The sequence below is a fragment of the Arvicanthis niloticus genome, chromosome 5 (genome assembly GCF_011762505.2).
Source record: "Arvicanthis niloticus isolate mArvNil1 chromosome 5, mArvNil1.pat.X, whole genome shotgun sequence".
NCBI classification, from domain to species: Eukaryota; Metazoa; Chordata; class Mammalia; order Rodentia; family Muridae; genus Arvicanthis; species Arvicanthis niloticus.
Window position 1 is genome coordinate 33,141,722 of NC_047662.1, and position 144,179 is coordinate 33,285,900.

At 49.4% G+C, this 144,179-nt stretch overlaps 1 protein-coding gene across 1 annotated transcript; it reads right to left on the bottom strand.

The window, feature by feature from the left end:
* Positions 1 to 16,292: 16,292 nt before the first annotated feature.
* On the bottom strand, positions 16,293 to 117,550 carry Hivep3 (HIVEP zinc finger 3). Its single transcript, XM_034503869.2, has 8 exons — positions 117,423 to 117,550; positions 85,488 to 85,684; positions 49,130 to 54,609; positions 44,954 to 45,096; positions 29,766 to 29,941; positions 24,380 to 24,466; positions 20,071 to 20,978; positions 16,293 to 19,056 (listed from the first exon to the last, which is right to left on the bottom strand). The coding sequence occupies exons 3-8, from the start codon at positions 54,089 to 54,091 to the stop codon at positions 18,286 to 18,288; spliced, it is 7,047 nt and encodes a 2,348-aa protein (XP_034359760.1). The 5' UTR covers positions 54,092 to 54,609; positions 85,488 to 85,684; positions 117,423 to 117,550; the 3' UTR covers positions 16,293 to 18,285.
* Between the last annotated feature and the right edge of the window lie 26,629 nt (positions 117,551 to 144,179).

The following is a 144,179-nucleotide window of genomic DNA, read 5'->3' on the forward strand; positions in this document are numbered from 1 at the left end:
GGCCTAGTGGCCCAACCTAACAGGACAAGCACACTCTCTTCCTGGTTGCCATAACTAGGGGTTGGTTGTCCATGAGACCAGAGAGTCTCCTTTCAGGTCTTTCACTAAAGTCTTGTGTTCCCGGAATTCTCAAATCCTGCCTGACTTGGGAGGCACTGGTATAGGACCTGGTGATATATAGTGATAAAATATCAAGATACCCTTATGGGACATGGGACTATGAGAGTTTTTTTTCTTCTTTCCTCTGTGTGTGTGTGTGTGTGTGTGTGTGTGTGCGTGTGTGTGTGTATGTGTGTGTGTGGTATATGCGTGAGAATATGTGAATATGTCCTCTCTCTCTCTCTCTCTCTCTCTCTCTCTCTCTCTCTCTCTCTCCAACTCTGTTTATCAGCACATCTGTATGGATGTATGTAGAGACCAGAAGTCAACCTGTGGGTGTTGTTTGTTTGTCTATTTATTTATTTATTTATTTATTTATTTATTTGAGACAGAGTATTTTACTGACCTCTGATGCTTGCTGATTAGGCTAAGCTACTTAGCCAATGAGTCCCAGGGCTCTCCCCTGTCTCTGTCTCCCTAGTGTTAGAATTCTGAAAGTGTATCCCCAAAGCTTGGCTTTCTTCCTGCCTTCCTCCCGTCTTTCCTTCCTTTTTTTTTTTTTTTTTTTTAACATGGGTGCTGGGGATTTGAACTCAGATTCTTGTGCTTGCTCAGCAAGCATTTTACCAATTGATCCATCTCCCTACCCCTAAGTTCTCTGAGTTTTGGACAACCTCAGTCCAATGGATTCACCCAAGGACCTGAAAACCCAATGACTCTAATGCAAGCCCTGGTACTTAATCAGAGTGGAGAATTGAATGGGCGAGAGGGACCACCAGCCTGTTAAGAGCCACCACAGAATAGAGGGCTGGAGCATAGTAGCCTTGACCACCCTGGCTACAGCAGCCCAGATTCCAGGTTCCCAGGTGGGATGACTTATCCAGTTCTTAAAAAGATCTACCTCGCAGTGAAATAGATAACGGATACAGAGAGACATTCATTCCTTCAAGGACTGATGCAGCAGGTATGCCCATCACTCTACCTGAAAATTATGCCTGGCATCCTCCAGAGGCCTCTGCCTTCCCAGTCCAGTTTTCCCCAGGTCTGGGTCAGACAGTGTTGTCAAGGCCAGGCAGACGGCTGAAAAGAGCCTTCTCTAAGGGGAAATGGCCTTTATCTCCCCAGATAAGAGACACTGAAGAGACCATGGGGGTGGAGAGGACTGGGGAGGGCTTGTTGGTCTCATGCTAACCATAAAGCAACCACTTTTTCTGGGATATCCTCAGCCTGAGTCAACCAGGGGCTGAGACTGCTTCTGAGTTCATCACCGGCTGGCTGCCCAGCCTTGAAACCCAGGCCTCGGGCACAAGGGAGGTCCAGAATAATGACTTGGTGATAATGACAGCTGTGTGTGGATCTGTGCCCACGTGCCAAGAGCTCTCCTTGTCTTCATTCATTTGATCTTCCACATAGCCCCAGGAAGTGGACAGGGTGTGGCCTGGGAATGAGGTTCACAGAGGCTGTCAGCTGCTAGGGTCAACATAGCCAGAGTCAGCAGTGAAGGCTCTCTGGCCCTGAGGCTGTGTTCCTGTCTGCAGTACAGTGAACAGAGCCCACTCTGTGCTTGACCTGTGGTCTCTGGGATTTGGGGAAAGAGACCCCAGGACATCAGTACTTGCCTGCAACAAGGAGCTGGGTGATATGTCTGTGTTGGCCAACAGAAAGTGCATCAGGAGCCAGAGGCTCAGAGGGCTGGGCAGTACCTCCATCTGGGAATTCTTAGACCTTTCTTTTATTTAGAAGAGACAGTTGAACAGGGCCACAGAGTCTGAGCAGAGAGCACGTGGGGTGTCCTGGGAGAGGGGATAGCTCATGGCATTTGTGGAGAGAGAGAGCAGGTTACCAGAATCTTGAACATCAAGCCAAGAACTTATTTTTCCTGCAATCAAGTTGGAGAAGAAGGCCATAGGTGGGAGGGCAGGGACTTGTGTCTGTGGCTAGGGGGATGCACAGGCCAGGGGATCCCAATCCAGTCCAGCTCTGAGGAGGTGAAACATTTCCTTCTGGGTGGATGACCACGGAGTCTGAGAAGAATAGCCCAGGCTACTTCTTAGGATGGTCTCAGGCTCAGGGCAGGGGAATCTCTATCTGTCTGTCATCTATCTATATCTATCTATCAATCTATCTATCATCTATCTATCTATCTATCTATCTATCTATCTATCTATCTATCATCTATCGTCTATCTATGAATTTGGGCACAGGTGAGCTACAGCTGCTCCTGTTTTGTGTATTCAGACCAGTTGACCCTCAAGCTTCCTGTCAATTTCCTGTTTTTTTTTTTTTTTTCTCTCACCAATCTTGATGCAACAGTGACTGGATTATAGTCGCATGCCACCACATCTGCCTTTTTATGTGGGTTCTGGGGTCAAACTTGTGTTCTGCGACTTATATGGTTAGATCTTTTACTTGCAGAACCAAATGCCTGGTCCCCTCTCTATCTTTTGAAAGATAGCCCAGGCTAGCTCCAAACTCAAAATCCTAAGGCCTCATCTTCCAGCTCTTACTGTCCCAACTGCCCATCCTCCTGGCCCCTGCCTAGAAAGAGAAGCGAGCTTAACTCAGTTTCTCTCTGTGGCTCAGTGTAGGACCGTGTATCTCAGAGGACCAAGGTTTGTTTCTTACTCTAGTGCTGCATTTTCGCTTGCAACTTTCCCATAGCCTCTGGAGGGCGCCCTGAGGCTGGCAGCCATGAGCCAGGGACCAGAACAGGTGGAAATCCTTGTCTTCCTCCAACCTGCTTCAACCTCTGTAAGAGAGAGGGAGCTCCCTTCATGCTCCAGGGGACATTATGCTAAGCTTCAAACCTTACAACCGGGGCTCCTATCCCAGCCTCAGTGTCCCCTGACGGTATTATCTTAGGGAGAAAAGCCAGATCCTTGCAACCTTGTCCAGGGGCTTATCTCCATTGGTCACACGGAGAAACCGAGGCTTCATGAGAAGCAGGGCCTCCCGCAGAGGCTCACCTGCTGCCACCCTCGCATCCCGGGCCACAGGGCCCACGCTGGCGTTTCCCTCCGATGTGCGCGTTGGGAAACCTCGTGCCGGGGGCGCGAAGCGGTCCAGCCAGCATGGCTTTGCGAGTAGGTGGCTGCTGTGGTGCTCGGCCCGCCCTCGCCTTGCCACCAATTTTGGGCAAAGCCGCGCGGCGGCGCGCTACGTGAGGGCGGTGAGTCAGCGCGCAGGAATGCGGAGGACGCTTTGTTTCCCGGCTTGCCAGCGGACGAACGTGCCGGGGCCCGGGCGCGGTGGGCCTGACATCACCGCGCGGCTGCACCGCAGCCATGTGCGCCCGGATCAGGGCCGCCGCCTGGAGCTGGAGCCTCTGAGGGCCCCTCAGGCCCAGCCCCCGGGAGGCCTTGTGGTACCTAGTCCCTAAGTGGTGCAGACAACGCAAGTCTCTGTATGAATCACCTAGAAGCGGCTGCCCCCTGACCTCCATCCCTGCCTCATGGGACAGTCAGATGGACTGAGCCCTCCAGTGGCCCAGTGGAGGTGATCTGGGACCTATGGAACACACATGGAGGCTGGTGTAGAAGGAAGCAGGGATGACACCTTCCCTAACCCTGCCTGCAGCTTGGCTGGTGTTTTCCTTCCCTGGGCCTGGGCTTGTCTTGCAGGCACAGTGTGATCTGGCTATTTTGCCCCGCCCCCTGTTCCTGAATTAGGTAAGGGGTTCAGGGCCTTGAGAAGTTTGAGAACTACTGATGGCCACACAGAAGGTCTTTGGTGCACTAGGTCATGACTGGGTCTTTCTAAACGCAGTGTCATCTGATAACAGATCAATTTGGAGTGGCAGACACTGTGGTCTGTGGCTATCGAGACTCAGAGACAGGAAGCCTAGACCACACGGGTGGGTTCTGGTACAGCAGTTAGCAACCCAGGGCAATCTGGGCTCCAACTTTCAGTTGGATATGGACCCTTCTTTGGCCTGCAATGACCCAGGGACCCTCCAAGCGGATGCAAACTGCTTACATTTCATCTCTGGCAGCTGGAGTGGGAGTTCTGAGGCTCCAGTGGAGGGGGCATTGGGGGGAGTTCTGAGGCTCCAGTGGACGGGGTAGTAGGGGAGTGTTCCCAGATGGAGCAGTGATGCATGGGTCAGGGTCCCTGCAGCCCTGAGTCCGTCATCACTTGCTTTAGATTTTACATAGAGAATTTTTGCCTTGCCCATCTCTGCGTTGTTGAGGGCAGACACCAGATAGTCTAGTGTGTGGGTTGCAAGCATTGCAGGGGACAGGCGGGGTGGCACTGGGCTTCAGGGAAGGCTTTCTGGATGGGACGTTTCTCCTGTGCACACCTGCCCTACTTGCTCCTCTCACCCAGTCCATGCCCACTGGCACCACAACATACTTCCCTAAAGCTGGCTTTTGCAGGAGGTCATCTTTGTAGGTGCTACATCAGGGACTCTGTAAGTTGAGCGGGTCTTCACAGGGACCTCACCAGCTAGGAACCCCAAAGCTCTAACTTAGTGCTGTTCCAACATCCTGGGATGAATTCTGAAATTCTTTGCTTTCTGTTCCTCTCAGACTAAATTCTGTAGGAGGAAACAGAGGTAACTTTGTTCACCTTAGTGCCTAGCCTATTGTGGGGTGTGTGATGTGTGGTGTGTGTGTGTGTGTGTGTGTGTGTTTAGTATCCAGTATCTCATTAGCCCAGGCTGGACTCAGATTTACAAACTTAGGCTGTTTTTTTTTTTTTTTTTTTTTTTTTTTTTTTTTTTTTTTATGCATCAAGTTAATTAATTAATTTATAGACATGGTTGCATAGCTCAAGCTGGTCTCAAGCTATATAGCCAAAGATAACCTGTGAGCCTCCTGTTTCCACCTCCCGGCTGCTGGGATTACAGACATGTATCACCCACCACTCCTGATTAATGTGGTGCTAGGAACTGAACCCAGGGCTTTGCTCATGGCAGACAAGCACTCTACCAACCGAGCTGCATGCTAACCTTGTTCATTATCTTCTCTCCCACCTCACATCCTTTCTCCTGGTACTGCAGTTTGATCCTCATCTATCCTCAAATGAACTTCCAGTGATGAGTACTAGCCAAAGAAGCCAAAGCCCTGGTTCTCAGTTCGGCTTCTCCTCATGGGTGGTCTTACACATAGGTCCATCCTAGGAAGGGTGGTGCCATACGAGTTGGAGGAGGCCCCTGTTCTTCTTGTAGCCTGAGGTCCCTGCATTTAGGACAGTGTCTTCCTCCTGTCATCCATACTGAGGCCTCACTTGCAAACCTCTCAGGGTGTGAGCTGTGTCCACACAGGCACAGCCTGCCAATGCAATGGCTTAATGTGGGGCACACAAGGGAAGCCTGTTCTGGGGTCTCTGCAGCTTTACTGGCCCATGCATCTCTGCCCTCAAATTATGTGTCCATTTATAGGGAGTAGGGAGCTCCCTTTTGTGAGCACTGTGGGAATTTGCAGGCACAAAACCCCTGATACCAAGTAGCTACTGGCTCAGTACTAGCCTCTGGCCTTAGCCTACACCAGAGTTCTAGTGACCCCATACCATCATCACTCTCAACATGCAATGTTGTGTTAATGACAATCCTCCTGCAGACCCCTGTGCTCACAGCTCATTCAGTTCCCTGGTAAGGACATGGCATATCCTGTTTCTGCTCAGACCTAGCTACTGCAACCCAGAGATGGAGCTAGGGCCTTGCCACATGGCACACTCAGTCAAAGAGATTCTGTAATCTGCTTCCAGTGGGGGCTTATGATCTCTGAGCCCCTATGAACTCCAAGACCTAGAAACTCTAAGGACACGGGGTGACAGGTAAGACTAGAGCAAGTGTCTGCACGTGCCCCACCCCCTGCACAATTCCTAGCACTTGAGAGCCCCGCCTTACCCTGGCACTCCTGCCTGGATTCCTGCCCGTGTGGTTTCCCCTCGGCCTCTCCCTCACGTCCGCTGGCAGAGCATCCCCAGATGTCTGCATTCCTCTGACATGAAGAAGGCCACCTTGGGGCTGGGCCTAGGTAGGACACCCATGAGTGCTGGCTAAGATGTGTGGGGACACACCTGCAGGCACCTGTGTCTCTGTGCCCATGTATGGCTGTGCTCCTGTATGTCCATGTGTGTTCAGGGTGGGAAATCACACAGGGACATGGACACTGTGTGGATAGCCATGCGTTCACTTGGAGGTAGTTGGAGGGTCTCCTATGCAGCATCTTCCCGGGCTGTGGATGAGGGTCTTTGCTTGTGCACCAGGGTGCATGCATGCCTCCTGCACCAAAGGGCCCTTGCACGTGGGGGATTATGTGCCCAGCAATGGCCTCTCTGAGGTTCAGCTCATAGCCCCTGGGGGAGCTAGAGAGAAGCAGGTCAGGATAAGGTCAAACATGGAAAAATCATTTGCCTAGTTGGGCTAGACCCTGACTACCTGTTCCCTTCCGGGCTTTAACCCTCACATCAGTCCCAGAACATAGAAAAGTGGAGAAAGTTCCTTCTCTTTAAGGCCTAGAGAGGCCAAGTTATGTGCCCATGCTCACCTGGCCTGTAAGTGGTAGAGTCTGGGGTCAAAGCTCTATCTGCACGATTCTAGAGGTTGTCAGGATGGAGAGGAGGGACTGCAAGGGCCTAGACAGTAGGACCTATGTACTGTGCAACCAAACTCATGCAGTGACCAGAGAAGGAGAGGGTGGCAGAGCCCCACTTGTCCTGACTGAGAAATAGATCAGCACGTAATGGTTTGCATGTAACAGTTTGCCGGGCCTTGCAGTAAGATGTTCTTTACATGTAGTAACATTGAACCTCTAATAGCCCATGTGATTATTAAGTTATTATTCAACTATGTAATATTTATTATATTATGTAATAATATGTAATTATTATTACTAGCCTCTTCTCATTTTAGATGTGAGGAAACTGAGGCACAGAGAGGTCAAAGAGGTTTCCCAAAGTCCCACAGCTGAGAAGTGGCACAGGTGGGATCGTACTTTCTGTGTCTTGGCTCTGTGATCTAAGGACACAGTCCCGATGCACATTGCTATGACTGGCACCTTCTCATTCAGGATACCCCAGCCTCATCCCTAACAATGAGTGGTCTCCCATTCCATCCTATATGCAAGCCGAGGAAAGCTGAGGGTTGGTTGTACTGGTCACCTACCCCACAGAAGGGGAAACTGAGTCTGTTTTAGAATGGATCCTGGGCCTGTGGCTTAACCTCACATGGGGCTTTGCTGCTCCCAGCTAGAAAGACTCAACTCTCTCCAGACTATAATTTCTGCTCCATACCCAGAGAGAGCAGATAGGAAGGGCTGTCCCCAAAGTTGCCAGGTAGGGAGTCCTAAAAGGAGGCGGGGCAGGTTTGGCAGTTGGCACAAAGTAGGCAGGCAGCTGAGGGTGAGGCTGGGACAGGGCCGAAGTCAAGGCTCAGGAGCCGGTTTTCCCAGGCTATGTCTGAGTAATCCTGTGACTATATTTATCTCCTCTTTTCTTGGGTGAGCAAACAGAGCCCGATGCCAGGCAGGCCTGCCACCCCCACCCCGTGCCAGCATGTTTTTCTCACCTGTCAGTGGTCCTTCACAGTACCACAGTTTTGGCTCTGAGCATAGCTTAGCCGTGCAGGACTTATAAGGACGCTTATGTTCCTCTGTGATAAATCTCATTGTCTGCCTTGGTCAGGGGTGCCCTAAAATGGATGGTCATGGTGTGGCCATGTCAATGGCCTAGGTAATGTTGGAGCAGGGGTCCTTCTCCACTCGGGAACTAGGTGACAGCTTTCAATCCTGCCTTCACACTGGTCTACACGTGACCAGACTGCTTCCCTCTAGGACCTGAATTCAGAGGAGATTTGAGGGTACAGAGGTCTAGGGTACATGCTACAAGGTTGAATGCCACACTCTGGTCTTGGGTAAAGAGCCACTCTGCTCTGTGACTTACTTTCCCTGATTGTCAATGTTGTGCTTTCCTGCTTCCACAAATATCTTCTCTGTGTGTGTGTGTGTTCACATGTGTGTGAGCACTTTTGTGGTTTATGCATGGTTTATATGTATATATGTCTCTATATATGCACATATGTGTATGTACATGTATGCATGGTTTAGGTATGTATATGTCTCTATGTGTGCACATACGTGTATGCACGTGTGCACACACATGCACATGGAGGCCAGAGGCTGACATCACATGTCTTCCTATATCCCTGTTCCCTTTATTTTTTGAGATAAGGTCTTAGAGTCCATTATTTCAGCTAGAGAGCCCCAGGGATCCTCTGTCTTCCCAGTGCTGGAATTACAAGCATTCTCTTCCATGCCTGGCTTCTTACATGGATGCTGGGGATCCAAACTCAGGTGCTCATGCTTATGTGGCAGGAGATTTGCCAGCTGGGCCATCACAAGCCCTCTTCCCACACAGCTTGTAAGCACCAACTCAAAGGTGTTAGGAATGGATTGTTGGGTGGAGATCTGCTGAGAGGGGACTGTCAGTTTTACCTGCTTACACCTTGCTAGCCTCAGGTTCACAGCAGTGACAATGGATGCACACAGGTCCCCAAGGGGAAGGATATGTATGTATTGTGGATGCATGTCTCACATGTAAGCATTTATGGGCATCCCTGATTCTTAGAGGAACATGTAGTCTTAGGATGAAAGAACTGCTGGGAACACATTACAAAGTATGAAGGCCACAGACTTTGCAGCAGTCCATTCCAAAAGCAGAGGGGACCAGGCAGTAGTGAGGTCGGAGGGGTGATAGTAGACACTCTCAGAGAGGATGCAGCCCAAACCAGGTCTTGGCCCACATCACCCTGACCTCATTAGGAACTGAGGGGTGTCTCCATGACCAATTAAGCTTTTTCCCTGACTCTGGTCTCTGCTCTGACTGTGCCACATCCTTGACCTCGGAGAGACCTAGACCGGGTGCACGTGCACTGAAGGTCTGCCTGCTCCCAGGCTGGATTAGGTAGAATCGGAGGACGTGCCGGGCTGGCAGGCTCAGGGGTGGGGTGGGTGCTGGCACACTGGGGCTGCCCTGTGCCTGATCAGGACTGGGTTGCAACCAGGCCTTGTATGGCTCTGCCAAAGTAGCTCAGCGGCAGCACCCATTGGCTGAGCTGGCACTCCCAGCCAGGGCTGCCCGGGCCCCAAACCACGAGTAACCAGAGCTGCCGGGAGCTGGCGGATTAGCATGCCTGCCTGCCCGCCCGCCTGCCTGCCACCAGGGCTGCTCTTTTCCTTTCCTAAAAAGGCAGAGCTGGGCGGAAGAGCTGGGTAGTAGCACTTGGGACTGGGGTAGGGTGGGGTGGTACATGTGGACCTGTGGAGAATATGGGACTCTTAGTCCTGGCTTCAGGCCAAGCTCTTCCCGGCTCTGGACCTCCATTTGTCATCAAGAAGAGGACAATCGGCACTTGTATCTTCCTGAAGTGGATGAGACCGTTCGTGATAGGAGTACAGGATATTTGAGTACCCCAGCCCCAAGAGAGACCCCAGGGTTACAGAGGCCCAGACTCTCTATGGGCAGCTAATCAAATATGGAGATCATGTGTCAGAGCCCAGGCTCCTTATCATGTAAAAGATAACAGTGTCATAAATGTCCTTCTCCCAGGGCTTCAGGCATCACCGATGCTGAGCTGTACATGATGAAGGCCCCGGCTGCAGCATCTTTAAGCACTTGCCCCTGTGGACTCCTGTCTTCCAGAAGCTATCCTGCCTGCAATGGCCTGTTCCCCAAACACTTTAGGCCTGATCCCAGAACGGGTCTAATCTTAAGAATGACAGTAAGATCTTCCAGTCCTGTGGACTTCATCCCCTCTGGATGGGTACCCAGCGGAGCTTGGCCTTTGCTCTCTCTGGGGATGCTGGAACAGATGTGACAGGATTGTGGCCCTACCACTTGCGAGAGTGTGATTTTAGGCGCTGTCTTCACCTGTAATAAATATACAATCTGCCCCACTCTCTTCTCAAAGGGGTCCAGCTCTTGGCCTGTACAAAGACCTGGAAGCCAGAAGCATGGCAGTGTCTGGCCGGCTTGGCACTGAGCCAGTGACAGGCAGGAGATGGCAGCAGCTGATGTGAAATTCACAGAGCATCCTGGAGAGAGCTGTGCAGCGCGACACCCAGCGCTCACCCAGTGCCAGAGAGGGGCTGGAGGATAAGGGGAGGGACTTGGGTTCCTTGAAAGGCTGCATCAGAGTCAGCCATAGCAAGAGACTCCCCCTGTAGCCCAGGCTGGCTTCTGACTTGAGATCTCCTGCCTAGGCCTCACAAGAGTCGGGATTACACGCACGCACATGTCACCCTCCTTGCGTGAGCGTTGGTCTTACCATTGCCACTTTTGGTTGTTGTCTAAGAATGGCACCTGAACTCACCATGCTGGGCAGTTGTCAGCACTACAGGCTGAGTTTGCAAGACTGTGGACACAGAGCCTGTTGCATCCTCTTCTGGGCAGGGCTCCTCTTCCCTGCTGTCTCTATTTGCCCTCCCCCACCCCTCCCTTAGGGTATCTTCTTGGGCTCCATTAGCATCCTTTATCCTTGCACACTATGATTTCAGCATGGGATGACCTCCCTGCTTCCCACGCTTTCCTTGAGGTCACCCCTACCCTAGCTTCCTGTAAAAGTGCATCCCCTCTGAGAGTGACCCCACTGTCCCTGTCCCCTCCCCATCCCATCCCCGACCTCTGCTCCTTTGGCTCTGGGAAGTCCTAACCTTGTACGACTCAGAGGCTGTTCCCTAGCTCCCTAAGACCTGGCGACATGGCTGGTTCTTACAGGTAGTAGGGACGTGTTTAAGTTACTTCAGTGTTCAGATGATGGAATATCTGTCATCAGTCAAGGGACGAAAGGTTTATTTTGGCTCCCGATGTTGATGGGCTAAGTCCACTGTGGCAGGAAAGGCATAGTTGGACGGTCACATCATGGACCAGAAGGCAGTATAAAAGGGGGATGCCGATCTTCGTCCAGCTTCATCTTCCCTGCCTTTATGCTGTCTAGGCTATGGAATGGTGCTCATATGTAGAATGGATCCCTGCTCTGTGACTGTTCTTTGGAAACATCTCATAGACTCACCCCATGTATATATACCACACCAATCTCCCAGGTGATTCTAAATTCAGGCCAGTTGATAACAAAGACTGTTTATGATGGGATATTTGTTGACAAGACCAGCGCTATCTTTTTCTCAGCTTCTGAGGATCATGGGAACACAGGAAGGGAGCAGCCATCAGTCTGAGTCTTCCAAGTCACTGGGCTGAGCAGAACTCCTCTGCTCATGTCCACTGAATGTACAGTGAGGGAAGGAAGAGGCATTTGCTGCCTTCGGCCACAGATACCAGGCATGCTTGTTCTGGCAGCACTGCCGAGCCTGTCCTGACTGGTATACCCTGGCTCCCAGACCTGATCTCCACCCCAGCCCTGCCATCACTAGAGAAGATCCTCACTTGCTGCCTGCACAACCACCACCTGATGCTCACGTCCTTGCTTCTGCCTCTTCAGCATCCTCGGTCCACAGGCTCCATTCACTGAGGTCTCATCCTGAAATATCAGCTAAAGGCAGACTACAGCCCATCTTTTCTGCATTCAAACAACTACTGTGTGACCATGGTTTTTGTCTGGTTAGTTTTTTGTTTTTTTTTTGTTTTTCCTTTCAGCTCAACACAAGCTAGTCACATGGGGAGAGGGACTCTCAATTAAGAAAAAGCTTACATTGGCTTGCCCTGCAGGCAAGTCTGTGAGGTACTGATGTGGGAGGGCTTAGCCACTGCTGTGGTGTGAGCCTTGGGCAGGAGATATAAGCCAGCAGGCTGAGCCAGCTGTGGGGAAACATGGCAGTAAGCAGCACTCTTCCATGGTCTTTGCTTCAGTTCTTGCCTCAGAGTTCCTGCCCTGACTTCTCTTCCTGGTGGACTATAAACAATACGAGGAAATAAACCCTTTCCTCTCCAGGTTGCCTCTGGCCATGGTGCTGTTTGTCACAACACTAGAGAGCTAACTAATACATCTTCCCACCACCCACCAGGCTAACTCCATCCCCACCTGATGGCCCACAGCTTCACCTCCTCTCTTCCTCACTCACTGTGACTCTGCTGTGGGCTGGCAGAAGCCTTGCTTGGGAGAGCATGGTCTGGCTGTTGACCGCCATTACAGGAATCAACAGCAGAGCAGACAGTGACCACAGCCCTCTGGCTTTGTAAGTACCTTCCTTCTTTCCTGGGGACTGTCTCTCACTGCCCTCAATGGTCCCTCAGGTCTTCTCAGGTCTTGTTGTCTTCATCGGCAGCTTCCTCAGACAATTCTACTCAGTTGCCTGAGAAAACCCCTCACAGAACACCATCTGTGGCTGTCACTAAGACATGCTGACTTCTTTTTCTGGACTCCCAAGTCTCCTTCCCCCACCCCAGGCCTCTCTTATTTCACCAGCCACAATGTTCAACATTTGCTTCCCCAAATCGATAGACCATTCCCACAGCTTTTCTGCTACTGCCCAGCTGCCTGTGTCCAGGTCTAGGACAAAGCATCCTTTTCCATCTTTGCCTCCAAGGTTCTTCAGTACCTACCCACCCCACCCTCTGCCAGCTAGCTCTCATTATGTCTGCAAAGGGCCCACCACATGCCAGAGATGGTGCTGGTACATCTTTTCTGTAAGTTGGCATTAATCCTCTTTGCCCAAATAAACCCACCCCTTTAGGTCCTTAGAGCTGAATTTCTGGTTAGTGCCTGTCCCAAGGGCACTTGGCTCACTGACCTGTCCCAAGGGCCATCACTTGGATAACTGGGCTGTCTCAAGGGCTGTCCAGTTGGTCACTAGCCTGTCCCAAGGGCCATCCACTTGGCTCACTGACCTGTCCCAAGGGCCATCACTTGGATAACTGAGCTGTCTCAAGGGCTGTCCAGTTGGTCACTAGCCTGTCTCAAGGGCCGTCATTTGGCTCACTGGCCTGCTTTCGTTTCCTTGCTGTTGCTGGGTCTTTTCTAGGAGAGCTTTCATGATACTCCGATGCCTTGCAGACTAGAGCCTTTGCTCTCTGCCACTGCTGAAGGTGAGCCTGTGGCAAAGTGACTGCCCACAGCCAGCTCAGACAGAAGCTCTCTGAAGGTGGGCCCTCTCTCTTGCTCACCACTGCACCCAATGGCAGCCTTCTCGGGCACTGTGTTGATATAGAAGATGGGAAACCTTTTTTTTTTTTTTTTTTTTTTTTTTTTTTTTTTTTTTTTTTTTTTTGCCATCCTGGCTACCCCAGTATCAGAATAAGCTGTAGAGGACCTATCGTGTTCAAGGTATCTGTGGCCTCCCTGCATGCATCATCTTTTTAAATCTTCATAATGACTCTCAGAGTTGGAGCATCACCTCTTATTTTGCAGATGAGCCAACAGGCACAGAGAGGTTAGATGACTTTCCCAAGATCACACAGCCATCAGTGGCTGTGTCAAATTTAGATTCAGGTTCCGTCCTATAGCTGATTCAACCGTGGCTCTCAATGGTGGTCATATGTCATAATGCCTGAATTTCTGAGTTCCCTTATTTAGAAAAAGGGTCTTAGCAGTTGTAATTAAGAGTCTTGAGATGAGAACAGCCTGGATTAAGGTAGGCCCTTAGGTTCAGTGATGGGCATGTTGAGAAGGGGGCATAGGAGTGTAGAGGAGTCAGAATTTTGTCTAAAAGCCAGGAACACCTCAACTTGTCTGTACCCACCAGAAGTCGAGGACATCTTCTCAGACTAGAAGGACAAACTCAGCAACATCCAGACCTCAGATATCTCCCAAACCCCGTTCTACTCAGCTTCAAAGACCAATGAGAATGAGCATGTTTGAGATGGCAGAGCCACAGATGAAGATTTCAGACTCCCGAGTTCCAGAACTGTTGAGGAGTCCATTCCTGTTGTCTAAAGCCAGGTAAAACATTGCCATGGTAACCCTAGGGATGATGTCAGACTTCTCTCCCATGGTGGTGTACTGAGGCTTTTATTGACAGGCCTGGATGTGAGGGAAAAGAAGTCCCAGGCTATGTGACTGTGACCTAAGCATTCCCCCTTCATGTACTGATCACTATGCAATGAAATGAATGCTTAGGAGTCCAGTGTTCTTCTAATCCTAATATTCTATAGTCCTTGTCAAGAAAAGCCATGGCGAGGCTGGCTCAGTGGTTAAGAGCATTTGCTGCTCTTCAGAGGACCTGGGTTCAATTCCCAGCACCCACAGTGGGCAGCTCACAAACACCTTTAACTTTAGCTTCAGGAGATCTGGTATCCTCTTTGGGCTTCTGTGGGCACCCTGTACTTTCAACAGACACTCACACAGACACATACATAAAACTAAATTTAAAATTGAGGAGGAAAAGCCGTGAGCCAGGCCAACAGGGCTCTGTTGGGAATTTTCAAATTTATTCCAACGTGCTATTTTTTTTTTTTTAAAAATATCTTCAGGCTGAACACCCAGCCCAAGCTGTAATAAAGGCAATTATTATACTTGTAAAAACGTCTCATTCACAGTACAGATGGGATTTACAACAAGGGTCACACACACCAATACTGAGCGATTCTTTCCTTTTGTATAACAGACTGTGCTTTAGACCTGTGTAGATTTCTTTTTTTTTTTCTTTTTTTCTTTTGTTTTTGTTTGAGTTTTTTTTTTTTTCCTTTTGCACTGATGAATACCATACTGACAACTGCAAGATACAAGTGTAGAAACTGGACTTTAAATAAAACCACAGGCAAAACTACCCCCTTCCAGTGCGGTTGCTGTACATATCTACAGTACGAGTTTTGGAATGTATTGCCATTAAAGAACGTGGAAACTCTCTACAGACGATTTCAGGTACAGAATGCGTACACCTTTTCAGAAAAAAAAAAAAAAAAAACCAGTGGCAGAGGTTTCTCTTACAGAGTGTAAGTATCTTACATTTGCCTGCATGGTTCCCTTTCTTCTTGATCACCACATTCAGTGATCAGTAGTGCCCAAGCGGTTTTCGAATGGCAAGCAGACAAGAACCACAACACGGAAGCGAATTTGGCGGCACTGACTTCGGGAACTTTCTCAGAAGACATTGCAGAGCAGATCTGTCTCCCAGGACTTCACCTGGAAGAGTCAGCTGGAGCAAGGACTAGGAGATTTCAGCTCGGACATGTTCCTTCTTCCTGGGCCAGGTAGGGGCAGACAACACCCAAAGGGAACTGGGAGTTATTTCTCTTAAGAGGTTTCCCCGCTGGGGCAGGCAGAGACTTTGTGTCTGGAAAAATAGGTAGCTACCCCTGTCAGAACCCCCAGAGGGTCTTGTTGGCTGGGACCAGAGTATCAGCTATGATGGGGGTGGGAAGAAATGGGCCTGCCCTTGGTGTGGAAGGGGTTAAGTTAGTACTCAGAATGATGTGAGGTTGCCCAGGGAAGGGCATCTAGGGGTCAGGCCTCAGGGATGAGTGGCTTGGAACTACCACCCACAGAGGACTGATTTGACTTGAGACCTCCCCAACTGTCACAGGTAAGGAGGAGCAGAGACAGTCTGTGGCAAGGCCATCTTATTCCAGTGTGTGTCAGCAGGCCCCACACAGATGTCTGAACTAGACTGTCATCGACAGTAGTGTCACAGGCAGACTGCAAAGTCAGAAGTGGCCAGTTGTGGACGAGGAGCCCAGAGCACATTCCTGGAGTGAGAGGTTTCTCCAGGTGGAGAAGGTACATGTAGGCTGGGCCGTGTTCTTGGGGTGGGGGTGGGGGTAGGGAGAGAGCTTGGAAGAGGAGCTCAGAGTTGTGCCTGGTGGTGGCATCCACTGCAACCCTCTGGGCATGTGTAGGGCACCAGCCGTGGCTAGACTCACTCTGTGTATTCTGTCCCTGTCACCTAAAGGCAAGTCCCCAATTCCTAGCCTTTGCTACATCCCATTTCCCTGAGTCAGGGGTGCCCAGTAACTGTGGGGGCTATTCTGTAGTCACATTTGTCTGTCACTAGGTTGCTGAAGGAGACATGGTAAGGAGGGAGGGAAGAGAGAGAAAGAGAGAGAGAGAGAGAGAGAGAGAGAGAGAGAGAGAGAGAGAGAGAGACAGGAAGAAGAAGAGGAAGAAGAAGAGGAAGAAGAAGAGGAAGAAGAAGAAGAAGAAGGAGGAGGAGGAGGAGGAGGAGGAGGAGGAGGAGGAGGAGGAGGAGGAAGAGGAAGAGAAGGCAGAGAAGGAGGAAGAGAAGGAGGAAGAGAAGGAGGAAGGGAAAAAGAGAGAGAGGGGAGGGGAGGGGAGGGGAGGGGAGGGGAGGGGAGGGGAGGGGAGGGGAGGGGAGGGGAGATATTGATTTGGGTATAGCGTGAAGTGGAGAGGTGGGTATCTCAAGGTCAGGGACTAGCCTTCTGTCTGTGGCCAGAAGCTCTTGCCTAGAAAGCCATCAAGCCCAGTTTGAGGCACTGTCTCTTGTCCAACTCAGACCTTAGCATCAGTGGGGCTTGTGGGTTAGGGCTGAGAGGCAGAAGGGAGAGGAGCTGGGGCCTCCAGCTTGGGCTGACCAGCACCCAAGTTTCTACCGTCTTTCTTCCAGTGCCCCAGCCTGGTCTTGACAGCTTCTCCCAGGTGGGCAGGAGACTTGGAGCGAGTCAAGCATCTGCAGGCTCCCAGCCTGATACCCATGCCACCTTGCAGCACAGTACACAGCACAGGAGGCTCCTGTCCTACTGACGCTTACGTCTGAAGCACTGAGTCAGGCAAACGGAAACCAGGTGACTGGGGTTGGCATTGGGCCTGTGGCTGATTTGCCCATCTAGCAAGGACCAGGTATGGCATGAGTTGGAGGGACAGGGATGGCCCTAATACAGGCAGCCCAAAGCCTTGCAGCACAGCCTTCCCGTGAGCCTTCAGCTACACACCCAGACTGATGCCCAGGGACAGGCCCTTGGTTTGTATAGTGTGACAACAATATCTAGCATGGCTAGAACAGGCTTTGTCATTTGGGGACAAGGCTGTAAGAGTGACCTCCTCATGATGGTCCCTCTCTCTCTTTTCCTTGACAAGGTAGAATTAATTTCTGGAAGGTCTTAGAAATGGTAGCCATAGAGCCTATGTTGCAGAAGACTTTCTTTCTTTCTTTCTTTCTTTTTTTTTTTTTAAAGCATGCAACAGGTCAAGTTCCATATTTCAACTTGTTTTTGTTGTTGTTGTTTGTTTTGTTTTTGTTTTGCCTTGGGAACTCGAGAAAAATTCAGAGGACTTGGGACAATTTATAAATTTATAAATCCTCCATAAGTTAACAGCTGAGTATCTGAGGAGGCTGGAGAAAGTACCAAACACCATCTTTGGCTTCTCTCATCCAGCCATGAAGGAAGTATGACATGTCCTCAGGAACAGAGGTGAAACAGAATCTAAACCCCAGGCTCAGAACAGGTCCACATTAGGACCACACCTAGTCTGGCCTTGGTTCCTTCATCCTGCAGGTATTTCTGGGGAAAAAAAAAAAAAAAAAAAAAAAGAGCTAGCCTATTGCCAGGCCCAGGAGGCAGAGACCTACAGCATAGGAGAAAGGAGCCGCAACCCGGGCTCCTTTATTAGCCCTGGGGGGAGGTGGGGTATGGGAGGGGAAGTGAATACCACACCACAGTGTTCTCTTCCCTGCTGCTATTCTGAGCTGAGATACTAGCAAAGGTAGCCTTTTTTGTTGTTCCTATTCTTGCAAAAAGTAAGGTAAGAGATAGTGTTCTTGGCTGGGTACAGTGGGGGAGAGGTGGGTTGGTTCCTGCCTGTGTTCGTGTCATTCTGGTCCCTCTGACAACAGAGGGGCAGCTACGAGCTGTGTGTATTCCACGTGGGGATCTTGGGCATTTGTCTGTAGGAGTGCTTGCCTTCAAATTGAGTTATATTTTCCCTCTCCTTTTCCTCTTCTCTCTCAGTGCAACAGACCCTCTCCTGGACCTTGAGGTGGGGATGGCTGCCAGTGTGGCATGTGGTGGTGGAGGTAGAGTCCCCTCCTCCAGCCCTGTCCCCAGAGCACACTCCCAGCCTTGAGCTCCTCATGGATGTGTTCTGTTTTGTTTATGGATGTGTGTGATTTGTTTTGTTTCTTTTTTTTTCAAGCAACAAAAGGTCTAGAAAAGGCACAGGTAACTGCATATGTGGAAAAATAGTACAGATGGGGCTGAGCAGAAGCTGCACGGACAGATGGACAGATGGACAGATGGGAGAGGATGGCCATGGGAGGAAGATGACTCCAGGCGGTTGACTGGGAATGTCTGTTGTGGAACGCTGGAGGCCAGGCGCAGAAGTAGCAGGAGAGGCTAGACGCTTGGGGAGCCACTATCCTTGGGCAGGAATAGAGGTGTCCTGAGCTCCCCCCTACCTAAGAGCTCAGGGGAGCCTTGACGGGTCCTAGGTTCTCCAGAGAGGTTCCTGCTCCGGGGTGGAGAGTAAGTGGAGGTCTCTGCCAGGCAGTCCATGGAGCTGCTGCGGTCCAGTGGTGGGAAGCTTGAGGCCTTTAGGTTGGCCAGTGTGTGTGGTGATTCCAAGAGGCCCCTCCAGGATGGTGCCACCTGGTGGCTTTGGGGCAGCTGTGGGGAGCAGGGGCTGTGTGTACCCATGGGTTCTGCAGGGGCTTCAGCCCTGTGAGGTTCCCAGTCAGGAGGTCTTCCTGGGCCTCTGCCAGTCCTTTCCTCTTCCAGTTCTGAAGAGAGTGTAAACTTGGAGACCTTGGCCACAGGGGACACTGATGCTGAAGGGCTCTCCGTGGGACTCCAGCGGCTGCGTTCCTGGGCCTCTCGGGACCCAGTTAGGTCACTGCCACCCCCTGAGAAGCCACTGACCCAGGCCGCACAGGGTCCTGGCAGCAGGGTGGGGTGGGCTCCTGGCCGGGCCTGTACCATCTGGATCCCACCAATGGGAATGAGGGAGCAGGAGGCGCGGTTCAGGTGCTGCGAATGCAGAGGCAGGTGGCTGAAGAGGTTCTCATCACTTCGGCTAGGGAGGTGACCATGGACATCATGAGGGGCAGAGAACGGTCGGGAGAAGAGAGGAGCAGGGCCAGCGGATGGACTTCGGGACTCAGTCTTCTGCTGGAGTTGGAAAACAAAATGGGAGAAGGCAGGGATTACATGCTGGGAGCCTGTAGGCCTGAGGGCTAGAGGTACAGGGGGCAAGGAGGTCTGAGATCACAGTGTAAGGCTGGTGAGTGCGGCTGGGATCAGGAGTCCCACTGCTGTGCTTAGGGAACTTCCTACTGGGCAACTTAGAGGTATATGTTGGCCGGCATCTGTAGGAGGCAGCTCCTGGGTATGGATGGGGGCTCTGTGGTCACCCTGGACTACCCTGGCTCTTCTGCCTCTCCCCTTCTTAAATGGTCTTGGCCTAACTTTACCCTTGCATATGAATTCCCATCCAAGGATCTCAACCTTCCACTACAGGAAGTTCAATGAGGCAAGAAAGATTCTTCAGTCAGTGTTTCCCCAGGAGAGATGCTGTGGGGTCATGACAGCACAGAGCAAGAAATGTCTACAGGGACAGTATCAGCTGTGGGCAGTGGCAGCCGTGGGCAGTGGCAGCCATGTGGGGGGCAGTGTGGTAGTGGTACAGACACTGTAAGGCAGCAGAATGGGGCAGTGTAGATGATGGGATGGCATCAAGGAGGGTGATGGGCAGTGGCGGTGGTGTGGTAGGGCACGGTGGTGACAGAGGCAAGGCTGCTCTCAGCCACGATGTTCACGGTCCCACAGGGATGCTTGTGGACTGTGGTGTTCATGAAGGAGATGGGGCTGATATTTTAGGAAAGCTGTCACCTGCTCCAAGGACACACATGGACAGGGAAGGATGGCTGAGGGATTACATGAGTGGTTATATCCACATCCAAGGCTACAATGCCCACTAGGGCTAGAACCCAGAGCCCGTGAGCATCAGAGCCGTGTTTGGGGCTTCTGAGGGTGCCTTTAAGTGCAATAAACTGGCTGGCACAGCCAGGACCCAAGAAATGCTTGCTACATGTCCAGGAATTCCGGCCTGGCTCTGGTCTTGAGGCACAGAGGGTATGAATGGGCAGCTTCTGACCCCCTAGGAGGGCCACAGCAGGGACTTACCCAGGCAGAGGTGCATGTTTCAGGGCTTCTGTTGAGAAGTGTGTGAGGTAGAGGCACGGGCTGGAGGAGAGCCCGTGGAACTGGCCCCAAGCCCAGGCCACTCTTGTCCACTGAGGGGCTGCAGGGCCCAGCCAGGGCCCACTTCCCTGGTAGCACTGTCTGTGACGGTGACTCGGCCTGACCCAGAGACCATCTCCTGGTGGGTGAATATCTGGGGGTGCCTGTGTCTGTGGCACTCTCGAGTCCGGTGGGCACTTCTCTTCCTATGGGGTAGGGAGTGAGATGATGGGACAGCTCTGGTTTTGGAGACCCACAGAGGTGAGAACCCAGGTCCCTTCCTGGGCCCATCTGGGGACCAGGTGTGCTCCTGACTGAGGCCTGAGCTTCTCGGGCCGGTGAACATCGCTGGGGAGACGAGTCATTTTTGGTGAGTGAATGTTTGCGAGTGAGTGAGGGGCGGCTGCCTGCTTCTTTGCTTGGGGACCATGGCCTCCTAGGGGGCGTGGCCTTGGGACTCGGGGCTGAGCTCATGCCTTTCTCCAGTGGGGTCAGTCCCAGCCAGGGAAGGCCTTGGGTACCCCGGCTAGGTGTGGGACAACTGCTGGCTGTCAAATGCGTGGCTTCTGAGATGGAGCTGCCTTGTGGGACCTCGTCAGAAGTGGTATCTGGAGGCTGAGGGCCCTGAATGGGAGAGGAGTCCTCCTGTAGTGTGGCTGGCAGGCAGAGTGGAGCTGCCTCTGAGGATGGCCTGGACAGCTCATCCTGGCTTTCTTCTTCTTCATCCTCTTCCTCATCTTCATCCAGGTCTGAGTCTGAGTCAGAGTCCTCCAGGTCTGAAAATTGGTGCTCCTCCACAGCCTCAGAGCCTTCTTGCCCCTCTGAGTCCTGGAGCAGGTCATCACTGGTTCCTGAGGGGGGAAACACAGGGGACTCAAGATTACAGCTGCTTCAGGTTAAGCCTGGTTTCACTGCCTGCCAACTAGGCATAGTGCCATATGGCAGACGACCAAGTGACATAGCAGGTAGAATACTCTGTAAATAATAGCGCACAATGACCTCACGCCTCAGTGTACAAGTTCAGCTCTGAGGGCTTTAGGTACGTGAATTCATGTAGCCCTCAAAGAATCCTGGCATCACTGGGAAACTGGTGGTTCTATTCTTACCTTCACGCTGCGGATAAGGAAACCAACGTAAGGGGGATTAAGTAACCTGCCCAAGTAAGGCAGAAGCAGGCCCGGGGTTTCACTGGGGCAAACGAGATCATGCGTTTTCTGGTTTCTCAGTGTGGATTCCACCATGAGCCAGTTATAATGCTGTGCCTCAGTCTCCCCTTTTGTTAAGTGGATGTCTCACTGCATGGCCTTCTCTGAGAGGAAAAAACAATAATACATGCCTGGTGCACAGCAAGGGCCCAAGGAATTACAACCACTGTGACCTCATTACTGATGGCATCTATCACTCTGGGATAGGGCATGCTGGCTGGCTTAGCAGACAGTCACAGTCAGTTAAAATGCAAACCAGATGCCAACATGACCAGGCTGGCCTACTCAGCAGCTTTGGGCAGATGGCAGAGTTTAGCCTCTGTGAGTAGCTGGGTTAGGCTGGCCTCAGTCTGCAGGGAAGGCCTCACCTCTGCCCTTCCTGCCTTGGGCAGCACTCTGAATGTCAGCTTCCAGGTCTGGCTCCTTATGGGATTGAGGCTGTGCCACCACCAGCAGTATAGAACGAGGCATCTCTGAAATGGGCAGCCTTCTGCATTCTGGGAGATTACCTGGAGAGTTTGTGCTCTGTTGCCCATCACTAGACTGCTGTGACATGACCAATTTGAACTGGTTCCAGGCAGCCTAATGTGTTCCCTAGCCCTATCGCTCACCCAGGCACCAATATTCTAGTTTCTTCTGGTCAAGAAAGGTAGGCCCAGAGCCCTGGGGTACCGGCTTTGGCTTTCCACTATGCCCAGGAAGGCCAGAAACAGTGATGCTCATACCTCAGTGGTCAGGTACCAAAGTGGAGAATGTGAACATTCTGTAGGATACAGAAAATTGTGGGCAGAGAAGGAGCTGTCAGGCAGAGGGAGGGTCATGAGGGGAAAGGCAGGGTTTTGGGCAGATGGGAGCAAAAGACAAGGCCTTGAGAGGAATGGGTGCTGGGAATGGGAGGAGATAGAACAGGGGGTGGGGGAGGGGCAAAGCCTTGCATCAGCTCAAGGCACTTATTTTGCTGACCTAGGACTTTGGCAGAAGCCCTGACTGCAGGCCTTAGATTTTACTCAGCCCTAGTCCTCACTCACACACAGTGAACCCAAGCACAGGGAAGGCTGCAGCATGGCCCACAACCATCCAGTTATTTCCTGGCCGAGTCAGAGCTAAGGTTCACAGTCCTCATGTAATTATACTACAGTTCAAAATGACATTATGATTTGAGAAACAGATGTAGCCCCAAATCTCCTCTCAGCCATCTTCTTGCTGTGTGGTGATGGCTAATTCATGTCCTCTTGTGTTTGCTACCATCTTCTCCATCTGCTTCTCCCCTCCTGTAGGCAGGGGGCTGGGGTGGCACTGTTAGCATTTGCAGATGAAGGCTGAAGCAGGGTCCTGACTAAGGAGGGAGTCGGGCCAGCATCTCCCGACATCCATCAGGACTAGCCCCAAAGCCCTTCTTTACTGAGGAGACAGTGAAGGCCCTGGGTATGAGTTCCCAGTGCAGGGATGATAGAAGCCCTCTCCAGACCACACTACTTCAGGCTCTCCACATCTGGTTCCTGCAGGTATTTAAAGGATTCCCCTGCCTGCTCTGCACCTCCCCTTCCTGATATTCCATATGGGGCTTTTCTGCCATTATTGTCTCAAAGCCAGTGGAAGGCACTGGACAGACCTTCTGGGTGCAGTTTCCAAGACTGGCCACATGGTGGCGGTGGCTCACAACCTACTCCCCAGCAATGCTCCCCAGGAGCCGCTGACATCCTGGCTTGGTGCTTTTCATGGCAGTTCCTACTACCAACTGTATGTTTAGGATGCGCCAGTTTCTAATGTCTGTCCCTGGGTCTGCCTCAGCACATGAAGTAACAATTCCATCCTTCCAGTTTCTTAGGTTACAAAGCTTGGAGCCCTCCCTGGCCCTTTCCCCTCCTCTCCTCTGCCCTCTGTGATGTAGAAGGACCATCTATGGGCTCAGCTTCTGAATGCATCTGGAATCAGACCACTTCTCACCTGAACTGTGCTCATGTGTCTGGTCTGGATCACATCCCTACACCCCTGCTGGAGTTCTCTGCACACAGGCAGAGGACATATGCATCACCCCCATGACACTCAAGGATGGAGGACAGATGACAGCCAAGTTGGCCCTCTGCCTTTCATGGCCCTTCATGGCCCCATGTCCGGGCTTTACCTTTCTTTGACTTTAAAAGGGACCTTGACAGGACACCATCTATAGTGGCTTGACATGCATTTTGACAACATGGGGGCCTCACATTATAGTTTGTGAAGACAGTGCTTTGAGTGAATTGTAAACATTGGTTTATTCCATGTTAAGAGAAACTCGATCTAGTTCTTGTTAGATTGCATCACAAACAGAAAATGAAAGCTACAACTTCCCCCTTTCTTCTCTCTATCCTCTCTCCTCATCTTATCACACTAAGCCCTGATCCCGACTTCAGAGAATCTGCAGCTAAGGTCTGTCACCTCTGAAGGACCTGCCCATCCATCTGCCACAGCCCATCTGGCCTCCTGCCTGGCCTCCCTCCTTACCCCATCCCCTGCCCTCTCTGCTATCAGACTGCCTCTAGCTTGCCTCTGATGCTGGAGGACCATAGCCAGGTTGTAATGATGTGTCAGGGCTGGGAAAGGATGAACCTGTGGGATCTAGCTTCGCCTGTCTCAGTGACACTCACAGCCCCAGAGGCTATGTGGTAGGCGGCTAGAAGAGGCTTCCAGGTACTGCTAAGACAACTCAGGGCACGCGTTTAGAATGAGGCTGGCACACACTGGTGCTCTGTGTTGCCTGTAGTTACTCATGGGCTCGTGTGTCAGCAAGCACTGCCTGAGCTCTCACAGGTGCTGGCTTCCACTGGAACACTAGGTTATACTGGACCGGGACTGGCCGTGTGACACTGGAGCATCTTAGGAATTTGACATTTGCGCTTCCCAGTTGTTCAGCAAACTAAAGGGGAGGGTGTGGAAGTAAGGGAGGGTAGGAGAGGAAGGGGAACAGTTGTAGAAATGAGGATGGCTGGAAAGGGGGGAGGGCCGGGGTAAGGGGGAGAGATGGAAAGTGGAGAGGGAGTTAGGGAGAGAGGAGGTTGGCGCAGTACCTTCTTCGGCTTCCAGCTCCTCCAGCACCCCCGTCTCTTGGCACTTTTTGCTGTGGGCTTTCGACTTCATGTGCTTAGTCAGATTCCCTGGAAAGAAATGAGAACAGACTCATGGCCTGGTGGCAGGGAGCGGGCACAGAGGGCCAGGGCACATGGAGGCAACACACAGCTGCCAGCCCGTAGCTCCTTAACAAGTGCCAAGGGCTGGGGAGGGGCCAAGGCATCCTGTGCCCTAGTGTCTAGACACACTATGCAACCGTAACTGCTACAGAAGGTAAAACACAGGCTGGGGTGGGGAGGGCATGCGGCTGGGAGGGGACAGGGTGTATTAAGAACTGGAGACGCTGGTTAAAACACAGAGAAATTGAAAAACCACTCAGGTACAGTTTCTTTTTCTTTCTTTCTTTCTTTTTTCTTTTTTCCTGCTTCTGTGTTATGTTTGGGCCCGGGAGCTGGTGGCACACTCAGATAAGATAATTTGCAATCTTAAAAGCTGGAGTGACATGGGGTTCCCATGACTAACATAGTAGCTGGGGGCTGAGACATCCTTCTGACCGAGTATACTACTAGATCACCCATAAGGCCAAACCTTAGGGTCTAGGCAGAGAAAGCAGGGCATGGTTTCTTGCAGGAGCAGTGAGGTGTGCAGGGAAGGGACATGAGCCCCACAGGCTCTGGGATCCAGGCTGGGATTGTCTCAGGAAAGTCTCCTTTCTGTGGCCAGGGCACAGTGCAGAAAGAGTGCTTTGGGAATGGGTTGTCCAAGGCTCTATGAAGCCCTGAGATGCTGACCCAGTTGTAGGCCTGGTCCCACAGGCTGAGGAGCTGGAGCTGGAGCTCCTGGGGCCAGGGTAACAACAACAACAACAGCAACAGTGTCGGGTTCTCCATGGCACACACGTGGCAGGCTGCAGGGCTTTGTGGATGAGCTTTGTGGACAGCAGGTTCAGGGAGGAGAGGCCAAGCTCCCTGTCCTGTCCCCAGAGAACACAGACAGACACCACATGAAGTTCCTTTGGGTTGTGCTCTGAGGATTGTTGTGTTTCCAAGTGGCTGATACTATAACATGTCGGAAGCTCCCAGGTCAGGTACACTGTCTCATGAGCTTTAAATCGCCAAGTTTGAATGGATGGACGGAAGTGGGTAGAATAGAAAGATGAAGTCTCTGGAAATGAGCAAACAGGGGGACTAGGGGATGGATGGATGCATAACTATATGAAGGAACACGGAGAGAAAGATAGGAGTTAGATGATGGATGGATGGGACACTGGAGGAGAAACCAATGGCAGGCAGGCAGAGGAGGCAAGAACCATAGAGAAAAATGAACAGAGGAACGAGGGGAAGTTGGCGTGTGAGCAGATGGAAGAATGGGCGGCTACATGAATGGAAGACTGGATGTCCACACGCGGGAATGTAGAAAAGGAGAATGGGTGGGCAGACAGATGGGAGGGCAAGAAAACCTGTGTGTGTGGGGGAGAAGGGGACACTGTTGGATGACTGGACAGGAGATGGGGCTGATGGGAAGAGCGATGGACAGACAGATGAACATAGCCTAACCAAGAGTCATCGCCGCTCAGAAACATGTTTCGCTGAGGCTGCTGGGGGAGTGCAAGTGAGATTCCTGAGGTTGGGTGAATATGGTGACTGAGACTGGAGAGGAGCTAACTTCTTTTCTCTTCCCACTCATCACCCCACTCTACCCTGCCCAGCTTGGGCCTCCCTCCTGCATCCAGTCGCATGCCCTTCATGTTCATTGTCTGAGTGAGTAGGCAGGAGGTGAGACCAGAGAGCTGTGGAACAGAGATCCCAACTGTCCTAAGGTTCCAGTCCTTGGGTCCCTCAGTCACAGAGGACATGAGAGTTGCTCACACTGGTGTCATTTGCCATACACATTATACCCAGAGAGATGAGATTTCTATTCAACCATGCTAGACACAGAGGGCAGTATTTGTAGTCTCCCAAGAAATGCACCACAGAAGCAAAGTGTTGGGTGAGACTTCACAGACCACGTCATTCAACCCACTAGGCTCAGTTCCTCTCTTTCTGACCTAACTCTGGGCTCAGGTGTTGATGACATCATTGGGTAAGATTCTTGACTGTCCTGGGTACTGGCAGGGCTCCTGTAAACCAGTAAATGAAGCAATTGGCCCAGAACCACAGCGTTGGCTAGTGTCAAGCTCTGACTAGACTCAGGTCTTGGGATCCTCTGATGCAGCTGGCCTTGTAGTGGTTTTGTAGCTAGATGGCCTGGTGGAGGGGGGCCTGGGGTAGGTCTGGGCTCTGTACTGCTAGCTATGTTCTCTTGAGCAAGCTTTTCAATGTTTCTTACTCTGTAGGGTCCCATTTTCTGTTTCTTTAGATACTTACCGTGTGGGACTACTAGGAAGATCTTAAGACAAAGCACTCAGGAGTGAACTATGGCTGGCCCAGAGCAACTCCACCCCCATGACAGTCTCTTTTATTTAATATTGTGCTTGGGATGCAACCCAGGGCCTTGTGAATGGTAGGTAACCACTCTACCAGCAAGTGGTCTCTCTGGCTCTGACTCTGCCAGGCACTGTACTGGATGGGGGGTTGGGGGGGGGTGATCACAGGATGCTCTCACCCTTGAGTAGGAACCTCAGCAGCTCTCTGAAGAGGCAGGAGGGAGCCCAACCCCCAAAGGCCTGTCCTGCCCCTGCAAACATCCTGTAGAAGCTACAGGGAGGAGGCTTGCCCAGCCAATGTTTTCTTAGTCAACCCAGCCCCCATGGACAACCCAGCCTGGCATCTGAAGTGGAGGATGGATGGGTGGCTGGAAGAGCAAGTTGTCTGGAAGAGAAGCTGATTCTAGCAAGAGCACTGGACAATCACCTCGTCTCCTGGGCTGAACAAAGGCATGCCCACAGCTACCATTTCTGTCTCCTAGGCGATCAGTGAAAGGGCTTGTCCATGGCTCAGCCACCCTGTGGCCTCTAGGAAGAATCTAAAAAGAGGAAAGAGACCCTCCTAGGGATAGCCTGCTACCTCCTCCTGCCTAGGGATAGCCTGCTACCTCCTCCTGCCCTGCACTGAGACCCTTCTCAAAGAGTTCCCAGAGGCCAAACTGCCACCTCAGTGTGTGACAGACACAGAGACAAGACACAAACAGGCAGACAGAGACAGACAAGAAGAATCTGCTGGCACAGGCATTGCCAGGTGGTGTAGACAAGGGATCGAAGGCTGCCAGGCCCAGCCTTACGTCCTGGCTGGAACCAGAACTCTAGGGCAAGACCTGGCTAGGAGGCAGGCAGACAGGTCCTGAGAGGAGAGGAGGTGCTCAGATCATCAGAACTGATGGGTGACAGGGCTTTAGAGATGTGGCTCCAAGGAAAGCCAGGTGCTCTGGCCTCCTGCCTCCCTTCATGCCTAAGAGGAATCTCTGTTCTCATGTATTATCACCTCTGCCTGTTCTGTGCTGGGCATGAGGTATGAGATTCCATGTTTCAGACTTACTTTTCCTGTCCCTGGCTCAGAGGCCCAGAGGAGGAAGAGCTTAGCTTGCTCCTGGCCAAGAACAAAACCCAGTCTCCTGAAGGTACTCCCTGTACCTCTGGAAATGTGAAGGCCATAGTTCCCAGGATGTACTCTCAGGACCCTCTGGATCTCTGGGTGGCTCAGAGGCTCAGAGAGAGAGAGAGAGAGAGAGAGAGAGAGAGAGAGAGAGAGAGAGAGAGAGAGAGAGACCCAGGGAAAGTTCCCAGAGGATAAACTGCCACCTCAAACAGACCTTCCAGAGTGAGGCCACGGTGCTACGGTGCTATGTAGGAGTTTCTCAGGGGATTGGGGCCAGATGCATGTGCACTGTGGGCAGCTCAGAGGGGAGGCTTCCTCAGGGCCCTTTATGCTGAGGGCAGAACAATGCAATCCCTCAGCATACCTGAAGAGCACTGTGGTCATCCAGAGGTCACCTCAGCCAGTGGAGGGAGGAAGATGAAGGCATTGTGTCCTTGGGACAGAGGGTGATGGGCTTTCAGGATCTCTTCTGGTCCAGTCAAGTTTTCCACTTTCAAAGTTAAGGGTTTCCTTGTTTACGTTGCCAGTGGGTGATTCCAATCTCTCTTCCACAAAAGTCCAGAAGAGGAGAGACTGGTGGTGGGGCATGGGACAGAGGACCCACACGTGCTAAGCTGGGCTGCTTTTGGTCAGACTTCCGTCTAACTGCCTTCCCAGCACCTTCTGAGATACTGTTTCTGAGATGCTAAGGAAGAGGACCAGGAAAAGGAGATGGTGTCTCCATCCATTCCCAGATCATGGTGGGAAACTATGTGCTCAGCTGGAAGATGATGGTGAGGAGACAGAGGAGAGCAGGGTCTGCTAGCAGAAAGAAATGAGTGGTGGAACATGCCAGAAAAGAGGCCATTGGGCCTGGAATATGACAAGCAACTCCTGACCCAGTGTGGCAAGAGCAGAAGGTAACAGGAGCCTAGAGGACTTAGCTCCCTCCTGTCCTCAGCTGTAGCCCTGCCCCTGTGATTCAGAAGAAAGAACAAGAGGAAAACCAAAGTCTGCCTTGAGTTCTGTCTCTGGAGCCCCCTGTGGCTCCTCCTCTAGTTAACTCAGAAGAGAAGACAGGATCCTCACGTCCAAACATAGGCATCTACAAAGTGTGAGAGGCAAAACCACCTGGGGTGCTCATCTCCAGCTTCCTTGCAAGGCCCACCATCTTTCTCTGCAAGCAAGCTACAGGATCCCCCAGCAAGGGAAGAGCCCCATTCAAAAACCTTGCTTGTCTGTCCCACCAGGGCCTCAAGACTATAGCAGGCCCAGGCCACTATCGCCCATCATTGCTCTCTGAGATGCACGCACTCAACAGCCAGTCCTTCCTTTCACAGATGACTGCCAGACCCTGCTCTGACTCTGATGTGGGGTAAGGCTGGAGGCTGAAGTGGTAGGCTCTCAAGATACAGGTGGGAGTAGGTTGCAGCTGGACCCTATGCTGAATGCTGCAGAGAAGAGGGGTGGATCAGAGAATGCTGGGTGTGGTGAGGAGGAATAGAGAAAAGTGAACATGCAAGTGTGTCACGTGGTTCCAAATGGAATGGATTCCCTAGTGCAAGAGTGAGTGTGACAAGTGTGCATGCCAGAGGTCATCAGATTCATGGAAGACATGCAGAGGAAGGGGTGATGGCGTCTACTGAGTGTGAACTTAAGAGTCTGCAAAATATGGGCAGGAACTTGTGTGACTGTGGCAGCTGCAGGCATCACTGACCAGTCTGGAGCCACTGCTTTGCCATGGTACCAAGTGGATGGGAGTTCAGGATGTGGGGATACTTCAGCCCCTCAGGCAGAGGGCTCTGTGCTGGGGCTCCCCCAGGGGGGGATCCCTGCCATGGGCAGGGCAGTGCCCCAGCTGACTGTCTCTTACCTTTGGTTTTAAAAGCAAAGTGACAGTGCTTGCACACATAGGGCCGGACGTCAGTGTGGGTGCGGATGTGTTTCTTCAGCATGCTGGGCTTCTTGCAGCGAATTCCACATTCCTCACAAACATATTTCCCTCGGCCGCGGCCTCGCACATATATATACTCTTCGTTTGATTTGTACCTGTGAGCAACAGGTGTCATGTAAAGAAAAAAAAAAAAAAAAAAAAAAAAGGCGAGGAGGCAGGCAGAGTCCTACCTCAGAAGACTAGCTGCATCCAGCCAGGTGTGGATACTGCAGAGAACATGTGCTATAGAGGACTACAGAGCTGAAAGAGACTCAGTTGCCCTAAGGAGCCACCAAGGACTCCTGCAGTGTCAGATACATGGGATGGTGTCTTCCCTTTCCCCAGATCCACAGGAGCCAATTTTTTTTTTCAAGGCAGGAAAGGAAAGGACATGAAAGTGGCAAATTCCCCGCTGGCTGCTGGCTGCTGGCTGCTGGCTGCCTTCCCATAGCCAGCTGCTGCCATGGCTCTGCCACAGAGAATGGCCACTGGAGGCCACCAGAGCCACTGAGAGAGAGAAACTCATAAAGTAATAGCCGCTGCCATTCATCAAGCCCTTCACCTGAAGTAAGTCACCATTGCCTCGCAAGGAAGAGCTAAACAGGTTCAGAGAGGATGAGACACTCACCGAAGAGCACCAAGTCAGAAAAGACTGGACCAGAACCTGCACCTCCCCACACTAAGCTGTCATCTGTTGGGGTGCATTGTGTGGTTGTCTCGGTATATCTGATTATTGATTGCTGTGCTCTCAGAGGTGAGTACTGGCTGGATTTGGGCATTGCTATTCTTATGGATCATTACCTGCCTCAGAATTTTGCAAACTCTCTTCCTCACGTGTTGATTGGCTTAATAAAGATCAGGTGGCCAATAGCTAGGCAGAAAAGGGAAGGGCAGAACTTTCAGACTGAGAAAGAGTCTCTGGGAGATGAAATCAGGAGTGGGGGATTTGCCAGCAGGACACAGAGGTGACCAGGACTGAGGGAGGGGTAAAGCACTAGGGTGGGGTGGGCTAGGATTACAGGATTACATTACATGAACTAGCTGTGAGGTAGCCCAAGCTAAAGGCCTAAGCTATAATATAAATAAGTAAGCCTCCATGTCAGTTTTTAAACATCTGGTGGGTTCAGAAAGTCTTGATGTAGTTATCTCCCCCAAAGGAGAAGGTGGCCAATCAGGAAGCCACCCAGACAGGTGTGAGGGAGGAACAGGAGGCACCATTGCTTTCCTGGGTACAGACTGAACCAGGGTCTCTGAGCTCTCTTCCTTATCCCACATTGGAGGCATGAGGAACAGCAGGAGAAACAGTTCTGGGAGATCCAGGAGGTAGCGTTCTACCTTAGAAGCCAGGAACCACTACAAGACAGATGGGGACGTGTCTCCCCAATGCCCTCAGCAAGAGCTTGTCATCTGCTCTCACTGGCGGGGGCAGGTGGAAGGATGGCAGAGAGAAAACAGCACCTAGGACTCAGGACTGCTCAGACTGAGAGACATGACCAGGTGGGCTCAGAAGAGGAGCTCTCAGATAGGGAGCTATGGGCAGTAGCTGGAGGTTTATCTCATAAGTCATGCCTACACACCCACAACCACACACTCCTCACACACCCATGCCTATACACTCACACCTCACACAAGCAATCACACACTCCTCGTGCCCACAGTCATACACCCCCAAACACTCCTAGGCACCTTCACGCCATTACAGCCAGCACCACACATCTCTCACCAGCACTCACAATTCACACCACCAACCATACACCCCTCACATTCACTCACAGTCACACCCCGCCCATCCTGTCAGCCTCACACTCACACCCACAGCCACGCATTCTTCAAGTGCACACACCTCCACTATCACACTCCCACCCTACAGTTACACTCCACACATCTATCTATCTATCTATCTATCTATCCATCCATCCATCTACCTGCCATTCTTTTTATCCATATTCTCTCTCTCTCTCTCTCTCTCTCTCTCTCTCTCTCTCTCTCTCTCTCTCTCTCCCTCTCCCTCTCACTCTCCCTCTCCCTCTCCCTCTCCCTCTCCCTCTCCCCTAATCTATATCTTGTGTCAAAAAAAAAAAAAAAAGGACTGCAGACCTTGGGGGGCAGCAAAAGGGCACTCCCAGAGTAATCTATGTACAAACACAAACACAGGGGTGAGAATTTTGCCTTCATTCTCATGCCTTCCTTGTGCCCCTGGGATGCAGTCTTCAAGGGAAGTAAGTTGAGACAGGCACTCTTTCCCAGTGATGACGATGACTTTGTGCCGTAGGCTCTCTGTCACCTGCTACAAACCTCCAGTTGGCCATGGAGGTTTTCAGTGGGTCCATGAGATTCTTCCGTGTCACACTCCTGCTCCTCACACAGCCCCTCAGTCATTCTGGCCTTCACCCACATGGGCTTTACTATGCCCATGGCAACCAGGAAGTGGTTCTAAGTCAGCCCATCTCGACCACTCGCTGACCTCCCCAAGTCTCCCTCCACATCACATTAAGGACAGAGGGTTTCTGCAGAGAGGTTTTCATCCTAGACCACCTGGCCATGTACTATAGAAGCCGGGCGCCATCTACTGGCCAGCAGGTGGCTAGGCGTGGTAGGGAGGGTGGCAAGCAGAAGGGAGGGTTCTTAGCAAGGACAAAGAAGAGGTGTGTTAAAAGGTCTGGGAAGTTGGCAAGGAGAAGAAAGGAGACCACGCAGGTCATGTAGACCGCAAGATTGATCATGGGGCAGTTTAAAGACTCCAGATCTGATTGAAGATTCTGTTTGTTGCACTGCAGATAAACGAAATCTCAACAAGAGGCAACTATCCACTTAGACTGGGGAAGTACTACGGCAGGAAATTGGGGGTATTCTGGGGGTAAATTCTACAATCCTTGGCAGCTGTCTGCATAGAGGAGGGGTCAGGATGAGGGAGAAACAGACATCTTAAGTTTCCACTGGCCTTGTTCTTAAGACCATTCACAGGCTGGGGGTGAGGCAATGGGGCCCCTCATTTAAATAACTATGTGTAAGATATAGATAAGAAAGATACATAGAAACATCTAGCACATAGCTGGGACCTATGGATGCAGGGTTTTGTAGATCTGTGAAGAGCAGGGTGGCTGGGTGAGAGAATGGCAGGCCACTCAGGGATGCTGTGGCAGGCCCAGGGGAGAGGTGTGCAGAAAAAATGCCCGTTTGACCTGATCCCAGCATACTTGAACCAAAGGACAGGGCTGAGTTTTGGAAGCCCAGGAGAGAAGGCGTAGAAAGGGGCAGTGCAGCAGAGTTGTAGATCGTGGAGGGCCTGAGGATGGTTACTGAAGGCTCAGGGACTTTGAAGAGACAGCTCTGGTTGAACACACAGTTTGACCCAACGACTTGCTTCAACTCTTGGAAGGCTGAGACTGTAGCTTTGTGGAACATCTTTCTGTCAATGTGGGCTGGTCCTTCCTCTTCCTGAGCCCAGCATCCACCGTGTTTAAGTCAGGCCCCTCCTACCAGTCAGCCATGTTCAGTGGAGCATCCTCAGAGTCTAGTGTGTACCTGATGCCCAGCAAGAGCTCAGTAAATGCTCATTAGTTACAGGTCAGAACAGTAGCCAGGACAGTGGTTCACGTACGCTGGGATCAGGCTCTGCACTAATTTGCCCACCCCATGAGCCCTCAAGCACAAGTTTCATCTAATGCTGAAGGCTCCTCCAACATGCACAAGCATGAATGAACATGCCCTTCCTTCCTTCCTTCCTTCCTTCCTTCCTTCCTTCCTTCCTTCCTTCCTTCCTTCCTTCCTTCCTTCCTTCCTCCCTCCCTCCCTCCCTCCCTCCCTCCGTCCCTGCCTTCTTTCCTTCCAGTTTTTAAAAAAAGATTTATTTTATTATGTATACAGCATTCTACCAGCATGTATGCCTGCAGGCCAGAAGAGGGCACCAGATCCCATTACAGATGGTTGTGAGTCACCATGTGGTTGCTGGGAATTGAACTCAGGACCTCTGAAAGAGCAGACAGTGCTGTTAACCTTTGAGCCTTCTCTCCAGCCCAGAAGAGAGGTTTCTTCCAGTTTTTTACATTGAATTTTAACGTAGCATACAGAGTAATGGGCTTCAGCACGGCACACTTTTGTTTCATCAGACTTCGTTTCCCCTACCCCATATACCCTGTGCCCATCTACCTGCTCTGGCTGGTTCCTCTCAACAAACAGTCCCCCTTTCTGTTTTCTGCCTTATGTAGTCTTACTATATAGCCCAGGCAAGCCTCAAACTTTCAGTCTTAACTGTCTATGTTACAGGCATATAATATAACTTAATGAAAATGAATATAAGCACAGAGTAGAGGCCAGAAGGATTTGAGTCTGACCTCTGGATTTTACTAGAGCTTGCTAGTGACCTCTCTCCCTTAGGACCAGTCCATCTTCAATCCTTGAGAATGCAAAGCACTTTATAGACTAAACACTATCCACCTTCCTGCCCAGTCCCTAGTCCTTTGTCCTTGTACAAAAAAAGGAAGCCAAAGCCCAAAGAGTTTGACTGACAGGGTCAAGACTGCCCAGTGATGATCTTCTGAGTACCCAGCTGCCATACAGACTGCTGTCCACTCTTAGATGGTGCTGAGTGTAGTTTCCCAGTGACCTTTAGGGGTGGTCTGAATATGCTTGGTCCAGGGGGTGGTGTTATTAGGAGGTGTGGCCTTGTTGGAGGAAGTGTGTCACTGTGGGTGTGGACTTTAAGACCCTCATTCTAGCTGTCTGGAAGCCAGTCTTCTTCTGTTTGTCTTCCAAACAAGATGTAGAACTCTCAGCTCCCCCTGCACTATGCCTGTCTGAGTGCTGCCATGTTCCAGCCTTGATGATAATGGACTGAACCTCTGAACCTGTATGCCAGCCCCAGTTAAATGTTGTCCTTGTAAGACTTGCCTTGGTCATGGTGTCTGTTCACAGCAGTAAAAACCAAACCTGGGATCTGCCATGCTGCAGACAGGGAAGAATAACATTGTTGTTTACCCAGACTTTCCTGAAACTGTAGCCTGGGAAGAGACATCCAGGGTGTTGGCAGTTGCAGAGAGCCAGGGCTGAAAAGCAGAGAAGCAAGAGTAGCCTTGCTTGGAGCTGGTCACCTCCTCACTACTGGATGCTTTCTCTTGGAGGCCTGATACACAGGCTTCCCTTTATAAAGAGGGAGGAGTGGCTGACCCTCTCTGTCCACTCAAATGTGACTCCAAGACAGTCCTTGTTGTCTGGCTGTTGGCTGGCTTGGTGTAGGTGACCCATGATTCTGGGGACCCATGTAGCTTCTCAAAACCCTACTGTCCACCTGTTCATTGCAGTCCTGACTAGCCAGAGTGCCAGCTAGTCTGGTGTTTCTATTAAAGAAAAAGACAACTCCAGGAATTTGGAATATATTAGCTGCAGGGAATCCTAAGATCAGACACCCTGCCTGTGAGATTTAGAGCCAGAGAGTCGGGGTTCAGCAGAGCAGCCCCAACAGCCCCAGCTCTGGGGCTCCCAAGTCCTGTGGTATGGGAAGTAGCTCTTTGTCCTTTGATCTGGGTTTGGTGAATAATGGGTCTCTCTCTCTCTCTCTCTCTCTCTCTCTCTCTCTCTCTCTCTCTCTCTCTTTCTGTATGCATATGTGTGTGTGTGTGTGTGTGTGTGTGTGTGTGTGTGTGTGTACAGCTACCAAGTATGCCTTGGGCAGCTATTTTTGAGTTTCACTGTAGCTCTGAGCCTGAAGACACCAAAGCAAAGAAAGCCTCCCAGGCAGGCTGGTCCTAGTCAGGAGGACTTCACTCCTCTAGTCAAAGAGGGAAGAGAAAAAAAATGAGGCTGGCATCATGCTCAGAGCTACAAGGCAGCTGTGAGTGGAGACAGAAGCCACTGTAAAGCAGTGACTTCCTGTCACAAACCCATGTTCCCCATTGCACAAGCCAGGTAGACAGATCAGGAGGGACCCATGACTGAGAATCTAATGGGTTGCTGGTGGATCGGCTTATCCAAACCATCCGCGCTGTCAAATGGATGTGTATTTTCTTGCATAGCCTACAACCAAATGGAGATAGGCTGTGCTTAAGTGCTGAAGAGGTAGAGGGGGCGCCTATGGAGGATGTGTGTATGGAGGACTACAAGAAACGGAAGGCAGGGCACATGGCCTCTCTGAAGGGTCAGAGACTGCTGCCATCTGCCAAAGGTGGCATGGAATTGCTGTATTTTGCAGGTTTCCTGCAAAACCCACAAATCCAGAAGGGGGGAAAAACCAACTAAAAATATCAGCGAACTCATATAGCTTTTACTGGGTGCCAACTGCTATTTTGAAAAGCACTTGTTACCTCATTCAGATCACATGACAGTGGATGAGCTGTGAGCTCTGCCCACCCCACTCACACAGAGGAGACAGTTATAGAGCATCAAGTACCCTGCCCAAGTTCACACCGACAGTTAACGGAGCCAGAACTTGAACCCAGGTCACCTGCCTACACAGTCGGGATCTTAAAGGCTGTGTAAGTATGCCTGAAGAACAAACCAAACAAAACTGTGTAAGTCAACTAGAATTCAACGAGACAGAGACCCAGCCTAGAACCAAGTTAGCTCCAGGTCATTTCCCTGAGGCCATGCAGCTGAGTACTGGCAGGCACATCTAAGCTTTCAAGTTCATGACTTTTTCTCTCTACCAAGCTATGCCATTCTCTTGACTAAGGGGATGGCTGCCATAACCTCTAGGTTATCCTCTGAGGCAGAGATGCTACAAAGGCTACTTTGTACTTGTGCTGTTGTTGGTTCCACACACTATTCAGGTTTAACTGTGAAACTCCTGCTTCTTCTCCAATTTTGGATATATAAAGGCTTTTCAACTTCCTGATTGTATTATGATCTTTTGTCAACTCTGGTAATGTGGGTACAATCATGCCAAGCGAGAAGATGTGACTGGAAATGTTCACACAGGGTGTCCCGGGAACTAAGAGAAGCCTTTGTCTGTGAAGTTCAGGGCCAGTGCTCAGCAGTTGGTGTGCTTGGGGAGATCCAGCCACAGTGAACTGGTTAACCCCGGGGAAGCTCAAAAAAGGAAGGATGTCTGTAGGGGAGGAGCAGGTGCCAGGTGGCACTTCCTGCTGGGCCATGTGCCTGTTAAAAATACTCAGTTGCCAACACAGACCTTGATGAAGCTTTAAATGGTGGGGCCCGGGGGGGGGGCGTGGGGCGTGACTGAGCTGTGAGGCCAGCAGGGTGTTTGCATCAGCTCTGGACACATCTCAGCTTCCTCTCTGATCAGCGTTCTGAAGAATGACAGCATGTATGGATGTTTTGCCAGGTGGGGATTGTTTAATGTGCCATCCAGTCCCAGACCTGCTGGGCTGGGACTTCTACACAGGTATAGAGCCCACCAGCTAACAGAGGATTCTACTCTATACACCTAAGATAGCTTTTGGTGGCATGCCAACAGTCCTAGCCTGAGCCGGAGGCTGGTGAAAGGCCACAGGACTCTGATCCTGGCCTCAAGGTATCTACGAAGCCACAAAATAAAAAGATAAGATTTATCGCTGCAGACAGGGCCAAGGGGCCAGACCTGGCAGAGAGGCGGTTGGCCCTGGCTCTCAGGTACTTTCAATCAAGAATGACAGTCATGACAGTCTATACAGATAAGTAGGGATAACCAACAAGACTTTTGCTTGTGAGCCCTGGGTGGGCACGGCATGGAAGACATATCAGTAGGTAGATCCAGAGACTAGGGAGATGTGAGTTTTCTGAGGATTTGGGGCTCTGTGATCTTACTCAAGAGGCTTACTATCTCTTTTTCTCCCCAGTTATACGTTTTCAAGCAAACTAGACCCCCATTCTTGGAGCCCCTTTTACAAGATAACTCATTTCAGGGTGTGACACCTTCCAGAGGCTCTTTCTTGGGAAGGAACACCCTATTGAAGGCCTCACATGGAGAAGCCTCACATGTCCTATCCTGACTAACACATGGTGCATCCAGCCCCCCAGGCCATCATCACTGTACAGTGAGAAACACAGGCTCACAGAGAGCCCAGCATTGCAGAGGCCCACAGAGCTAGCAATGGCAGAGTACAAACTCACTGGTAGGTTCTGGTTCCCACACTCCAGGCCAAGCCTTGTCCCCCCCCCCCCCTTTCAATTACAATCTTGAAAAGTGACCCTTGCAGAAAGAATACCACCCTGTGAATCTCCAGCTCCAGGACCCACAGGCTGAGACTTCCTGCTCTTGTTCCCAAAGAGGCCCAAAGACGGGAAAGGTCAGGGAGGCACAACTAAGAAGATTCAGGTACCCATGCTCAACCCTCCATCTGTTCCCAGAGCCATGTGTCCTTGGTTGATTTGTTCCCGTTGTCTGTGGCTTACACAGTTACAGAACAAGCTGAATTTCCCCTCCCTTTGATAGGTTTGTCCACACAAGGCCATACACCTCTGGCTAAGCTAGCAGAAAGAGCCTGCGGGAATCAAGCTGGTGGAAGGAAGGAAGGCATGAGGAAGGGAAGAAAGTGCCACTTCTACTGAGCACTCCTGTGTGCCAGGGAGTGCTGAGGCTACCCCAAAGTCCATAAGCAGTGGTGCTCTCCCATGCACCCCTCCGAGCCTTGGAAGGTTAGCCTTGGCTGTCTTTCACTAAAGATGAGGGATGTATTAGTGATTTTTGTTGTCCCTATGACCAAGTACCTGACAAGAAGCAATGTAAAGAGGAAGGAGAAGGGAAACAGTCCATCATGGAGGAGTTGCTCATGTCTGTGCAGTCAGAGCAGAGAGAAATGAATGCTGATATCCCTCAACCCTGCCCCCGCCCCTTTTCAGTCGGAGCTCCTAGTGTATGAGTCGGTACTGCCCCATGTTTATATGGGTTGTCCCTCCTTTGTTAAACACCCCTGGGACACCCTCACCAGCACATCCAGAAGTGTGTTTCCTAGGTTACTCCAAGTTCAGTGAAGTGGCAATAAACATGAATGTCATGGTGGGGGAATAGCCTCCTGTCCCTTCCTCCCCCGTCTCCCACACCCCCTTATCAGCATACAAATCCTATGATTTTTTGCCTGCAGAATAAGAGAGAAAACTGGTAATACAATTCTTAGAGTTGTCAAGAAATGAGTGGACGAAGAAGACTTGGCCAACCCAAGAAAATGGCTCCCCAAGTCACAAGGAGGGACAGCGTAGAACCAACCTAACTTAAATCACAGGAAGAGAGGACAGAGAACCATCCTCCCCTCTGCGTGTCACCATCAGAGAAATGTCTTCTTCTCCTTTGTCCTTTCTTTAGCTGTTTCTTCACTCTCCTCCCTCCCCAACATCATCTATTCCTTCCTATCAACCATTTTAGCTGTGTGAACATGGACACACACACACACACACACACACACACACACACACACACACACAAAGGTCCTGCTCATTCCCCCCACAGCCCCTCCGGCTTCCATTCCTCCTCTGTCTTGGTTGCCTCCTCCTGTATTCATCCTTTTAGGGTGGGGCTTTATGTACCCTGCCTCCATTCCTCATTTCTGCCTGGACCACAGGGAATCCATTGCCTTGGAAACAGCTCCCGTCATAGCCACAAGCGCTCCCCACAGGGCTGTGCAGCAGACAGTTTTCTGTCCCCACCTCCCTGGGTCTTTAGGCAGGGTGCTGCTTAGCTGAGCCCTCAACTCTTGGCTTCTCAGACTGCACTTGGCTCTGGGTATCTTGCCTCTCATCATCCTTGACTTTCTCCAATGCAGATGCATCCAGCTCCCATTCTGAGTGTCCTTTTCCTTTCTCTCTTCTCCATCTCCCTAGGTAACCCCATCCAGTCTGAGCCGCAAACTGCAGCTGCACACTGACAAGTGTATTTCCAGCTCAGGCCTGTCCTTTGAGAGTCAGGCTCAAGTACCAACTGTCCATGCTTCCCTGAATATCCTCATGTGGAGGAAGGACTGGGCTCTCAAATTACACTCCCTACTGCCCCAGGTCAGTCATCCACTCTCCCAACTTGGTTCTTGTGTTTATCTCTGTTCTGCATGTGCACAACAGTGACTGGGGCCATGCTCAAGGCAGCCACATATTATTTCGGCCTTCCTGTTCTCTTGTCAGGAGTTCCTGGGATCCCATCCCACTGCCCTTGACACTGCCCTCCCAGCCAGCAAGCTTAACATTATCTCATAGTAGCAATGGTAGCAATGGCCTAACATAAAAGGTCCTTTGGATTCTCAGCATCCCATGGTCTTCATTGCCTTGGTAACCACTCGTTTCCTCTAAAATTCATGTCACATTCCCCAGTGGAGACAGAATGATCAGATTTGAAGATATCAAGAAAAATAGGACAAAGCTGGCATGTCCTCTGTGAGGGACCAGATATCTCACTCCCTAGACCACAGCAAGGAGAAGACAGGGGTCAGCTGTGCCCACTGCTGAAGGTGAGAAAAGACCGGAAGTGAGTGACCCTTGAACTCTGCAAAGTGCAGGTCACTGTTGACCTTGACAAAGCAGCTGCTAATGTAGGAGAGGCCTCAGGTCACCTGGAATGGAACTGGGTAGGAAGGGGAGGAGAGAGAACCTGAGCCAGAGGCAACCATTCTGGGAGTTAGTTTTTTTTTCCTTTACATTTATTTTACTTTTAGATTTTTATTTTGTGTGTATGAGTGTTTGCCTACATGTATGTCTGGTGCCCATATTGCCCAGAAGAGGGTATCAGATATCCTGGAACTGAGGTTTTTGATGGTAGAAGATTGTGAGCTACCATGTGGGTGCTAAGAATTGGACTCAGGTCTTCTGTAAGAGCAGTAAGTGCTCTGAACTGCCGAGTTATCTCTCCAGTCCCAATTTATTATTTTTATTTTGTGTATACATATAAGTCCATGTAAATATATGTATCATATGCATGCCCAATGCCTGAAGAGGTCAAAAGATAGGTATTGGATCCCCTGGAACTTACAGGCCATTGTGAGCTACCATGTGGATGCTGAGAACTGAACCTGGGTCTTCTGCAAGAGCAATGAGTGTTCTTAACCACTGAGCCATCTCCAGTTCCACTATGGGAGTGTGTATGTATGTATGTATGCATATATGTATGTATGTATGTATTTTAAAACAACTATTAAAACCTAGCTATCCAAGGAGTGATGTGAAGTGAAAACAAGCTTGGGTGTACTTTTTGAATGAAGTGAGGCTGAGAGGCATGGGGCCAGGGTTCTTCTGGGAACAAAAGGTTCTTTCCTCAGCATAGCATCTGGGTCCTTCTCACACAGGCCTATTGGCCAAGGGGTGAGTCTGTGAGCTTCTCTCCTCTATCCATAGGGGGTAGGGAGGGAGGCTGCTCACAGTGAGACTTCCACATCTTTTCCCTGTGTTCCAGTTCCAAGCTGAGGCTGGCTGTCCCTGCTCGTGGCCAGCTCTCAGAGGGCCTCCCCTAAATGGAGCTGGGCTCCCTGGACTTCACTAGCTTCGTTTATCACTTCCTCAGACCTCAGCATACACATCTAACTTGGTATGGTATTATAAAAACTCTCTCCGGTGTGCCAGGCAGGGACCTCAGAGATTCCCCAGACAGGGCTAGTGCTCACTTCTGAAGATCAGGTGGATTTGACAAAGGGTAGGTAGGATCCATAGGCAGCAGAAGGTGAAAGAACCTGGGCAGGTTAGACTACCAGGCTGAGTTAAAACTATGCAGATAAGAGCCACAGTGGGCTACACAGGAAGAGCCATGTGGAAAGATGCTCAGTGGTCCTGATGTTGGAGGGTGGAGGGTAGGATGCAGAAATAAAGGGAGAGAGAAGCCATTTTGAGCCCTTGACTACTTCACATAGACACCAGAATCTAGGGACTGCATGGAATCCAGAGAGGTGATGTTGAGGTTTGAGTGTGAAGGTTTCATCATCTGAAGTCCAAATGTTGGAGGAGATGCTGTGTGTGGTGGTTTGAATGAGAATGACCCCATATTTGAATGTTTGGTTCCTAGTCAGTGGACTGTTTAGGAAGAATTAGGAGGTGTGGCCTTTTTGAAGGTGGTAGGTCATTGGAGAGCTCACTGTAGACATAGTCTCTCTCTCTCTCTCTCTCTCTCTCTCTCTCTCTCTCTCTCTCTGCCTACAGCCTGTAGATAAGATGTGAGCTCTCAGCTATGGTTACAGCACCTCCATGCTCCCTGTCATGATACATGGACTCACCCTCTGAAACTTTAAACAAATCTCCAATGAAATGCTTTTTAAAAATACATTGCCTTAGTCTCTGTCTCTTCACAGCAGTAGAAAAGTAACTAAGACACTATGATTGGGAAACACAGGCCTTGCTTAGCTGTGCTGAGTCTTCGGAGCTGTAAGGGTCCTAGGCAAAGGTGCAATTGGCATCCAGAGAAAAGGTCTGGAGCTCAGAGTGAGGGCCCAGCTCTGATCCCAGATATTGCAGAAAGAGCAACGAGGAATCTGAAGCCAAAGAGTTGGATGTTGTCAGCAGGGCAAACGATCTTGGCAAGAATCAAAGAGTCTTGGTCACTGGAGAGCTCTGACCAGCCTACCTCACATACCAGCTGTCAAACCACCCTGCCCACCTCACCCAGCCTGTCCCTGCAGCTCCGAGAAGCACTCCGTGCCTGCTGTGGGCATCTCAGCCCTGATGGTCCCTACTTCAGCACAAGGCTTTGTATTGTTACCTTGCTTTGGTCCACAAGCAGCTTAAGAACTGGATGACGGTTTGATACGAGCTGAGTCACTAGCCCAAAGCACCTACAAAGCACAGATTAAGTCTATCCTCCATGATGGATTGACTAATTGCTCAATCGCTAGACTGAGGGTCAAGGAGTGCGGCTGGTGATTCAAAGACTTGAGGAAGTGAGACACACAAGCACCCATTTTTCTATGCTTGGCTCATTAGCTCATCATGTGAACAGGCCCTGTTTGCAGCTGCACAGATACTGTGGAGAAACTACCCACTAGCAGATGCATGGGAAGCAGACTAGAGTCCCATCAGTGCTATTACTGAATGTTTTAAGTTCTCTCAGGAATAGAGATGACTGGGATTGTCCCTCCCTACTCCCAAGGTCTTAGACTACACAACTCTGTAGCCAGTGGACGAGACTCCAGTGCTAAGGGGACTGTGTTAGTAGATGGCAAATTATAGAAGTTACGTACCAGTTCTGCCTCCCAGCCCCGTGCTCCCAGAAATAAGACTCAGACTCAAAATATATTTACAAATACCTTGACCATATAGCTAGGCTCTTCTCTGACAAGAATCATAACTTAAGATATCCTATTTATTTTAACCTACATTCTATCACGTGGCTGGTTACTGTGCTCATGTACCATGTGTCTGGCTCCTCACATCTTCCTGAGCCAATCTCCTGCACCTGGCTCTATCCCAGAATCCCTTCTGCCTCCTGAATGTCCCACCTTCTATTTCCTGCCTAGGTTACAGGCTTTTTAATTGACAGGTGATACATCCATACAATACAGAAGATATTCTCTCTACAGCAGACAGTGAGCTGTTCTGTCTTCCTCTCTAGGCTTTTGCGGGACTCTGAGCAGGCCTCGTTTCAGACCCCTTTTCAGTATGTACTGCTGTGAAACAAGATATTGTAAGTGTTAAAGAGAGAAAAAGAAGAAAGCATGAAGGTTAAGAAGAAACAGTTAGTGTGGACAGATGGACTGGCCTTAAGCATGTGTTCAGGATCCTGGAATAGCTACACCCTTGGTGACAGATGAGACAAGTACTTGGTGAGTCCTGGTCCCATTCATGAGATGCTGTGGAGGTTTCCTCAGACAGGTATCAGCACAAAATGCTCTCCCTTTTCATATTAGTAAATATTCCTAGTGGGTAGCACCTACCCCATGAAAGAAGAGGTTCACCAGAAGCAAGGTAGGAGGCACAGTAGAGCTTGGGTGGGAGTCGGATCAAGGGGTAGTCAAGCTGAGGATGGAAAGAACCTGATTGTTGATACCATGTGACCAGCTGGAAGTGTGAGGATGACATTCCCCATAACCAAGAGCAGAGTGAGGTGCTTTGGATAGAGACAAAGATCTGGGCACAGGCGAGGGGCCGGTTAGTGTCCATGTGATGAGTTCGTAGGAATCATATTCTTCCTTGGCCTTATGGAGCTTATGATATTGGTACAAGGCTATTACTATACCCTTCACAGAGGAGGAGGATGAAGGGGCAGGCATAACTACCAAGCCTGGAGCTTGGGACCAGGTAGCATGAGGGCACATAGCCACACGAGGGCGCTCTAACCAAATGTCAGCCACTGTCCCCAAGTAGAACAAGGGTCAGGCTCTGAAGCAGAACCTATGGTCCTGTTTTGTCAGAGGCCCTTTTAATTTTTTTTAAATTGTGGGTATGCTTTAGGGATGTTCACAATCTCCTGACCCCTGTACCTGTCAAAACCACTTCCTATCCCCAAGAGCCCTTCTAGCCACTACAAAATGCCAACTTTCCAGAGACCCCCACAGCTGTCACTGTGTGTCCCCACGAGGTAGTCACTTGCAGATGCTGGAGAGTAAGAGTCCCCAGTGATGGCCCATGTTGTTGGAGGCTCATGGTGATTGCTGTCATCAGAGCTGTAGAGAATCGGTACCACCCTGATATCAACAGGGACGCAGACACAGGACCCCAAGACAGACACCATGGTACCTGCTCACAAACACGTGGCCACACAGAACACAAAGTGCACAAAAAACTTCCACAAAGTACATCTGAAGCCAGGTGCCCTTCTAGAGCCTGGGGTACATGGAGGTGTGTTCCAGAGTGGCAAAAATAATGAGTCCTGGGCCTGCCAGTGGGCAAGGCAGAGACAGTGTAAAGGGCGTTCAGTGACTCTTTAGCACCATGGGAAATGGGATGTGAGCAGGGTGGCCTGGGCAGGACAGAGGCAATACACTCTAAAGGAAACAGTGCAGACTGACGTAGAGCTGGGAACTCTACATCACTTCAGTGCTGGACTGAGAACCTGGACAAGATCTGTGGACACGGGGCTGGAGAAAGACCTTGGCTCCTTCAGATCTTCACCAAGGATTCCTGGTGGCATTTGCAAAACAGATGGCCTTATAGTCACACAGTATAGGGAGGCCCTGAGAGGACTATAGGTACCTTTGGGCACCCCACAGCCAGGGGCCACTGGCCACCGCTGCGCGCAGGTGGTGGGAGGTCTCCACATCGGAAGCAGACTGCAAACAAAGCGTGAGCCTTACCCTCCTTCGAAGATCTTGACCCTCGCCGGCTCGCCTCTTTTGGAAGTGGGCGTACCTTCCTCTGCTTTCCCTTGCTTTTCTTCCTTCTCCACTCGAGCTGGGTCTTTCTGGCTCTCTGGGGAAACCAGCGACGGGAGGTGCACCTGAACTCCATGGGGAGGACAGAACCAAGATTGGTTAGCCTTGAGTACTGGGTCAGGGACAAAGACACATGTGTCCATATGACCTTCTGGTTTTCATTCAACTCCCCTTCACGGACTCAGGGACTGGCCAAAGAGACAAAGTCTCCTCCAAGCTGTGTTTTGACCCCCTCTCAAGATCATTTTTCTCCTGAGACACACAGGTGGGTCTTTGTGTTCTATGCTAGCCTTGGGATCTTTGGGGATATGTCTCATTCACCTTGGTAACTCCAGTACTTAAAGTAGGGATCAAAAAGACAAATAATGCTGAAGAAATAGGTGACTCCTTGGCTCTGCCTCGCGGGTTAACCTTGGTGTTCTCGCAGTCGGATCAGAAAGCCAAGGCAGCCTACTAGGTTAAGGGCATGGCTCTAGAAATGCACAGGTCTCCTGCTTCCTGTACTGGCACTCCTGAGCCAACACCAAAGACCAGAAACCGCAGGACCCCAGGACGCAGAACCAGCCTGAGGGTGGGGACCTGGGTATCCACTCTCTGTAAAGCAATGGGCCACAGTGAGACCTGGCTCTGTGGGGAGGGCTGATGTTGGTTGTGAACTTCCAGCATTTTCCAGGGTCCTGAGAATATATTCTCTAAATCTGAGCAGGGAGACGTACATCTTTACATAGGATGCTTATGCCCATGGAGCTGAGATAATGGGCACCTTGTGAAGAGAAGTGAGTTCCAATGCCAAAGAGATCACTGGAGGCTGGGATGCCCTTCAGCTGCTACACCTTCCGGGGTTTGAAGCTAAGAAGGCTTTGGGCCATTTTTAAAAAGATTTTATTTTTATTTAGTGTGTGTGTGTTTATTTATATATGTTTACATGTGCACAGAAAAGAATAGGGCATCAGATCTCCTGGAGCTGGAGTCACAGGCAATTGTGAGCGACTTCATGTGGGTGCTGGGAATCTAAACTCTTATCCTCTGTAAGAAGAGTAAGCACTCTTAACTTAGGAGCCATCTCTCCAGACCTGGCTTAGACTATCTTAAAGATCTATTCAGACATTAACTTCCGTGTCTCAGTGACCACCATAGAATCTTTTCTAATGGGTGGAGAAAATGGAAGCCAAGCTCAGGTCTAGATGTCTGTGCTGGTGGAAACCAGGGAGTTAGATTTCTGGGCATACTCCACATTTCCACCCTGGCCTGCAATCTACAGAGTAGCCAAGGGGTCCACCACAGACAGGTGCACAGTGTCTTCCTTGCTGCCTGATGCCACTCTGGGGGCGGGGGCAGAGGAGGTGGGATTGGGTGGCAGTGCAGTTCCAGGAAACAGTGCCTAAACTGAGCGGGGCGGGGGCCTAGAACCCATGTTAGCACTGAATAGTAATGTGGGTCATGTTATCTAGGACACGTGCATAGCTTCACTGGTCAACGGTTACCCACCCTCACAATCTTGAGCTAAGTTAGCACCACGCCTCATTTTCAGATGAAGAAACCAAAGCACAGGGAGGTTAGGTAAATAGCCCATGGTCACACAGCTGGGTGAGTGAAATAGTGGGCCTCGAACCTGGGCAGTTCAGTGCTTGCTCCCATTGCAGGGTTATGGCTGTTAGAGCGAGGCCCATGGAGGGGGAAAAGGGAAGAGAAGGCATAAGGAAAAGAAAAGAAAAGAAAAGAAAAGAAAAGAAAAGACAAGACAAGACAAGACAAGACAAGACTGAAGGATGGATGATGATGCAAGTGTGGGTCTCTCCAGGATCTAAATGCAGATGACCAAACTCAATGTGATGTAGACTATACCCGCAATATGACAGCAAAGCCAGGTTTCCTAGTGCTTAGATAAATGACATTTTCATAATGGCTAGGGGAAGACACCAGCTACAAGGTGGCAATTATCAGCAGAGTGTGCAGGAGAGCTTAAATTGTAGCCAAGTACAGGTTGGGTGGTGCTGGGGTTGCCAGGAGGTGAGCCTCCCATTACTGGAGGCATGCAAGCAAGGGAATGGGGGTTGTAGAACGGCCTCAGCTTACAGCAGTTATAGTAATGTGTGATATTTGTGCAATCTGGGCAGGAAAATTTAAATTCCAAGAAAATGTCTGTAGGTCTTAGCTCATTTTAGGAAAGCATTAGGATGAAAAAATGACTGTCAGATTTAGAGACGAGAAACCAACACCTCCTTTGTCTTATACCTCTGACAACTCTGATCAAGGCACAGGAGCAGTTCAGACCTGTTTCAAAGGGTTTTGGAGTGAGCTCTAGTTCTGAATTCTGTCTTTGCCATTTACTGTGTGGCCCTGTGTAAGTTACTTAGCTCCTCTGAACTTTGATCTATTTACCTATTGTACCCTAGTTTCCCAGGGTGTTATAAGAACAAAGCAAAGTTTAGCACACTATCTGGCATGTAGCAGGTGTGTTTCCAATATAGTTATGCCAACGCCTTGGCAATAGCCACAGTTTATGGTAGTTACATCAGAAGTGGAAATCCCATCAGAGATGTCTGTGGACTGATAAAGACACCAGAGAATAAATACGGAAAGCAGTTTGTGAAGAATATCCGGCTGAGCTCAGGGCACTTCTGATATGATTTTCACTCTCATGATGAAAGCAGATGGTATCAGTGTCTGGGAAGCTGCAGACACAGGTCTGCTCTCAGGTCTACAAATGGAGTCTGGCTTCCAGTATCTGTGTGGGATTTGGTCAAAGCACCTGGATGGAACAGTTACATGTTGATGTCATTAAATTTGCAATTATCTTTAAAAAATTTCATCCCTCAAGTAATGAGAGTGGGGGGGGGGGTGGAAATAATTCTGGAATTGCCAAATGTTTGCCCCAAGTCCTTGACCTTGTTCAGCCTTTGAGCCCTGGTTCCCTCACCTGTACAATGGTGGAGGTGATGCTGCCTTCCAGGGTAGGTGAGCAGTGACTGGGTTCCAGGGTCCAGCATAGGGCTTGGCACCAAACAAGACCACTGCTAACTCCACTAATTCCAGACATGGTTTGAATGTGAAAAGTCCCCATATGAACTGGTGCTGTTTGGGAAGGTTGTTCAACCATTAGGAGGTACACCCTCACTGGGGAAGAGGGTGTCTACCATGAGGACCTTAAAGGATTTATAGCTGGGTTCTGCTCCTTATTCATTCTCTGCTTCCTGAATGTGGAGGCAATGCAACCAGCCAACTTCCAAACGCCTTCTCTGCCTCTATCATGGCTTCCTGGCCACTATGTATTATATCCTTCCGAAACTATAAGTTAAAATAAATCCTTTCCCTAAAGCTACTTTTGTCAGGGTATTTTGTCACACTAGGCCAGCACTGGTCATGGCCTGAAGCTTCAGGCTGGCCTTGCCTGTGTAAAGGTGTTGTCTTTTTATGCATATTGGAATTTTTGAGTTTCAAATCTGTTAAATTATATGAGAACCTTTATTGCATAGCCCCTGAAGTAGCTCAGGTCAGAGGCAATGGAAGAGTAAATATGAGCTGCATTGAAAGCCTACTGCTGTTCTGTAGCATAGATGGCTCAAATTGTGAGTGACATTGACTCCTACAGGTGGAGAGGTTTATTGCAGAACAGTTCTATGCACTATCTTATAGAAAAGAACTGTTTCAGGAGTAGATTGTGTCAAATGTGGAAATGAGATGATTTTAGAGGATTAAAACAAAACAGCAGATACAGATAAAATTAAAAAAGCAGAAAGAAACTAATAAGACAATGGAGAACCACATGGGAAAGAACTGGAATAAAGTTCTAATTTTCCCAACTCTGTTCTTTAGAGAATCACTCTTTATCTTCCTGAAACTTTTTTTTTATAGTAGAAACTTCTAGAAAAGTAGCAGTATTTTGCTGATAACATTATTGCAACTATATTAGGGATACAAGGGCAGAGAAGCTCAGTGAACATGTTTTCTTATGAGGTCAAAACTCCCAGAGAGAAAAACCTGCCTCCCACCCCAAACTGGCTTTAAGTCTACAAACTTAGCATGAAGACAATGTGGCTTTAAAAGCTCAACATAAGCTTTTGCATTATTTGGTGGCTAGAACAAGGCAGAACTTACCTCTGTCATGCGGGGCTTTCGGGAGTTGGATGGAACCAGCCTTCCTGCCTCAGGATGCGGAGCTGTGGCCATGGTATATGTCTCTTTGCTCACCTTCTGCTTAGATCTCAGGAGGGACAAAGCAGCTTTAGTGGAAACCCCTGGAAGGTTGGGGTTGTACAAACTTATGCACCAACCAGCGTAAACAGAGGACCTCCTATCTGCATGCTGGATGTGATTTGGCTTAATGTAGTTTAAATAGCACCAACTGACATTAGTGGTTGTGTGGAGGCTGGGGAACTGCAGTACCTTCTTTGAGTCCGTACCTTCTTGCAATTTGGCTGGTTTAGGGGAAGTATCTGACAGAGGCAGAGAACTAGGGGGTGCCAGGGGAGGGAGATCAGTCTGTTCCTTTGGATCTTCTTTCTTTACACTCAGTGGAGGCAGACCTCTTCGGTGAGCTTTGCTAGATGGTTGAGCATATTCTTTCAAAGCTTCTGAGCCTGGGGCTGTCCCATGGGACAATGTGGAGTGAGAGAGGGGAGAAAGTTCTTTTGGGTCGGATGCATCTGAAGACAAGCTGGACAGTGTTTCTGCCTCCCTCCTGCTGTGTCCCTGGCTGCCCACATGGGCTTTCTCTGTCTTCTTCCTGTCCTCTGTACTTGTCAGCACGACACTACAGGTACTCACAAGCTCCAGTTTTTCATCTGCCTTGGAAGCTTCCTCCTCCTTTACCCTTTTCAGCTGCTGGGTTTCCATGGTAAGTTCAAGACTGCCAGCTGGAGAAAGGACACGCTTGCTTCCACTGGCTGTGGATGAGCACCCCTCCAGGCTCAGGATACCCTCAGAAGATAGTGAAGTGCCTTTCCTTTCAGGTACTCTCAGATATGGTGTCTGGTAACCTCTGTTCTGTTCCTTGCTTATGCTAGATGGCCCAGGCTCAGCCTCATATACATCAGCCCCACAAACAGTCATACTTTTAGAAGAAGGTTCCTCATACTTGGTAAGAGCGGTGCTTGCCGAGCTACCCGGAGACTGTGTGACCAAGATCTGAGACAAAGTGGTATACATGGCACTTCCATAGGATGGCATGTGGGTCTGGATGCGGACAGGAACAACCAGTGACACCACAGCATCTGGACAGGCAGGCAGGGCCAGTGGTGGGGCTGATGTGAGAGCTGGAGAGGTGGGTTGGGGAGTCATAGGAGGCAGCTGGATGTCACTGCTATATTCTGTGTTGCTGGAGGGGCCAGGAGGTCCTGTTGCCAGAGGGGGCAGGCTGGTTTTGATTGGGGGCAAGTGGCTTTCTATTTCACCAGGGAGCTGCAGGGCAAACTGGGATTGCAGAGGAAGGAAGTATCCGGAGAGGGTTGAGGGGGTAGGGCATGGCATGGGGAGGAAGGAAGGGGGCTGCTGGAAGGGGATATCTGCAGCGTGAGGCAGAAGCTGGGGGAGGTGAAGCTGGCTGGGGTGTAGCACGGTAGGCTGTAGAGGAAGTGGTGGGGCTGGGAACAAGGAAGGTGGGATTGGGGGCGTAGAGTATGGGGAGGGGAGGAGGCCGGCCATTGTGCGCGTGGAGAAGAACTCAGAGGACTGCCCCTGCTCCTGAGGCAAGAGCTGCTGCAAGGAGAAAAGGGAGACTGGAGGGGGCAGCTGGGTGCCCAGAGGCTGGAATACTTGTAGAGCTTCTGTGTAGGGTGGGCTGGACCCCAGTGGGGGCCTGTCCTGCAACTGGCTTTTGCCTCCTGAGGGCCCACCTTGTGTAGTGGCCACAGAGATCTGGGGCACAGAGCTTCTTGTGGAAGGCTTGCTGGCTGAGGGCTCCTCACTACTCTCTTGTTTTCCCTTGGGGGCGGCCTCCAGCTCTGCTTCTGGAGCTCTGTTCAGGGAGGCCTGTCTTACCAGAAAGCATTTTCTTCTTTCTGGCGGGGCGGCTGGGGGTGGAGGAGCTGCAGGCACTGCTACAGATGGTCCTGTTGGGGACAAGCTGCCATAGTCAAAGGATTTGCTTCGGGTCTCAGTCATGTGTGAGGAATAGGGCACATTGGGGCTCTGCTCTGAGGCCGACCTTCTCATCTCTCGGGCATGTGGGTGGTGGCTGGGGACAGTCAGCATGTGGGTGCCCAAGGTTTTGGAGCGTGTGTCTGATAGAGATCCAGGGGTCTCGGGTTTTCCGTGGTCTTCCCTGTCGAATGAAGCCGAGCGGCTAGAGCCACTCAGAGAAATGCTGCTCTCCTGGCTTGGGCTTCGGGACAGAGGCACAGAGGACTCAAAGCTGGACTCCCCTGAGGACTGTGCCATCTCAGCCAGGCGGAGTCTCTTTTTTTTGGGTGGCAGCTTCTCTGCTGGGAGCTGCGCCAGTGTCTGGCTGCGCTGGGGCCACTGGAACTCTTCTGTCTTCTCAGGCTCCTTTGGGGGTGGCTCAGCCTCTGTGTCAGGCCTGTCGGGTTCTTCTGTCACAAGGATCTCTGGAACCTGAATGTTGGGCTGTCGGACCAACCTCAGCTGCAGGGAGTGAGTCGAGCGTCCGTGTGGGGCGGGTGGTGGGGATGAGAACTGGGACAGGGTCTTGTCTTCTTCCAGGCCGCTGGGCTGCTCCAGCGGGTCAGACTTCTCAAAGGAGCTGGTGTGCTGGATGACGGAGATTTCTTTGGACATTGTTCTCCTCTCCTTCCCTGGTTCTGACCCAGTTCCTGGCTTGGGAGTCCTGGGCTGGAAGCTCGTGGGTCCCTCTAAAGAGGGCACTGATTTGCTTGCTTCTGCTGGTGACTTGGTGGACTCCAGGGGAAGGTTATGAGCTGTGTCTGATGGGCCGGGGCTGCCAAAGGCAGGTGGCTCTTCCTCATCCCCAAGGCTCTTCTCCTTCCGTCTTTTTCTCAGTGGAGTGAGTTCCAAGGTGGCCCCCAGTTTATAATGCATCATCTGGGACCAAGGCTCAGGCTCAGCCTGAGTCTTTCCCACTTCATGAGCACCTGCAGAGTGGGCTTTTGTGATCTGGAGCTCAGAGCAGTAGTACTTCTTATGAGTTTCATAATTATCTCTCTTTTTGTACCGAGCACCGCAGATGGTACATTCATAGTTCACACCTTTTGTTTTGAACCCCTTCTTGGTCTTTTTGGTAAGGTCGCTCTCCTTGGGTTCTGGTTCATCGGAGGGCTTGGAGGTGAGGTCTTTGCTGCTTGGTCCAGGCTCCTCGGAACTGTACTCACCTCCCAAAGGTAATTCGATGGCTGGCTGGCGCTTTAGCATTCGTGGGTGGGACGTAAACACGGGAGTGCTGCGGCTGGGGACCTCAGGGTCAGCGATGTGGTCATCAAAGGAGTAGCTACCACGGAAGGTGTGGTGGGGGGTGCTGATGGTGCAGGCGGCAGAAGGCATTGAGTGGCTTCTCAGGAGAGGCACGGGGTGCGTGGAGCCGGGTGGGTGCTGGAGGCTCAGCAATGATTGTTCCTGCTTTGTCTTCTCCCCATGGGACGATAGTGACTCCCGGTAGAGGCTGGATTTCGGGGACTCCACACTGCTGCGCCTGGTTAGAGAACTCCTCCTGGGCTTCACACTGTCGATCTCACTGGTGTCCACCACGGCCTCATTGATGGTGATGAGCTTGGTGATATGTTCAATCACTTGTGTCCTGGGCACAGACAAAGGTACCAAGCTGGGCTTGTCGTCAGCAGACAGAGGCAGTAGGGGCTGGGTGGAGGTGGATGCCAGCATGGAGGACCGCTGCCCAATCCGTCCACACTTGCCAAAGATGATCTCTGCGTAGGACTTGGCATTGGTGTTGGGCGGGCTGACCTGCTGCTCAGCGCTCTCAGAGCGTGAGAAATATCCAGACTCTGTGCTGCCTTTGCTTCCTGGGCTCAGGAATGTCTGCTCCTCAATCAGCTTCTTCCTCTCACTCAAGCGGAGTGCCAGCTTCTGCTTGATGGTGTGTGTGTCTTCCGGTTTATGGCTCAGGGGATGTTCGGATGAGGCTTCTGCAAATGGGGTGGGGTCCTCCAGTGATGGCGCAGCGCTTGACTGGGACAGGGAGCAGCGCTCTTGGCTGGAACTGTGGCTACCCGAGCTGTACAAACTACTTGAGAGCAGGGGGTGCTTAGATTTGGGGAGAACATCTGTGGAGGGACCTGATGTGGCTCCAGTTTCCTCCTCAGAGTCTGTGCTTTCTCCCTCGGTGGGCTCCTCAAACTCTTCCCCAGGGATCCTCTCCATCTCCAGCCCAGGGGGGTACATCTCACTGCTAGAGCCAGAGGCCAGGCCAGCTTTGATGCGGTGGGCATGGGACTTCCTGTGTTTGTAGAGGTTACTCTTGGTCTTGAAGGAGAAGCCACAGGGGCCACAGGGGTAGGGCCTCTCACCTGTGTGTGAGCGAATGTGTTTCTGGAGCACACTGGGCTTGGCACAGGGTCGGCTGCAGTATTGACATATATATTTGCCTGGCTTCTGCGGTTTCCTCTCTTTCTTGTGTGCCTCTTCTGTGGGCTTCAGGGAGACCTGTGAGGGACGAGGCACAAAGACCTTAGGGATGCCAGGCAGGTCCTCAGAAGGAAGGATTGAAGCATGGGATGGGAGGAGCTGGCTCTGCGGATGTAGCCCGGGGGCCACAAAGGAGCCCGAGGGTCCAGGTCTCATGGGGTCAACCAGTTGCCACGTGGACCCCTCGAGGAGATGCTCTGGCTTGCCAGGGGACATGAATGCTGGTGTCAGAGGGTGCTGTGGGAGCTGTGAGATATGGACCGAGGCCTCGATGGATGGCCTCCGAGGAGGCTTCTGCTGCTGGCCCGTTTTCTCCTGAGAGGGGCCTGAGAAAGGCTGCGGGGCTAGGAGCTCCTGGGTGGCACTCTCTGAGGGAGCAGTAGTGCCGCCACCTGGGTATGGAGTGCTGGAAGAAACACTAGTCTGAATGGCCTCTCCTTTGGTCAGCCGCTTCCGGGGACTTCCATCAGCCTTCTTGGTGCCCTTGATGCTTTGGTCAGGATCCATGACCTTCACAAGACTTCAGATGCTACTCAGGGAATTTGGGGTAGGTCGCATTTATGAATAATCCAAGTGTCCCGAGGTGTCTAGCTTTGGCCACATTGGTCAAGAGCTGTGGAAGCCAACCCCACGATGGCTTTGGGGCTGGGCTTTTTATCTTCCAAGTGTCAGTGGCTACAAGTAGACTCAGAGCAGGTCCCGGGGCCCACACTCTTCATATTGGTGTGGCATAGCCCTCTACTCTGTAGACAGAAAGCATACTGGCATTTTTCTGCCTGAACATCTGTCTTGAAAACAGCATGGAAGATGTCAGTATTGCCATTGAGTGGATTTGAGTGACAAGTGGACCCCACGAGTCCCCTGTGTGCTATATGAACAGCTGAAGGTTGGAGACATCTGTGTCCATGGGTCTGTCATCCCTAGTCTGGGCTCGAAAGATGCCACAATAGATGCTGGGGCGGTTCTCTTCTGCCCTTGAATTCTGTATTGGAGATTAGCAGCCTCGGAGGATAAATCACGGTCTTCTATGAGGGAAAAAATACACATAACAGAGGAAAAGGATTTACTGAGGCTGTCCATAGGCTGGACAAATGGAGTGCAGTTAAAGCTGGCTAAGACTTTTTAAAAATTAGCCAGAGACATTCAAACAGGATGCAGCACCCCCATATCCCCATGTTCATACTATACCAATGCCTTCACAGAGACAATGTTTCTGACACTGTCTTGTGGGGTTACTGGGGGCTAGAAGCCTGGGCCCCTAACCCTGCCCTGTGACCCAGTCCCAGTGAGCTTGGGCTTGCCAAGCCTCTGCTGTGAATCTGGAATAAGGGTAATAGCAGATCCTGCCAGGACTGCTCCTGTAGCCTGCAGCAGAACACCGTTAGGAAATGGATAAGGCTGCTGCTGGGGGGTTGGGGGGGGGAGAGTACAGATGGTGCTGGATGGGGGAGAGGCAGAGTAAGCGCCTAAGGATGCTGGGTGAATTTTCTGAGGGATAGAGTGTTGACAAAGACACTCTCTGGCCCCAGATTTGCATGGCCTTGAGAAATATCACTCATATTTACCCCCATGCAAACCCCTATCTTGTGTTTCTGGGCAAAGCAGTAAAGGCTGACATAGCTCATGGTAACTCACACTGAACATGGCTGTGACCACCAAATTGATCCAAGCACTCCCAAGGAAATGGGGGATTTTCTAGAGAGTTCCTCCAGCTTTGCAAGCTTTTTTTTTTTTTTTTTTTTTTTTTTTTTTTTTTTTTTTTTGACAGTGTTTCTCTATGTCCTGTAACTTGCTCTGTGGACCAGGCTGGCTTTGAACTTAGAGATCCACTTGCCTCTGCATCCCAAGAGCTGAAATTAAAGGCATATGGGACCAACCAGCCAGAGCCACACAGTCCCTCTGATTTTAGGGCTGGCACCCTTGGCATCCTGCTTTACCACAGTGTGGGAAGGGTGTTGTTGCCAGAGCCTTGGAAGGACAATGCAGACTAAAGATAAGGATGCTGGCCGTCAAAAACAAAAAACAAACAAAAAAAACCCAACCTCACGACTAAGGAATTTCTCAGCTTTCGATTGCATTAAATTCAGATGTGGTGTGAGCAAGGTATTGGCTACTTTTTAGCAGAACCTAGCTTACCCTGTGACCCAGAGATGTGAAAAGAAAATCTCTTTCCCACTTTGCTTAGCTCTGAGCATGATTGAAGTGACAGGAAAAACACCACTTTTTAGATGACTAGTGGGGGCACTGTAAAAATCACCAGAACAATGAACCAGAGTTTCAGGGCTCACCTTCAAGCTATGGAGGGCAAAAATGTGCTCTAGAAAATAGCCACAGAATAGCCACAAGGCTCATGGCATTCACCACGAAAATAGCCACAGAATAGCCACAAGGCTCATGGCATTCACCACAAAAATAGCCACAGAATAGCCACAAGGCTCACGGCATTCACCACTGAGGCCATGGTACCTCAGAAGCCAACTGACAACCATGAGGAGAATCTGGTTTTCAACAGGTAATTGGCTAACATATCAGGCTACTCAGCTCCTATTCTGGAAGCTTCTATAGGCTTGACTATTAAAACAATCTAATAAGGAAGCAATCGGGGCTCACTGGGACTAGAGCCACCAAGATCTCAGGGTTAATCATGTGACATCAACAGGTTCCAGGCCAGGTGGCTGGGATCCTGAAGGTAGTGGGAAATCTCCTTTGATATCTAGTGCTACAACCACGTGGTCAGGGTCTGGAGTGGACATTATGAAGCTGGGGGAGCCAGGAACTGGGCTCTGTCAGGCCAGATAGGCCACCCACATGGTCAGGACACCAGCTGGAATCTATTTCAGGCTCTAGGCTGAGGTGCCAAGGCCATTGCTCAAGTGAGATAAAACTGAAGTGACGGGAGACAAGAGCTTTATGCTCAGGGAGCTATGCCAACCTAACCTCAGAGGTGAAGTTGGAGGTTCCACCCAGGTTGATAGTAATGAATTTACATACACACACATTCACACACATGCGTGCACACATACACAAAGACACACACACACAAAGACACACACAAACCAAGTATACCAAGGTATGGTCACAAGTTTTACTGTCAATAAAACAGGATTTCAAATTGCCAAGGAAATGAATTTTGCCACTTTCAATAGCTGGGAATCCAGGAATCAAGACCACAGGCTGGATAGGTTATGAACAGCAAATATTCTCACTTCATGACACACCATATTATTAGCTACAGCCAAAGCTGTTCACACTCATGTGTGTGGGCTCCTCACTTACAAAGCAAAGTAAAAGCAAAACAGGGCAGGTATGAGGATGTTGGCCTGGAGATTCAGGGTGATGTGGTCAGAGAGCCACAGAAGGAAGCTGGATCAGAATGAGGTCAAGGCCAAGCAGGGGTGGTCACTGGCTGGGAATAAAAACACAGCCATGACTGGAATCCCTCCCAGAAGTCATTTGTCTTTCTTAGTATATAAAACCCCACCTTTGACTCATCTGTAGCCAACCAGCTACAACCTGTTCTTTCCTAGGTTCCTTTGCCCTGCTCCTGGCCAACTTCTAGGTCACAGCTAACAGGACAGGCACTTGGCTTCTACTTGCTAATTTTCTCAGGAAGGAACATGGTGCAGCATGGTGACTGCATTCCCACCTGATGATGAGGACCCACCTAAGGGACAATGAACAGACAGGAACGTTTGTTTGATCTGCTCCCAGGAGCAAATCACAACTCTTTGGCGAAGCTGCAGTTACTGGTCCCTTTGAGCAGCTGAGCACTTACCCCACTGGGGTGGGTTGCTAATCTCTGAGAGTCTTTCCCAGCTCCCAGAAACTCCCTTCCTTGGCTTGTGGCTCCTTATGTCTTCAAAGCCAAGTTGGCTCCAATGGAATCATTTCACACTAATGTCTGTCTTTCCTTTCTCTTGCTTCTGCCTGGATAGCTCATTATAGATCCTTATCAGGCCCAGCCACTAAGTCCTCTTGCCGTGAATGGCAATCTATTCACAGGTGCCAGGCATAGAAACTGGCTGTCTTATGTCCACCAGAGTCTCATCTTGTATCTTGATCTTCAGTGAGGCTTAGGGTAGCTGCACAAACTTATTAGCCAAGGAGTTTTTCTTATTGGCGCATGCAAATTCTCCATAGGGAGTTATCTACCAGTCTCTTCCTCTATGACTCTAAGTTTCATGGCTATACTTGAATTTAGCATGCGACCTATTTGTTCCAGCTCATTATGTCCTCCCCTCCCCCAGTTGTCCCTCTCTATCTCCATCTGGACATTTCTGTGTGTATAAGAAATGACACAGTATTAACTTATTATTTTATAATATTACTGAAAACCCATTCCCCTCTCCTCTCTCCCTTGCTCACTTGCTCTTCCTCTTTTACCCTCTTCCCTCTCTGTCCCTTCTCTTTTCCCCCTCTCTCCCATGTTCATGGCCAGCCTCTACTCCTTTTCTGTCTGTCTGTCTGTCTGTCTGTCTTTCTCTCTTTCTCTGTCTCTTTCTTTCTCTCTCTGCCTTTCTCTGTCTCTATTACCCCTCAACTCCCCTCCCCATGCCCTAAGTAAACTCTATTCTATACTATACCATCCCGTGGCTGGTACCTCAGGAGGAAGGGATGCCTCAAAATGGGCCCACAGAGGTACCCCCTTCCCCCACACCACACTGTGCCTCCACCAAACATAACCCTGGCTTATTTTTCATTTTTTATAAAACACAATATCAACCAGTAGCTCAAAGCTCTCATTCTCTAAGTTGCCCAAGTGTTTGGCCTGGGCCAGGCCTATGCGTAGCTAGCTCCCCAGTGGCTTCTAGTGAACGTGTCTCCAAGACTGGACAGGGTTGGACCTTCACATCTTATTTTCAGTGCCTGATCTCAAGCATATCATTTAGCAAAGTGTAAGGTATTTCTTTTTTTTTTTTTTAATGATTTCTTTTTATTTTACATGCATTGGTGTATTTGCCTGTATGTGTGTCTGTGTAAGGGTGTAGGATCCCCTGGAACTGGAGTTACAGACAGTTGTAAGCTGCCATGTAGGTGCTGGGTATTGAACTTGGGTCTTCTGGAAGAACAGCCAGTGCTCTTAACTGCTGAGCCATCTCTCTAGCCTGTAAGGTATTTCTTGAAACACTCAGCTGAGAACTTACTATGTGCCTGCACTGTCTAGCATTAGTGTATTGATGCTCACCCACCCATGTTTCTCTTTTGCTGAAGGCTTCTTGCTTTCAATCAGACAGGGAAGAAGCAAGGTGGGAATTGAGTCCTCAGCACAGGCTGATGCCTGGGAGGTCACTGGGTGCTGATTTGGCCAGCACCCAGTCTGAATCACTACCTTCATTCTGTCTCCTTTGGAAGTCTCTCCCAGGAGCCACAGGCCCTGTAGTTTTACCAGATATGTTCCCAGGTGCCAGTCACCAAGTGACCATGGTGACTGCTATGGTCTGGACCTGAACATCCCCAGTGCCCCACAAGCAAAGGTCTGCTTTCATTTAGTGCTATGGGCATGTGGTAGAAAAAGAGAAGATGGGGCTAGTGAGAGATCTCCTTTGGGAGGCGATGTGGGACCTTGATTGCTCCTGATTCTTCCTGTTTCCCAGTTACTATGAAGTGAGCAGCTCACTCTATAGTGCCCTCTGCCACAGACCCCGAAGCAACAAGCTGGCCAAGTGTGAACTACAGTCCCCTAAACTATAAGCAAAGGAAACCTTTTCTCGTTTTAGCCTTACCTCGTTATCTCAGGTGTTTTCTTATGGTAAGGGAAGCTGACTAACCATTAACCTCAGGGTGGTAAGTCTCTTGGACTGTGTTTGTTCCTGTGATGATATATGATGGTGGGGCTCTACTACCTGGGAGACTCTTAAATAGTTTCTCTTGGACACTGGTCTATGATTCTTTTCTTTCTTTTCTTTTTAAACTCTCAAGTAATTCTGAAACCTAGAGAGAAAGCTTTTGATTTCTGAGCAATGGTCAAAAATCACAACCAGTTTGTATACTGTTTATATAGAGGGAAGTGAGTCTGGTTTGGAACTGTCTTCCTGTTAGACCCAGGGACCAAGGTGACACTCTTATCATCAGAGAGGTTGACATGATGTCTCTGATGATTCCCAGACTTTATGAAGCAGGTATAAAGCTAGAGTTTTCTGTCCTGCTTATGTTACCCTGGGGCACTGGCACAGTGATAAGAGACAGTGATGTCATACACTCCAGCTCTGAGTCTAGACTGGGCCCTAAATTCCTGCTCATGTCGGGACTGTCCTGAGGGATTTAAATAAATCAACTCATCTCTTCCATACAACAACCCTGTCACCAGTTGCCTTTGTCGCGTCTTTCTTACATATTAGGAAACAGAGGTACAAAATCAAAAAGCTGTCAAGGAGCAGAGCCTACAGCTGAGTTGGGGCTACCAGGTGCCTTCTGCAATGGAGACCCTGTGGGGCCTGGGCCACACAATCGTGCAGACAGGACTCATCTCTGAACTCAAGCCCTAACTCAGGAGACAAAGCATACCACTCCTAGCAGCCTTTCTTCCCTCCATGAGGGCTGGCCTTGTTGAGAACTTTTGTGTGTTTTCTTTTACCTGGAAAAGTGTCTGCCATGCTGATGTCTTGTTCCTGTGATGCTGAAAATGAGCAAGCATTGGGGCCGCAGCTCATATCTGCAGGGGCCCAGTGAAGCCCGGATGCTTGGGGCTAATTCATCTACTAGGTTGCCTATTGTTATCTATCTAGTTAGCACAGCACTCTCCTACCTTGTCATTTATTTATATCTGCCTTTCCTAGAAGCATCCAAATCGATGTCTGGACACTGAGAGAACTCAGCGGGCATTTGTGAACTTAAGTCAACCTACTTATCTTCAATGGGCCAGGAAGTGCTACTGAGGATACCCTGGGGAAGACAAGAGCCTGTCAGGAGACCGGGTCAGACTCGTGTCTTCTGGCCACTGTGCTCTGCCAGGATCACTGCCTGGAACAGATGTGGATTCTACATCAGCCTGCATGCTTCTCAGCTTCCAGTAGGTCTCCAGCTGTCTTTTGACCACATTTTGTTCAAGAGACATTGGTACAACAAGCATATCCATCCACAAGCTGCCTAGGTAGTTAGGGTTCTTCTGTCTACCATGAAGGGCCATACACAGAACATTGGACAACAGGCCCGGTGGCAAGATGACTCAGTGAGTAGGGATACTTTCCGCCAAGCCAGATTGCTTGAGGTCAATTTCTGGAATCTATATGGTAGAAAGAGAGAATCAAGTTTCAATTTTTTTCCATGTGCTCACACATATATACACAGTAGATAGGTAAGTGTGATAATTTTTTAATTAAGGAAAGAACACACTACAACATTCACCACACAAACACACACATACGCACACAGGCATACATGCACACATAGGCATGTGGGTGGGTGCACACACACAGAAGCACACACATCCTGTAAGTGTACTAGAAGGGCAGATCACTGTTTCTTACTATGCCCACAGTGAACAAGGGCACTGCCTACAGTTTCTCTCTTCATGCCTGTGTGGCAGGTGGGCATCACTGTCCTAGCAGTAGTATGCAGTCATGACCACTCTGCAACATACTGTTTCATTTATCTGCTTCACCTCAAATGTTACATGACCTCCTCAGTATGGGGCCAGTCCAACTGAAAATGGCCAAAGTCAACTTAAATTAGAAACAAGACCTCAGCACAAAAGCTAAAACTATAAAATTCCTAGAAGAAAACATACAGGAAAAGCTTTGTGATGTTGGAACTAGTAATGATATTTTAAATATAATACAAAGCAAAAACCCCCAAAAGATTAAACTGGACGGCATTGAAATCCGTCACTCCTATAAGTCAACAGTCATCAGCAGAGGAGGGTGAAGAAGCCTGTAGAATGAGCAAAAGTGTTTGTAGTTATAGTTCTGACAGAGCTAGTACCATACAATAAAGAATGCCTACAAATCAGCAACAACAAAAGCAAGGACTTCCACTGTTTTTCTTTTTCTATTGGATATTTTATTTATTTACAGTACAGATGTCATCCCCTTTCCCCAGTTCCCCTTCCTAGAACCCCCTATCCTATACCTCATCTTCCTTTATGCTTTTATACCATTTTGATTACATGCATGTAATAAGGTCAGTTCTAGGTTGAGCAATACAATAGATGCAAATAGTCGAGGAACAAGCAATACAATAAACACAAATAGTCAAAGAAAAAGCAAGGCATTAAACCCAGTTACACGAACACTCCCATGATCACTGTTTCTAAAGGCTTATCAGGATGACCAAAGTATCTGAGTCTACTTCCCTATCCTAGTCCAAGGTCATTTTCACATTTGAAGCCTACTTCCTTGTTCTAGTCTAAAATTTAGATTCCTGTCTGAGATTACTTCTTTGTTCTGGCCTAATATTTAGATTCCTGCCTGAGATTACTTCTTTGTTGTAGCTTACGATTTAGACTCCTACCTGAAATTACTTCTTTGTTCTAGTCTAATGTCAGATTCCTGCTTGAAGCCTACTTCCTTGTCGTTGGCCAATGTCATATTCCTATCAAGCAGCCCCTTTCCTTGTCCTTGGCCCATGTTAGCTTCTTGCTAAGCAGCCCCAAAGGCTCTCCACCTCTCCCCCTTTTTTTATTTCGTTAACAAGACTGAGCCTGTCTTAGGTCGTTCTGACAAGAATGCCTTCCTTACCTGCCATGGAATATGCATTATCAAAGGCAATGCACTTCTGTCTTAGGTTGGTAAGGCTCTGTGCAGAATCTTATCTGAAGGATTTCCACTTTTAAAATGGCCAAAGGACTCCAGCAAATATTTCTCTGAAGGTCTTCAAATGACCAATAAGCACAGGGAAAGATGTCTAGCATGGCTGATTGTTAGAGAAAAGGAACTCAAGCCAGAATCCAATCCCATCTCACCCACATTAGGTAGGATAGCCTCTATCAAGAAAGAAAGGAAGAGTGTGAAATGGCTCAGTAGGTAAAGCACATGCTGAGATCAGGTCCCTAATACCCACATAAATGTCATGCAGGCTGCCTGTAATCCCAGACCTCAGGAGGTGGAAACAGACAACCCCCAGGACAAACTGGCTAGGTCAGCCCAATATTAGCTCTGGATTCTGGAGATCATGCCTCAGTGTGTATGTATGTACACACACACACACACACACACACACACACACACACACACACTTATAAGGTAGAGTGTGATCAAGAAAGACACATGATACCAACCTCAGGCCTCTACATGCACATACAACTGCATATACACATGTACCCACTTACAGGTGAACATATATATGTACATGTGTTCATATGCACTACATATATAGAAAAGAATGCAGAGAAACATTGACATTGTTATTCACTGTTGAGAATGAACAGTGATTCAGCTTATATAGAAAACAGAGAGGCGAAAGGGCAAAGATTAAGAATCACAGGCTGGTGACATGGCTCAGTGGGTGAAAGAACTTGCTACCAAGCCTGATAAGTTTGATCTCTAAGATACACATTATATAAGAAGAGAAGTAAGGCTCACAAGTTGTCCTCTGGTCTTCATATGTGAATGTGTGCATTCAGGTGTGTGTGTATGTGTGTGTGTGTATGAGTGTGTGTGTGTGTGTGTGTGTGTGTTTGTGCACATGTGTGTATGCACAGTCGAGTGCTAGCTATCAACTTCAGGCTTCTTCCTTCATTACTCTTTACCTTACACTTTGAACAGGGGCTCTAGCTAAACCTGGAGAATACTAATTCAGCTAGACTGAGAGCCAGAGACTCCCAGGGACTCTCCTGTCTCTGCCTCCCCGACACTGAAATTACAAATGCACAGCTCCTTTGTAGCTTTTTACTGAGGTCCTTATGCTGTGCAACAATTACTCTCCGGGCCATCTCCCAAGCCCCCAAACAGCAGTGCTTTAAATAGCATTAAGAAGGAATTAATCTCAACAGCCAGTCCAATTGTGCCATGACGTTTCTCTCCTATGTGACTGAGATCTAATTTTAGGTTTTACATTTAAGTCTTTAATTCCCTTTGAGTTGGTTTTTGTAGGTGTGGTATAAGGTAAGTCTTCAGTTTCATTCTTCCATATGTGGATATCCAGTCCCACAATCACACTGTGCATTCTTGGCAAAAGAAGGTTGGCCATAAATGTATGGGTTTATTTTGATATCTCTATTCTGTTTCACTGGCCTATATGCCTAATACCATACTGCTTTGATTACTATAGCTTTGTAACATAGTTTGTAACCAAGAGGTATATGTTTCAGCTTTCTAATTCTTCCTCAGGATTTAGCTTTTCATAGAGATTTTTGTTTGTGGTTCCATATATATGTTATAAAATTGGGTTTATCTATTTCTGTAAAAAACATGTTAGTATTTTTATAGGGTCTACACTAAATCTGTAGATTTCTTAGGACAGTATGGACATTAAACAATTTTAATTCTTTCAGTTCATGAACATGAGATGTCTTTCCATTTGGGTCTTCAATTTTTCTTAATCAGTTTTTTTTTTTTCATTTTTGGTATATGTATCTTTTCTGTCCTTGGTTAAGTTTACTCCTAATTATTTTATAATTTCATGCACTACTGCAAATGATATTGTTTTCCTACTTTACTTTTAAGATAGTTCATTGCCAGTGTATAAGTAACTTATTTCTGTGATTTTGTATATTGAAACCTTACTAAATTTATCATTTCTAATAATAAAATAATAATTATTATTATTAGTGCACAATGGGTACATGCTATGATGCATGTATGGTAGCTGGAGGGTAATTTTATGGAGTCAGTTCTCTTCTCCATTTCACATGGGTTCTAGGGATAGAACTCAGGTTTCTAGGCTTGGGCAGCAAGCATTTTTACCTGTTAAGCCATGTCACTAGCCCTCTGAGATATAACACAATGTATCTAGATTTCTGGTCTACCTGAAGTAGAATACTTTGTATCTATAAGGACTATCTTGTCTACATGAGATTGAAAACTGTATATCTATGAAGTCTATCTGGTCTGCTTGAGGTAAAATCCTGTGTATCTGTGATGTCCATCTCCTCTATCTGAAGTAAAATGCTGTGTCTGTGAGGTCTATCTAAGGTAAAACACTATATAGTATATCTCAGGGAGAACACTTGAGGTCTATCTTGTCTAGCTGAGGTAGAACACTGTATCAGTGAAGTCTATATGGCTTATAGTACTGTCATTTGTTTCTATTTTTCCTGAATTCATATTGGATCCAGGACTGAAAGCAAAGCATTAAAGCACATAAAGAGAAAATCAACATGTTTCCTCACTAGAGAACTACGCAATAAACCAACCACCTATCTACCAGAGGCCCTAACATGAAACAACCAAACTGGCAGTAAGGACAGCAAAGCTCTGGGACAGCAGAACAAACACTTCGTTTACTACTTGATTGGCAAAACTTAAGGCTAAGCACACCTATCTCTGAACCAGAATTTCTATTCCTGGGAATATATCCTACCAAAATATATGTATTTGTATGCTAAAAATAATAACAAAAATACTCACAGCAATTTTCTTCAGCAAAAACCTGGGAACAATCTAAATGGCAATAGCAAATTGAATGGATAAATTAATGTTGGCATCCATTCATATTACAATAACTATTACATAGTTATAGAAAGAACAAAGCAGTGCTATAAGCATTAAAAACCTAGGTCTTGGGGGCTGGACAGATAGCTCAGAGGTTAAGAACACTGGCTGCTTTTCCAGAGATCATGAATTCAATTTTCAAAACCACATGGTGGCTCATAACCATCTATAATGAGATTGGGTGTACAGTCATACATATAAACAGAGCCCTGTATATATAATAAATAAATAACAAACATAAAAAGCCCTAGGTCTTCCAGATACAGTAACAAGTGAAGGAACTTATACACAATCGACTATCAGCTGTATGACTGCATCTAAATATATTGAATGTAGGTAAAGACTGTTTTATGGTCTTACAAAACAGATCAGTAGTCCTCTCCCTCTCTCTCTGAGTATGTGTGTACACGTATGTGTGTGTGTTTACTAGGAAGCAGCTTTCTGGGATAGCAGAAATGTTCTATGCTTCAATGTATTTATATATTTATTATATAGTATGTATTACACACACATATACATACACACATACAACAAGTATTATAGGCTTATGCTTTATATGTATATAATTTTGTGTATGTTAGGATTCAAGTTTTAAAAGGCATGGACTTTGCACTTGTAATTGGGAGCTGGTGGGGATTACAAACATGGCTTTACAGAGATATACACCAGACTCTGAAGAAAAAGTAGGATTGCACCAAGGAGAAAGGGAAGTAGTTGTGGGCGAGTTCAGAAGATGACAAGGGGACTCTAAGTGTAAGTGAAGACAGGGGAACATGCTGGTCGTTTGTCCAGTGTTGTGTTTACATTGGGTGTATAGGGTTCTGGAGTTGGTACAGAAGGCCAGGGACACAGATGCAATCAGCTTTTTCTCTGTCTACTTAAATGAACTCCTTCAAAATCACACATTGATGGGACATTCAAGGCTCAGATCATGCTTTGACTATATCTCTATCTACACTGTCTAGTGTCCCTACACCCATGTTCGCTTCCATATTAAAACTTAGTCTATAGAATAATTCAACCAGGAGAAGTGATTACATAACTTGATGATGAATGTATCATTCATGTGCTTGGGATCAGCTGGTGTGAACTGGTGTGAAACCCCCAAGTGAAAACAGGGGACTCTACAGCACTGAAACTTTGTCACAAACGTTTACAGTTTTCTCCATTCACTTCCTCAATCTCATAGCACCATAGTTTTGGATTCTTTAAAAATGTCTTTGATTCAGTGTTGGCCAATTCCTCTTGGACAGGGGACTTGCCCTGGAGAGGGGTTGGTATCCCCAGTCACACTGCATTGGAGAAAATTAATTTTCCTTAGCCAGTGGGTATCAATTGCAAATAGCTTCTAATCCAGTGGTATTTTGGTGGACATTATTATTTATTCTGCTTTGCTTTAGCACTTTTTTTTTGTCTTAAAGACTTTCTAAATGAGAAAAATTACAAAATAATGCAAAATATTTTTTGATTGATAGATATAGCTCCATTCCCGCCCCACCCCTAGAAAGCACAGGGGCTGTAGTAAACTTTCTTAACTCTCATTTGTAAAACATGTTTTTATTTTCCTATCTAAATTTGACACAGGAAGACTCTTGGCTTCAAAACTCCGTATTTCCAAACTTTTGAAAAAATTGTTCAGAATGCTTGGCTAGGACATCTCGTATTACTGACTATAAATTCTTACATAAGTTTTTTTCTCTTCCTCTGGAATTTCACCAAAATGAATCTAAATGTTCAGTTTTACTAAGTCCTGTCCTGACTCCATGTTCTCTTCCTAGTCTAAAACCTGACTGCTTCTTTAACTTGCAGAATCTTTCTTTACTTGGCACTTCTAGCCCTTTGTCATCTGTACCCTGTTGTCTGGTCTCACTTCTGGCTCTCCTCTTTGATTGATACTGTATTTTATTAGTTTTTAATCCCCCCTCCCACACACACCAGAAAAAAAAAAAAAAACCCAACAGATTTTCTTGGTTTTTACTTCCAGATCACCTGGTCTTTACCCACACCCATTGTGTTATACAGTTACCCATTAACTTTTTCTCAGGCGTCACATTTTAAAATTTCCACAACTATTTCCTTTTATCTCATTGTTCTATTTTCACAGAAACCGGTTCCTTTAAATTAATAAAAATAAACTTGGGTTGAAGACATTGCTCAGTGGTTAAGGACACACATTGTTCTTGTAGAGGACCTGAGTTTGATTCCCAGAACTCATACCAGACAGCTTCCAGGGGCTCTGACTCCTCTGGCTCACAGCCTCCAAGGGTACCTGAAGTCACATGCACAGCCACAGACTAGACAGAGGCATATACACATCATTAAAAATAATAAAAACTGTTCAAAAATGGAATAAATGTTCACTATTGCTAAGTACACTAATGTTGGTTATCTTAGCAGTCTCTGACTTGGAATGAACTTTTGCAGGTCTTTGCCTCCTGGTCTTCTCTTTCATGTTACTGGTTTTTTGTTTGGTGGTCATGGTTATGCATCAGGGACTGCATTGGAAAGTCTGTGCTTGCATGAGGGTATGGACTTGAGCTCACAGAGATAAGGTAGAAATGTACTCCTGTCTAATGCGATGGTTTCTTCTGTCCCCAACACTGCATGGCTACCATTTTCCATCATCATATCCATATCACAGTCAGAGGCTTGAGGAAGAGAGGGCAGCATTGGGAATCACAGGTCATTTCAGTTCACACCAGCACAAGGTCATACCTCATTCCCTGGAAGGCCAGGACCTGTGATCTTTAGCTGGCTGGCCCCAGGGCCTGCTTACATCTCTAACACCACAGAAGAGAAGGAGGATTCTGATGAAATCATCAACCATGTTGGGCTTCCTGTAGTGTTGGCTGTCTTCTCTGACAGGTTAACCCTGGATGGGATCCGGAAGCCATGTCAAGGATATTTGTGAGAGTGTGAAGCAAATTTGCTCATGGAAAGTTAGGCAGGGAGCTCCCACTACTGTCTAAGAGTGTTCTCTGTGGCCAGCGTGGTGTGCTTCATGTGAGAATGAGGGGCCTCTACATACACTCTCTGTTCCACATTACCTTCTGGAGTTGGCTAAACCTACCCCTAGCCTCTCAGACTGGCTTTGAGACTTAGCTCCATGGGATTTGGCTGTCTCTGCACATTAGGGGACGGGCCTAACCTCCCTTTCTGAAGAGGGAAGAACATAGCAGCCAGTCCAGCTCTTTGCTTTGTTGATGTTTGGCATGAACTATGGCTGGCATTTCTGGGATGAAAATCACTTAGATGTCTGGGTTCTGGGCTATGATGCTTTTGGCTCTGGTCCTATTCACCCATCTCATGTGTATCCTATTTTCTTAAGACTTTGCATATTCATGGCCCATGGGGGGGCCATCTCGTTTTCAAAGCTATCATGATGTCATTCTTTCAAAAGTGCCTTCTCTACTTGTCATGATGACTCCTAGGGAGAAGCTGCAGCTCCAGCAGCAAGGACACCAAAAAGAAAGGTAGCCTTCTACTGGAGAGGCATCATCTCAGACCCTGTAGTGTCTACCCCATGGCACAGTTGACGTCCCACACCAGGGTCCCTGCTCTCCCAGGAGCCTGACAATTTATGGATCCCATCAGGGGTCAGGCTGATCAAGACACCTCAGCCTTCTAGATACCCGACATGCTGGTCTTCCCCTCTGTCTCAGGAGTGGCCTTCAGAGGGAACCCATGGGTCAGGTTCCATTCTCTGCCGGCCACGGGAACTGAGAGTCAGTGTGCCATCAAGTAGCACAGGGGAAGAGTTTCCATTCCATGCTCCAGACCCTTTAGTACAGTTCCTCATGTTGTGGTGACCCCAACCATAGAGTTATTTTCATTGTTACTTCATGACTAATTTTCCTACTCTTATCTTAATGTAAATCTTTTTGGAGATAGAGGTTTGCCAAAGGGGTTGCAACTCACAGGCTGAAGCTGCCGCTGTTGAGGTTGTTCAAGGCGTAACTGACTCCTCAGTCTAGGGCTCTGTAAAGCTCAGTTTAGGCAGGCCTGACTGCTGGGTCTCAAGGTCTCTTCCACAGGGCTGTATCTCTCATACCTCTCTCGGTTCTTTCTCTCCTTCTGTGTAAACTTCAGAATTCTCAGAAGCATAAGCTGATGCTTCTGTTGGCTGATATGCTCTCCCTGTCTCCTACACGAATGACGAACTCCTCACTGTCCTTCATGTCCACCTGGTAGTTGATCTCTTATGTCAGCTTGGCTAGGTCATGGTCCTAGATATTGATTAAACAGTATTCTAGAAGATTTTGTGAAGTTATTTTTCAGGTGAGGTTAACATTTAAAACCATAGACGTTGCATAAAATGGAATACTTTTTATAATGTGGGCGGGCCTTATGAATCAATTGACAACTTTATTTGGAAGAAGTGACAGCTAGCAGACTGTGCCCTTACCAAACTATAGAAGCCAAAGGACACCGTCCTTACCATCCATCCCTCTTAGCTTCACTCTCTTTCCCCTGTTCCTCTCTTCCAGGATTGTTTGGAGGACCCAGTCTCCAGTACCTGGCACAGTGGGTGCTGTTATGACCTCAGGAACTTCTCCTTCGCTCTGTCATAAGCTATAATTTCTTGTACCCACCAGTCCCACTGGCAATGTCAAGCTTGTCTTTGCTTATCTGTATTATAAGTATGTGTGTGTGTGTGTGTGTCCCTGTCCTTTTAGCTCTGTTTCTCAGAGGACTCAGGTGAACACACTAGTCCACCCTCACATTCTCCACCGAGCTTCTCTGAGTTCCCAGTCTCTGTTCCCTGAGCATGGTGCCCTCTCTCTTGTTTCTCACAGGTAGAAACTAACTTGTTCAGAGGTTTTTCTCTCCTTGCACAGTGAGTTCTTTTAGTGCAGGGCAGCCCATCTCATTCATGTGCCTTGCAGATGCATGGATGGCATCTATCAGAGGATGGATGAATCTGGGAGAAGACTGAAGCTGGTGCCTGACGGGGATTTCCCAGGGTGGGGAGAGGAAGCTCCCATCCATCTTTTTAAAGGGGATGCTGTAGAGAGGCCAAGGAGGGACAAGACCAATTCCTGAAAACCAGCTGTGTGGAGGATGGTACAGGATGCTGACAGCAGGCAAGAAGCGGTGCCTCAGGCCTCACACTGAGTGACCTGGTGTCCCCAAGTGCAGTATTGCAGAGGATTCCATGGGCCAAGGCACAGCCAGGCCAGCTCCTTGAGGCCCATGGGAGTTCAGTTAATCTTAATAAATATGAATTCCAACATTATTTTTGGGTCAAGAATTCTCACTTTTTTCCCTGACCTAGATCTTCCTGTTTTGACAACTTCGGAGTTCTAAAAGTCCCTAGAGACAGGCCATAGTCATCAGCTGTCCTCCAAGCTTCTGCTCTGTCCTCATGGGGCAGGAGGCTGAAGTCCTGTATGGTTTTTTGAGGCTTTACACACACACACACACACACACACACACACACACACACACACACACACACACCTACACATTCCTGCCGTTCTCACATCCTTTCTCCAGCCAAGCCAAGTGATTTTCAAAAATTCTACCTGGCAAAAGGCCATAGGCTGTGGGAGGAACCTGGGGCCTAACATGTACACTGTGGGAATTCACTCTGTTTCCCAATGCCCCAAGCACAGGCTGCTGGTTGCTCATTGCATTATGAACAAGTGAATGAGTGAGTGAATGAATGAATCTAAATGTGAATTCGATGGATTATAACATTAACCTGGTTTCTCCACCGTGACAGGCCTAAAACAAACCAGGAGGAAAAATAAACAGTCTGTTGAAAAAAGTCTGGTGGTTTAAGAAAGATGGAGTGTACCTAATGACAAATTGCAGAGCAGCTGGGCCAGTAGCAAGGTGGCTGGCTTGCTGACGGGCTGACTAGCTGATATGAGACACCACTGCTAAGTACCCAAGGCACTCTCAGTCCTCAAGTCTGTGCAGTATATTGTGTTTCTAAGTCTGTTTTACAGATGAGGAAACTAAGGTAGATAAGGGGATGGACATGTCCACTGGTACACTCAGTTTATCAAGAGGCTGGAGTCCACAGGTGGCTGGGTAGTAGGCTGCTACCACCCCTTTACATCACTGCAAGGAAACAAGGGAACACTGCAGTGTTGTATAAGCTTTGGTGACCAGAGAGACCTGGCTTTGTCCCTATCCTGCAGGTGACCCAGCTAGGTGGGTGACAACCCAGTTAGGTCCACGCCCGGTGAGAAAGAGGGTGTTTTGTACAGTTGGAGTCTGAGGGCTAACCTGCCAAGACATTTTGGGTCCATCTTATCCCTAGCCTGGGTCACCCCAGTGGGACTGCCCTGGCCCTGACTTCCTGCTGGATCTCTGTGTCTATGGCTGCTGATGCTCTGGTCAGCTCGTCTCACCTTTCTGCCTCTCCTCAAGGTACTCTACCCAGTGTGTCCACCCTACCCCGTCATCTTCAAGTTTCTTTCCTCCTACCTCTCAATTGCCCCTCTGCCCTTTCTGTCTATCTGCTAGGGGTTCAGCACCTCCCTGACAGCTGCCTGTTCCCCATTCTTCCTTTCTTTGTCCAGCTTAAACCAACTTGTCACCAATTTCTCCTCAAGGCCACCACTGTCCCCTCCTCCATGGGGGCTGGGCCTCCAACTCCATGACATCAGCAATGACCAGAGCACTGCCACCTTGAATTAGTGTCGTGATTTAGTATTCACAGCCCAGCCTCATTTGGTTCCACCTAAATTCCCTAGGAGGGAACCTGTTGATGACAATTTTGTCCGTCTGTCCCTAGATTGTAAGCACACCGTCTAGACATCACATCAGGCCGGATGAGTTCTTTTGAACAGACTCCTGGGAAGAGCCTAACCACCCATTGTGCAGATGAGGGGTCAGAGACAGCAGTAGCTGGGATAAATCTGGGCATCTCCTCAGTCGCAGTCTCCCTGAGGATCCCAAATGCTTCCTGTGTCCTGTCTGGCATCTGACTCATCTCTGGCTTCCTGTCCTATCCTGAGTATGAACTAGTGCAGTATGCTGGTGGTTAGCAGAGATGAGAAATGACCCTACAGAGGCCTAGAGTCAAGACCACTGCAGACACCTGCAGAGTGCCTGACCCCACAAAGGCCTGGAGTCAAGACCACCGCAGACCCCTGTAGAGCACCAGGGCACCTGCCACCCCTCATCTTTACACTTGAGTGGTAACAGAGCTGGGCCCCTTCACTCAGAGCCTGCACGTGTTTCTGATTGTCAAGACATTACACGCAGACTCCTGAGGTACTTGGACAGAGGCAAAAAGGGTGCCCTGGGGAGGTTAGTGTGAGGGCTGGTCACAGACTCAGCCATGCAAGGGAAGCACACACTGGTCCATCTCTTCTGTTCGGGATCGGCCCTGCTTCCACCTGCCCAGAGGGCCGACCCAATCTCTTCTCAGAACTCCAGTTCTCCCAGCCCCACAGTCCTCTGCTTGGCTTTCCCCAGAGGTTTGGGTCTAAGTATATAGAGCTTCTCTCCCTCAGAGCAGTGATTCCCAACCTGTGGGTTGTGAACCCTTTGAGGGTCAAATGATCCTTTCACAGGTGTTGCCTAAGACCAGCAGAAGACACAGAGATTTACATTATGATTCATAACAGTAGCAGAATTGCAGTTATGAAGTAGCAATGAAAACCATTTTATGGCTGGGGATCACCACAACATGAGGAACTGTAGTAAAGGATTATAGCATTAAGAAGGTTGAGAGCCACTGCCCCAGAGGACCTGACCCTGTCTTCCAGCCTAGGTCCTTTACAGCACCTGTCTGTGGGAATGACAGCTGCCAATGCCTTTTGATTTACATTTAATTTTGTCACATAATTTTATATATTTATCAGCTATGGTGTGATGTTTAACCTGTATACATACAATGCTATAATCAGATCATTGGTGTACTTTTCACCTCTGTCAGTTACCCCTTCTTCATGATGAAGAGAATTCAGAATCCTCTGGCTAGCTATTCTGAAATGCACATTACATACTCCTGACTGGAGTCACCCTGCTACATGACAGAGTCCTAGAACTTGTTCTCCTGTGACCTGGTTTCCACTGAATCCCTCTGCTGATCCCTGACTCTCCAGTAACTCCCATCCTCCTCCCCACTTCAGTGAGACGAGCTACTCAGATTCAACACTTCAGTGGAAGCTGTCAGTGATGGATGGCGCACACTCGTGGGGTGGCTTGTGACTGTTCATGCACCCTTCTCATTAGACATTTTCACAGAAGTTAGAGGGACCTGTGTCTGAATCACCTTCTTGTTTCGTGTCTGACACTGAGTAGGCATGTGTAGGTGTTTGGTAGTGAATGGGTAGATGAAGAAAGGGAAACATCAGAGAGAGGACAGTTTGTAAAAGTCACCTCAATTCTGAACCCTTAATATCTGAAATAAGAGGGTATATTAATCTGTTAATAAATAGAATTTCCTAAATTCTTTTCTTTGTGTTCTGAGACAGAGTCTCTCTATGTGGCCCTGGCTATTCTGGAACTCATTATGTAGGTCAGACTGGTCTTGGACTCACTGAGATCCATCTGCTTCTGCCTCCCCAGTGCTTTGATTAAAGGTGTGTGCCACCACATCTGGAAATTTTTCTAAATTTTGATCGAGACTGTTTTACATAAATAGGACTCTTAGAGCATCATTTGCTTTGGGATAAACTAATACACAATAATATACCATAAAATTCATCCTTTATGAGTGTATACCCTTTATCACTTATCATTGTTATTGTTATTACATTCATATTTATTACCTTTCTGTGTTTGCATGTTCATGTATGTGCATGTGTCATTGCAGGCAGAGGTCAGAGGACAACTTGCAGGAATCAGTCCTCTTCTTCCACATGTGAGTCCTGGAGGCTGAACTGCAGGATGAGGGTGGTTAGGAGATGATGGCCTGTAGCCAGAGTATCCTTTGGGGTCTGAGACCATAGAGAAAAGAACCTAAAGACCTGGTTATCTGGTGAGGAAATAGGGTATCAAAGGCCAGCAGCTTGAGGCCTGCCAATCTGGGTCTAGAGAGAGAATCTTATTTCTCAGAGGAACTAAAAGCTGATTGATTGGTTCATATTTGGGGGTACATGCCATACACTGACTTGTTCAATGCCCTCTCTAGCCCAGGCATCCATTCAGGAGAGAAGAGCTCCTAACAGAAAACCCCAATAGGCCAAGCAGAGCCAAGCAGGCTTTGGCTCTGCTGTCTATCATGCCCTGATCAATTAGCGAATTCCATATTTAGTGATCTGCAGTTGTAACTCACTCACAGAGCTGCATCAGCTCAGAGAAGCTGGAAGATCTAAGATCTAAACCCGAGGGGGAAGACAAAGGCAGGTGAGCAGGCAGGAAGCCCTTCATGGTCATTCTCCTGTGCAGCTCTCTGGCAGTCAAAGGAGTGCTGCCTAGATAGCTCCACAGTTTCAACCACAGACGGACCAGAGGGCGCCTTGGCCCTGAGATATGAAGAAGGCAATTTTTCCCCAGTTGGTTTAAGTTGGAAGCCATTCATTAAGCAGCACCCACCTGTACTTCCCTGGATTTCATGTTAGCTCTGGGTTAAGCATTTGCCTCTCCCAGTGTATAAGAATGTCCTGTGAGTTTGTCCTTAAGGTATTAGCTCATGTTTGGGACACTGTGCCAGCTGGAGATCTTCATTCTGAGCCCCATCAAAAATGCATCCCATTGTAGAGTTATTACCTAGCATTCACACTGACTTGAGTCTGTCTGTTTTAAACACAGCCTCCTTCTAAGCAACAAGGATCCCAGGAATACCGACAGCATCATTGGGAATTTTGACCCAGGTCCCAAGCCTCTCATGTTCTACTACTGTTCTATGTCCAGGCCCTAGTCCCTGAGGCCTGCCTGGAGCATGTGACACCTTATTAATGGCAGTCCCACTTTCTCCCTCCAGGCAGGTGGCCTCACTCTGGTCACTTGGCTGTTGCTATGTGGCTTCCCCTCTGTCCCACAGGAGTTCAGCTGCCCCTTTGCAGCACCTGAGTTAAAGCCTACACTTGAAAGTTAGTGCCAGGACCCAGGGTGGGAAGGCGCCTGCCAACAATACCAGGCCACAGCAAGGCAGGTGCTGGGTCCCAGTTTCGGTTTCTTTTCTGTAAGATGGGGTAGATGAGACCAAGGATAGATTATTACTGAACAACCCTGGGCAACAGGCATAGCGTCTCCTAACTCCACAGAAAGCCTTTCTAAGTAGGCGCACAGTCTGCTTGCTACCGCTGAATGGCAGGTGATGGTTTGAATGCAGTGTCTTTGATCTGGACTTTGCTCTTGAGTTTTTATAACTGTTTTTTTGTTTCTTTGTTTGCTTCTGGAATTTTGCAACAAACATCTTTTGCACATACATCTTTACACCCTGGTGCTGCTGTTTCAAGCCAGATATCCAGAAGAAATAGAATCCTGGGTCAAAAGAGGATGTATCTTGCATACAGTGGTGGGGCCTAATGTTCAAGGCATCTTCTCATTGATGAGCCATGTGGGTTTTCCTCACTGGTTTCGATTCTATTCAAAGGACCAGATAGGACATCTCTGACCTCTTTCCTATTGGGTCAAGGACAAAGATACTGCTCCCTTTTCCTCTAACAACATGGTGACTGTACCCCTGGCTGGTTCAGGGACCTTTGGGAGGGCAGGCACTGTCAGCAGTGAGCTGGCCGTAATGTAACCTGTCTTTTCATTGAAAGTCCCACCTCTCTCTCTCTCTCTCTCTCTCTCTCACACACACACACACACACACACACACACACACACACACACACGAGGACAGGCAGTAGGGAAGACAGTAGCAAAAAGCCACATTATGTGTGCCCCTTAAGATGGGCACACATTCTAGGACATTCGAGGACACTGGGAGGACAGCAAAGCTGGCCGGGCCTTCTAGCATCTTCTAATTCTAGGTTCTGCTTCACAATAGAACCCTGGTGAGCAACAATGGAGCCAGAAACACATGCTGGGTGTGTGGCAAACCCTTCCCCCACTATGGAAAGCAGGTCGCTGGTGGGTGTGGGGGTGAAATGGGGAGTGAGGAGGGGTTTTCTCTAGCTCCCTCTGTTTGCTGGTTCCCAGGAACTGTCTTACTAGAAAGGCATAGTGTAAATATTTTGCTAAGCAGCCAAGAGAGGAAACTTACCCAGGCTGAGCTGCCCAGTGCTGGGCACAGGCCTCGGGCACAATACTCAATGAGGCCATTATCTGTGAAGGGAGGTCTGTTTGTTCCGCTGCGGGACAGTGCCAGAGCCCAGAGCCCAGGCTTGCCACTCTGGCTGCCACACAGAAGAGTCTCCTTGCGCTCAGCAGACCCTGTGGTTATACAGTGCCAGGCCAGGAGGTTAACTCTCTGGAGGACCAGAAGCCAGGCTTTATTCCTCCGTGGTTGAGCATGTCTGTCTGAAAATGTTAAAAACTGAGGACCATGGTGCTCACAAAACATGTTCAGGCCTCAGACCTGTAGGTCTGCTTCAAAGGCTGTGGTACTGGGGAGCTGGGGGCCCGTTTGTCTGTTAATAGTTCCTGGCCCCTTCCTCCCTGACCAGCCTGGTGTTCTGAGCTTATGCTCCTGGTTTCATGGCCCTCTGCCTGGCTGTTCTTTTCTCCATCTCCTTGTCAGCTGGACTAGTCCAAGTCATTCCTAAGCAGAGGGTCCGTCCACCCACTTCCTCAAAGCTGTCCCTGATCACTCCAGGCCCCACAGCCTGAGATTGAAAGAGTGGCTTTTCAGAGATCTTGGAACTATCTATCCAGAGACCCATTTTGCAGATAAGTAAGATGAGGCTTGGTGACACTGACTAGCCTGAGAAGCATCAGTGCATGTGAATGCTAGTGGGCTTTCCTGGTTTTCTTGGTTTAATAAAAATAAATCTCCTTTCTGTGCCTGGTGTTCCATCTCAGTGAGTTGTGTTGGTTGAATCCCACACTTTGTCCAAGGACCCATGTGTCATGGTCAGGCACTGACCTCTTGCTGTCACTCTACCCCACCCCCAATGCAGGTGTCCCTGTGCCACAGCCAGGTGGGCCACAGCACATCCACGCTCCCTCTGCTCAGCTCAGACCTCCCAGGCTGCTCTGTGTGACCTGGTCTCCACTGCCTCCCCTTCAGTCATACTGTGGCCTCCTGTTCCTGCCTGACAGGACCCCACCTCTGCCCAGTGCTCTGCCCAGCTGTCCACAGAACTGGCACCCACATTTCCCTTGGCTCCATTCTCAGACACTACCCACCCAGACTGCTTGCTACCTGCTCAGGCCACCGCCTGGCCCAACTTACCATAATTTGCTAACCCTATGCCACCTTTTCCTTTCACAGCTGACCCTGGCAGACTCTATTTTACTTAAGGAAACCTTTATATTTATTTTATATACCTTTATATCTACAAAAACTCACAAATATTATAAATGTGTGTATTTACCTTTTCTTTGTGTGTCTGTGTGTATGTGCGCACATGCAGATGTGAGCACGTGTATATGAGTGTGTGTGTGTGTATGTGCACATGTATGTATGTGCATGCATGTGTGAAAACGTGTATATGAGTTTGTATGTGTGTGACCGTGTATGTATGTGTACACATGCATGTGTGAACATATGTATATGAGTGTGTCTGTGTGTGAGCATGTGTGAGTATGTGTATGACTGTGTATGTGTGTGTGTGTGTATGCTGGGAATCGAACTCAGGTCCTCAGCTCCCCACCCTATGTTATCCACTGGAATATGGAAAGACAGGCATTCTGTTTTGTCACTAGGATCAGCGCTTGGTACCTTGTATCTAACAGGCTGCCTATCTGATTATGGCAGTGTGTCACTGTGAGTGTTGTGTTGGAGGGAAGGAGTGTGATTTTTAGCCCATGTGTAGGATCAAGGGAAGGCAGGTGGTGTTCTGAGAGGCTAGGCTAGGGCCAGACATGGCTCTCAGGGCCTTGGGCCCATTTTCCAGACCTAGGCCCAGCTGTCCCCAAACAGCAAGATTATAGAGGCAGCCCTAGAGTGGCTGCTCAGAGTGAGCTTCTGTAACAGCCCCGCCTGGCTGGTACACCCTTTCTTGGACTTAGCAGTCCGGGAATCTCCAGAGCATGTATAACTAACTCTCCAGTGGGTGGCCCAGCAGTTGAAACCCTTTGGACAAGCTTTGCTCCCACTGACAGCTGCCCAATGAGAAGAGGCTGGGAAGGGGAAAGGGCTTCATACCAACAGGAAGGATAATTCTAGGGCACCGCCAGCAGCGCCAGAACAGAGGCAAGATGGCAAAGCTTGTCTTGACAGGAGACATGGGCGGTTCCTATTCCCACAGATAGCATGCTGGCCAGGAGCACACTGTCACAAGCAAACAGAAACTCCTCCCTGCCCCACGTGATTGACAGTTTTATTTACTTACGGCCTGGTTTCCTTCAGCTTGGCTGGCTTCCTTCTAAAGTAGTGCCCAAAGTCAGTTCCCTGGGTGACCTGCGGTGCTACCCACCTTTCCTGTGCACCCCACCCCGTCCTGTTCTCACCTCTCTGAGCCCTGGTCTGTCTCTTACCTGACTATTGCCTCACAGGAGGCTTGTTCTTCCCTCAGGCTTTATTCCTCCCCCTCCCGCCCCACTTCCACCCTGCTTTTCTCCCAGGCTCATTTCTTGCCTGTTTTCCTTAGTGATTCCTGCAGCTGCACACCTCACCTGCCCTCCCATCTGCCTGCTTATCCACCTGCCTGCCCATCTGCCCGGCACCCTGCACCCCTGCGCATTTCCCCTGGGCATTTCCAGCTGCTGCACCTCTAGCTTCTGAAATTCATTATGCTTATATAAAACTCACCTTTCACCTCCCTGTCTATCAGTGCCACTCTGCTCCTAAACCTCCAGGCTTGTAACCAGCTATCTTTGAATCCCACGGCTCTGTGTCCCATACCATGTATCTCTTGTCTCACCCACCATCTGCCCACCCCTTCCCCCACCTGCTCATCAATTCCTGACCAGCCACCTTGAACTAGCCTGGATAGGTCTTTCTCCATCAGTGGCTCTTCCAGGCTCACCTCCACTTGAGACCACAAGAGGGAGCCTATTCCAGAATCAGCATGTCCCATGTCTGCACTTATAAACAGTGCCACCCTGGGAGAGTCACCTACCTGTGCTACCTGAGCTTGGCTTTCCTTCTCTGCTCTCATGAGGATTTTTATTCCCCCTCCCCTCACATCAGTCTGGCAGGCGAGGCCCACTACCCTCCTACAGGTAACACTGATCTGAGTAAAGCTCCTAGCCAACATCCACAGGCAAATATCAGTCTTCTTCCAACAAAGAACTGTGCCTCTAGCCCCTCCCACTGCAGCCTCCCAGCCCCGAGTCTGAGACAGGGCCTGAGACCTGCCTGTTAAAGAAGTACATAGGCAAGTACTTCTTCGGGAGTGTGTGTCTATGGGTGTGGGGAGAAATGGCCATCTGTGAACAATGCTTGGAGAAGTTGTGACTTATGAGACAAAGCTGGAACTCCTTAGTGCTCTCCTGCACTGGCAAGTGTATTCCACTCAGCCTGTCCATCACCACCTGACCCCAGCATGGAGTCTGCTCTTCTCAAATGATGTCAAAGGAAACACAGTTACTTTTTATGAAGACACACTAAGAGTCCCTACTATGTACCAAGAATGAGCCGAGCCCTTTACATACGTTTCTTGACTTAATTCCCACAGGAACTGCTGCACATTTGCACTGTTGTCTCTGTGTTCGACACAGCACAGAGAGGTTAAGCAGCCTTCCCAATGGCACATGGCTAGGATGCAAACCCAGCGGTCCAGCTTGAGCTGGAACCCTCCATGCCATGTTCTAGGTCTTCAGATGCAAGCACATTTGCTTCTTGACAGAGTCTTGACACAGCACAGCTGCCCGGAAGGAGACCTACCCTGTGTCCAGTCAGGCCAGAAGTGGCCAGCAGCGGTGGAGTTATTTTGGAGAAGCGACAGGAAAAACCGCAACGCTTCCTACCTGTCCTGTTTTGCCCCCATCTGTCCTGGGAAACAAGGCTGTCCCTCTCTTAGATAAAAAGGTGTCTCTCCCCACACAGTGGCTCTTCCACCAGAGCTGGGAGAGCAAAGGCTATGCTTAGCACACGTTAGTTATTTTTAAACGACTACATAAACAAACCAGGCTATGTAAATAAGAGAAACATGAGGTCATCTCTTCAAAACCTAAAAATGTTTTTTTCTAGGGGAGGGGGTGTACTTGCTAGTCCACAGTGTCCCAGGCCACCAGGCCTGACCTTCCTCACACCCATGGAGGCAACAGCAGCTGGTCTGGAAGTCAGGACTCCTGGTTTTTATTCCTGGCTCTGTGGGCTCTGCCTAAATGCTTGTAGCTACTGCCCAATCCCTTTACCACCACCACCTCTTCCTCCTCTTCCTCCTCCTCTTTCTCCTCTGGACCCCGACACCTGTCCCTTTGTCATTTACAAAGCATCCACATTCACAGATCTTTGTATTCAGTGACCAGTGCTTACTAACCGCAACCCCCCTACCCCCCCAGAAACCGTTGCAGCACACACTTGGAGTGCGGAGGTGGCAGATTGCCACCTCACCTGGAGGCTCTTAAACCTGTGCAATCGGAGCAGACATGAAGGCTGGGTTCCCCAGAACCCTGTGACAAAGGCTCCTAATGTCCTAACTCCATGGAGGAAGGGCACAGGGGTCAGGGAATGGAAATGCAGACAGAAAGAACAGCTTGGTAATGCTGAGAGAAGCTGTCCCTTGACCTGTGACACACCATGACCTGCTACATAACCACTGGGGCTTTGACTGGCATAACAGAAGAGACTGTTAATGTCCCCATTCCTTCTCTCTGTGCATTGTCATCTGTCCCCAAGTGTATCTGCACCTTGTCCTCTGTGTGGACAGCTGTAAGTCATAAAGGCAGTTGAAGAGCTTAATTTTGGAGACATTAGAAGCCTTGATGGGAGTCCCAGGGCCTCTGGTGCTGCTGTAGGACTGTTTGTGCCAGAGACTTGACTCTGCCCGTTGCTCCCAGGGTCTCCTGCTCCTCTTCTCCACCTCCCCTTCCTTTTCTTTGGGCCTCCCGACAGGACACTCAGCATCCCTGACTCTTCCATCATCCTAAAGCAGTGGAATAAGAGCAGCCAGTTCTTGCTGAGGGCAGTCTTCAGATTGCGTTCCACTAAAGCCCTTTCAGAGGCAGCTCTCCAATCACTACAGCATAAATATGTGCTAAAAATACATTCTGGCTCCTATCAGCACTGTTACAGAGAGTGGACCAGTTCTAACACATTCCTCGATGCACTGCAGCACTGGGAGAGAGTCACCAGCTTAGGTTGCTGGGGTAGACTTTGGAATGGGGCCAGGGAAGATCGACCTACAGGGCTAAGATGTGTTTGAGCTATTTCCTGGGTGTCTTTGTTTTGCTGGCTAGATTCAGGACTGAATCTATAGGTTTAAAAATCTACACAGGCATCAACAAGGAACAGAGCCACAAGGTTAGGCCCCCAAGCATGGAAAGTGTGGGCCTCCTGTCTGAATGGCATTTGTAATAAGAAGGGGTTCAAGCAGCTGTTGATGATGCAAACTGGAACTCCCCTGTAGTCCCCCTGGAATGCCCCATCCACAGCTAAAGATGGGAACACTGTGGAAAGTGTAACTCTTATATCTTCTATTGAAAAGATTTAGGATTGTTTTCTTTGTAATTCTCTGTCTCGGTCTCTCTCTGTGTATGTTTACATGTGTGTAGCCACACATACAGAGGTGCAAGATTGGCATCAGGAATCATCTTCACTCACTCTTCTATCTCATTCACTGAAGGAGGGTCTCTCAATCAAACTCTCTGACATTTCCATGGGTTCTGGGGATCTAATCCCTACACCTCATGCAAACAAGTGCTTTAACCACTAAATCTCTCCAGCCCCCTAATTTTAATTTTTTTCACAGTATGTGTGTGTGTTTATGTGTGTGTACTTGTACATGTATGTGTGAAGTATGCAGAGGCCCTATGTGGGTGTATCATCTGTCTTCCTTGATACTTCCACTTTAATTAATTAATTAATTAATTAATTTATTGAGGCAGGGTCTCCCCCGATGAATCTGAAACTTGATGAGTCTGGTTAGTGTAGCTAGCCATCTTGCCAAGGGGAATCCCTGCCTCTGCCTCCCAAAAGCTTGCTTTACAAGTGGCCACATATCTGTCCACCTTTTCACCTGGGTGCTGAGGCTCTGAACTCTGGTCCTTGTGCCTTTGGGACAAGTGCTTTATCCACCTTCCAAACTCTGAATTCCTTAATTCTTAATCCTCACCAAGCCAACCAAGACAAGAGAAGGCAGCATGGAAGTTGCAGCTGACAAGTAAGACCATAAATGCCTAGGACAGAGGACAGCACAGTATCTGTGGAAGACCAGAGTCTAGTGCTCAGACTTTGAGAGCAGATGGGCTGAAGCAGCCAAAGGTGCATGTGAATGAACAGCATGTGTATCAATAAAGCTTTATTTACACTATCAGGTGGTGGCCACAGGTCTTAGCTTGTGGATCCCCAGTCTAAAACTTCAAAGTTTTTGTAAACTGAAGCATAGTTATTACTCTATGTGTGAACTTTCATAATAAATCTATTTTAAAGAATAAAACTTAAAAAGATTAAAGAATAAGCTTGCTTTAACCTGATTTACATATCACCATTTCATACAAGATACAATATTTTAAATGGCCTCTAAGACAACTCTTAGAAACTTTTTTTTCTAAGAAAGTTTGAAAACCGCTGGCAGTGACGTTTGCTGGGAAAATATTCCCCAGTTCATTTTCATGTTGGTTTTGGCCGCCAGCCACTCATCCAGAAATCACCTTATTCTGGAGATGGTCCCAGGTTAGGTCTCTCCTGAGGAGACTCCCAGTTATCTTGCCCTTAAATGACTCGATCCCCCCAACACCCCCCCCCAACCCTTAGGAGCCCAGGTGTCCCCAGGCCACTGGGTCCCTGGCATGGTAGAGGCTGCTGCACTGCACACCTGCCATCCCGGACCCTCATCCCTCATCTGCATGGATGCCACATAACCCAGCCCACTTCCTGGTGTCCCAGCTGTGCTCATGATCTCCTGGATCCCCCCAGCAGCTCTGAGTCAGAACTCCATTAATCACTGCGCTTTCTTCCCCTGGGAGAGTGCGGGAAGGGGCGGGGCCAGATGTCTGGCTGGAGTCAGGGCTCATTTCCTGCTGAGCAGGGCTCCCTCCACAGATTGCCCCTCCCCCCAGCTGTCAGAGCCCATGTGGACTACAAGGAATTTGGGCACAAAGTAGGGGAGGGCAAATGCCAGGGGTAGGAGAGTCCCAGGTGGTTTCCCCAGACTCTGCTTGTGTTCCTCGGAGCTTTAATTCTAGGTTACTCAAGAACCTGTGTCCACCCTGTGGACCAGACCACTGAGGCTGCTAGAGGAGAAGGAGCCCCCCCCCCCCAACACATAGCTAATTGTCACGTGCACAGTTGAAAACAAAGGCAGAATCAATGGGGCAGATGGTGCTGCAGGAGGCCAGGGACCAGACCCTTGGTGATGGGGCTATCAAGTCATACTGAAACACACTGCTGGAGGAGGAGTAACCAATGCTACAGGCTTTTCCTCAGGAAGCATTTCAGTGGGAAAGTAAAAGGGTTGATTCATTGTAGACAGAGTTTCTACCCTTGTGAGCTGTGTGACTATCTTTAAATTACTGAACCCTCTCTGTGCTCAGCGTCCATCCACACATATTTTTAAAGGGCAACAAGGCTAGCCTCACTAGGAATTTTTCCTTTCAGGACTTAAACTCATCTATGAACAGAGAGGACCAGTCCCTTCACTTTAGGGTCCTGTGCCAGTACCAGGTGGTACAGCAGAGCAGATCTGTCACAGGGTGGGTGGTGGCTGAGTGGCCTGCACAGTAGGTGGTGGGTGATAGGAAGGACTTCCAGATGGGTGGTCCGTGTTTGTATAAGGCCTCATCTGTATGTCAGTGGTGCCCGTGGGAGGCAGGGATCACCTTCTCTTGTGTTGCAAGAGAGAAAACAGAGGCAAGCGAGAGGGAGCTACAACATGTTTCCTAAACCATTAAAGATCGAATGAAACCAGTAACTGTCAGAGCTGCGATTTGAATTCAGGGATAGCCCCAGGTTCAATACCACTACAAATGTTCTCCATCAAAACAAGGCTCAGGTAGTTAATTCTTCTTGGATCTAAGGGATTTCTCTACTTTCACAGGACAGTTCTGGTCAGGACAGGCATGCTGGGCCAGGCATGCTGAGGAGCTGCTGGCTGAAGTCAAAGCCCATCCACCCACATCCAGGAGCTACAGCAATGCTGACCATGAGGTGACTTACATCCCTGGCCCTGGCTCTGCACAATGAGAAAATGCCTGCTTTAACCAGAGGGGATGAGCAGGCCAGGTGGGAAATTACAAGTTTTCACGCCTTTGCCATCATAGCTGAGCCCATAGATGTGAACATGAGACTGTGCAGAATTCCTAGAGCCCCCAGAAGGCAGCTCTGAGGACCCGCCCCAGAATCCAAACATAGTGGGTTTGATGGTATATACTTGCAGTCTCAGTACTGAAGATGCATGAGGCAGAAGGATTGTGAGTTTGGGGCTAGCCTTGGCTAACAGAGTGTGCTGCTATCTCAAAGGGAAGGACTCCCAATGCAGATCCTCATGTCCCTAGTGCCTAAGCCATATGACACAGGTATTCTGGGGAATCCATGTTTTCTTCCTTCCCTTTCGACACCAGGTGCTCCCTCCTTCAACCCTATCAGATCCTTGGATGATGATGATGATGATGATGATGATGATGATGACACATTTTATAGCAGACAAAACACCCTAGGATTTAACCCTTACCCAAAAAGCTTCCAATGCCACACCCCACCCATGTCACAGCCTACATATCGACTCCTGACCCCCAAGATGGAGATATACATACAAATGCATACAGGAGCCCAGGAACTCACTCAGCCCCTGAAATTTGGAACTCTCTAGGTAATTATGAGAGGCCAGACGTGACATCCTTCCATGCCTCCTGACAGGGGCTTTAAGACAGGGCAAGTATGGAGGTGACATGGGGTAAAAAGGCTAGGGGAGGGGGAGGACAAACCTGGGAGACAGGTTGATATATCAGAGGCCTGTGTCCTTTAGCAGAGGTGAGGTGGAGACTGGGTGACCGGTGTGAGGGACAAGGTATCACTTTAGAGAGATGACATGGGAAGCCTGGGATTCCTAACCAAGGCATCAGGAAATTCCAGACCAGCTTTCTCAGAGGTCAAGGACAGGTAGCAATGACCACTCTCCACACAGAATCTTTTAAGAGAACGCAGCCAGCTAAAACAGCAGTCAGTGAGACAGACTGGAGCTTCTTACCTGCGCTGCAGGCACCACTTCCGATGACCAAAACTGAACCGCTGCTCTCTCTGGAAGCCAGCATTCATGTCCACTTCTGCTTCGATGCCTCTGCTTACACACTGCTCCTCCCAGAGGAAGGGACCCTGTGCCTGGCCAGTGGCTCTCGAGAGTCTTCCATGAGCTACTTTGAGGCAGCTTAGTTTGTGCCTCTGATCCTGCATGAGTGAGGAAGATGAGAGCCATGGTCAGAGAGTTATCTAGATCAATTTTAGGTACAGAACAATCCCTGCTTTCTCCCAGGAGACCCAAGTCCTGAACTCTCTCCAAGCTGCATTTTTGTCCCATGTCCCCTCAGGGAGACAGTGGGACACAGTGGCTTGGGGATGACACACTGCATTCCTTTGCCCTATACTGAACTTCCCTGAGCCAGGCAGGTGGGCAGGGTTCCTGGTGGACCTCAAGGTTTCCAGATGCCTGGAGTACAGTCTCTGGACCATGGCAGGTGGCTAGGGTCTGTGTCAGGGCATCCTTGATCTTGACGAGGTTCACAGGAAGTCTGTTTGGTTCTAGATGAGCAAGTTAGAGAGACTGGCATCAGTCAGACTCTATGAATCGTTGCTGGCCTGAAGGTGGAAGGGTCATGTGGGAGGGAAGGACCCAAGGGCAGCTGCTAGCAACTTAGAAGGACCTTAGAAGGACCGACTATCTGAAAACCATCAAGGAAGCAGAACTGCACCCCACAGGGAATCAAGTTATATCAACCCAAGAATGAGACTGGAAAGGTGTAACACTTCCCAGAGCAGAGTTGAGTCCTCAGTTTACCCATACCCAATGCCAACCTAAGCAAACTGCAGGTGTGACTGGATACATTTGTGGTGAGGTGACATGGTTATAGTCTAGGGACCTATAGGAGCAAGCTGACACATGGATATGGTGTACAATCACTAAACCTGTGGCGTCTGCTAACCCAAGAGAAAACTAACATGCTTGGAACAGTGTGGATGCACGGGAGTGTACCGTGGTTTCCAAGTTACTAAACGAAGCGCTCTTCCGGCCAAGGAAAGCCTGGGGAAGGATGGGAGCTCCATAGTCGTTACTAAGCAGATGGATGGATGAGCAAGTGCTGTGGTTCAGGCACCAGAGTAGCCGGCTGTTATAAGGCTCAAACCAGGAAGCTCAGAGGAAAGCACTTCTTAGACCAGAAAACCTGACTTGTTTAGCTGTGTACAGCATACACATCCTAAGCATACCATGCTCTTTGGACTCTCTGGTTTGTCTGCTTCTGATAGTGTGGTGTGATAGCTGAGAATGTGGTCTCTAAGGCTCTGACATCCTAGGTTCTGGTCCATGTCCTTCTCTTTGTGACATCTGTGGTGTGTGAAGTCACTGTGTGTGAAAAGGAGAATGGTGAGGGCTTTCTGAGCTTTGGTGAGTCACGGTGCACGCAGCGCTGAGAACAACGCCTGGCATGTGGCACAGCCCACATACTTGCCACAGATTCTGTCCCAGAGCAGAGCGTAGTAACCTGCACAGAGGCCTGTGGCACTGCCCTCTTTCTTGTCCTCAGCACCATGCTTTGTGAGAACTGAAGTCCTTGGCAACCACCCTACACAGCTGATTGCTACAGAACACAGAGGTCACCTGAGGTCCTCAATGTCCCCTCCCACCACACCTGCTGCTGTTCAACTCCACAGAGTGGCATTTTGCTACCACACGGTAGAGAGGATTGGCTCTGTGGCTCCCCGTGGTAGTTTATTTGAGTCTGTCAATGGAGCCACCTAGACATTGTACAACTTTGCCATGTCCCATCAACTCCAAGTCTGACCTCCCAGTCTACTGCAAGTACTAAAAAACGGGGGGGGGGGGGTACCTGATACTTCCCACCAAAACCCCAGAGCACCCACAGACCAGGTTCCACTTCCAAGCCCTCCTCAGATTGTTTTAGAACTCACCCCACTCCCCGACAGCATGTCTACCTGGCCAGATGCTCCTCCCACTCAGCAAATTCCCACCATACTAGACATGAGGTCCACCACCCACGAGACCCAACACCCACTTGCTACAGTTCTCTTGAGATTAGCTAGTATCCTCTGTGCAGATACCAGGAGCTGAGAGTTCTTCCAGATGGTGTGATGTTCAGACAGGTTTCCTCTGAATCACATGCAACTCCTAGCAGGCATCTCCCCCACAGCAATGTGTGACAAGTCTTTTTAGAACCCAACATGGTTGTTCATTCACTTAATGGGTCCAGCTGGCTGGCAGTTGCCAAAGGCAGAAACTGGACAAGATTTGGTCCTTGTTTGCAGAGGAACCACAGTGGAGTCGATTTTGATGGTGTCTGGATGTGGGGGTGTGTCAAACACGGCCTTTGATGCTCCCAAATGGGGACCATCAAGAAACTGCACACTGAGGAGTAATGACTGAAACAGGAGTCAGCAGGAAAAGAGGTTTTCCAGAGGAGGGGGCAGGACTTGAGCTGGCAGTGGACTGAGGTTATGAGATGGTTTTGATTCATGAGGGGGGTATGGCTTGTGGAGGACCTAGGATGAGCCCAAGTGTGGAGGCCATTATCAATCATCCTGTCACCAGCCACTCACAGTCTTCCTCAGTAGCTGGACAGCTACATCTGTATACTAGTCACCTGAGAATGTCATCTCCAAGCCCCAAGTTTCTAGATGACTAAGTGAGCTCAATGGTCTGCCTCTTCTCCCCCAAATGCCACTAAAACAAAAAAGAGACTATACAAATAGGAAGAGACCCTGAGTTACACCAGCTGCTAGAAAGTCCAAGGACTCAGAGGAGTGGGGACCACAGAAAGCCTAATGGCACCCCACCGACTGCTCTAGGCAGGGACAGGAAAGGCCCACCCCAAAGCCCAGGAAGCCAGCTTAGACTAGGAATGCATCCTCTGAGTCTCTAAAGGGACTAATGTGGATGGGAGGGAAGCACTAGATGCCAGGGCCACACACCTCAGCCAGTAGCTCTGGATGAGGCAGATGGCATGATAGACATCACAGAAGCTTCTGGAAAGATCCATCCTCTTCTCAGCATCTTGTGCAATAAGTTCCTGTGATTCCCTCGTCTGGCCTCAGCATTCCACGCCTGCTGTTTCTGCCAGTCCTGGTTGCTGTGTGACAGTCCTTACACAATCTTGAGCCAATCCTCAGCAGAGCCACCCTGCCTCACACACACTCCAGAAGCACCAGGGCTCTGTGGAGCTGCGGTGCTCCCTCCCCAGATCAGGGAGCACCTCAGCTTCCACAAATGCCATCTTGAGGAGACTGGAAAAGCTGGCATTTGAAAGTCTCTGCACACCTCAACACACAATGTTGGGAGCCCACAGTGACTGTCCTGGGTTGCTTTCTGTTGCTTTAATAAAACACTGAATGAAAGCAACTTGGGGAGGGAAGTATTTCTTTCATCTTACACTCTCAAGTCATGGTTTATCACTGAGGAAAGCCAGGGCAGGACCCCAAGGCAGGAAGCTGAAGACAGAAATATGGAGCAGAAAACCGCTTCCTAGCTTGCTGTCTTGTGCTTAGCATTTCCCCTAAAGCCCATACCTCCCTACCTAGAGATGGTGCCACTCACAGAGGTCTGGGCCCACCCACACCGAGACAGTCTCTCACAGACATGAACGAGCTCATCTGACCTGGGAAATTCCTCAGTTGAGGTTCCCTCTTCCCAGGTGTGGTTGTGCGTGGTTGATAATAAAATGTGACCAGCACACATGGGACTTCATATCTGCTACCCTGACGGCCATCGGGTTACAGGGTAAAGACCTTGTGGCTTGAGGGAAAACAGATACTAAAACTCCTGAGATCCATTGCTCAGTCGAGGTTCTAGTTAGAAAGAGAGAAATGCTAAAATCAGAGGCCACCGCCTATCTGTTCTTTAAAAGTCACCCAAGGAATTACTCCAGCAAAACAAAACCAAGCAAAAAAGGTATCAGAATAAGTCATTCAAGAGAGGACAAGGCAGGAGAATAGGAAACAGGAGAAATACAAACAGAGCATGTGTGGTGGCTTCTGGACAAATGTCTGCCAGGATGGGGACACACTGCTGGAAATCAGAAACTTTCATTTATGGGTATTTCTAAAGGAAAAATGAGACAGATTTCTTAATTGCCAAGTATGGGAGAGAAAGCAGGAACAAAGATTATTCAATGTGGCAAGACTCAGGACAACTAAAGCTAGTGTGGAAGGAAAAGGGATAACAAACAGAGACGTGAGGAATGACGTCGGAAGAGAGACAAGCGTATTAACAAATTCAATAATACAAATAGATTCGATTATCTTATTCTAAGTTAAGAGACCAGGATGGTAAAAGAAAATATAAGCCTAGCCATATACTTGGAAACAAACCGATGAAGGAAATCTAAGAAATGGGAAAATGGTTAAACAGGCAAGATGTTTAACAGAGTCCTGGCAGGTCACACTGCAGAGTGAAGCAGAAATGCTGGACACAGAAAAGTAGGGCATTTTGTGTTTGCTTAAGGCCTCTTTCCACAAGAAGGTATAGGCCACAAGCCTGACCTTTGCCCTAGTGAGACAAATGAAGTAGTGTAATCATAGAACCATGGGGCACCAGAGGTAGCATTGTGCCTGGACACCTGTGATCCCAGCCCCAGGGGAGTGAGGCAGGGATTGTGAGTTCAAGGCCAGCCTGGACTATATAGGGAGGGAGAGTGAATGTCCTGGGAGTCACCTGTGAGTGTGTGGACAGGACACAAAAGCAGCTCAGGGAAGACACAGGACAGAATCTGTTAAACTTCTCTTTATACAGACCCCAGACACAGGTAAGATGTCTTTTGCTCAATCATGGCAAAAACCAAACCAAACCAAACCAAACCAAACCAAACCAAACCAAACCAAACCAAACCAAAAAAACCCCAAATCCTCTCCACTTCCAAAGCATGTAAGCATTGAAGATCTGGAGAGCAGCTCTTCAGGCAACTGCCAGAAGTCTGAGCATCGAAATCAAAACAGCAAGTTAGGGTGCACACAGTGGTGCCCAGACACTTTCTAAATGACTTGAATAAAGGGGACATCAAGACTGAAACTGTAAGGGAACTGGAGAGAGAGAACAGTACTGTTTGGAAGGTCGGAGTTACAAGCAACCCTGTGCTCAGAGGAAAAGCAGGCCTCAGATGCTTTTGTGACGAGAGGAGAGGGGACAATAAGATATGGGTTAAGGATTTTACTCGGGGCTGAAGTGGTGGCACACACCTGAATCCTAGCCACTCAGGCAACTCAGCAGGGCACTGTCTCAAAACACAATAAAAGACACTGAGGGTTGGGATTGTGACTCAGTGGTAGTGTTTCTCTAGGGCAGTGGTTCTCAGCCTTCCTAAAGCTGTGACCCAGTAACACAGCCCCTCATGGTGTGGTGACCCCAAGCCATAACATCTTCATTGCCTGTTCATAACTGTAGTTCTGCTACTGTTATGACTATATAATGTAGATATCCGTGTTTTCCGATGGTCTTAGGTAACCCCTGTGAAAGGATTGTGACCCACAGGTTGAGAACCACCAACCTAGGATCTGTAAGGCTTTGGGTTCAATATTTTGTATTGGAAAAAAATCAACCAGAATAGCCCAAAAGGAAGAAACGAATAAAGCCCAAAGTAAAAATAAAAAAACAAGCATGTGAAGCAGCTACCAGGAGCCACACATGTGATGCTATCCCTGAGCCTTGACATCTCGGACGGACACGCATGACTGCCATCAGAACATGAGACAAGGAGTGAAAAGCAAAGTCAGGCAAGTGCTGAGAAAGGTGACACAGATGCACACATACAAACCTTTTCACGGATGCACACATGCAAACTTTTTAAGATATAAGAGAATTGGAATATAGCTTTTTATGTCGATGATGCATTTGAAAACTGACGATATTCTAGGAAATGCATTACATAAAAGTGGAAGGAAGGAGGAAAAACATCGAACCAACCAATAACCACAGGGAGAAGCTGAGAGGGCCACCGAAGAGGGGAGTCCCAATTGTCAGAGAAAGGATGAAGTATTCAAATAAAGGGAGCAGGTCACAGTGTGTCCCCTTGCTCACTTGGTACCCTGGAAGAGCCAGAGATGTGTCAGGTACTGTTCTGGGTACTGTGAGCATCATAAAAACAATAATATAGAAACATCTAAAAACAGAGAGGGGCCTGGCCTTTCTGGAGCTGAGCATCCAGCCAGAAGAGAACAACAGATAAGTGGCATGGGGAATGGTGGCTGAGTGCCAGGAGGGAAGCACACGGCAGAACGCCCCCCCCCCCCCGCCCCCCAGAGCAGGCTGGGTTCCAGCACCACATATGCCCAGATGCTGACATTGATCGACACTGAATGAAGATATAAACTAGCCAGGTGTCTTGGGTAGGGTTTCCAGTGCCATGGTGAACACCAAGGCCAAGAGCAACCTAGGCAGAGAGGACTTATTTCATCTTACAGCTCTTGGGTCACAGTCCATCCCTGACGGAAGCCAGGGAAGGAAGCTGGAGGCAGGAACTGAAGCAGAGACCATGGAGGAGCACTGCCTACTGGCTTCCTCTCCATGGCTAGCTCAGCCTGATTCTGATACAACTCATGACCCCCTGCCCAGAGATGGCATCACCCACAATGTGCTGGCCTCACACTTCATTCATTCATCAAGGAAATGTACTACAGACTTGCCCACAGGCCATCTGAGGGAGGCATTTTCTCAGCTGAGGGTCCTCTTCCTAGATAACTCAAGTTGACTGAAAACCGACTGAAACACCAGGCATGTGCCTGTAACTGGGCACTGGGGAGGCTGAGGCAGGAAGATCCCAAGTTTGAGGACATCCTGGGCTACATAGTGAGGCCCTATCTGAAGTCCCTTACAAATAGACAGGACATAGAAGCAAACCTGTAAAAAATGCCAAGGCTGTTGGAATATTTGTGTAATGCTATTGGAAAGTAGCTTTCAAAGCCCCAGTTGGACTTCAGTGTTCTTTAAAGGTCAATACATTTGACTATCCAAAAATTAAGTAAGCATACAACAAAAGATCCCTAAACACAGACTTAAAAAAAAAGAAAATAGCAAATTATAAAATACTTGCAGATTTTTAAATTCTTAAGGTTTAAGTCCTATAATGCTGGAGAAAAGAAAGCATAATCTCCCATCACTTACTCCACCAACAAAACTCTTTCATCAGAATATTCCTTATTTGGGGATTGAACGCTTGATAACAAAATGGGCACTGAGATATTTTGCAGCACATATAAAAGGGCCACAACCCACAATATGTAACAAGCACCTCCAATAAAATAAGTAAAAGCAGGAAATAAAACGGAGAAGAAATGGACAGAGCATCATTCAAGCAGTAAAAATGCCCAGTAAAGCACACAGATATGCTGGTCTCAGCAATCACCACAGATCACCACTAAAGGTCACTGTTCCTTTCCCTCAACTGGTTGGCGGTGAAGAATGATGGTCACCTTCAGGGGCTAGAGACATAGAGTCAATGGAGATGTGTCAAAGTAGCAGGAAGTTATGTGTTGGGGAACCTCTTGACATGTCTCCCACAATGCATGTTGTCCCTGCAGCTCCAGAAGTGCACACAAGTCAACACCGGCAAGCACATGTATAAACACACATACGTGGAGGGTTGGTTGGACAGTACTATCTTGAACAGCTGAAGGAGGTGGAAATTGTTTTCATGCCTATCAACTGCTTTTGTAAGGGAACAGTGATTAGTCCACCGGGCTAGCCATTGTTAGATAAATACAGTCTCTAGGTGAAAGGCAGACACACCCTGCCAGTCACAAATCTTCCTTGTGACCTTGTGTACACATATGAGTAACAATACTTTTCACAGAGGTTCCCTTGATCCTCCTGCAGGATGGAGGGCATTCTGCTACCTCTATTTTTTATACGACCCTGGGAGAGGTGACGAGGCCAGGGTAGGAGGTGAATCTCAGTATGTCTGCTCCTGGGCCCTGCACATCCTGGGATAATAGCAAAGTCACACACGACACACACACACACACACACACACACACACACACCTATAGTTGGGAACCTAGAAGGTCATGAATGATAGCTGTCAGCCTTTCCTGGACTGGACTGAGGTGGGGTCTGGGACATGAACATTTTTTTCACAGGCAGCTCTACACTGATCCTTTGTTTTAACAGTAAGCATGTTTTGTATTTATTTGTGCTTGTGTATGTGTGTGTGTGCGCATGTACATGTGTCTGTGTGCATGTGTGTGTGCGTGTGCGTGTGTGTGTATTTCAGACAGAGCATCTCAGGTAGTCCAGGCTGGCCTAGAACTTGCCATAGTCAAGGGTAGTTATGAACTTCTGGTTGTCCTGCCTCTACTTCCTGTGTGCTGGAATTGCGGTGGGTGACACCTGGAGCCATATGCGTGCTAGGCAAGGCAAGCACTTTACCATCTGAGCCACATCTCCAGTCTCACGTCACGCTATCACCATTTAAAAGTGGTTTAAAAATGTAGAGACAGTGGATCGGGGTGGCCCTTAGCTAGAGGTGGGGGTCAGGGAGCAGAGATGAAGAGTTGCTCGTTAACGGGTCTAGATCTGTGGTTTGACAAGGGGGGCGCCATGCAGGCAGGTGGTGGTGGCAGATGTGCAGCCACCAGATTGGATTTAACATCCCTGGATTGCACACTTAAAATGGTTAAGACAGCAAATTCAATCTTGGATGTATTTCACCACAATAATAAAAAAAATGGAAATAAGCTATGTGTCTTCTCTGAAGAGAACAGTGAATGATCAGGGAAGAGCTTGTGGGAACAGGGGTCTGTCTGCAAGGCTGCACATGACCAGTGCAAGAAGGATCTGGACAAGCTCCTCTGTGGACTCCATGAAAAGCCACCAGAGGCTGTCCTTTGGAGTCAGAGACCACAGTGCAAGCACAGGGACTAATTCTGCCAGACATGAGGGCTGACATCCCTGCAGCTGAAAGTTCTGAAGGAACAGCCTCTGTGGACCACAGCACAAGGTTTCTAGAGGCTGGGGATGAGGTCAGACAGCTTGGGCTCTGTCTGGGGCCTCACACCTCACTCTCAGGCTAGCACTGAGGCCCTGGCCACCCTTTAAAGAGGACATGTTCAGACAGTGCCAGCAGATGGGAAAGCTGAATTTGATATGCATGGGTCAGGGAACTGAGAAATGGATCTTTCTGATTTCCTTTTTATTTCCACTACTGTGGCCTGTGGGGTCAATAAGATGTGGAAATTCAAGACACACAAATAAAATCAGTAGGAAGATCATGCCAGGCTACAGGCACCTGGGAGAAGTAAGGGGAATAACAGCCTAACTCATTTACCACAGGATATGAGAGTAGTGAGGGATAGCCCAGAATCTGCACTGATGGCAGCAGGATGACCTGGGTTCATTCCTGCTTTCAGCCATTTATAGCTGTGTGGCCTTAGCGGAATTGCTTAACCTCTCTGAGCTGTATTCTTTCTCTTCATGAGTCAAAGAGAGGAGCCTTCCCATTTTATGTCTTTTCATTGATGACAGGAGATGTGCACCAACAGGCCAAAGGCTGGCCTAAGGCCAGTGAGCCAACGAGCATGATGTGGTGCTCTCTGTGGGTGACTCTCTGGAAACAGCAAAACTGGGAAGCCTCCCCCAAGCATGGTGAGGCTCTGAAAAGCTGGGAGTCCCACCCTATGAACCCTCTACCTTGTGTGTAATTTAGCACATGCGTATTTGGAGAGGGATTATGAGCAGGGGGACATGGTATTATGGGATGGATGGAGTGTCTGGACTCCAGGGTAAGGGTGCAGTGATTCCTCTTTACGTGGGAATGGCAGTATGCCTGATGCTCTAGGAGCCTCGTGCAGATGATCACAGCTGCTCCTGTTTCAGGATGGTTGTGCAGGACCATGACCTTCCTCAGTTCCCCTATATGTATCCCTTCCCATCCTTTCCCTGGTGACTCATCTGCTCCTGCAGGCCACACCACAGGCTGACATTGCTGTTATGTTCATCTGACCACTTAGAGAGATGTGGGATCCTTCCTGGGCCCTAAATGAGATCTCCAAACACAAGCTTCCCACTTATATGTCAGTAGACTCACAGAGCACTGAGGTGGCCTCCTCCCATGAGGGAATGGCCAGACAGGCCATGGGCCTCTGCCTCTGACATGGATCGATATGCCAGAGAATGCCAGGGGAAACATCTAATCAAGGAGAGGGTGGGCAACAGGAGGGAGACACCCTTTGATTGGTACTGAGGACAGAAAAAGAGGAACATGAAGTCGGAATGAATGGATCCCACTATGAAGTAGTGAGAAGTTGGGGAGGGGACAAGACCTCAGGTCCCACTCTTCGACAGAACAGGCTTATGGTCTCCAGATCCTGTGAGGGGAAAAGGGGCATCAATTTCACTTGGTGGAGTGAGTACAGCCACTCTAAAACCTTAAAGAACAATGGCTCAGGCTGAGGAGCAGGAGTGACCCTGGGGGTCAAGACCAAAAGAGCTGTTCCTGCCATGTCAGCCGGCTACAGGCAGTCCTCTCATGGGAAGGTCCACAGGCCTGCACTGCGTGCATTCATGGGAGAGCGAAGGGGACACTTCCCCTCCCCAAGGCCCCTGAGACACCCAAAAGGGAAGTAAGTTGATCCAGCTGAGTGGCTTCCACAAAACACTGCTGGCCTGGCTGGAGTTCAGAGATGCAAAGGGGAAGGAGACATGGCTTGCCTCATGACGTCAAACCGCTAGCTGGGAATCTGGGCAAGAAAATTACCAGGCAGCTTATTCCTCCACAGAGCTGCCACATCTGTCTTCAGAGGCAGAAACCAGGGGTAGGACCAAACCCACAGGTGCCGAGTGTCTGTGTTAATGCTGTCCTTAAACTGATGCTGCAGGAAGGCTCCATTTCATGTCTGTCAGCTGAAGAAACCGAGGCCCAGAGCTGTTGAGCTTCAGGCAGCCTTCCATGGCAGAAGGCTAGCCCGAGGCTCTGGCATCGAATAACTAGTTGCTCTCAGGTCATTGTCACTGGGTGGCCTCAGATATGTCATTTCACACCTCAGTGTCTCAGTATGCTCACCTGGAAAATGGAAGCAATAGGGTTTATCTGGACTGGCGCTGGATTTAAATAGCACAGTGTCAATTCTCCGGAAACTGAGGCTTGCTCTCTTCCTCTTTTGGCTATTTCTGACCTTCAAGCTTTATGCCTATCTACAATTAGTCTTGCAATAGAATAAGCTAGAAATCCCAGAACAACATCACTGTGACCTATTCATAGGGAGAAAGGACACACACACACACACACACACACACACACAGAGAGAGAGAGAGAGAGAGAGAGAGAGAGAGAGAGAGAGAGAGAGAGAGAGAGAGAGAGAGAATGCACACTGAGACCTTCAGTGCTTGGTCAATACCTGCTGAGGAGATTACAAAGAATGGCCATGATTTTGGAGGAAGGATGACTCTTCAACCACACTAGCCGCTTCAGCTTGCAGGGGAGGCCTAGTGGTAACCATGTTCCCCAGGATCCTCCCAGCCTCTGGCCTAGGGACCAGGCTGGCCCCATTCTCACCTCTGATCCCCTTCCCTGTCTAACCAGCTTAGGGGCTCACAAACAGGCAAGGCCACGCCTCCTACAGAGCAGAGCTACTGGGCTGCAGTGGCCCTTCCCTTTTCTGGCCTGGAGGATCTGAGAGGGACCCTTTTTTCCACAGACTGTTTCCACTACCTCAGTGATTTGCATGGTCCCCAACTCTGCTGGCTGGTTTTCTGCCAACGTGACACACACTAGAGTCATCTGAAAGGAGGGAACCTCAATTGAGAAAGTGCCTGCATAAGATGCAGCTGAAAGGCATTTTCTTAATTAGTGATCAATGGAGGAGGGCCCAGCCCATTCATCTTAAGTGGTGCCATCTCTGGGCTGGTGGTCCTGGGTTCTATAAGAAAGCAAGCTGAGCAAGCCACGTGGAGCAAGCCAGTCAGCAGCACCCCTCTATGGCCTCTGCATCAGCTCCTGCCTCCAGGTTTCTGCCCTCTTTGAGTTCCTGTCCTGACTTCCTTCAGTGATATGGAAGTGTAAGCCAAACACTTTTCTCCTGACCTTTTCTCCTGGTCACGGTGTTCCATCACAGCCATAAAAACCGTAACTAAGATACCATCTATATGCCGGCCGGCTCTGGTTTCTTATCAGTGAAGCCCCTCAGCTTTGTGGGGCCTGCCACACTTTACATGGGGCAAGGAGGCCTTTGCCTGAGCTACAGGATGTACCATCCTGGGGCAACCCTCCGCCCCGACCATCCCTGACCCTGACTGGCCACTCTTTCTTCATTTAGAAGTAGTTAAAACATGGCTCTACTTTGAATCCACCCTCCTCTACTTGCGAGCCGGATCACCCAGGCAGGGTGTTGTTCTTTTAACATCTCTGGGCCTATGATAGCCCCATCTGTAGGGAAGCGGAGAGTCAGTGCCTGCCCAGCTGGGTCTATTACCTCATCCGCAGAGAACACTTATGTGATACCTGGCCCAGAGGCTCAGTGAGAGTCCATAAATAGGAACAGAAGCACTTGAAGCCAGCCTGGCTCAAACCCCCACTCGCCCTGCACTGAAACCAACACACAGCAGTGTTTGAACTCCTCCACCTCCCAGCTCGTCCTTTGCATGGTCACATAGACTGTCTCTTCACTATGCCACCCCCGACGCAAATCCTCTAGTGGCCCTTAAATGACACATTCCTCCTAACATGGATGTTTCTTACATGGATGCCAGGATGTCCTGGGTGCCAATCTTCCTGGCTCTTATCTGGGCCATTCTCCTTGCTCTGTGAATTTTACTGTTTCTGTAAATAAATCCACCCCCATGTAGCCCAGGCCAGCCCAGCTACCTCTTCCACTCAGCCCCAGAACTTTCAGGCTCTTGGAGCAGCAGTGGCTCAGTTGGAGACATGGTCCCACTGCGCTGGTCTTCCCTAACCTGCTTGCGGGACACAGTGTGTACAGATGCTGGCACAGCACACTCACTCTGCTGTGGGATTCACAGCTGCTTCACTCAGAGCCTTGAGCAGAGCCGCAGATAATAAATGAATGAGTAGATACTGAGTTCTGGTAATTCATCCCTGGATGACAAGAAAGAAATCTACAGGTGAGTGGATGAGGACTCAGTCACTCAGCGGTTTCTGTTTGCTCCTGTTCAATCCAGCAGACAGAGGTATGACGAGTCTCACATCTGCCTGCCTGTTTCACTGAGTTTGCAGCCCAGGACCAGGAGGCCTGTGCAGTCAAAGTCTGTCAGCCTTGGGCCCCAGGGATGGACCAGGTGACAGACGACTAGAAGTCCTGGCTGACAACCTACCACCACCAAAATCACCACTATCTAAGTGTAACTGGTTTCTCAGAGAACTCACTCTCAAGACTGTCAGGTCCTCTCCACTTCCTGCTACCTTCTTGGAAAAGCCTCACCACCTCCTGCCTCCCTCCTGACCTCCATTTCTGTGTTGCTCCACCCTCCATGTTGTCATGAGTGGTGTGCTTCTGCATCATGTCTGCCTGGGCACCACGCTCCTCAGGCATTTCTGAAATTACTGACCTTCCCAGAAAGGTGATGGGGCATCTCCCCCCTCTATGCCCTCCAATCCTTGGTGCAGACTATGCAGGGCTGTCTTCTTTCAGACACTGGGAGCTTGCAGGACAGGAACAAATGCCAGTGTCTGCCCTACCAGAGCCCCATGCCCAGTGAGCACAGCACCTGGTATGCAGCGAGTACTGCGCAGCTGACGGTGACTTCTCACCACTATTCCCTGGCTTGCCCACCAGGGTGCTACCCAGCATAGCCCTGTATAGACCTCACTTTCCAGACCCACGTGCCAGGCAGGGAAACTTGCTAGCTGGCATGTGTACTGTCCACCTGGACCAAGGGATTTCCTAGGGCATCTGTGGTCCCTGAACTGGGCTGAGGCTCCCCAAATCCTGGCTGTTGCAAAGGCAGCAGTGCAGATGGGGTCTTTATGTTGGCCTCAGGGCCTGGGGCCGTGAAGATGAGCAGTTCCTGGAGCAGGGAAGGAAAGCTGAGATCATTCTCCATGGGTCCATCTACAGGAACCTCCATGCTCCTGCTTTCTCCTTGACCACCCAAGACTGGGCTGACCAGCTCTCTTCCTTTTAAATCCTTTCGAGGTCCACCCTGCTGGCTTCTGATCTGGCCAGGTCTACCTATGCTTCTCTAAACTTGCAGAACTATGGAAGAGCACAGAGGGCAGGGATAGAAGAATGCACCTAGGTCTGACTACAACACTGTCATGCGACTGAGAACAAATCAGGTCTATTGTAGGCTTCCATATGCCAACCCAAAGACTTGAAAAGTCTATCTCAAAAAACAAAACAAAACAAAAAAAACCCTTCAGTTCTAAGTCCCTGACACAGGGTAGGCTTCTTTACTAGCCAGAAAAGTACCCTCAAGTACAGAAAAACCAAACAGAGAGAGCTGGGTCCTCTCAGCTCTTCCACAAAGCCAGGATAGGTCTCTGGCTCTCGGATCATAAGCCAAATCCTAGCATCCGTGAAGGACTGACTGTCCCCAGGTAATGATGGCTTCTGTCCCCATCCATCAGAATACTGGAGTCCACTGGCACATTGCCTCTGTCCTCTTCAGTTTAACAGTGGGTGAGATTAACTCTCCTTCACTTTCACCATATTGATTATGTGAGGCTCTGGGGCTTGGTGGCTTATTTCAGGTTACCCAGCTAGAGTTGGGAGAAGTAGAACTTGCCCAGGCCATTGCAACAGAGCCACTCAGATGCTCCACCAGGAGCCAGTCTGCTCTACAGGAAGGCAGGGTACTTTAATCAAAAGCTGTACTTTGGCTGGGAAGATGGCTCATGAGGATCTGAGTATAGATCCCCTACATTAAATTCTAGGCATGGCAGTACACGCTTATAACCCCAGTGCTATGGAGGTGACACAGGAAGATTCTAGGGGCTCACTGGCAAGTCAGCCAGGCATAACAAATGAGCCTCAGGTCTCCAAGAGAGAGACTGTCTAAAAAACAAGGTGGACAGCTCTTGAATACAACATCTGAGGCTTACTTCTGGCCTCTACCTATATGTACATGTGCATAAACATACATGTTCACATACACATATACACACAAACATGTACACACACACATACACACATATACACACAGAGTGAGCTGTGGGCTGTTATATTCCTAGAATATATAGACTCCTTCTAGGCCCAGTGCTCTAGAGTACAGGAAATACTGTGAGCTGGGCTCCAGCTAGCAGAGAAGCCCTTATTGCTAAATACACCAGCGCCTTCTGCCACTACAGGCCTCTGAGCCTTTGATCCCAAGCCAGGGCAGGTAAAGCCCTGATCCATGGGCAGAACAATGCTGGTCCTCCTGGTCCCTAGGTCCAGCTAGTGACAAGGCTTCTCCTGAAGGATGGTTGACCACATGTAATCTGACCACCAAACAGGGAGATGAGGGTCAAAGTCCAGAAGAGAAGGAAAGGTTTCAGCCTGGTTTACACAGTTGTCTATGATCTTGGACTATATTACTTTACAGCTGTACCAGTCTTGTGCTCCAAATAATACTATACACTCCTTCATGGCTGCCCCACATCACTTGTGCATGCCCAATCTGCACATCCCCTCACAAGGAATGACTTCCTGAACGTCCTCCACAAAACATTTATCCCCACTGTAATTCAATCATTGCATTATTACTTATTCTCTCCACATAAAAAAACAAAAAAACAAAAAAAACCAAAAAACAAACAAAAAAAAAAAAAACCAATCTCAGGGGAAGGCCAGGTCTTGTTTGTCTTGTTCCCAAGCCATAGCCCTGCCTCCAACACAGTATTAACAGGAATAGATGCTCAATAAATTTGACTTACTTAATAAACTCATTCAGCCATTATCACCCAGGCATTGAATTTAAAACTAGCTCTGTCCTTGGGTTATACCCGTGCTCTGGTCCCAGCTCTCTTGCTACTCCTCCCATCCCCTTGAACCAAGCATTTCTGTTTGGACCTTAGTTTCCTAATCTATAAAATGGAACATGGACAGACTTTGTATGCCAGATTTGCATGGCCTGAGAGTAGAATGCCTCTCTCACTTCTGCACCCATTCCCCCTAACCTTGCCTGTTACCAGACCCTGGGGTTCATGTTTCCCTGAACCTGGATGTTAAATAGTCAACAAGGGTCTCAGTCCAGAAGGGTCTTAGTCAGCCCATGTGCCACACACCACTGTTGGAAGATGATCTACAACTCCTGGACTTCAAAGATGAGGATTTTATACAAACTTACTGGCCTCCAGCCTCCAAGGAGGAAGGAGGTAAGGACTTGGCCAAAGCAGCCCAGGCAGCCAGTATGCAGGTCTAACCCTTATACATTGCATCTGTCCATATAAAACACACCCAGGTCACAACAGGTGTCAGCCAGCAGTGATACACACACACACACACACACACACACACACACACACACACACACACACCACGGGAAGGACCTGGAGAGTGGAACAAGAGGATATATCTGCATTGTGTGCTTGTAGCAATACTTGCCCAGGGCTCTAGAGTGCTGCATGCTCACCAAGAAGACCTGTGCCCAGGAGTGAGATCCTGAGCAAAGCCAGACCCCCAAGAAGCAAACAAACACTCGCACAACTTTGTCCTGGGCACAGGGAGGCCTTCTCCTCATCACAGGCTCAGCTCCTTGTCACTTGAGTTGTAGAGGTTGCTGGGATAAGATAGCTTAATGGATTGATATATGATAACATATGACCCAAGGTTTCTGGATGGCAGGATTCTAAAATGAAATGCACTGTATCTAAAACCAAGGTGTCAACAGGCTCTTTTTAGAACTTCCAGGGGAGAATGTATTTCTTCACCTCTTATAGCTAGTAGAAAATTCCCTCTTATCTTGGCTGACAACCTCCTCCTTAAAGCCACCAGTGGTCAGTGGAGTCTTTTACACTCTGTATTCTCCAGATGCTACCTATAGGTATTGGTCCCATGATAACCTATACATTTGTATAATTAAAATATTAATTTAATAGATATATTTAAAGGACCCATGTGATTATACCAGGCTCACACAGGTAACCCTGGATAATCAGTATCTCACAGTTGATTTCCAGCTCGACTCCCCTTTGGCATAACCAGTTTATGAGACTGTGGGATGTGATATGGACATCTGTTCACACAGGAGGGCAGTCTCCACTCCCAGACAGCATGAAAGAGTTCAAGAGGAAGGTTTCCCAGGATGAACAAGCAAGAGAGAGGGTAGGTAGTGGGAGGGAGACAACAGGTGTGTGTGTGTGTGTGTGTTCTGAGGTCCAGAACAGAAATGCTTTCTCTTTCTCTCTCTCTCTCTCTCTCTCTCTCTCTCTCTCTCTCTCTCTCTCTCTCACACACACACACACACACACACACACACACACACACAGAGAGAGAGAGAGAGAGAGAGAGAGAGAGAGAGAACCATGGCTTCCCTGTTGTCTTCTCAGCACACATTATCCTTTCAAACCTCCCTGGGTTTCCACACTGAGCTGGGCACAGACATTTTCCACAGAGGCTGCACCAGCTCGAGCAGAGCCAGAAACAACCCCAATGAGATGAAAAGCATCCCCTCATCTCTTACCTTCCTCCTTCCTCCTTCCTCCTTCCTCCACCCCACGGGGGAAGGTCCCACTGGAGGCCCTCTCCTAGGCTTGGGAAACAGTTCTCTCTGCAGTCTGGCTCCAGGGAGACAGGGCAGTGATTGGTACCCAAGGATCTGGCTGCAGGGTGGAGCCTCCTCCCTAGCTGCACCTCTACCAGCTTCCAGCTTTTTCTTCTCTACCCTCTTGTTACCAGCTACTGGGATATGGTTCTGATCTTGTGCCCAACTGTAAGGTCTGGGGATGGATGGACCTGGGCCACCATCAGGGACTCACAAGAGTCACAGCCAGGAGACAGTTCTCCCAGCGTGTCCCCAGCTCTCCTTCTACCCTGTGTCCACCCTGTCTTCTACTCTTGAGAAGCTTGTCTGTAATGCTCACCGAACCTTTCCTCCTCCCTGGCTCTTCCTGAGGGCTCCTGAGTGCCAGAGTCCCTGGGTAGTAAGGCCTAGTATGCATGTAGCACTGTTCTAGGTGGTCCCAGGAGCACCCCAGCACCATTTGATTTCTGACACCTCACATCCAGTTCAATCAAGGACATGAACGTGTGTGTCCTGAGCTGGGCTCGTGCTAAGGAATTCCACATTGGCTTATCTAGTCCTTACCTGGGAGGACTGAGACTGAGAAATGGAGACTGGAGAAGAGAAACGGTCAGGTCACACAGCCTTCCCCAAGCTGAAAATCCCTGAGGCTGCAGCTACAGATCTACCTGGGGAGGAGGGGTGCATGGGGGTTGTTGGGGGGAGACACATTGGCAACGATGATAGATGTCAATGAAATATTTCCAATGTGCTCCCTGTAAAGCCACAGGCTACTCAAGATATCTTCAATTCTGCCTCTCTGTTATATGATGGGAATTCAGTGTATGATCTTTTTTGGGTTAAGAAAAATAGTTAAGGGTCTGAGAGGAGGGTCCCCTATTTAAAACATCAGGAGATAGCCAACCTCAGCTCACGCCCATGGGAAGCCAAGGCTCAGAAAGGGAATAGAATTGCCCTAAGGCAAGGCTTTCCTTGTGAAAGCCCGACCTGTTCCTCTTCCAGGGAAACTCCATGTGGAGCCCCCTTTGGTCTTTTTTGCTGCAGCTTCATCCAGGCTGCTGTGCCTCCTGTTAGATACCTCCTAAGTGTTGTATACTTGGTGGTGTCTGCAGCCCCCACAACTCAGGCTCTGTGACTTTGTCTGCACTGTTAGGACATCTGTGTGGGGTAGCAGGGGCGTCTGTGTATGTGAGCCTGCTCTGACCAGCCATGAGCAGTGACTACACTGGAATCACAGGCAGCAGTGCCAGGCCCTGGGCTGCTGCTCCTGGTCAATGGAAAGAGCTCTAGATTTAGAATCAAAAGCCTCAAACGAGCCCCACTTCTGCTGCTCACCACTCTGTGGCCTCGAACCGCCCACCTGACTTCTTTGAGTCTTTACTCTGGGGGGTGAAAATGTTTCCCGTAAGGAGAAGGGTATGAGTTCAAATGAGGTGACCAGTGTATGGGTGGTCTGAGCTGCAGAACCGAGCCTACCATCTGGGCCTGCCACTGTGGGGCAGAGTCCCCCGTGCCATAATTCTGTTGTAGGCTGTGGATGGTCCATGCTAGAAAGCACTCGGTGTGTGTTTGCTAAAATCATCCATCCACAAACATCTGCTGAGCTGCACATGGCTACAGGAAGACATGGGCTGGAGGAAATAAGCAATTTTCTCCAAATACATTTCCTGTGAGGCCTGAATGCTGGGAAGTCAGTTGGGGCTTCTATGATGGGTAGCAGGATGCAATGAGAGCTCCTTCTCCAGGACCTCTCCAGTTAGCTGGGGAGAGCCCTGGCAGGAGGGCCATACCCTGAGGTGCTGGGTCAAAGGCAAGCAAGGGTGCTCCAGGGAAGCAGGATCCTGGGAGCGAGTCCAGAGCCCATTCCCTTCAGCATCTTCATGGAGACAGGAAAGAAAGACTGAAAATATGCTCATTAAATCTGCATCTGGCACCCGGCTTGGCAGGGTTGCCAAAATTCTGTAAGACTAGAATTAAATTAGCAAATTGGAAGTCGAATGATTTTAAGCAGGCATGATGGAATTCATCAGGGCCAGGTGGAAGCTGGTGGGGGAGGGGACCAGGAAAGCCCACATCCCCGGGGGTTGGAAAGGCTGGCTGTGGACTGAAACAGAAAAGAAACAAGCCAGACATGATCCACGTGACTGAGGTTCACCCTGGGCATGTGGGGTGACAGAGGGGCCATTCTGCAAGGTGGGAGAGACAGTTAGCATGGCTAGATACCCCAGGAAGGGGTGGCTGCATGGCAGCCATCTCTTCACAATGAAGAAAGGAGCCTTGGGGCTGTCTAGGTGAGAGGCAGATGGGTTCTCTGAACAAGTGACTCTACGTGGGTGACACAGCAGAAGGGTGGCTGACACTGTTGTAATCGCCACTGCATACTTACTAAGTTTGGGAAAACACTAAGTGGAAATTCAAGGGTGGGAGAAGGGCCAGCCTCCCCTCCATGGAGGGAAAAAAAGAAGGCGGGAGAGATGTTCATGGGGCACTTACAAGGTGCCAGGCCACCAGTTGTGATGCCCACCATGCATTAGCACCACACTAATCCTAGACCTCAGAGGTTTTCTTCCTTTTCATTTTTTTGTCTTTTTAAAAAATTGTCTTTACTTAAAATGCACGTGTTCCTGAGCACAGGAACTAATGCCTCTAATCCCAGCACTTGGGAAGTGAAGACAGAAGGACTAGGAATTCAGCGCTATCCTAAGCTACATAGGAATACAGAAGGCAGCCTGACCAGCAAAACAAAACAAATACATGTGCAAGTCAGGCATAGTGGCTCACTCAAATAATCACAGAGTTTGAGAGGCAGGATTATCATGATTTGAGGCCAGCTGAGACTACAGAGTGCATAGAGTGAGACCCTGTCTCAAAAGAACCAAAAATAAATAAATAAGAACCAAAATAAATAAAATATATAAATGTGCATGTGTGTGTGTGCACGCGCACGTGCAACCCCCCCCCCCCCCCACACACACACACACGGGAAGAGGGCAGTTTGTATAAGGTTGACAGTGTCTCTTCCACGCTCTCAAATCCTATCCTCTCGTGGTGGATCAGGTATCTTCTGAGGCAGCTTCCATGAGCACAGAAACCACTCTTCATGGGCAGGGCCATTCTTAGCCTGCACTAACCTGAACATTTTCTGGATTACCATAGGATTGCACAGAACACATTATGTGGAAGTCTTCTTCTGGTGAAGAGAATGCCCTGACTCTCCTCCCGTGCTGGCCCCAAAGGTACACATCTTTCTTTATATTGGATGCAGGACACTCCACACCACCATGTTTGAGCACAGCCTCAGTCAGGCATGAAGAGCCTTGTCAGTTCTCTGACACACAACATGCTGTGGGAAAGGCCCTTGCACATAGGTCTCTCTGGAGCTGGGATTGGCCTGATTAAGCAAGTATTATCTTAAAGCTTTCATTCACGACAATTGAGCCTTCCAAAGCCCCTAGGTCTTTGCAAGCATTTGATCTCTATGCTTCATTATATACTTTTTTTTTCTTTTGGGGGGCATTTTAGGCAAAATAATCCCCAGTCCCTTGGACTTAGTTCAAGTGTCCATCATGTGTTTATGGGCTATTTTCACCTTGGGAGCTGTCTGCTTATTTTTGCACGTGGCTGCTATTTTACTCTATCAATGGGATTCTTCACATGTGTGATAACAGTGAGCTTGCCGCTTCCTCTGTACTAGGCACTGTTCTAGGCTCTCTCCCAATGTCAGAGCACGGAACTGGGATCCTGTCAAGTAGTAGCATAATCGTTGTGTATGGCCAAGAAAACGGAGGTTCAAAGAGTAGGGTCACTTGTCGTCCAAGGTCACAAATAGCCAGATAAAGGGCAGGGTGAAGTCTGAGGGACAAGTTGAGCCCATCCTTCCACTTGCAAATTAGTTGGCTCTCAAGCCTTCCCATGGCCCCTGTAATGTAACCCATAAAGAAAGTCCCCCTGAAAATCCCCCTTTCTGTTACTAATCGCTTCCTCTATTGCGTACCATCTTTAAAAGAATGTACGTCTTATATGCAGGGTAAGGAGGCTGAGCTGGAACTGTACAGGGGCCCTGCCCCTTCCTGGGACATTGACATGCCTGGGGACATGTCAGAGAAGGTGGGCAGGGTTTATCCACGGGAGTGACAGCCAGGTTGCCTGGGCAAGATTAGCGCATGTGGTGAAGTCGTGGCCTGGAGACATCACATCCTCAAACCAAAGGCGTTCTCACCTGGCTCACAGTGCGTGTAACTGACACACATGCTTCCGTGTGTCCGAGTACCAGGAGGGTGTGTGTGCAAACCATCCTCACAAAGTTGCCTCTGGTCTGTACTGACATGTTTTAGTGATTTATTTATTTATTTGTTTAGCTCCTGAAACAACAACATTGCATGTGGGTTTCTGGATCACAGAGCAGACACGAATTTGTTCTGTGAACCAGGCCATGCTCACTACAATGAATGTGCACCGTATAGTTCCCACGATTCCCAGGGGCACAGCAACACAGAGGGGGAGGGAGTGTTTTCATGCCATTTGCCACTTTTCATCTAAGAAAAAAAAAAATTAAGTTAACAGAATCAGAAAAATGTGAGAAGCTGACAAGCAGAATGAACAGGCAGAAACAAGTTTTAAAGTTACTGTGTATTCACATGACACTTTTAGCTTTGACCTTAGATGACTTCAGCATTTCCCAAAATGCATCTGTGCAAATCTCCAGTCCACCATCTTATATGCTTGCATAAACGTGTGCACATCACACACATATACCTTCTCTGATCAGTCGATCTTGGAGAGCTTCGCGTAATACATTCTTGCACACAGTCTTACACTCACAACACACACACACACACACACACACACCCTTTGATGGATCCAGTATACTTCCTACAACTCATGCACACCTAGAAGTCCTATAATATAAGGACCTTTGCATTTTACCCAAAGTTCTCAGCTATGGAGGGTTTTCATTTCCTATCCACATTTATGTGTCCTAAGACAGACACATGCTCTACAAACCTACCATGAGAAATGCTGGCCTTTTTTATCTTACAGGATTGGAGCTTGATTAAAACCAAGCTGGCCTAGCATTCACAGAGCCCTGGGTTTGATCCCTAGCACTTGACAAACTGAGCATGGTGGCACATATCTATAATCCCAACCTTCAGGAGGTAGAAGCAGAAAGATGGAAGTTCAAGGTCATCCTTGGCCAAATAGTCAGTTTAAGGCCAGCTGGAGCTACATGAGACACGAACTCAAAACCAAACAACCAAGATCAGTAACAAACCACAGCCCCATCTTGGCATGGGCATTCTCCCTTTCAGCTCTAAATATCATCTAGGAGAATGCAGATCGGCTTCCTGCACACCCTGCATCATTTGGCCCACTGATGTCTCAGGGATGCCTCATATGTCCACATGCCCAAGCAAAGGTATGTCCTGTGAGTGCTGACCCAGAAAGGCTTAAGCTTTGCGGTGGTTTGAACAAAAATGACCCCCAAAGGCTTGGGGAGTGAGCCTGTTAGGAGGTATGATCTTGTTGGAGGAAGTGTGCCACTCTTGGGTGGGCTTTGAGGTTTCAGAAGCTCAACTCAGGCCTAGTGGTTCACTGTCTCTTCCTGCTGATCCAAATGTAGAGCTCTCAGCTGCTTCTCCAGCACCATGTCTGCTGCATGCCGCCATGCTTCCTGCCATGATGATAAAGAAATAAACCTCTGACGTGTAAGCAAGCTCCAAGTAAATGTTTTCCTTTGTAAGAGTTGCCTTGGTCATGGTGTCTTCACAGCAATATAAAGCTTAACTAAGACAGTCTGTATGGACAGGCAGTTAGGGAGAGGTGGAAATTGCTCTGGGCTCAGTGGTTTTCAGCAGATAGGTCCCAGAGACTCACCGAAGCCAAACTGAATGTTTTGTGGATGGCAAATTAGGCCCCCACCCTTGAAACTGCTACAACCTAGTCTCTTTCTTCCATTCCCAGGAAACCCTTCTCCAAGCCTAAGTATTTTCCAGCACCCAAATGAATCAGACTACCTAGCCCCACCTTCTCGCCCTGCTTTCTGCCCCTTTCTGTTCCACTCTCAGACACTGCAGGTCAGTCACAGGACACAGCTCTGCCTAACACTTGATGCCCACCTGCTGGTCACAGGTGCTGGGAAACAAGTTGGAGAACTACCACCAGATGCATGGGGCAGACTCAGGACAACTAGAAAGGCAGGTGAAGTGTGAACTGGATAGTCACTGGGGCCGCTTCACAAGAAGGCACCTCAGTGTTCCTTGACCACTGTGTCCAGACACTGGACAGTCACTGTTTTTCTCTCTGTGCCACTCTCCATGGCATGCTGGGGTGGCCAGCAAAGCCAAAGATTCCAGTACTTAGGGTCCTTCTTTCATGGCTTCCCCGAGTACCTCTGGAAGGCCATGTGGTGGGAATATAGGTAGATTCATTCATTCATTCATTCATTCATTCATTCATTTAATCACTCATTCATTCTTCTTCCACTGTGTGGTTGTGCAGTGTATATGTGTGTATTATTCTTGAGTGAGTATGAGACCACCTGTGAACAGGTGCATACACATGAATGCACATATGTATTGACACTGGACATTCGTTCTCTCTTTGTCAAGTTCTCTTGCTGAACCTGGGGTCCACCCTTTTAGTTAATCTAACTAGTCAGTTCACTCTTGGGGATCCCCTGGTTCCACCACCCAGGTTCTGGTATTACATGCAGGCCTCCCACACCTGCGTGGTTTTTATATGGGTTCTGGGCATCCAAACTCTGATCTTCACACTTGTGTGACAAGGGCTTCATGCACTGAGCTAGCTCTCCATTCAGTCATAAGTCAGCTTTTCACCAGGGAAATGTGTGGTTATTTGAAAGCGACCTCGATATTCTCCACCCAGTTTCCTTTAGAGTTCCCATCTTATATAACATGAGGTGCCTGTCAAAATGAAGACACTGACGTGGGGTGTGAGCGGCTGAGCTGCAGACTGTCTTCCTATTTCAGTTTCCCAACACTGTCCCCTTTCTACCCCAAGACCCAGTCAGGAGTCCAGGGCACTGCCATCTATTTAGTCATCATGTCCTTTGTCTCTGGGATTATTGCTGCTTTCCAGAAATAGGCATCACTGTTTGTTACAATCACGGTGGTATGAGGTGGAGGTGAAGGCAGAGTTCCAGCCACCCTGCAGGAAGCAACCTCACTTAGGCAGTAAGTTATACCTATACTGTGCTGTGACCTGGCTCTGAACTCACCACTTCTCATCCTCAGCCCTCAGCCTCCATGTCCACGGGGTAGCAAGGATCTCTCTGCCTCACTGGAGGCCTGAAGGAGACAGTCAACATGGACAAGTGTTTGCAGTCTTACAGCTCAGGCGAGCGGCTACCGGACTGTAATCACCAATGCCACTGTGGTAGCTGTCAGGAAGAGGACTCCATGTTCCATTTCCAAAGCAGGACAGGCCATAGTCTGAGCTCCTTCTAGAGCTATCCCTGTCAGCTACATCAAAGTATTCCATATGTCTCTCTGTACCCCACAGAGAAGGGAAATACCCCTAGAATTAGCCTGGAGGTCTATGCGTACCTGTCACCCTATCCCTGTCACCTTTCCTGGCCATCCACATGGAAGGCCTGGGAACACCCGACTCCTGGCATCCTCCTTCATGTTTGCTGTTTTGCTGTAGGCCTTTTACCCTGCTTGACCTGCTAAGTTACACCTTCCTGTGTTCCCTTGTTCCTGGTTGACAAGTCCCAGGAGAGCACAGAGTGTCACCTGTGTCCAGAACAGCTCCCAACACTACCTAGAAGCACTGAGCAGACACAGGACCTCAGATGATGGGTTGTTAAGTTTGAGCTGACAGTCCCCAGCCTCCAGCCTCTAGTTTGGTCACCTGAACACAGGTCTCCAATCCTCTTATATTTTTGGTTGTGAGCCTAGCCTTTAACGGCTGAGCCATCTCTCCAGCCCTCCAATCCTCTAACCATACTGTTTGAGTTCACATTATAAAAACAAAACCAAACTGTTTTGGAACCTGGGCTTCTTGTAGTTTCTTTAAGAAAAATAATAATCCCATGACATTAGTGTCCCTTCTCCAGCCTCTTCTATCCCAAGCAGCTCTGCCAATTAGAGACCACAGTGTCTTCCTCATCCAGGACCTATCTCATGAAGCCAACAAATCCAAACAGAAGCTGGAACTCCCACAGCTCACCCTGTCCTGCACTGGAGCCCTTCCCTGGTGAGCATCAGCATCAAAAGCCACAGACTACCCAGGCAGAAGGAACCTGCTGGGGGTGGGGAGTGGGGAGGGGGTGGAGGTTGTGGGAGGGTGGGGGGGCTGCAGATGAGTTCCCCCAGCTTCAGAGACAGGAAGGAAGATGCAGGACATGTAGCAGCTACAGGGCAAGTCCACTAGCAGCCCAAGATGCCCTGCTCTGCAGCCTGGCTCTGACTTCTCCACATTTGGAATCTTCCAGAAAAGGGTGCAGGTGTGAGAAATGACCTTGTGTTGGAAGTAATGGCTTTCAACAGCCTAAGTTCTGCCCCAGGTGTGTGGAAGATGCCAAATGCTTTCTGTGAAATCTGCCCACGGTTTCACAGAAGCTGCCATGTTTCAGACCTCTAAACAAGCTCCAAGAATCCCCAGCAAGTAGCAATAACTGTGACCAGCCACAGAGCTGTTCAAGTTCACCTTCAGACAGACAGGTGCTCACGCACCTGAGCTCCAATCTGACCATCTACCTACATGGACCAGCCTGAGGTACTTGAACTGGGGTGGCAATGAATGAAGATTGCTCCCCTGGAACAACAGCCTGCAGGGGTGCAGGGCTCTGAGCCAGGCAGAGTGCAAAGCAAGAGAAGTGGCCAGGTGCCAGCACATTACACTGCCACTTCACCCAGCCTTCCCAGTGCTCCACAATAAGGTGCCACAACCACGTAAGTGAGCAAAAAGAAACGCACAGCAAATCCCCCAGGGAGTGACAAGAGTTAGCCTCACAGTGTCATTCCTCCAGGTGGGTAAGCCTCCATTCTCGCTGTCAGAGGCTCTGGACAGTGCTATAGAAGGTGGAGTCCTGTGAGTTAGGTCACTGGTGAGAACCCATTCCAGAGATGGGTATGTTGAGACCTGGAGGGGAACAGTACCATGGAGGGTACAGATTCCCTCAACTTGAGCTTCTAGAGAATATAGACTTTCTCCTAGTGTTTGGGCCAGATCTGGGCCCATGGAGGAACTCAACCCGCCTGCGAACAGGCTAATAAATAGCAGAAGGAGATGAAAGTGTTCCAGCCAGGTGTTTAAGGCCCAGGAGACCAGGCACAAGCCTAAACTCAGTGTGGGCCTCCCAGGCTCCCTCACTCCCCTAGCCGCTGATAGGCATCAAGCAAGGGAAGTGATTCCATGTGGGGGGCTCTGACCCACTTTGGCCCTCAGCATATACCAGAGGCAGAGCCACATGAGGAGAAGGGTAAGAAAGGCAGAAGACAGATGAGTCTCTCACCCAAAGGTTGGGATCTTGTCATGAAATGTAGCCCTCTCCCAAGACTGCCATTTAGAGCAAGCCCCTTTGAAGCAGCTAAACACAGAGATTTTAGTTTTATGAGTGTCAGTCATGAAGTCTCCCCAACAACGGTGGGGGCACCTGGTTTACTGTTCGGGTGCTTAGTAACCTGTCTGGTAGAGGCGGGAGGATTTTTCTGGAATCTGACGGTTGTGACTGAGCTCCCTTGGCAACATGACTGGCTTAGGAATCACCTGGAAGACACACCTCTGGGTGTGTAGGTGTTTCCAGAGAGAACTGATTGAGGAGGGAAGACCCACCCTGAATGTAGGTGACACCATCCCTTGGACTGAGTCCCAGCCTGAAAGAAAGGGAGAAAGGGAACTTGAGCTGAACTCCAGCCGTTCCCCGCCCTCTTCCTGATCTGATGTGAGCGAGCTCCTACCATCTCCACTGTAATTGTGAACTCAAGTAAACCCTTCCCCCTTCAAGTTGCTTCTCTTATGCATTTGGTGTAGCAGTGATGACACCTGCCCTGCAGCTCAGGGGGAGCACTCCCTCCTAAAGAACCAGAAGCTGAGGTTCAAGAGAGGGAATAGCATGTGGTCAAGGTCCCTGGTGAGGATGCAGGAGGTGTGTCCTTGCATCTAGGCAACTCCACAGTTTGTGTTCTTTCGTGAGGCTGCTGTGGGCCTGGGACAACTGTGTTGAAGCCACAGTTAGGGCTGGGTAGAAACGGGAAACAGGTAGAAAGAACTTCTGGCCTCCTAGGCATCCATGCTCTGGGCTTCTCTGCTTCTGTTGGCCATGCAGCACCAGGGCCAGCTCCGTGTTACCAGATGCATTACCAGGGTCTCCAAACCAGACAAAGGGGACAGAATTTAGGACACTGTAGGTAAAGACCCTCAGAGGAAGGCCACAGTCTCTCTAGTTAAAAGATTATTTAGATTGTTTTCTCATGTCTACACCCTTTTCTGGAAGATTCCAAATGCTTCTTTTGAAATCTGCTCATGTTCACAGAGAGCGCCATGCTTCAGAACTCTAGAGACCTTCCAACGTAGAGATCCTTAATAAAGCAACAGCACTGGTGATCTCCACAAAGGTGATGGGGGTGGGGCCTGTTTCATTAATCACTATGATGATCATCATTCTCACTGATTTTAAAAGAACTTTGGGGCCACAGGCCTGGGTTTGAACCTTGTCTCTGTTCTGAACTTGCTGTGCAACTGGAGGCAAATTAACTCAATAGGGCATATATAAAAGGCCTACTGGATATGCACACATAGTAAATATATTTTAAAATGTCACTGAAAGTCCTAGAATATATAGGTAAGTCACAATCCTGCTTAACTCTGACTTCCCTGCCTGGATGATGAGGACCAGCAGCTGCTAAAGTGCCTACTCTGTGCCAAGCCCTTGACATGTGATTTGAGTCCTCACTTCACCCCACTGAGAGCCTCAGGAAGTTGGTTCTTCAAAAATGGCTTTGTAGTTGAGGAAACAGAGGCCCAGGCCTGGGTGAGCCTGCAGCAGCAACGGTGTGTGCCGATGTCCAAGCTCCCCCCCCCCCCCCAAGCCCTCCCTCTTTGGCAGATCAGCCTACAGAACACAGGGGATAATAGGAGAGAGTGCTCTGCAGCCGATCAAGAGCTGCACAGATGCATGACATCATGGTTATTAATAATGGAAGCAGCACAACCAATTCACCATCCATCCCGATGGACCACCTGAACCGCCTCTAATCGCCTGCACACAGATCACAGGACTCTGCAGTGGGGTGGCAGAGAGGCACCCCAGGAATGCCACCCTCTTAGCATGACTGGGGTGGGATGGGTCAGATAGAGGGTGTAGTCCTCTGAGAGAGCAGAGGCAGCCTGGTCTCCAAGCACAGGATGCTTACACTTTGGCCTCTGTGACAGAGCCAAGATGGTAATTAGGCCTTAGATGGAGCAGCAGGCTCCCCCAGAGGATGCTGGCTAGGAATCCACGAGCAGTGGTTAGCTGCCTGTGTTCTCTTGGTGTTCCTTAGTCTGGGCCCCTCTTGCTGTGGGGCCTTAGCCTTTTGGTCCTCTGCTAGTTTTTTCCTGACACTCGACACTTTGCCCCCACGTCCATTGCTCAGGGTCCAGGACCAGTGTCAAGTCTGAGAATTCCTGGAGCCCCAAGTCTCACTTCTGGGCTTTCTTCCTTCTGTTCCCAATGTGCCCTGTCCCTGGGCTGCCTGTCTCTCTGTGCAGGCATCAGAGGCAGGTCTCCATCATGCCCTCTGATACTCATCATCCTTCTTCCCACCAAAGAGCAGGCTCTGGAAACAAAGGGAGTGGACAGGTTTCACAGCTGCAATGCCTACACGGCCGCCTAAGACACACCATGCCTGGGCAAACACTCGGTACCTCCCCTAGGATGCTGGTCTGGGTTAAAGCCATCTTTGCTGCCAGGGGCACTCATGCTCGCCCTCTCCTCTGTGCCCACTCTGCTACATAGTGGGGTCCTTTTTTGTTTTGACAGTTGATTAAAACAAACAGGACAGCACTCCCCAGAGCTGAGACACCCCTTTCCACGTGACCAAATAGCAGTGAGACAACATGAGCAATTAGGGCAGGAAGTGAAAGAAAGTGGGAGACTCTGAGAACCCCGGTCTTGGCTCAGCCCCGAGAGGGTTTCCCACTCATTCAGGATGCATCTTGGGGAGCAACTGCCAACTCTGGGGACATGGGGACAAGGGAGTTTTCTGATGAGTGACTCCTGGCCACGGACTGGAGCAGAACAGGATGGATGGGGGGGGGGGCATGTAGAAACGGTCATGGGAGTGTGAACAAGTATGGAGTGTGTAGGAGAGAATGTGAGCGTGTGTGGATGAGTGGACAGGAGTGTGTGTGTGTGTGTGTGTGTGTGTGTGTGTGTGTGTGTGTGTGCGCGCGCGCTTGCATGCACGTGAAAGAGAGAAGGGATGGGGGATCTACTTCTACAGTGGGTCCATGTATAGAAGTGGCTGTTGGGTGTGAAGCAGTACACAGGCGTGAGTGAGGAAGAGACTGATCATCATGGAGTTCACTGTTACCCCAGCCTGTGCTATTGCTTGAGCTTTACATGGGGGAGTTCCCCATGTAAAGAAATAAATAGAGAAACAAATAGTGCAGAGTGTGTACCTGATCAATAGTTCATCCAATAATCAATCATGTAAATCGATGTTTCCCAATGCACTTTTATAGGTTCCTGCAAAAAGCAGCAAGGTTGGTTCCAGAAGAGTCTCCTCACATCTGCCTGCAGTTGTTATGGGAGAGCACTGGGTGGGACCCTGGGTTCTGGCCCCCGTTCGCAGTGTTTAACTGTCTCTAGGAACTACTCAATGAAGCTGGTCACTACTGGGCCATCTCAGGCCAATTGTGGCTCTGAGCTCCTGGCCATCTTCCACCCAACAGGGTGATTAGAACTCAGCTGTCAGTTTGTTTGCAACTGTTCATATCATCTTTATTCTAAACATCCAAGAAGTTGTTTTCCTGCAGAGCAAGCCTATGTAACTTGAAAAGACTACAGCCAGCAAGAGGAATGGTGGATTTGACAAAGTTAAACAGGGTCTTATATTGCAGGACTTTTCAGAGCCTTTAATTTGCTAATATGGCTCGATTGGCCAGATGGGTAAAAATCATCTCGTGGAATCTTCCAGACTTAAGCCGGGAAACCTTTACTCGTGGAACAGCCTTCAGAACTAACGTTCCATGGAACACACTGGGAAATCTGCAAGCCTGCACAAAGGACACTTGTTAATGCCTGCTTCTGTGCGGATGATAGGGCAGACATGGTGTTCTAGGTCACAGAGCAGAGCCACGGCAAATGCCTGCCCAGTAATCACTAAAACCTCTGGAACCAGTACATGCACAAAACTTCACAATTATAAGACAATTTAACTTACAGGCCCTCGGTTCTCCCTGGGGGACACTCATTCCCATTTTCCAGATGATGAGAGCACAGCTGAATGAAGTTTGGACCACTCTGATGTGGGTGAGCCCTGCTGTGGACCGGTCACTTGAGTCTGTTTTCTTTCCTCTGTGGTCTTCATCAAACAGTCCATAAATTCACTATATTCTTATAGGTGAGCAATGGTTGCTATGTGAACCCCCTGGAAGAACTCAAGGCTGATGCCACCGCACCTGTTCTGCAGCCACCACCAGTCCTGTCCCAAGCCCAAGCACCCTGCACATGCCAATCGGGTAGAGTCGGTGCTCTTAAGAGACGCCGGTGGAACAGGTCTCTGGGAACACCAGTCTGTGAGGCCCAACAGATCCTTGCCAATGGCAACACACTACCTAACACTGCAGGTATGGACCCCCATGTACCACCACCACCCCTCTGAGCCAGGTGCCATTCTGCCATGGGTAAGGAAGAACCAGAGCAGGGCCACTTTCACTCTCTAACAGAGAGCGCGCAATGAGCAAAGGCTGTGTGCTCTGACAGTCTGAAACTGACAAGGCCTCCCGGGGAAACGTGGCCACAACAACCAAACCCATTGAGCTGTTCCCAAAGGTGTGTAGACCCCGCGGTGCGTCCCTGAGAAGGGGCGAGGGTCCGTACAGGACCCTGGAGTCTGCGCACCCAAGGGCAAATGGGGCTGCGCACCGCGGCGGTGTGCGGACGCGGGAACGCTCGTCACCCTAGGATGATGACAGAAGTAGCGTTGGGAAAACGCGAGCGCAGAGCGCGTGCACCGGCGCAGAACCCGGGCCGCTCGCACCCAAGGGATCCGGGAAGCTAGGACCGCCGCGCCCACCCGCTGTAGCCTCGTTGCTGCGGGGTGCTCCGCGCTCGGTGCTTACCTGCGGCCGGCTGGGCTCTGCGCCTTGGGCTGGCTGCGCTGGGCTGCGCCGCGCCGGGCTAGCTGCGCTGGGCTGCGCCGGGCTGCGCGCCCGGCCTCCGGCGGCTCGGCAGCGCCCGCGCGCTCGGCTCCGCCCGGCTCGGCTCCGCCCGGCGGTGCCCTGGGCGCTCGCTTGGCGGCCCACGCGGCGCGGGGTGGGCGCGGGGCGGGCGCGGCTCTGGGCCGCCCCGCGGCCGCTGGGAAGCTCCTTATTTGGGCAGTGATGTCAGGGGAAGTCGCAGGGGCCGGACCACCCACTTCTTTCCATTCTCTCCCCAGAGTTTCCTGTTGCCAAACCCGGGGACCCCACTGTCTGTCTGAGGCGAGCACAGCCTGGCCACCAGCTGGTCTGGGATGCTGGGGCAGCGGGGGTCATGGAGCAGCCCGGCGGAGCAGCCAGTAGCGGTCGGGGCATGGGATCTGCTGCGGCTGGGGAATCCCCAGCTCCAGCAGCCACTGGGAGGGTCTGCGCGGCCGCCTCCACTGTGACAGGCCGTGTCACTGTGGGCGCCGCCCCTCCCTCCTCGCCCGCCCTGGCTCCCGCGCTTGTCATTTCCTCTCAGGCTCTCCAGAGAGGACAGGCAGGGAAGCCCCAGTGACCGCGGCAGGGGCCCTGTCGTTGGGTGCCACGCCTTGGATCCACAGTGCCAGGAGGGCGCCTATCGTCTTTTCCAAAATGAGCACAGCCAGTAGTCTTCCTCCCAGATGCCAGCCCTATCCGGAAAGCCCATGCATTCTCAGGCTGGAATCAGCTTTAAGGATTGTGAGGAGCAGAAGACCTGGCAGGACTTCTCTGGGCTCTAACTGGGCGGAGGTGGGAGTCAACAGAGACTTCCCAATGGTTAAACCTTACTAGAAGCTTCTGCTTCTAGTACCAGACCTGCCTTACTTTGGTCCTTGTTGGGAACAGCAAAGGATGTATTTGAGGTAGCCCCTCAGTTGTCCCCACCAGCCAACACAAAGCAGTGTTCTTGAGACTTCGGCACTGTCTGCAGTCCACAGGTGCCTGCGTTGCAGCTCAGCTCCCGAGGGTGTTGCTTGTAGGCTGCCCTGGCTTGGCTGACTCCAGGCCTTACTTGTCTGCCCTGGAACAGCTTCGGCAGGAGGTTATGAGGACCAGGGGCAACCAGACAATAAAGAAGACACACTCTCTGGATCATAAAAGTCCATTACTGTTTCTACCAGGCCTTTCCCCAAAGGATCTTTAGAGGAGCCAAGCTTTCTCTGGCTTCAAGGCCATGATCTCAAACACACCTGAGCCCAGTGGACAAAGCAATTGACGCTGAGTATTTCTGTGCCTTTCTACAACAGCTCCACCAGAACCAATGTTTTCCCTCCAGAGCCAGGTCAGAGCACTATGGCTGTCTGGCTTATGGGAAGTGAAGGCAGGGGTGACAGTAGCTGACCATAGGCCTGCTCACCCACAACTGCCTGCTTACCCATCAGTTACCAAGCTTCCTAGTAGTTCTGTGGATGCCTACTCTCGCCCCCCCCCCAACTTCCAGAAGCCCAAGCACAGCTCTAATGAGGCCATCTTTCTTTAGAAAAGGCCATGTGCTCTTATGTGCATGTGGGCCCCCAAACCCCATCCCACCTCACCCCAAATAGCTGCACACCCCACTGCCCAGCTTCAGCTGGCTCCCATAGTAAATCAGTTCTCACTTCTTGGGAGCCTTCATATAACGTCTATTCTCCTGCTGTCAAGCCCACCATATACAGATCCCTGTCCCCATCCCATCCCTTCCCTGTTCTCAGTGTCCTCGTAGCTTTAGGCAAAGAAAATGAATGATTGCTCCTGCCTCAGACTGGGCGACAACTTCCCTTTTAGGAGTTGGCTCTACCCTAGCTCTACCAGAGGCTCTCACACTATCACAGGTAGCTCAGTGGCTCCTGCTTCTACAAATATACCTGGATCTGTTACCCCTATTGCAATCAGTTGCAATGGACCCTCTTCCTCTAAGACCGGGCCTTACAGGGACCCCTCAACCTTGGTTAGTCTGTCCTCCAAGACTCATCACAGAAGGAGCCAAACAGTTGCACAAAGAATCATCCCAGAGCTGGTTCTGGACTGAACTGGGATCGGGCGGTGGGGGCATCAATGGGGCCAGGTTGGATGCTCAGGACAGGAAGCCATGATACAATACAACTGTGGAACGGCTGCCCTGGGCTTCTTGCCAGATGGTCCTTGATGTGGACTCTGCAATCCCCTAGGATCTCTCTCTCTACTGCTCTCCTTTGACCAACTTCTTTGCAGCTTTTGGCAGGCAATGACATCTCTGTATCAACTAAAGGGAAGAGGCCTGACCTGGCCATTCTGAGAAGGAGCAGAGGGGGATGAAGGAGCATGCTTTCAATGAAAACTACAGCTCTTCTTGATCCCTTGGCCCTCTGACAGTGGCTAGGATGGTCAGCCAGGAGCTCTCTCCTGCTCCTCCCACACCAGAGCTACTTGGCACTCATCCCTATCCCAGTGATGCTATCATCCTCACTGGAGACCACAGGGTCTTTAGGACTCTGGCTTCCATGCTCAGGGTCACGGTCTGATGACAGGTAGCCATGAGTCAAGGGCAGCCTCTGTCTGCCTCTTCTCTGTAATTCAGCTGCTCCTCCACCTAGGGACTGGATAGAACACAGCTCAGTAGGCAGGTGGTGCCAGGTGCCATTTCCTTCCTTTGGGTCCAGCCCTTGCCTATAGCAGTGCCAGGTCTTGAGAAAGCCCCAGTGCTTGCCCCCGAGGGTCCTTCCCACATTCCTTTCATCCCTGAGATGTGAATCAGGCACTTCTTTGCTGCAATCATGCAACATACAAGCTGGTGTCCTGGAACATCCATCCAAGGATGGAAACTGATAGGCAAATAGATAGCCCACCACTCCTTTCCTGGTGCTTCTGCTTGCCAAGCTGAAAGTGAGGAGAAGGAGACAGGCACCATGGGAGGAGGCCACATTCCTTCTAAGGCTACTATTCAAGAAGATGGCAGCCCAGGTGTTCCAGGCTAGAATGCCAAATGCTACTTTCCATGGAAATGCTACACACACACACACACACACACACACACACACACACACAGCATCACAACATAGAGACTTCACAGTCCTAGAGCCCAGGGCAGGGCTGACATCTGATCTTCCATCTCCATGTGCAGTGTCCTTTTCGGCTCCTAACAACCAAATGATAGGCAGGCTTTTGGAATACTCCTTGGTTCCTACGGTGTGGGGCCTGCCACAGTGTTCTTGGCAGAATTTCATGGTAGGAGTGAGCAACCGCCCCGAGGGCCCTGACTTATTTTTGTTTAGGTCTTCTTCCTATCAGTCACTCATTTCTCTACCTCTCTTCTCCTGTGACTATCATTTTCTGGACTTAGATTCTCTGTGTTGTTTCTCAGAGAGAGAGAGAGAGAGAGAGAGAGAGAGAGAGAGAGAGAGAGAGAGAGAGAGAGTTTGTGCATGTGTTTGGCATTTCCTCCTCTCTCCTGGGGAAAGAGCTGGAGGTCTCAGTATCTCCTGGGGTCCTTTGGATTCTCTTCCAGCCTCTCTTCCCTGCCTGAGCACTGTATAGCCAGCCAGCACCCAGCACCCAGCCCCCTGATCCAGTCTATTATCTGTGGCTGTGGGTGACAGGAAAGGCCTTGAGGCCATGTAGACCTGGGTTCCTGGGGATGTCACTGCTCTTGATTACCTCATCCTGAAAAGGCTTTTGTGACATTTTAACAAGATAGCCAAGATAGCATGATGGATCTCTGAAAGAGAGTACCCAGCGTCTAGCAGAGGCTAAGTAAATAGCACTGATCACCACCTGTGCTCACACTCCTCTTCGTGCTTACATTCATGAATGGGGTCCATCGAGGCAAATAGGAAACCAGCATCTCTTGTTCGTCTTTGCTTCCTTATTTCAGGCCAACAAGTCATGGCGGGCCTCTTTCTACCACCCCGCCCATCTGTTCTTTTGTTTTTCTTTTCTTTCTTTCCTTTCTCTGAGAGTCTCTCTAAGTAGCCTGGAACTCGCTATGTAGATCAAGTTGGTTTCAAACTCACAGAAATCCTTCTGCTTCCACCTCTGCCTCCTAAGTGTGAATAAAGGGTAGTAAGTCCACCATACCAGGCCCAGGCAGCTCTGTTAAATCCCTCTGAACATGTGAGGTACTCAGAGACAAAATCAAGTGAGACCCTGTCTAGCTAAAACATACTTTCCTAGTGTCTTCGATAATTAAATCTCAGTTTACTCTCAGCCATGCTGCGTGCCTTCTATCCTCATCCATGTGGCCTTCTCACCTCACAGAACTTTTAGGAATTTCTGAATCTGCTAAATAACTTCACATGTACAACCCTGTATTAGCTTCTCACCTATGTCTTCATAGTTGCTGCATAGTATCAAGTGTGTCCCCAGTCCCCAGATGGTACTGTCTGTGCCCAGCACTGGCTGTGTTGGCCTGGTTCTCCTATACACTCTTTTCTTCATGGACTAGGTACCACTTTAGACTGTATCTCACAAGCACATCTCGGCTCTAGGAATACCACAGGGATGCAGAGAGCGCTGGTTGTCACTCTGTGCCCTTGCAGCTGTCCTGCTCAGCAAACAACCACCATGAGAGGCCACTTAACCTCCAGCCAGTGATTTTCCCAGAGGGCAGGAGGATCTTCTCCATTTTCTGTCGACACTTGGCTCTGCCTCAGTTCTGGATTCTCACATGTATTTCTGAAAGGGACTCCCACAGGGCTCACCCTCCCTACCATGGGGCCCCAGGTGGAGAAGGCAGGGCCTTCCCTTCCAGGAAAGCAGATGAGTCAAGCCACATTCCCCTGGCATCTCTGAGAACAGGCTTTCCCCAGCCAAGGGACTAGCTGGATTGTCAATAACAAATGTTCTTGTGCTCAGCATCAGAGCAGGTATCTGGGGCCTGGATTCACTCAGACTGAGGACTGAGACAGGGGTCCTGCCCTAATACTTACTGCTACTTAGTTCCAAAGACAGAGAGCTCAGTTTCTTCAGGTGTAAAATGAGGTGGGGGCACATCCCAGGACATGGTTCCTAGGACTAGGCGAGAGCTAATGGAATCAAAGGTAAAATGAAGTACCAGGACCTGCAGCTGGCATGCAAAACGATGCTCAGTAAAGGAAGTCCCTCCCTCACCTCCAGATCTTCGGACACTAATGACCTAGGCTCTGTCCTCATGGCTCATGCAGTTAGGGAAGGGAGAGTATGAAGAATAAATCACAGGAATAAACACTCACACAAGGTGAACAATAGCAGACGTGTGGAGGGGGGTCTGGGAGGAGTAGAAAGGAGAAGGGAATTCTGAGACGATGCTCTGGTGTCCTTCATCCAACTGTAATAGATATGGCTTGTGTGACCAGCTCAGGATAGAGGGTCAGGGTCAAGGCGTAGGCAGGAACCAAGGGGAGACAAATCCTGCACCCTGGTGGGTAACAGCCAGTTTCAGAAAGACCTTGCACTGTGGAAAATAACTGATGACAGGAGGAAGGGAAGAGGAGAGAATGGGAGGAGGTGGGGCTGGTTCCCAGGCTACTTTCAGGAGTCTCATCCAATAACAACAAAGGCACATGTGTGTCTCGCTCCGCCCGACTGAAACCTTTGGGCTCTTGAGGCAGGAGGGGCATCTCCAGTCTTCCATCCTTCAGCCTCAGGGTCTTCCCAGGGAAGAGCCATCCTTCTCCAGGAAGGTAAGCTCACGTGACTGCCATGTCTTTGCTTGTCCTGTTTCATCCCCTTGGACTGCTCTTTCTTGTGTTTCTGTCCCCCTGTACCTTCCCCTCTTCATGCTCCTTGACTATTTAGGGAATACAAACCACTCTCCTTCCTGTGCTCTGTTTTCCTCTGGTTTTGAAGACAGGATTTAAAACATCCACTTTCAAACTCCAATTCCATTAAAGCATTTCTGCCTAAGCCCCTTCCCTGACCCTGGATCTTGTGAGTTCCAACAAGGGACCCTGCTTGGTGCCTAGTGGATACTCAACACATAAGGAACCTGGAAGGTTCTTTCCTTGGCCTTCCCATGTCAGAGTGGGAAGTGGCAGATGCTGCCCTACTGCCTGGGAGAGCAGGCAAAGCTTCCTCCATCAGTCCTGGGGGACTCCAGGCTTCTCCCACTCTCAGCTACTCTACATGAAAAACGAACTCTCAGAGCGAGCTCTCCTACCTACCTGATAATTTCCTGTAACTCTCATGTGTTGACCCCTGGAAATCTGACCAGAAGGATGAGGGCCCCACAGGCACCGTGGAGCACCTGACTGGGTACCTGAGAGAAAGGGATGAGATCTTAGGAGGGAAGGTAGCCCCTTTGATGTCTAGGTCTGGGCCTGAGGTGAAGAATTAAGAGGGCTGAGAGTCCCCAGAAAAGGTGTGACTTTAAGAAGGAATGACAGGACGAGGGGAGGGAGCACACACATGTACCATATCTTCTCTTGTGAAGAACTGTATCTAGTTATGTGTACACATGTACATATATACATAGAATGCAGGAGGACCAAGGCGGGCAATGGGGCAAATGTACTCTAAGTATTATGGGGTTTATGTATAAAATGCTGTCGTTGAATGCTAAATGCTTTACATTTAAAGTAGCAGTGAGGGCAGAGAAGAGTAGTTGAGGGTTAATTTTGTGCCAGGTTGGCTGGCATTGGATTTGATGGCCAAGTATTATTCTAGGTGTGTCTGTGAGGGACACACCCTGGATGAAATTAATCTGTGACTCAGTAGACTGAGTCAAGCGTATGCTCCCCCTAAAGTAGGTGAGTATCATCCAGCCAACTAGGGCATACCTAGGACATGGAGGCCAAAGAAGAGGGGACAGGACCCTCCCAATGGCCTGCAGAGCTAGCAGCTGATCTTCCAAGGATTTGGGCTCAGAAGGAAATACTGGTTCTCCTTTTGGCTTTCAGATTGAAATTGACCCCAACAGATCTTGGGACTTGTTGGCCACCATAACCACGAGAACCAACTTCTTACAACAAATACACACACACACACACACACACACACACACACACACACACACACACACACTCATTTCTCTAGAGATTCCTGCTCATGCAGATGATGAGGCCTCAGTTCTTTCAGATACAAGGATCTTACAGAATCTCATGTCTCTGTGAATGAGCATCCCCCACCTCCTTACATTCAGAAGCGGCCCTGTTCACCTGGTAGTACCTCTTTGGCAAAGAGACATACACAAGCAAGCATTCAGTATTGTGCTAAGGGAACAAACACACACCTCAAACCTACTTGGGCAGCCCTCTGGATTTGGGCACCACACACCCATACCCTCACGTCATCCTCAAGGCCCTGGTTTCCACATGAGCCGGGGAGCATAATTAGAATTTAGCAAAGACAAGAGGCTGCCCTGAGCTTGGATGCTGCTGTTTCTCCCAAGTACATGTATTCTAGAACAATGCTCAATTGAGACAGGCAAACATCCGAGGAACTACGAACAAAAACCCTGGCCTTACACAGCTTCTATTCTACAGAAAGTACAGATAGAAATCAAGGGACAGAATGAGCACACTCCAGACACAGGGTAGCAGAGGCAATGACCAGGAGGGCTGGGGTGGGGGATGGCTCACACGTGTAAGAATGGTTAGCATAAGCCTCCTGGGACAGCTGACTTTAAGTCATGTGGTATAGGGAAGGACCTCATGAACTGTGGGAACTTCCGGTGCAAGGACCTCAAGCTCAGTATCTGGACCACAGTGAGAACTGCAGGTTTGGGAGAAATAAATGAAATTCCTAAACCAGGTTCCTCTGCTGCCTGTTTGTGTTTGTTTTGTTTTATTTGGGGGGGGGGGGAGTTGTTTCTGTTGTCGTTTCTTGCTTTTGTGTTTTGAAATGGAGTGTCACATATGGAGTGTCACACACACACATTCTAGGCTAACTATGCATGACCTTGAACTCTTGATCTCCTTGTCCCCCCTCCCCTGGTGCATAGGTTTGCAGGCCTGTACCGCATGCCCAGGTTCCCAATGTAGTTTTTAAAGAGATCCACAGCTGTCCAGAACTACAGCCCGTCTAGAGCAGGCTGTGACTAGAGCAGGCTGTGACTAGAGCAGGCTGTGAGAGCTGGAGTGCACGGGAACTGACGATGTAAAGTTCCTGGAGGACACTCATGAGGACTTGAGTTCAGATCTGTGAACAAACATAAAATCAGGGGCAGCAGTGTGACTTCGGCTTCAGTGCTCCTGAGCTGAGGTATGAGGCAAAATGGAGTCCCAGCAAAAAGCCTTTCTCAAGCAAGCTGGAAGGCAAACACTGAAACCCCTCTGGCTTGTTGTCCTCTGGCTTCTTCCCATGTGATACACACACATAGACACACACACACACATACATAGACACACACACAGACACATACACAAACACACAACACAGACACACGCACACAGACATATACAAGACACACAGACACACATACACACACACACACATAGACACACACACACAGACATACACATAGACACACATACAGACACACAGAGGCACACATAGAGACACACACAGAGACACACACAGAGAGAAACACACACACATACACAGATGTATACACATACACACACATACATACACACACACACACACACACACACACACACGTACACACACACACACACACACACACACACACACACACACACACTCAAGTTCTCCCTGGCAAGACATTATGAGACTATTTGTTTAAACTCCTTTCAAAGCCAAAACTCAGAGAGGAGCCTCCTTGAGGCCTGAGGCAGTTCCCCCTGGGAAGGAAATCTGAGTCCACTGGTCAAGGCCAGTAAAGTACCACAGGGAGTCTGCAGACTGCAAGCTCTGCTGGCTGTCGTCAGCCTCACCAGGGTGCAGGGGCTCCACGTCTCCTCTGCTATATACTGACAGCTGCGAGGAGCAGATCCGCTCCGAAGTCTCCACGAAGCCGCAGTCAGCAGCCTAATTTTAGATTGAGCATCTGCTCTTCCGTCCCAGAGGCTGCTCTGTCTGGGATTTGCTCCTTCTGGAACTGGCAGAGAAACAAATCCCATTCTGTGGATACAGACACTGGTGATGTCCAGATCAGAGCTGGCCCACAGGCCCCTGCAGTGGGGAATCCCAGCAGCCACGACATACCTAGACATTCTAAGACTTTCCACCTATCTTATCTCACACCCATGGACAGAGTCTTGTAGGCACCACCTTCAAATTCCACCCTGACTTCTCAGAAAGCTGTCACATGGGGACCTGTCTGAAGCAAACCAGGGCTCCTTGGACAGCAGTGACTTCGCTCTGAATCCCACTGCTAGCTCCCAGCACAGGTCCTGAAGCATCCTTCCCAGACATTAACTGAATGTCTGGGACATAATGACAGTTCAGAAAGACACAGTCTGGGGAAGGTAGAGGGAAAGGCCTATGGCTACTGATCCCAAAGAGGTGTCTCTGAGGAAGGGAAACAAGGTGGGGTTTTGAAGGGTGTCCATCAGAGGAGAAGTTGAGAGATGACGGGGAAAACAGATGAGGAAGCTTAAGGGTATTGGATGTTGGAGGCTGGTACCAAGGGGCATGGAGAAGAGAGAGGGAGACTGGGGGAGGGGCTAGTGGGTAAGGTGCCATTGTCTTGTGCTTCTGGTGCTGGGGGCACTGTTTTAGGCCTCTTGGTCCCCAGTGCCTGCAGTAGCAATGCCACCTGTTGCTCCAGGCCCATTTTGGCTACAGTGTGATGTTTGCTCTCTCAGGATTCTTGAAGAATGACCCACAGCCCAACAGGCTTCCACCTGCCCCAGCACTGCCCCAGAGGCACACAAGGCTCCACATGTGGGGAAAACCCCATCAATTCCCCCATCTTAACCCTGGTTAAGTGCCTTCTTTATGTCCCTCAAACCTTTATGGGCAGAAGACCTGGAGAGCTAGGAAGTGGCCAAGACCCTGTAGGATCCTGTCTGTCTGTCTATTTATTCTTCTCCTACCTGGCTTCCCAACTCTCTGCCCTGAAGACAAAGCCCAAGCATCTAGGTCCCAAGCCAGATTGGCCAAGATATCATCTGGCCTTGGGTAAGGAAACAGAGAAGCCAAGAAGAGGAGCCCCACCCTAGGGATCCCAATTTTCTCCCCTTGAGATGGAATGAGTTAAAAGCTTATGTAAAGAGATTTGCAAATAGATCTTACAAAACAACATTTGGATGATTTAAGTGTTAAGGAATCAGAACCATATGGATTAAATGTTATGTATGGTTTTAAAAATTAGAAGGAAATGTACTGGGAACACACATACATATAAAATATGTAAGGACAGACCACATTTTTAGCTTTGTGGACATGGAGTTATTTGAAAAATACAAGCCAACACTCATCTGGCTTCTCCTAGGCTGGCCCTCCAGGGACCCTCCCCAGGCTTGTCTGCTCCTCACTCAGTGGGGCTCAGTTCCCTTCCTGGGGCAGACCTGAGAAAGAGACTTCTGAGAATGTTAGAAAGATACTGTAACCACAGGACAGTTGGGGACAGACAGCTGGCTGAGGAGCAGCTGGGAGATCCCAGACCAGATGGGTGGTCTCAGATGTAAGGGGACAGTGAGAGGAAGTGGTTCCCAGGAGGCCTTTGGGTTCTTCCCAGAGAGGATGGGAGCTGCCTGCCAGGAGCAGGCGCCTTCCAAGGCCAGCATTTCCCATTTACCTGTGTCTCCTACTTGGTTCACTTCTGACTCTGGGAGGAATCATAGTCATCTGTACCTTATAGGAGGGAGGGCATACAGGAGGGAGGGCATACAGGAGGGAAGGTGAAGGTTAGATTCTGAATATTCAGCAAGCAATGAGACCCACTACAGCCTGGAACTCCTGATCATACATGTTCTTCTTATACTACCCCTCACTAGAAGAAGACAAGACCTGTGAGACTAAGTCTAACTTCTTTTATTATAGGTGTGTGTGTGTGTGTGTGTGTGTGTGTGTGTGTGTGCATGTATGTATGTGTCTTGTGTAAGTATGTGCGCACACATTTGGAGGCTAAAGGTTGATATCAGATGACTTCTTTAGTTGCTTACCATTTTATTTTTTGAAATAGCATCTCTCAGGGAACCTGGAACTCACTGATTGACCTTGACTGACTGGTAGATGGGTCCCCAGGATCTACTTCTTCCCACCCCTCCAGTCCTGGGGTTACATCTGTGCTCAGATGCCTCTGGCTTTTCCACAGATATGGGGGGATCTGAACTCAGGTTCTCATGCTTGTGTGGCAGCACTTTACTGACAGAACTGTCTCCCAACTCCCTCCCCAGCAGGCTCTTCACTGGTGAAGGTTTATCTGACTAGGTACTAAAGACTCCTGTTCATGAATTAAATATAAATCTAGTGTGAGTCTAAGTTGCATAGGCACTGAAAAAAGGGGGAAGCATATGCTGAGTTACGTCAAATCAGACCAGCAGAACTGTCTTCATCGTGGTGGGAACAAGATGATGGCAGGAAGCATGTTTTCTGTAAGACAATCTACCGTTCAGCCCCTCAGACACCAGGGCCAATGACCAAACATCCTTAGAGTGGCCAAGCTGAGTAGTTTTGTCAGGACTGTTAAATGCTACAAAGACAGAAGTCTGGCCTGGCACCAGTAAAACTGGCATAGCACTTATTTTCCAAATGGCCAGGCCCCTATGACTGGGTCAGAATCTGATGTTTATTAGATGCTCATAAACTAACTGACAGACACCCAGGAGATGGGGCAGAGGAGCTGTTATTTCCTGTCTACACTCCCTCCACTCCCTGTTCACACCATTGTGAACGGACACATGAGAAGGCCTACGTCCAGTTGGTTTACTCTAGGGACCCCGTGCTCTGTTCATTGAGACTCAAACGTATAATCTCGGCAGCAGGCTTAGCCCGGCATATTTCTAGAACATGGAATTTTTGAGCTAGGCAACAGGGTGTGGGAATGGAAACAGAGAAGGCAGAAGACATACTGCACACCTGCCTGTGCCTCAGAGGTCTCTCAGTGGGCATCTTGAACAAGTCTCACCCCAGTGCCCACCTGGTCCAGGGCACTGGGGCAGTTGTCTTTGCCCACAGCCCTCGCCCTGTTGGGAAAACACTGTGGGCCACAGTGTTCTCAGGGGTCCCCAAAATACCACAAAGCAGGAAGAGCTGGGAGGGGCAGGAAGGGAAACAGCTGTCACTAGATCAGCATGAGGATGCCCGCCCTATCCCAACCCTGTGCTCAGCACCCCATCTTCACACAGCATTCTCACAATGCTGGTACAAGAAGCCAGAAGCTCCTTTGAAGCTTTTCCCTTTAGGGTTTCTGCCTCCCAAATGTCCTGCCCTCCAAGATTTACCCCCAGGCTTACCCCTAAACAGGTCAGTCCTGCTTAAATCCCCTCCGTGGCTTCCTGCTTTCGTTTGCTGAGACCAAGGCCAAGTTCCTGCACATACTCTCCAAGGCTTGCTTCAGAGACTGCCCTGCCACCCTTGCCTCCTCTCCCAGCACTCCAGTTGAGCCGTAAGGTACTTTGCTTAGGGGCCTTTCTAAAACACTGGGCCCAGATGTCCCTTCCTTATGAGACTGACTCTTCCCAACCTCTCCATGTCCCTTTGCATGTCACCTCCTCAGAGAAGCCCTCCCTGATCTCAGACTAAACCAGGTTCTTGCTATCCACTCCATAGGTCTGTGCCTTTTCTCTTACCATTGGAACTCATTTTTTCTTAGTGGCTTTCCTGTCTGATGTCTATATCTTCTCACTGAAGTGGGAGCTCCATTATGAGGTGACACGTGTGTACTGCTCACCATAGAAGCCCTGGGAGTTTCTGTGGTGGCTGCTGGACTACATGCTCCCCCTCTGCCCCTTTAATGTCAGAGATCCAATCAGATTGGAATGGCATGATGGCACCTTAGAGTCTATTGACCCTAGCCAACCATGGAGAGTGTGTCACTCATATCCTGGCACAGAATGGCTTAAAATGCAGCCCTCAGCAGCAGCTTGGAGGAGGCTACCATGGATGGGGTGGCAGGCATGAAAGTGGAGAGCCGAGCAAGACTTGGAGTTCTGCATATGACTGTAGTCTCCCACTCTGCCCATGCGGCCTGGTTAAGCTACCATCATAGAGCTAGAGAGACATCAGGCTTTGGATACCAGGGATACTTAGGGAGCTGCCAGTACAGAGACCATTCGTGTCCTCATTCCCATCTTGCCAGTTCTATGTACAAGTTTTGCTTATAGACTCCAAGATGGCCCTGGGTGAGGCTGGAAGGAACTGGGTAACAAAGAACAAGTGCCTCCATACTGGTCTTGGGCTTCCCAGAAACTAATCTGGAATCTATTCTAGTTTCATTTCTGTTTTACTGTGACAAATAAGTCAACAAAAAAGTGACTTATGGAAGAAAAGGTTTATTTGGCTTACAATCCCAGGTCAAAACAAGAATTCAAAGAATCGAATTCACAGTTAGAGCAGAGAGAATAAACACTTGGATCCTTGCTTGCTTGCTCTCAGCTAGCTTTCTCCTTCCCTGTATTGTCCAGAACCTGCCTAGGGAATGGTACCACCCACAATAGGCTGGGTCTTTCCATATCAGTTAACAATTAAGGCAATCACCTACAAGCATGCCAATCTGATTGAGGTAGCTCCTCATAAGATTGTCTTGCCAGGTCATTCTGGGTCAGCAAGTCTCAACCTGTGGGTTTCACACAGGTGGCAGCATGTCAGATATCCTGCATATCAGATATTCACGTTATGATTTACAACAGTAGCAAAATTACAGTTATAAAGTGTCAATGAAATAATTTTATAGTTGGAGGTCACCACAACATGAGAATGTATCGGAGGTCACAGCATTAGGAAGGTTGGGAACCACTGCTCAAGGTTGTAGTAAGTTGGCAGTTAAAGCTAACCAGTGCAGGAAGCCTGTCAACATGTCAACATCACCTCACACTCTGGGCCAGCCCCACTTCCCTTATCTGATAGATTAAAGGGAGGAGTCTATAGATAGGGAGACCTACGAGCTTACATCCCACCCCCACCCACTCGGTGCTGTCCTCCAGCCCCAGGTGGCAGGTGGCAATTGGCCCTCTCTTCTCTCACCCAGTCCTCTCATTTTCTTCTAGCCTGGACAACTTGGGAACCCATCCTCCTGTTCCAGCTCTCTGGAGAGGATCCCACCAGCCCAGTGCCAGTGCCAAGCAGGCTGCTTCCTACATCACGCTGGACAAATGCCAGCAGCTCTCTGGGGGTGGGGGGTACTTCACACTTTTAAGAGCCAAAAGTGAAGGTAGCTTTTCAATCTGGAGCTTCAGGCTGAGACATGTGCATGGCCTGTCTCTGTCCCCATAGCCTATCTCTGTTCTTACGCCCATGCTTAGCTGCAGGGAGGACAGAACACGAGGGCAGCAGATGAAGAGGTGGTTAAAGCAAAAGCTAAAGTAAAGAGGTTAAAGGAAACTTAGAATTTTTCTGCCTGACAGCATGAGATCAGTTCCTGGATCAAGCTGTTCCTGAAGTTCAGCGCTTAGCCACACCAATAGAATGGGTCAATCTGTCTCTCTCATCCCTGCACTATTTCTTCTTCATCTCCGGGAGGTCAGAAGAAATGAAAATGAGCATGCACTGAGAAAAAAACACTGACACACCTCATACCTGTCACTCCACCCAATCCTAGAAACAAGCCTAGGTTATCACAAAAGGGACACTGTGATGGAAGGCAGGGACTTTCAAGCAGGGGATTCAAAGCCTGGCTTATAATCTTATTCTGCCATGCATGGGCTATGTGATGCTCAGCTCATTTCTGTCTTCCCTTCTCTATACAGTATAGTATACGCTATATAGTAGTGATGTCTTCAAGGGCTGCTGTGTGGGATGATGACACAAAACTAGTGGGAAAGTTTAACTTGACCTCAAGCTCCTGTCTACTGGGCTGTAGGCTGTACATGGCAGGGCAGGGCAGGGCAGGGCAGGGCAGGGCAGGGCAGGGCAGGGCAGGGCATACTCCTCTGGGCTGGCTATATGGTTTGCATTGCCTTCTAAAGAGTGAGTATGAGAGCAGCTGTGCTGAACAAATATTTGGTTCCCTCTCCTGGGGATGCTGCAGAGGGGAGGTTCCATGCAAGGTGGCTGGCAAGGCTACTCTCCTGTTGTTTACTCTTGGTGATCCCTGTAGTTCCTGGCAGGCAGCTGTGTCTGCTGCACTCTTGGGCCTCTGGGACCTGGATGCTCTGCTCTAGATAGGCTGAGCTAGCTAGTCCCTTCACTGAGAGTGGGCTGGCTATAATGCATTAGGCAGCTGGGGCTGCCTGTCCCCAACTCAGTCTTCCCTCCTTAACCAGTCACAGTCAATGCTGGGGTTCCTTTTGGAACATTATCCCACTAGCTCAGGGAACTTGTGACCTCGAGTACTGCAGACTACTGCTGGGAACTCTTGCAGGCCTCTAGTAGTTTTGAGCTGCTGATCCTTTCAAACTGGCCTGTAGCTGCCCTTTCAGGAACAACAGCCATTGCAGTGGACACTTGGGGCTAGGGCAGGACCTCTGTCTGTCTCCCACCCCAGCAACATCTAGAGAAACCCCATCCCCACAGTCCCAGCTTAGAGCCAGGTTCCAAGAGCTGCCAAGACCCTGCAGGTACAGCCTGGTGTCTGGTGAGACTGACAGTTCTCCAGCTCAGAGACACGGTCACAAAGACACAAGTCCACTTCCCAGCCTGCACATCCCAGAACTGCCCTCCCCCTCCCCACCATCTAGGGAGAGAAGACGGCTACATAGGGACAGCATCTGGCCAGCATGGCAGAGCCACAGAAAAGGGGATGGGGGAGCGATGCACCCAGGCAGGTGTTTAGATGCTGTGACATGGGACCCATGGCTCAGGTGGTGAGGTTTCATGACAGTCTCAAGGAACCAAGCAATGAGCGGCTGTGTCAAGGCTGAGAATTTGTGATATTAAGAGACTCTCAGGTGCAGACAGGGGCTAGCTACAGTGTTCCTTTCCTCAGTCTGTTCTTAACTCCCCAAAGCCACTTTCTAATTCTTCTGATACACTTCCAGCATGTCTTTCCATTTCCATGACAAAGCCTTCTGAGACCTGTTTTGTGAATGAGAACCTCAAGCTTCCAGAGGCCAAAGGGTCACAGAATGGGAGGCAGAGCCTGGGTTAGTACTCATTCATCAAGCCACAGTTGCCTCTGAGCACAGGAAAGACAGACTCCATGGCCACAGCTAGGGAAGGGTGCTCACTGTCTTTCCTGTTTGTAAGGTGCTATTCCTGCCTGCCCTTCCCAGTGACCCAGAGCCCAGCTGCATGATCTGGGGAGGGGTCCATGGCTGGAAGGTCAGTCTTGGAACTAAGGAGATCTGTTTATCTGTAAGGTGACAATATCTAGCTATGGCTCCGTGGGCCTTGTACAGGTCAGAGGAACAGCTCTGTTCAGCTCTAGGCTCTTAGCTTAGTGTCTGAAGGCTCACCTTAATCACTACCAAGTACATCCTGCCTTGTCCTAGAAAGATGTAGGAAACTGAGTTTCACCTGGGCCGGACCTAATTTTATTACCCCAAGTTATGTGTTCTATGTGGATGTCTTGGGCTGGTCTCTGACCATTTGTCCCCACTTCCTAGTGATCTCAGGGGCCAGGGCATCTATTTGAGCACCCAACTCGAGTACTGTTCCCTAAGGATGACACCCAGTGCAGCCCTCTCTGTAAAGGTGTTAGCCACAAAGTTGGACCCCAGGAACTATTTTCACATCTGGATCCTGCCTGGAAGATGACAAGGTCCAGAACTGCCAAGTCCTTTCTGATTCACACCAGTCCCTATGATGGCCACATAGGCCAAGGCAGCTGCAGAGAGGACTCAGTCATTTCTCAGACCAGGCCTAAGCTAGAGACACCCTTCTCTATCAAACTGCTGAGGCCTCCAGGCTCTGTCACCATTGAGTATAGGTAAGATGACAAAAGGGTCCCTCTGGACTTGACCACAGGCCTGACTCATCTTTCTCTCTTCCAGATTCTAACTTCAGCAGGTTACTATGAGTGCTGCAGCAGCTGGGAAGGACAGAGGCAGAGGCCTGTGCTGAGGATGTGGCAAGCAGTGCTTAGCCCAGCCAGGGATTCTAGCTTAGTTCTACTCAATTGGCTGGCCCCAGGTCTTAGTCCATATTCCAATCTCTTCTCTGTCAGCCAACCCCATGGCTGGCTTATTACCCTCTAAAGGTAGGGTAGTATGAAAGGCCAAGAAACTGCCCTGTGGCCCCAATGTCTATGCTGGTCCTCTTCCACACAGAGTCCCAGATATTTCAAACAGCAGGAAGAGATGCCAGTCAGCAGGGATAGAGGTTTACTGGGCAGGTGAGACAACACCAGAGGTCTTCTCTACAATGTTGCATCTGTAGCCAGCAAAAAATAAAGCAGTAACAACTTTCTAAGAAGGTCAGTTACAGTGCTTACTATAGGGAAATTAAAAAAACAAACAAACAAAAAAAACCAACAAAAAAGCCCTCAACAATGCATGGAATATAAATTGAAAAAAAAACAAAAAAACAAAAAAACAAAAAAAACAAAAACAAGCCCTTTGTAGAAGCTTGATATATTTATTTATTTATTTATTTAGTTTAGTTTTGGAAATAGTCCCAGCTTTCAATTACAAAGTAGTCGTTACATGTGCTTGGCTTGGGCTCAGTGTTTTGGGTCTCCTCAGTCCTCAGAGCACTCACCCTAGGAGAGATGACTGATATCTCTCCTACTTCACAGACAAACTGAAGGTCAAGGTTTGTCTTACTCCAAAGCCTCCGACTTTTCTGAGAACCAGGAACTAGCCTGTATGTTTTGTCACTGGAACTTAGGAGCTGTCTCCTAGGGGTCCAGGAGGGACTCGATGAGCAGGAATGAGATGTGCTCCCTCCACCTCAGGTACACACATGTGCATGGGGGCACACTCACCCGTACATGCTGACATGAAGGCCTGAGATCAAGATCAGGTGTCTTACTCTTTCATCCTCCATCTTATCTTTTGAGGCAGGATTTCTCCCTGAACCCAGAGTGCATGCCTCAGCTCCCTGGCTGTCTATCTTGCCTTTGGGATCTGCCTTCCCCTGTGAACCATCAACACTGTGGAGACAGAGGTGTGCTGTTGTGCCTGGCTTTTATATGGATGCTGGGGACCCAAGCTCGGGCCCTCATGCTCTCGCAGTGAGCTCTTTACCTACAAAGCCATTTCCTCAACCCTAACATGTCTTAAGACTTGCATGATGTGCTCGCTGACTGCATGAACTACAGTGTTTAGCAGCTGCTTACCCAGACCAGGTCTCCTGCCCTACCTATATCCTGAGCAGTATATGGGCAACAGAAGACAATGTACCCTGTCAGCAAATGCTCTGTGGGCCAGCATAACAGCAGAAATAGGCTGTCTTCTTCCTCATTTCCCTAGAGAGCATCCTAGTTGTATCAGAAGGTGCTCCTGATGGCTTATAGCCAGAGAAGGCTGCTGAGAGAGGCCTTGTTTCATGTTGTGTGTGGATCCCACTGTCTCTATCATGTGACCCATGTGCCTGCCCATCCTTCACCTACTCAGTGGCCCCAGCCTGTATACCGTTTCTGGCTATGTCTCAGCCTAGCATTTTGCACATCTGCTTCCAGCTCTCCACTGGAAATGGAACAGCCCTGCCCAGAACCACACCTTCTTTTTCTGAACCCTTTTCACATGATATTTCCTTCAGGTTACTACATACTCTAGGGAGTCCAGACTCCAACAGCAGGTCTTTAATTGGATAGTGGCCTCCCGCTCCCATAGGCATGCCCAGGCACTTGCAATGACACACTTCAGCACCCTGGAATGCTGAGGCTACATCTGTCCGCTCCATGGGCCACCAGCAGCAGCACGCATGCTTTGAGATCACTGTGAATTCTGTTGCCTTGAGTCTCTCAGGCTCCTGGGTCTCTCTGTGGTCCCTTTGCTGATGTATGTCTATTTCCTCACTAGGCTACAAGCCCTCGAGTGCATTTACAAGTCTGATCTCTCTCTATGTCCCTAGCACCTGAACAGGCTTGGCCCTGAGTGAGCACTGGAGGCAGGGATGGGAGTCAGGGTGGAGATGTTAGAAGGTACAGGGAATTATAAGAAGGTCCCTTGTCAAGCTGTTTCTGAGCTTAAGAAACAGTCTTATGAACCTTCAAGGAACTCTGTAAAAGACCATTTCCGAACTGACTCATTTATCAGAGCTGACGCCCAGAAAGTGGAGCCAATACTTCAGCAGAACTCATAAAGATCCAAGTTCCCCAAATCTCTCATCCTTGCCATGCTGTCTGGAACCTCAGCAATAGGCTACGGATGCTCGTTCAGTTTACCCCAGGGAGTTCATGTACATTCCTTCTAGCAGACTGGGAAAGCCTCAGCATCTTCCAGGCCCTGGGGGTCAGTGTTTAACTTTGGAGGCACCACACAGATGCGCGCTCAATGCCCTGCCAAGGGAAGAGCAAGCAAGGAGACAGAAACACATACAGAGGTACCACGGAGGAAGACAACTTAGGAAAGTGATGTGCAAGTAGATCCTGAAGAGGCTTGCTATAGGACCAAGCTGAAGATGGGAGAGGAGAGAAAGGGTTAGGTCAGCAGGAGAGTGATACACAAGGCATAGAAATATAAAATAGTACAGCCAGATGAAGAGCTGCCAAGCCAGGTGAGGCCAGCATCAGCATAGGAGAAAAAAAGTCCCTTGAGGTCAACTGAACCCCAGCTTGTTGGAAGGAGCTTTATGGTTAGAGCCTTTGGGCCCTGTACTCTTGCTTTTTCTAGTGCTACCACCCCCAGAGTACTAGGAGGCACAGTGGTTGACACACTAGCACTCAATCAATCTCCCAGGCAATGCCCAGCCTTAGGACAATCTTTTGAACCTTACAGGACCTTGCAGAGACCCAGGGATGTCGGGGCCATGCAATGCAAACCACTGCAGAAATGAGTCCCTAGTGAGTCCTCAGGGAGAGGTCCTCTAAGCAGGTTTGGAAATTTGAGTAACAGAAACATCTTCCCAGACTGGAGTGGAGTGGGTTTCTCAGTGGTTAGAGCACTTGCAGAGCAAGTGTGGGGATCAGAGTTGGGGTCCCTAGGGCCCTTTACATGCTAGATGAGCATGAGTGGAGAGGAGGGGCTTCCTGTGCGAGCAGCCACTTAGGCAACCCCTGGGTCCAGTCGAAAGATGCTGCCTGTCACTCAGTAAGCTGGAGAGCAATCTCTGCTAAGACTCCCGACATCAGTCTTGGGCCTTCCCACGCACAAACACGCAAGTATGCATGCTATGCTAGCATACACATGTGCAGTCACACACAAGCAAATATGCATGTACACACACACAAATAACACGTACATACACAAATAACACATACATACACACATGAGAAAAACATTCTCTTGGGCCTCAGTGAATCGAAGGTTTACCACCTGACTCAAGGCTGGGTCCTTAGAAAAGGCCCTGTTGGGTGTGGTTTTGCCACAGGACAGCATCTGCCCTGAGAAGCTAGCCAGCTCTTCACCAGACCTAAAATGTCCTAAAAAGGAAGCACCAGGAGTCAAAGGAGGGGAAGACAGTGAAGCTGAGTTAGAAGAGGCTCGGGATATCACCAGCTACTCTCCTGGTCCCTCCACTCATCGTGACAGTCAGGCCCTGAATAAGAGTACTCCTGTGGAGCCTGGTGACCATCAAGCCACTCACTGGGTGACCAGCTGAGGAAGTGGCTCTCTGCTTTAAACTCTATACCAGAAAGCACCATCCCTGGAAAATCCTTTCATGTGACCTCCTAGAGATCCAGCAGCCAGCTGGCTTGACCTAAGTGGAAACCGCCCCGAGAAGGAGAAGCGGCTAGCCTGGGGTCACGAGGTGAGGTAGAGACAGAGATGTGGAGGACCCAGGTCTCTCCGCTTCACCACTCTGACTTCCTGAAGGTGACTCGGCTTGACAGCCAGCACAGGAAGGAAACGGGAAAGGGAAGCCCAGCCTGCTGGACTCCAGGTCACCAGTCAGTCAGTGCAAAGCCACCAACCACCTTGGCTATGTGGCTCTGGCTGGTGGTGTCTGTGACCTTCTGCTCTAAGGCCATATGCTCTAATGGCTTCCTCTAGGGTCAGCCCAGGTGGCCTGTCCAAGACCTTCCTGCTGATTGTGCTTCCCTCCTATGTATGTACGGTGTATGTGCTTCCTTTCTATGTATGTGCAGTGTATGTGCTTCTCTCTTATGTATGTTCGGTGTATGTGGTTCCCTCCTATGTATGTCTGGTGTATGTGCTTCCCTCCTATGTATGTCTGGTGTATGTGCTTCCCTCCTGTGTATGTACGGTGTATGTGCTTCCCTCCTATGTATGTCTGGTGTATGTGCTTCTCTCTTATGTATGTCTGATGTATGTGCTTCTCTCTTATGTATGTACGGTGTATGTGCTTCCCTCCTATGTATGTCTGGTGTATGTGCTTCCCTCCTATGTATGTCTGGTGTATGTGCTTCCCTCCTATGTATGTCTGGTGTATGTGCTTCCCTGTAAGGGGCAGAGTAAGGAGCCTGTGTAAACCTCACACCATCGCTAATTATGGGAACTCTGACTTACCCAGACTCAGTTTCTTTTCCCTACAACTTGAGGTAAGATATCTGTTTGTAGGATCACAGGTTGCTCCTGTCTCTTGGCTGTCTCCTGGGCTCCTTGACCCAGGTAGCTCCATGCCTCCTTTAAGCTCACTGTCACCCGGTGAAGCAGATATCATTCTCAACACTGGTGAGGACCCTGTGGTGCAGAGAGATGAGAGCACACAGTGCCTGGCTGGGGAAAGCAGAATTCAAACCTGGCTCCATATGAATCCAGAGCTCAAGTGATCTTCATCTGCCTGACAGCCTCATGCTGCCCCAAGTCCTTCACAGATAGCAGGGAAGCCACTATCCCCTAAGAGGAGGAAGAGTAGGGCTGTGCTCTGAAGCCACACCTAACTGACTGTGCTCAGGGTGTCAGGGAGCCTCCAATTAGGGATGCAGGAGGAGCAGAGACTGTTAAGAGCATCTGCCTTTACCACCATAGGTCTGTGAGAGCAGAGAGGAGGAGGGCTACAGACAGCAAGTGTCTTTGCTTGCTTACATCCTTCTTCTACCTAATTCTCTCCTCTGTGGAGGAAGGCCTGGTTTCCAGGACTGGGATGGATGGTCATCATTCAAACCCCAGCCAGAGGGGTAAAGGGTAGGGATCCTGACAGTTCTCCACATGGACTGGCTCAGGTAGAAACGCCCCTTCTGTCTCCAGGCACCCACCTCACCGGCAGCACCTTCTGTACCACAATCCAGTGTTCCACCTTGGATTCTCTAGGGAGCATGATGAACAAGAGAAAAAATGAATCCACTTGGACCAAGCTGTGTTTTCCTGGCTGAGTTGTAGACTCCATAGAGGCACAGTGTTGGTGAGCCTCCCCTGTAACCTCTGAGGGTAGCATGGCACTTACTTTTTCTGTCCTCACAGACAGAGTATGCATCAGGACTGGATGTGGCAGTGGGTGTCAGCTGACTCTACTCCAAGCCAGCGTCTGACCTACACAGAAGCTACAGTGAGACCTTCTGGACTTATTTCTGGGTTACAGGTCACAGTTTCAAAGTATGAGCTTAGCATTTAAGTAAAGTATTTCAGAAAGTGAGCAAGGCCTGGGTTCAGCTCAACCCTAGAGCATGTGTTTATCTTGTGCGATGCTCTAGGATCCCAGAAAAGGGGAGCAGGTGAAGGGAGGGGTCTGTCATAGTCTCTAACAGCTGCTCTGCTCCTTTTTTCCCTCTATGATGCATGAGACATCACACCTGGGCACAGCTGGGGAGGGAAAGCTTGCTGTTCGCTTTTAACTATGCTAATCCCAGAGCTTTCCAGGTGGCACAAAGGACCCAGGAAATGGTCCAGTTGCTGGAATCTCTGCTTTTTTACTCACTGGAAGGAGAATAACTCTCACCCCTGTGCAGTTGTTACAAGATCAACATGAAGTTGTAGCAAGTAAAATCAGTATGTATACACAAAGGCAGAGAGCAACGCCTTCACCTTACAGATGTCCACTCAGTATCTGATGTGGATGGAGACACTCTCTGGGCACAGTGTACAGACAGCGGTGTGCTAGATGGAGCTCAGAGCTATCCAGAAAAGCAAAGCAGAGAAAGGGATGGTGGGGTGGTGGTGATAGGAGGCATTATCTCTGAGAAGAGGTCATTCAAGATCTGAAGGAAGCAAGGAGTTGAGCCATGGACATGTGTTTCCTGGCATAGGAAGCAAAGAACACAAGCGCTCTGAGGACAGAGTTTGGTGAGCTGCTTGAGGCCAGAGGATGTGGGGTGTGAGAAGCCACTGGTGACCATCTCCCTGGAGCCATGATGACATTTATATGATTCTGACTCACTTGGAGATAGGAAGCCAGTAGGGACTGATACTTCGTGGCTGATCAGCAAACTTCAGTGGGCCCCTTGTTGCACCCACCCCTGCGATTCTAACCCACTACCAGCCCTGTCTTTTCTCAGACCTCTCTCAGCTTTTTAAATAGGTTCTCCGGTTTCTGCCAAGCACAGGCTGAATAGAGCCAATCACAGGGAGACTGTGGCTAGGGACAGGGAAACAGAACCGTCTCATGTCAGAGATAAAGCACACAGTTAGCTGTGTAGGGATGCTGGGGGCATGGCAGAGTCCCCATGCCACTTTTTCCTCGGAGGCAGCTTAACACAGAACTGGGAACCTCATTTGGCACTCCCTCCCCTGCCTCTCTAAACCACGCGAAGTCATTTGTTTTAGAATCCAACAAGTCCCAACTCTATCAGTGGTTTGTAACCTTTTTATAGGTCACCGGCTCCTTGGAGAGTCTGTGGAAAACTGAGCTTTGCACCCCAAGGAGTGAGCAAGGGAAACACACTCATTTTTCTTAGAATTTCCAAGTTTCACAGAGAAGATCACAGTGTCTCTGCCAGCAGTGTCCCAGCCTTGGCTCCAGCTGCCTGGATGAACAAATAGGAGCTCAGGCAGCAGCAGGGGACCAACAGAGCAGAAAGATGCAGCTAGAGGCCTCTGGGGATCCTGTTGATGTTCTCAGAAAAGCCGGTCTGAGGACTGCAGTATACTCAGGGGTTCTTTTGGACAGATTCTCCCCCCCCCCCCCGGCATCTTTTTCTAATGCTCCTGTCCCAGCCCTCTGCATGGCTGTCCTCTCAGAGTATCATTGTATGCTTCCCTTTCTTTCTCAGGTGCCCTATCTAGGCAGAGCAGAGAGTTTTCTGGGTAACAACGGCAAAGCAGAATGAACTAGAATAGAAGTCAGACATAGCAAGCAGTGGACCTTCTCAGCCCTCCTGCCTTGGCCCAAGCTTCCTATTGCCTCTTTCATTAACTCATTGATACTTTTGGTCTCTCCCTCCTGAAATGGTAGGATAGACCCTCAGCTCCTAAGAGTCCTGCCTCTCACCTTGAAGCTCTCCTGCCACCCCATTTCCTTCCAGTTATTTTTGTATGACAAGGAACCATTGGAATAACCTGGGTGGGGAATATCTGTCCCAACATACTTTGTCCCCAGAGCTTGACACAGACAAGTCTCTGCTGCCCCAGTGATCCGGGTCCAACCACATGAGGCCCGTCCTGAGGCTTCCTTGGTGGAACTGTTCTTGCCCTAACCCTCCAGCTGGGATATCTAGGTGACCTCAAGCCCCGGCTGTTAGGTTGTGTCTGTTCCCTTTACTTGATGATACTTCTCTTCGACTCTACATGGTATCAGCACTGACATGAGTAAACCATGAGGGGAAGAGCACCAAGGGAAACTGAGGAATGGTAGAGGTTGTATCTTAAGACTTGGAACATTGGGGGTTGAGACATGGATGGGTAAGGTCACCAGATGGGAAACCTCTCATGTGTTGCCATAGCAACTGTGGCATTCAGTTTCATTTGTGAGAGTCCCCAAGAGGGAGCATGCTCCAACAAGGGTGGGATAAGGCTGGAACCGCTGCCAGCTTCTGACACTGTCCTCGTCCTCCTGGCTTCTCCCTGGTTTCTGTGGCCCACCATTAGGTGTGGGCATCTGAGTAGAAGCTGCTTAAAATAGTCACCTGGATATTTCAAGAAGCTGTTGAATATGCATGAAGCTATTTCAGAAAAGATGTCCCTGGCCGGGCCAAACCCAACCCCATGCTTTCTTTGCCCTGGAAGCGTGAGAAGCTGAAGGGCCCTTTCTCAGTCTCTTCCATTGGGTGGGGATTTTAGAAGCCACAGGAACACCACCCAGGCACATGTTGGTCTTGCAGCTGTCAGCTGCCTCGGATCCTGTGGTCACAGAGGCTCCCAGTCAGGCAGCCCAGCACTTGGACCCCTGGGAGATTCTGCCACTCCAGCACCTTGTTTGCTGTAATTTAGTCTGCTTAGGTTTGGGGGGCACACAGAGCCTTTGCCACTTCTTTTGGTTTTATCTATCAACATGCTTTTTGTGATTATGTGTGCAAAGTGTACTGGGGGCTGTGTTACAAAGACACAGAATCGTGGGGTGAGCAGGTGACTGGAGAAGTTCAGGGAAAAGTGAGCCCAGTGTTCAGGGGCGCATGAGAAAGGCTCTGTGTGGCTGGGCTGGGCTGGGCTGCCCAGGCAGACAGTAAGCTGCAGGCTATGAGGAAGAAAAGGGAGCCACTGAACGCTATGTATTGATACCTCTGAGTCCTCAGATTTTCCTGGGTTTCCCTTTCTATGGGCCCCTAGTGCCTGGTGTACTCTTGACATCTTTGACCGAGGCTGGGAATGTCTAACACAGTAGCTGGTCATACCCTCCTGGGCTTCTTAGGTGCTCAGGGCCAGGCTAGGGACTGCACAGGAATTTCTCAAATGTTCAACAGAAAACTTGGATTCTGTATCCAGGACCAGCCCAGGTTCAGGTGTAGACAACCCGTGATGGCCTGTGACCTTGTACACACACTATGTCTGACATCTTTTCATCTTGCTTTCTCTCCCCCATAGTAGGGAAGATACTATAACATGACTCAAGAAGCTTTGGGTGAGAATGTATAGAAAGCAGCAGAGAGTGGTGGTAAACACCTTTAGGGCCAGCTACTTGGGGGCAGAGACCAAGAATTTAAAGCCAGACTGGACACCATAATCAAACATAATTAAAAAGTAAATGAATACATAGAAGGCTTAGAAGTCTGGCACATTGTAAGCATGATGTAAAAATGTCTTCTTTAAAAAAAAAAAAAAACCCAACACATTATGAGCTTTGATTTTTGTCTTGAGAACGAAATGCCATCAATGACAAGTTTCTTCCCAAAATAGAAATAGCTTTGCTGCTTTGACCGTTGTGTCTAAAGTGTCCACTATAAAAAGTTCAAGTGTGATACACCAAAGGACAGAATCCTGGCTCTCAGATAATTGCCATACACCAGTCACCAGCCACGGTCTGAATGTTTGCGTCCCTCCAAAGTGCTTACACTGCACCAGAGAGATGACTCGGTGGGAATGGCACTTGCCACCAGGCCTGATGAACTGAGTTTAATTCCTGGGATCCACATGGCAGAAAGGGAGATGTGTTTATTTGAATGTGCACAAAAGTGAGCACACACACACAAACACATGAAATGAATATATAATATGTTTTAAAATGCTTATGTTGAAATTCCCTAGAAGATCATGTCAGGGGCTGAAGCCTCTGAGGGGTGACTGGGTCCTGGGGTGGAGTTCCTGAATCAGATTGGCATCCTTACAAAAGGTCAAAGGAGCCCCCTTCCCTCTGTCTGTGAGCCAGACAGTCTGCCTTTAACCTCAGACTTCCAGGCTTAAG

Coding starts and splice junctions, on each gene's coding strand:
- Hivep3 (XM_034503869.2), bottom strand. CDS start 54,091: ATGGATCCTGACCAAAGCATCAAGGGCACCAAGAAGGCTGATGGAAGT. Junction 45,097..49,129: donor GAAAGCCCCGCATGACAGAG/GTAAGTTCTGCC, acceptor CATGGAGTTCAG/GTGCACCTCCCGTCGCTGGT. Junction 19,057..20,070: donor AAACATGCACCTCTGCCTGG/GTAAGTCCCTGC, acceptor TTCCAACTCCAG/CAGAAGACTGAGTCCCGAAG.